Here is a 144,179-nt window from a genome sequence, read left to right on the forward strand (position 1 = left end):
CCCCATGATGAGCACAACAGATATCTTGTCCACGCTGCCATAACCTCTCCTCTTAATTAATGCTACTTTCTTTTACTGGCATTCCTTTATTCATCGTCAGTAACCACTTCATACAGGCTAGGATTGTGGTGAACCTGGACACACCCTGGATTAGGCGACAGTCTGCCTCAGGGACCCATGCACAAACATTCCCATCTAGGGACAATTTAAACACACCAGTTCTCCTACTGGCATGTTTTTGGCCAGTGGGAGGAAACCGAAACGCCTGAACAGAGCTGGTCTATGTTTAGAGAGTGTATTTAAGTGAGCAGTAGAGTTGTAACACAAAGCTACTATCTATATCTTCATATGTTTAGTCCTACAGATATTCATATCTGTATATGGTATTATACCTGATGAGGGTGTGACCTAAACGGAATGTTTTTTGTTTGTTTGCTTTATTTTTAAGAGATGTGCATGGGGATTATTTTTGATCTGCAGTTGTAGCTTTTGTTTGTACTTGCTCATGATGTTTTCTAAGCAATTTAGTTGATTCATTTCTCAAAATATAAACAAACTTGTAGCCTAAGTTAAAGGTGGGGTCTCCGTTGTTTGAAAGCCAATGTTGACATTTGAAATCACCAAAAGGGGTCCCACCCCTGTATTGATAGTGAACATAATGATTCATAATGAACATTGTGAATGAGTTAATAAGTATATCAGTAGATAAATAACAATGGTCTTTCTTTGTAACAACAGCTTCATATCTGACCGCTCAATCGTGCCAGCAAGCTTCATAATCTGATCACTCACCTGCATAATAGTGTACCTCTTATCTGTATTTGTATCTGCTTAGAACACATTATCTTTTGATTCCGAATAATGTATTTGTATTAGCTTACATCCCTAGTGTGAGGAACTGTCTGCCAATATTTAAATGCTCAGTGTGTTTCTGGGAAGGACATACTGTCTGTCAGCTGAAGATCTATTTGATGATCTATTTATTTTACATTGTATGATCTTTTTGTGCACTATTCTTTTCTCTTTCCATTTTTAAACTCATTCAAAGCTCCAGTCCTCTGCAGTAATGAACACAACATCGGGGTCTACACCATTGTGGCTTGTGTTTCAAAGTGCATGTATACATGAGTGAAAGGATGCACAGGAAGTTTATTAGAACTGCTCTTTTCTGTAGCTCTCACCTTATGCACTATGCCAGTATGTCAGAACATTAATTTCATCCTACACCTCTGCGTATCCTACAGAACAGGAAGTACACGTCACCACTGCCTACAGAGTAAGGATTAGTATCTGAAAAGTATTGTTAATTAAGTGGTGGAAGGCGCTAAGGTCAGTTGTGTGCTGTTTTCTCTCTGTGCATTGTCGAGAACAGTATATCTATTTAAGCTTCTCCAAGGTGCCAGGGAGCTGTTCATCACTGGTGTCAGCAATCTAATGTAGGTCAGAGGCAATTCGCTCAAATACCCCCCTCCGCAGACACACATACAAACACACACACAGACACACAGATATATACACATGCTCGTTGAGCTTGCTGTCTGCTGATTATGTCAGATTAATTTCATATGGACCATTGAATGTGTCTTCCTTTGATGTACTTTGGCTCCAGATATTTTTTTGCCTCCTCATACTTGTCTTGCGCTGGCGTAAGTGAGCAGTGATAGCACGATAAGCGCCACAGTATATCTCCTCTTGACAAATCCATTGATGTCCCTGCGTCTCATCATTCTGCTGGAATGAGAGCCAGAGCCCGAAGATTCCACACGTGACAGGAGCAGATGAGTTGCCCTCACAATGCCAAAGTAAAGGCTGACACAAGTGGTAGAGAAAAAAAAAAACACAATGTGAAAGATTGGAAGAGAAAAAGAGAAGAAGGGCGGGAGAGAAAGCATCTCACTGATGACTACAGGGTTGTCTACAAGCTGGCACCCATCAGTAATCTGTCTGTGACACCTTCCTGCTGTCATGCACACAAAGCACAGTCTACATCGTACACCATACTATCCCCATGCACAGACACACTAACATGCTTAGCAGTGCCAAGCCCCATATTCTCTTGGGCTTGCTGTAGTTTGACAACTGGCAGCTTTGAAGAGTTTATACTGAATATGATGAGCTCAGGAGGATGTTTATGTGCTGTCACCAATGAGCAATGGAAGAATTTGTAATTCGCCTTCTGCTCTGTAAAAGAGAATTAGCCCAACAAATGATCAGAAGTGATGGAGTCCTGAGCGATTCCATGTGTCATCCTTCCTATTCTTTACGGTTTCCATTTCCCCCACCGACACGTTACAAGGTTCCAAAGCTCAAGGAACCGTGGAAGAACCATAGTGTGTCTCATTCTTGGCCCCGAAGAAAGGTCCAGTGATGGGTATTCCTGTTCTGCCTTACTGTTAGACTTTCCGCTGAAGAGAGACCCACATGGATGAACGGCGCTGATTGATGAGCTCGGTATTGATCACAACATGTGTGGGGGCTAAAAAGAGAGATGTGCTGTACGGGCAGTGTGGTTTAATGGAGAGAAGCTCAGCGTAGTCTGCCTCCTTTGATCTGCTGAGGATTATTGTGGCTGGCTGGGTATGCAGGCAGTGAGACTCTGAGCCGGTAGACAGTTCGTCCAGCCAACGTGAGCAGAATGCGCAAGGCGGCTGGCAGTCTTGTAGAGTGTGACTCGCTGTCTTACTCAACTATGGCTCATTCGTAGCAGCATGTTGTCCCTCATTTTAATCAATGTCAGTGTAAGTGCTGATGTAAGATCAGTTTCATCTGCATTCATTTACTCTGTCTCAGACCTTTGCCCATCACAAAGAGCAAAAGAACAGTTATAGCAATGTTCAGTTTGTGTGAAATAATCGTCTCTCTGTAGGAAACCTTAAAGGTGTTATTATCAAACAGCTGATTTTTACAGACATCAGAATCATAAAAGCATAATCCCTTTAGGAAGAAAGAACTTCACTCTAAAACACATGAAATATGTTTATATTACTGTGATAATGTATTGATTGGTGAGCTATTTCTGTTATTCTGTCAGCTCCTGAAATCAAACCAACAAGCGGTTTGTTTCTGACTCAGCATTTTGATTGACTCTTAGTTTTCCGATCTGTTTGAGCTGGAGAAAGGGATGGACAGATTAAAGTGCTATTGCATGGTGTCTTCAGGTAGAGATGAACGGCATTGACTGTAATGTTAACCAAAATGAATAGAGAAGTTCAAACAAAAAATTCTTTTATACAAATTAAGTATTGGACACCACTGAAGATCACGGTATAAATGGATTAAAATGCAAAATTGTTTTCAATGGATTTTTGCTTTTTCTCATCCAGTGAAACCTTTTATTTCTAAGTTTGTATGATATTAATCTGTGGGTGTTGACAGTTGTGATGTGTACCCTGCTAATGTGCTGTCCTGGAAAAAGGTACTAATTGGCTTATTCTTTAGGTATCTACATGGTGTAGTGGATGCAAATATCCGTCTATTAATGAAATTTTACATACACTATTAAAACTGCCTCTATCCCATGTGCATCTCGAACCCCAGATCTCAGACCTGTAATATTGTTCGTTTACAAATGAGCTCCTTCCAGCTATTGTTTCCCCTCCTGAAGGGCAAACAGTCCTGAAACTTTTGTTGTATTTCAGGATTAATTAAGCCGTTTAAACAGGCAGCCAGCACTTCATTTCTACTCTCTGCATTCCCCACAAACACCTCTGGACGTGCTCTATATTCCAAGCATGGGCAGATGCTGAAGAGCATTTCAAACAGCGCGCTGGCGTGGGCTGAGTGCACTATCTCCCCAGTCCCGCCTCTTTTGCTGATTAATATCCTGTAGCATCCTGCCAAGCCTCTTGCCTTCATCTTTGTTTGTGAGCTCCTGTCTCAGATTCCAAAATAATGTTGTAATTGTCAGCTCTCGCTGCTGCATTGATTAGTTAGATCTTTACCACATCAAAAGCAACACCACAGCAGAATAAAAAGCACATGTGATGTTTACAGCAGTATCTCTTCTTTGTGAGATGGGGGGTGGGAAATGTGTAAATCAATGAGATTGTGATTTGATATTCAGGTCAAATTCTGAGCTGGGAGGTTGAAGGAAGTTGGTACAAACAGTGTAATAAAAGTTAAGGGTTCTTTCTCAGTAATTAGGCCTAACCCAGATGTTGAAAGAAAACATTTGGACAGTGGGTACATGGAGAAGCTTTGATAACATCCCAGCTGCTTCATAAAAGTTTCACACGCTAAAAAAGTAATTGATTTTTTCACAAGTTGGCAGATCTGCTTCCTTCACTGCGTTGTCTCTTTGGCAACCAGGCACTGATGTCGTCTACTGGCACTTTCATGATCTACTCTATCAAATATTCCCTACTTTTTTATAAGCCTTCGCTATTTCACCTCGGCGGAATGTAATCCTTCAGGTTCAAAGTTTGTCTCTGCCACCCGGATAAGGTAATATTCAGAATGATAATAGTTAGATACAAATCCTGGGTTGAAAGGAATGGCACATTAGAGAAAAAGATCTGTGGATTTAGGTGCAATCTGATTTATTTGCAGCACACCAGACACGGTGAGATAGTCACTCTAGGTGATGAAGCGGAACAGCAGGTTTGCGCTCCTTGTGGTGCCAGCACAAATGAGTAGTGGCATGTGATCTGCGCTACAACAGCTTGTAGGACGACACAGACTCTCTGATCTTCTCTCCTGCTTGATTTAGGGGGCACACTGCAGATTTGAATAGCTTTCACAAAAGAGGCTTTTGTAAAGCACCTGTGTAAAAGCCGAGTCAGGGGAGCAGAAGGGATTGAAAGCCGAGCTACGAACAAAGCCACAACGACTTGGAGGAGAAAACACACCCGGGAGCAAAAACTCTCCAGGAGCGGCAGGAAGGGCGATATACTGTATAGAGAGGGAGCACTAGAGCTGAAGCCTCTGAGCTGAGCGTGATCAACTGTGCACACCGCTCACGTTCAATACACATATCATGCATGCATTCTTGCAAAATCTTTTGAAATATTCAGGATGATTTTTTTCTTGCCGTTTAAATATTGCCTCCACGGTGGGAATGAAATTATAGATTTTTTTTAATCTTCAAGCTGTGTAGCTCTCATCCGGCTCAGGAAGACAGCTTTGGGTTCAGGTTGACAGCACTCTCCTCTTTTCTCTCATCATAAAGCAGTTTTCATCGTGTGGAGAATATGGCTTGTAAAATGGCATCCTCCCCACAAACCCTGAGAGGTAGCCCAAAGAAATTCTGTCTGCTGACAGGTGTGACATTGGTGTACTCTCTCGCTCTCTCTCTCTCTTGCTCTCTCTCTCTCTCTCTCTCTCTCTCTCTCTCTCTTGTTGTCTCTCTCTCTCTCTCTCTCGCTCTCTCTCTATCTCTCTCTCTCTCTCACACACACACACTCACACACACACAAAATCTCTTGTACAGTCTCACTTTCAGGCTCAAGAGGCTTCTACCACCTCCTCATCTCATCTTGGCCTTGAGCTTGTCATGTTGTGAGAAAAGTAAAGCCAACAGCTCAAGGCACATGAAGTGTTTACCTTTCGTTTCTGTGTTTCCCATAAAAGTTTTTTTTCATAGACTCTTCAAGATACAAAGGTATTGGAGAGATTCAGATTGTTTTTCCTATACCCAGGCTCATTAGCATGACGGAATCCTTTATTGCCCTATAGCTTAGAATTGATAAAACTGTTAGAGTGGATGTGTGGTAAGTATTTGTGAGGTTTATTGATTTTGTTTCAATACCTGGCAGCTTGTCGTTCTCCTCACAGCTTGTGACCCGAGTTAGCTCAGCTATTCCAAGACTACAGCTCAATATGTCGGTATGTTGGGCAAAGGCGGTCAGTATTCCTACCACGTCTTGGCAGTGATTAAGTGTGCTTTGCATACTGCCACAGTGTCTCTCTTTACCTATTATCCCTGAACTCACAGAGACCATTTAAACCCATGTCTCGTCCTTTTGCTTGGAGAGAAGTTGCTGTATTTTTCAATGGTCTGCTCTCTGTTTCTTCCTGGCCTTGTGTGGTCTGTTGGCATGTTGCATCTACATGTGTTTTTGTGCAAGTTGTGTCAAGGCATCACAGTCATGACCCTGCACACTTCGTCTTTACATGGATATTGCGTCGTCTGTGTCTCTGTGGGCACCTGGGTGTGTGTGTGTCAGAGAATGAGAGAGAGCGAGAGAGAGAGAGAGAGAGAGAGAGAGAGAGAGAGAGAGAGAGAGAGAGAGAGAAGCAAGGCAAGGAGAGCTGCTGAATGTTTAAAGACTATGATGTCTAACTCCCTGTGCTTAGCAGCAGCTCCAGCAAAGTCCACTAGCTGTAGATATTTCAATTAAGTCTTCCTCAGGGGAGATTGGGTAAGAGCACAGCAGATTGTACACACCGCTGCCCTGCCACTACCACTACCAGCCCCCACCCACCACCCCCACCCCCTTTCCTCATCTACTCCTCTGTTGTCTCTGAACAACAAAGGCTATTTTCAGACAATCCAACCTACAGAGGGCTGAGAAAGTAGGCCTCGACAATAGCTGTAAGAGCATTCATGACTTTTTAATCGGTGGCTGCGAAGAATCAAATCTTTCACCCCTCCATCAAAAGCACTGAGGCGTATGGAGGGAAGGAGATGATGTCTGGGTAAGAAAGGAAGAAGGATCAATGATGAGGTGATGAAAAAAGGCAGAAATGCTCTTAGAATAAAAATAGAGTAGAAAATAACCTGTAAGGTTATTTCTCCTTCTCTCATAACATTAGTGATATACTGTAATATATTTATTTGTAAGAGACAATATTAAGCAGTAGCCATATTGTTGTAGAGTTGCCGCTATAGAGAATATATACACTTAAAAAACGGGCCAGTTTCGGGGTGAGTTTAGAATAAACAGTCATTTTTTTCACTATAGATAACCCCTTGTTAATAAATCTTACATCGCATTCCATCATCAAGCATTATCTAACATTCCCTTTCCTAAAGCTTCACTTTATCCCTCTTCAGGTCTAGTCTTCACTAATCTTAATGATAATATGAGCTGTTACTTCTTAAAATGATGTTTAACGTTGAACATAACAATACAATCGCAAATTCAGCTATTCTATATATTACTTTATGACATGTGACAGGAGGTTCTGCCTGAGTAAGTACACTGCAGGGACTAAATTGATCGACATGGCACTACGGATTGCTGCATCTCGGCTGGAATATGTTCAACTCTATTGTTAAAATGACCATATTGCACTACTGCTTGTATCAGCTTTGTTGCTTGCGCAATGTTTGTGCGTTTTTTCTGTCTGTTTATTTAGCCACTTGGTGTTGAAATTGTGTTTTGTCTGGAAATGGAAACGGTCTTTGTAGTTTTATAGCTGAGCTTCTTCCCGTACTTCTGGTATGCCGCATGTGTAAATACATGCAGGCTTTGGAATTATAATTTCTCTCCTGGCTCACCCCGGTAGGGAGGAAGGGGTTAATAGTTCTGTGAGTACTGTATGTGCCCATGATTCTTGATCTTGACAGGAGACAGGATTGGAACCCAATATGGTCTTCTGCTATTGAACCCCGTCCACCAAGTTTGAGGTTTTTTTTAAATGCTGAGATGCTTTTCAGTGCACCATGGTTGAAAAGAAAGATTACTATATTTAGTTACTATATCCTTTCTGGTAGCTTGACCCAATCTTGCCATTTTCCTCTGACCTCTCTCATCAATATTAAAAACACTTTTTCTGAAATCCACAAACCAGCCCATCCAACACCAGTGTCAAAATCTCTAGGATCTCTGGGATCATACTGTACATATTCTTCACTCTGATGTTTGATGTAAATATTACTTGAATCTCTTGACCTGTATCTGTATGATTCTTTTTTTGTGCTGCTGTCATATGATTGGCTGATGAGGTAACAGATGTTCAGGTGTTCCTCATGAAGTAGACAGTGAGAGTGTTTATCATGGTATGATATTGTCTTTTAAATACAGTTTAGTCTTTTATTAAAATGGTAAGTACTCATGAATTGAAGCCTTTATTTTGTCACGTGTGAAAATCACAGTGAAATTCTTTCTTTGCATAGCCAATCTTTGGAGGTTGAGGCCAAAGCGCAGGGTCGGCCTTGATACAGCAAAGGTTAAGGGCTTTGCTCCAGGGCCCAACAGAGGCAACTTGAAGTTAGAGTCTTAACCACTTGAGCCAGTGGCTAATGATAATATAATATTATATTTCTACATCATTAGTGCTTATGCAAATTACAGCTAGCAAGCAAACCTCACTAAAAATGAGAAAGAGCAATGACAAGCACCTTCAGCACTATTTGTGAATGAAAATCATCTCCTTTCACATCACAGTATTTTTAATGATTTGCAGACATTGTGGGTAGGGACATAGACTTTTTTAGATCTGGCACCGAGTGTTGTTTACAGTGATAATTTAAGCTAATGATCTTACTTGCTAAGATGGCATGAAGGCACAGTGGGTAATGTTGCTCCAGAGTCATTGGTGTGATCCTGAGCTCATGTTAAAGATTGTAAATTTCTCATTGTCTCCTCATGTCTGTGTGGCTTTGTCCTAAGTCTGGGTCCTAAAGCTTCCTCCCAACTCCCAACATTATCCCAGTTGGTGATTTGCCACTAGATGTGGAAATGTGTGTATGGTGTTCAACAACAGACTCCCATATCCTACACATGGTGTTCCCAGGATCCACTGTGACATGAACAGGATCCTCTGTGGTTACTTGGTAACTGAAGATGAATCTGACTGCCCTTTAGTGCACTTACAGCTCAGGATTACACAGTAATCAACATTCCCCATCAATACAAATACATTTTGACAACATTTTTATCTTCATAACTCTCTGATAAATTTGATTACTAACAGATCTGTGGCAGCAGTCACTGAAATAGAGACAGTTGTTTTCAGGTGAATTGTTTATCACAAAGTAATAAGTGTGCAAATTATAGAAAATCACCTTCCCTTGTTGTTTCCATTTTTTTTCTGTGATAAATGATTATGTCTAATTAGTTGTTTATTATGTGTTTCATAACGGTGAAAGCATATAGGCAATATACATTTAGTCAATTTATATGATAATTACAGCCACTACACTGGAGGAAACCACATATCACGCTGTACTACTGAGCGTCTTTACATCGCAAGGTGCTGATTTATGACTGTTGGTTGGCCTGTTGGACTGTTTGTGAAGAAATGTGTGAAATCCAGTACCATCATGTTCCCTAGACAATACCAAATTCATTTCTTTTCATCAAAACAAATGGAAATTCAGATGCAATACTGTTGCAAGTGCATCGCTAATGTTCAACTCTCATCAAAATCTAATCCAGTCTCTCTCTCTCTCTCTCTCTCTCTCTCTCTCTCTCTCTCTCTCTCTCTCTCTTTCTATCCGTCTGTCTCCCTCTGAACAAATAGCCTTTTTGCAGCATGTACAGCATTTTTTTCTGGAAAAAAAATAATGTACCTTTTTCTTGGAAATTGTAAAAAATAATTATGGTACATTATAAATGATAGCACTTAAGGATTTTTTTAAAAACTTAACCTTTAATTATATGCTTATATTATTATGCTTCATACTACTTGACAAGGTATTGTTGCATGCTAAAAGTAAAAAGATGCACCAATGTTGGCTCCATGTTAGTGACAGGAAGTGGGACAGTTCAGTGCCTCTTTTCATGGGAGAGTTGTTTAAAAAAAAAATGAAATCCATAACTCATCCATAACAGTGCATAGAAGAATTAGCTTCTATGATAGTTTAACTTCAAGCATTGAAACAATACTCCAGGTCCTGGAGTTCGAGTAAGGTAAGAACCTCTGGTGTAATTATGGAGAAGTCTGAAAGAGAAAGAAATGGTGGGAGACATTTAGTTCTGAGGATTAGTCATTTTTCTACATGACAGGTCGCTCTTTAATTGTCTGTCTCAAATGAGAGGAAGTGTTAAGATGTTCTTCCAGGTCGTGGAACCTGGAAATGTTTCATCCTGGAAGACAATTGAGAAAGTGGACTCAGGGCCAGAGGACACAGAGCTGGTGACAGTGACAAGGTAAACTCTGTCCATGCCAAGAAAGGCTGTAAATGATGTGCTCCTAGAAAATAAAGGAGCATGTACAGTAGCAGGTCGCAGGTGTTGAGGGACAAACACAAGGCTGCAGACTTTAAAACAGATGTCCGGCTTTTTCACTAGATTCACAAGAAAGAGCGATACGCCAAGAAATGTCTTTGGGTTTAGTCCGTGTCTGACCTTTTGGTTTTAATTATGTATAGAGACATTTAAAACAGATATCTATTTAGGAATAAAAATCGTATCTAACAGTAGCAGACGAAGAGTCTCTGATAAATTATGTAGAGCTCAGACAGCTAAAAAGTGCGAAATGTTGTTAACATACCACAGAGACTTTCTGTGTCAGGGCTTATGAGGCAAAAGTCCATGTGAGATTATATCGTGGGTGGACAATTCAGTGGTGCTTAGAAGATTCAGATTTAGCAGGTGTAAATAATAGTTAGACAGTAGACCTTTATTTCCTTTCGTCTCATCAGAAAAATAAAATCCTGTATTGATTTTTTTTTAAAGCTTTTATTTAATCTGTTTCTTTTTAAAAGCGGTGTAACTATACACAAAATTCTGATTCAGTATGATGCAGTGATATTTTGTTACCTATACATTGCATTCGCAATGGCTTTCCAGTATTAAAATATTCAGCATTATTAAAGTACAATAATTAAAAGTTTATGATGACACAGTATCTGTGTGATCCAGCCAGACTCTAAGCAGCATGTCATTAAGCAAAAATAAGCATCTTTTTTTTCTTCTTCTAGTATCTAGTTGTAAAAGTCATGTAGCTTACATTTTTTAAAAGGTTTAAAAAGAAATCTGGGGTTTTCCATATTGCAAATATAAACTTTGATTTCTTTAAGTGTGTGTGTCTGTGCCTGTGTGTGTGTGTGTGTGTGTGTGTGTGTGTGTGTGTGTGTGTGTGTGTGTCTGTGCCTGTGTGTGTGTGTGTCTGTGTGTGTCTGTGTGTTTTGGTTTATGAAAAGTAGCTTGATTATGTTTTTAAGCCTCCCCTGATTTGAGATATAGTTGAATCTATTTACAGAGGAAGTGTTGGCTTGATTAAGTTTAAATGTTTTTTACGTCTCACACGATGACTAATGACTAATGTACAACAAAGAGCCTGCTTTACTATGCAGTCTGTTGAAATTATTATCCAAAAATGTATCGAACGGAGAGCTTTATATCGAGCCATATGTTATGATCTACAATACTGTTACGGCTCTAATGTTTGCACGTAGTTGCACTTGCTTCCAGTTTCATGGTGGAGTAAACACTCCTAGTGCACTATTCACCATCACCACCTGCTGCACTACACACATCAACCAACAATGCATGTTTACTCATCTATTGAATATCGACCGCTTCGTTGTTTTCTTGATGCATATTTGGTACAATGATTTAAATGGACGTTTTAATGGGTCGTTTGTTAGCTGTTGCACACTGTATTCTGTTAGTCTACTGTTTAATATCGGAAGTCATAATAGCTTTGGCATCATGTAGATATTTACACATAATTTGGAAAATTTCCTGATTATTAATAGACGAACAAGGCATCAATCTCAAGCTTGATGCTGACGGAATAAGAACTTTTTATGCAGTGCAAATCTATCAGATAACACGTGCTATCAGCATGAACAATATGTCTACCAGGAATACATCCATACCTAGGAAGAGCATTAATACATTGCACTAGATTATCCTTACATTTAATGTGGGCTATTATTATGATTGTATACATATTTACTGCACAGGGTTTCTTTATAGTGTATAGAAACTTACACAATTGAGACAGTGAGCTCTTGAATTACTGTCTTCTGAAGCCTTACTTCCTTTGTCTGCTAAGAGGAACAAATCTTTAGGTTTCTAATGGCTCACTAATACATGCACATACTCAAGAGAAACAATTTTCCAGCCCCCCCTCAGATTAATGATGTGATTTATTCTCTCAGGGAGATCAGGTCTAGCAGGAGTATTCATATATTCCATATAATGAAAGCCTATTACTTAGTGTCTGAAAGATGTCTTTAAGTGATTTTAATCAAATTCTCTACTTAGGCTTTTTCAAACTACCGCCTCTGTGATTATCACACCAGCATTAAAGTCTCGTAATGGGTTTCATGTAAATATATTAATTTGTTATTTTTCTCTACCACTTCATCTTTCTGAATATTGCAGATTGTAGAGATTATCTAGGGGATTAGAACAGACAGAAATAAATAAATAAATAAATAAATAAATAAAGCCTTATGATGCATGTTTATCCAGATCTGAATTTGGGTCTCACATATTGAAAATAAAAGCCTGAAAAATGTAGACCCTGCCAACCTCCATCTGGCGTTCTGTTGGCCAGCCGTTTACTGATAATCGTTTCTAAAAGTGCAGGACTAACAGACGTTTTATGCTGCAAATCGCAAATTCCCAGCGTAGATTGGCAAGTGCCATTAATCCCAAATCACTCGGGCTACACACTTGCGCCAAGAGCATTATACTCTTTGTTAGCAGCACGGTGACGTTATTACTAGTTTCAGCAACTTCAATATATTTCCAAAAAACAATTTTAGTTGATATTAGCTACTTGCATGCACTCACTATAGCTCCATGATATGATCTAACAGCTTATCAGCTACCAGCAGCGTGTCTCCATCTCCATGAATAAGGCCTAAACATCACAGAGTGTGTTGTTATAGGACAAGACACAATAATGGGCTGGTAAGATGCTATCTTGAGGTTGATTGTTTTCTAATAAAAGTACACCCCAAAGGCTAGTCTTTCTTTGATACCACAACATTTTACATTATTCAAAGGTCAACAGATCTTTCTTTTTATTTGACGATTTGGTAAGTAATGTTTAATGCTGTGGAATGTTTGCAAAGCACATTAGTCTCTTTTATCATTTAAATAAACTTGTATGTAGTTGTTTCCTCAACGTAGGTGACACTATAAATCACAAACATCTCCATCTTGAAGAATTTGCCATGTAGGAAAACATAAGTTGAGCTTTTAACTGTTACGAAGTGTTTAAAAATGGTAAAAAATAAAGAATACTTACAGAAAAAATACTTCATCAAACTGACAATTGTGATCCCTTTACATAGAGAAACTGCGGGCCCTTGCGTAGGTTGTTACTACAGAAAGAATAAAGTAATCTACAAGGTACTGTAAACCTCGCAGCCCTATTATGAGTCCTATTATTGGAGTTTCTCCTACATAAATGTAATTTCTTAAACACCCTCAGACCAATCAGAATCAAACATTAAACAGCAATGTGGTAGGTGTGTGTAAGTGTTTTTTATTGTCTACATTTACAATTTTCAAATGCAGCAGTAAAAGGATTTATTCTTGGACCAAGAGTAAATGAATAAAATGTCAATTGTGCAAAAAGAAGCTGAAAGTTTTTTTTTTTAAGTTATATAACTTAAACAATAACCCCACACACAATATAACAATACAGCAAAAGTGCTGTGTGTGTAATTTCTCCTCCCCCCCTCTTTCCCCCTCTTTTTAAGTGCACCTGAATATTTATAACATGTCAAAAAAAAAAAGAGCTAACCTTGATATTACAACATAAGTTCACGCTCATGTTGCACATTTCCAGCCACTGCTTCCGATACGCTTGCATATAAACTGGATTTGTCAAAGGAAGGCTGCAGATTCGTCTCCTGGGTGGGAAAGTTGTTCCAATCTGCTCAAGGTACTTATTCTCCCTATTTCTATAACTGAGTAAAGAGGGTGGAGTACAAAAAACACCTCTTCCAAACTCGGAAACGCAACAAACAAACACATAGCAACCCAGCTGCCGGAGCTTGAAAGAAATAGAAGAACAAAATTGGAGTAGCCAACTATTGCCCAGAAGCAATGAGTGTTGTGTTTTTCAGCACAACATGACAAGACTTCGTAATGTTGTTTGAATGGCTATTGATTTGTGAGGGCTTGGATTGTCGGCAGGTGATAGCTTCATCAGAATGGCAGAAGTGATGCTCTGTGTTTTCTGTATTCACTGGCTGGCCAGCCGGTGATGGCATTAAATAGGCTGATTTCTAAAAGGAACTAATCAGCAATGATGTCCTTATTACCGATAATTAATGGTGGCAGCAGAACAAAACATCGACCCTTGTTTTGTATGTCTTCCATTTGTGACAATGTAAGACATTGGCAATAGGAAGGGGTTTATAACCTTTTAAAAGCGTTAGCTTTTGGTCAACCGAGTTCTTTTTATATCCCTTTTGAATAAGAGCAGGAGAGATTTTTCACACTCTTAATATAACACTCACAAGAAAACGAAAAAGGCAACTTCATTCTATAATTCTTATAATGTGCATAATGTGCTAATCCACATCGGCTTTCTCCTTCGTGCACTGTCCTTTTCCAAGTCTACAAGAAACCGCTTACATATTTAGTCTATTTTTAAAGGCGTGGTCAGTCTTGCTCCAGCTACCAAATTCCAGGAAGTTTGTCTTTCTCAGTGCCATGCTAACCACAGTGTGTCCACTCAGACTGCCTCAGTTCTGCTGACTACAAGGGTTACTTGTGGTTGTTCCTTCTTGGCAAGGCCGTCGTCGTCTAAATTTGCGTGTCCACCCATGGAATAATTAGTACTCCCAAACAGTCTCTCCACTCTTTTGTTTTGAAGCCATGGCTCTTAGCAACCACTGCAAAAATATCACATAATTGAGAGTCTGAATGAGATTCACGGCAAAGTCATCTTAATTAAGCTGAGGGAATGATGCTGGTACAATAATGCCAGGCTTTATGTATGGCTGCAATATTTTTTTTTCTCCTTCTATCTGCTTCTTTCTCCTTTTAAACAGCATTGCTCTTGCTGTCCAAACACTGGTGAGGATGGTAAGGGTTGGCCCACCATGTGCTGATGCATGGCTTTAGGGTCAGGAGGCGTTGATGAGACATTTATGGAAGCTATGGCTGGACAGGGACTGGAGCCAACAAGTGCTTTGGGAGTGGGAGGGAGTCCCAAGGCACCGATAATTACACTATCTCTGTGCACCAGCAACTCTGTTAGGAAGAATGATGGGAGAAAATGGTGGTCAAAAGGTCTGCTGGAAGTGTGTGCACAAAATGAAGTGCTGGGACATATTGTAATTTGCCAGCTCACCACCCAACACAGGCCTGGACAGGAAACCACCATTTATGCAACTGATTGTTTCGTCTCTGGGATCAAAGTGATTTTTTTTTCCGCCATACCATCCAACCAGTCATGTACCTCAATCAGACTCTCGAGATTGCTTCATGGCCGGCTTGCTGTGTTTCCATAGACTGCTGCTGTACATATTGTGATCACTGGTTCTTTTGGATGTTTTTTATTTTTTTATTTTTTTAGAACTAGGGTTTAGTGACTGTTCTGTTGATTGTGGCCAGATTTTAGGAGACACTTTTTCTCATTAGCCTGTGCTTTTTATGAGCCTGTCTGGTCAAAATCTAGATGACTGGTTACTGTTTTGGCCGACAGTATAATAAGATACAAAAGATTTTTTTCTTTCTGTACAGACCTCATCCCAGAACCTTTTATTGCCTATGCATTACTTTTGTACACGTTGGTCATAATATTTAATGTTCCTTTTGAATGTATTGTGCAACCTATTATTCATCTTTTTAGCTGTCAGATAATGAAACACCCATTGTAGTACTGACAGCTTGGGCACTATACTTTTTTTTATTTTTTTTTTATGCAGTCCTTTTTTTTTTTTTTTTTTTTTTTTTTTAATTATTTATTTATTTTCAAATACTTTTAATCATGGGGAACCTGAAGCATAACTCAGGAATACTGGGAATTTTTCAGTAATAGAAGAGGGCAGGGCACCATTTACACACTCATTTGTACCTAAGGGAAATGTAGTGCTTCTAATCCACCTACAGGCATGTACCAGCATTTGAAGTGGGAGGAAAATGCAGAACCCAGAGGAACCACACACATGCACATGGAGAACATGTGAAATTCCATACAGGCCCAAGCTCAGACTCAAACAGAACTCTGGAGCTGAGGGTAACAATGCTAACCACTGGTGCAACATTAACTTCCTAAAAGAAAACATAAATTTTACACAGCTTATAATTGGGATGGTAAATTTTCTTTTTATTAGCATAGTTCTCTGTGAAAGTTCACTCTAGCTTGACCGATGAGCTCTGGGCAGTGTGGGAAGGTAATTCTGAAAATAGCATTGAGCGTGAGTGAGAGAGAGAGAATTGAAATTGAAATTGAAATCTACCTTTATTAGGATAATTTATTCACAAATGTAGGTAGAAACAATTGAACAAAGTTCATTAAAACTCATGTTATGTTAAAAAATCAGCATAAAGCCATAATTTTCATTAACTGTACATAATACATCATTTAAGCACATAAACGTTTGTAAACATCCCATCAACTTATAATATGCATACTCCACCCTCAATTGAGCAGCCACAAAGCCCCAAGATCGTAGAACTACACTTCTGCATCCTGCTATGCTAATTTGTTCTTCCTGGTTTTCCAGATGGCAAATTTATAGCACCAGATAAAACATACATAAAAACAAAATCTTTTTGCTTTGAACTGAACATTTTGGCCCACTATCAGTCGTAACGTATTTTGAACAAAGGTGAACTAGAGATGAAAACCAATTACTTAGTAAAGTGAAGAGACTACCCAACCGTGTGCGCTGCACAAAAAGATGAAATATTGATTGTGTCTCTGAGCAGAAAGGACAGCCCAACACTCGGATTCAAGTGTACCACATGTCTGTTTGTAGCTACTGCTCTATGTACAATTCTCTACTGGAGGTGTCCTGTCCACTTATCAGATGGAAATTGGTACTGGATATGGCAGCAGCCTTTAGCTTTAATTATGTCCAAGCCACACATTTCCACATGGTCCACTGTCCAGTCCCAGGCAAAGGAAGAGCTTTTGACATTTGACAAAGCTTTCTCATCCTCTTGTCATCCCCCCACAGCAGCAGTCACATAAAATAAAGGGAAAATGAACTACACTTTAATCTCTTCATTCATTAATAACAGATTGTTTACTCAAAAAAGCTTATATTCTGCTTCCAACGTCCCATGTACGTCGACGATGAGTCATTGTAGAAACCGAGCTGAACTCAGTCCAGTTGTTTAACTCAGAATTTCAACATTTTCGCTGCAGGATATGACCCAGCTTTGGGCACCCAGCAGGTGTGAATGTAGATTGACAGAGAATAAAACTCTTGAAGGGAGAAAAGAGTTGAAAAACACAGACGCCCTCACAGACAGAATTCAAGAGACATATCAGGTAATCTTAATAGAACAAAGACTTTCCAGGCCTCAAAAATAGATCTGTAAAAAACAAAAGGGTAAGTTCCACCAGCTCAGTCTTTTTAAACTCCATAAGAAACAGAATTTATCAAGACTCATTTCACTTGCACTTTTTAAAAGTGCTGCTGTAGTACCAATCCATGCAAAATGACTATTATATAGTCATTTTTGTGCAGCTTGCAATCTAAATGCCATTATGCTGCAGTTAATGTCTACAAAGCTCTGCCCCACTTCTTATGTTAGAAGATATAATACAGGTGATGAGATTCAGTGCTGGCCTGACCAAAAAAAAAAAATGGTCACTTCTAACTTTTGAACATTTTGTAATAATCTGCTGCAGAACATTGATATTGTGCCGTTGAATGCGTGTAGATGCTGCTAGATTATTAGCAACCAATAATCTCACTTGCAACCATTTCCAAAAAGACAATTAGGTACACACTTCCTCCGTTATATACCCTCACAATTCAACTTCTGAAATACATACGACCCAAATTCATTTTAATTCTTACTATTAAAATATCCTATAGGACCATAATATCCTGTATATAATTTGTAAAACCTGTGATATCAACTTTTTAAGCACTTAAACTGATTCCTGAACTCTGTATAATAAAAAACATCCAATGTAATCATGTATGCTAAGAGTTACAGGTTCAATATTGATGTTGTATAATTGCCCAGATAAAAGACAGCCTTGCCTGGTACCCTTGAAACTTAAACTAGCTGGCTCAACCAACATCTTATCTAAACTATACACGCAGCACCTACAAACAATAATTTCATCCAATTAAAAAATACCTTTACCGAAACCAAAAGCAGTACATTGGATAGACATCTGTGATCAACACGGTCAGAGACGTTTGTTGATCTAAAGAGATTTGATCAACTTTCTTGTTAAAAACCTTACAGATATCTACATTTTCCCATATTCCCATACAAGTATTCCTTATTAAATTGGTCCATTATTGTCCTTTCTGGAATACAGTTTTGGCTTTCATGTACATCTCAGTGAAGATACTTTTCAGCATGTTGGCTAGGCATTTTGATAAAACCTATAAATGCTCAATAACACAACAGGTTTCCAAATCTGGGGGAACGGTGGCTTAGTGGTTAGCACGTTCGCCTCACACCTCCAGGGTTGGGGGTTCGATTCCCGCCTCCGTCTTGTGTGTGTGGAGTTTGCATGTTCTCCCAGTGCCTTGGGGGTTTCCTCCGGGTACTCAGGTTTCCTCCCCCGGTCCAAAGACATGCATGGTAGGTTGATTGGCATCTCTGGAAAATTGTCCGTAGTGTGTGATTGCGTGAGAGAATGAGAGTGTGTGTGCCCTGCGATGGGTTGGCACTCCGTCCAGGGTGCATCCTGCCTTGATGCCCGATGACTCCTGAGGCACAGGCTCCCCGTGACCCGAGGTAGTTCGGATAAGCGGTAGAAGATGAATGAGTGAGTTTCCAAATCTTTAAAGGAGACAGAACTGTCTTTTAATGTAAGATAAAACAGCCAGTAAATAACAATGTCTGCTGCATAAAGACCTCATAAAGAGCTTCTTCAATAGAGTTTCCCTGGAAAAGTTCTTGTAAAAACGTGCTTTTAAAAATCAGATGGCAAGCCGTCAATGGCAGAAGCCCTGAGCCAAGCAGGCTAACCGCAGCATTAAGTTCTTGAAACGACATGTCTGCATCCAGAGCAGGTTTTTTCCCGAAACCACTTGAGGCAGGTTTGAAGGAGTTTATCAGTACGATTGGCATCATATTGCTTAAATGTACAAAGACTAGAAAAATAGTCCACTGCATGCAATGCATCTCTGTCACATTGGTAGTCACCTCCCATCAGGAAGATGAGGACATGCCATATGTTTGTGCTGTGCTACTGTATGCTCCAAAAAGAAAAATCAAAAATGACACTGGGAGCTTCCGTGTCAGCAACAGAGATAAAATGAAACCTTAACAGAGCACCTTTCACCCTTTCATTAAAAAAAGTCATTGATTCCCTTTTCTGCTGCAAAATATTAAGCACCAGGGGGCACGGTGGCTTAGTGGTTAGCACGTTCGCCTCACACCTCCAGGGTTGGGGGTTTGATTCCCGCCTCCCCTTTGTGTGTGTGGAGTTTGCATGTTCTCCCCGTGCCTCGGGGGTTTCCTCCGGGTACTCCGGTTTCCTCCCCCGGTCCAAAGACATGCATGGTAGGTTGATTGGCATCTCTGGAAAATTGTCCGTAGTGTGTGATTGCGTGAGTGAATGAGAGTGTGTGTGTGCCCTGCGATGGGTTGGCACTCCGTCCAGGGTGTATTCTGCCTTGATGCCCAATGACGCCTGAGATAGCACAGGCTCCCCGTGACCCGAGGTAGTTCGGATAAGCGGTAGAAGATGAATGTGAATGAATATTAAGCACCATAGTATCCTGACTCTATGACAGATACGTCTTTTCCAAGAGAATGAATGTTTTTTTCCAAGAGAATGAATGGAAACTCTTAGATTTAACAGTGTACTGCTGACAAAACATTCTTATATTTATCTTCTCTATTTCCCACCATTGAAATGTTTTTTAGGTTTCCAGGGCTGCCAGAATATTTTCTCAAATATTTCACAGAAATTTTGCGTAGACTTTGTGCAATATGTAGACTATTATAACAGAAAACTGAACAGTAAGTTTATTGTCTCACATTTGGATGTTTAACTGTCCATATTTCTAAAAGGTCAACATCTCTAATAATTAGAAGACTGCATATGAGGTTCTTCAGAAGTATGATCTGGAGTAAACTTTTCAGCGCAGTTGAAATCATCACCGTAACACACCGTCATTAAACATCAGTTAACACACTGCAGGAACTAATCACAACATTAATACAATACTGTACAATGCAATACAGCCCTTTCTATATCAGCTTTCAGCTCTAAAAGATGGTCATTTACTTGTTCCGCCATGGTTAAAACTTTAAGAAAGTATCTCTGGTGAAAGTAAAATTGCTATCCTTACACTCAACTTTGTTTTGCGACTAAGTAATTGCTGCCCTTTCAACCAACATTTCCCACTCTACTGCATTAACAGCGTCTCTATGTGTTGCCTGATGAAATATGTCATTACTTTTTCTTAGTTATTTCAGAAATGAATGCACGCTTATATCCATCTATGTCAGCATTGTTGTTAAGTGAACGTACCCTTGAAATGAACAGATAATAATACCTTTAATGGAACAAACATCATGTGAGATAGAGCTGGTCTACTTTACAAATGGTCCTTACATTTTCTTTTCTACACTTTTTTTTTTTCTTCTCTAATTACAGTTAAATCTTTCCTTAGATAACGTAGTATAGTTTTTTTCTCATGCAGAAGATCAAATCAGTCTTCTGAAGAACAGTAAATGACTGTACAAACTTCTCAACATCAGGGGAAAATTCCTTTACATGAACCTGTTTTCTAAAGTGTACAGAGAGAGATCCTTATAAGAAATGTCTTGAGAATCCACACAGAGTGAACTGTGAGCAGGCGTCAATATCATGAAGTGAAGAAGTATCATCTGACAAAGCATCATCCAGCCCACTCAGCTCATTAGTTGTGTAATTACAACATAACTCTGTCTCTTCTACAGCAATCTTTCTCACATCACAGCCAGATTGATCATTACAAGAACTCACGGCTACATTCTCAGCATTACGGCTTTCAGGCTGTTCAACAACTAGAATCTCAGTATTGCCACTATCAACGTTATCAGCATCATCAGAACATTATCTGACTGGGTAACTGCAGGACAATTGACATCACTCTTTAAATGGCTTACCTTAGAAGGGCCTGCAATCTCCCTCTGAATAATGAGACATCAGCTTCAGACTCTGAGTAATATGTTTGCCGTTTGAGGCCGATATCACTGCGTTCAGAACACCATAAATTACCGGTGCTTGCATAAACCGTATCCTTTGTGTTTAACATGGAAGGAAATGTCGAATCTAAAAACCTGTCGCTTTAAAACCATTGCATGTTCTAAGGCTGGGTGTTTGCAGCCCAAATAAATGAACTGAAATCTGTGTCACATTTGCCTTTTGAAGATGCAGCATAAAGTGTAGAAATTTATACCATATTCTAATTAACAAGACTATGTTCAATTAACAGATTTAGAAAAAAAAAAAAAAAAAAAACCCTTAAAAAAGCTTAAAAATATTTTATTCATGTAGGAAGTGGAGGATATGAGCTCAGGGATACAGTATGATCTCTTATGAAGTTTTTATTTGTCACATACACAAACATTCACGATATAACGTGTAGTGAAATGCTGTTTGACTGTCTGTGTCATAAATACTTGACAAAGCATTCAGTAAATAAACGGAATAGAAAGATGAAGTGGGGAAAAAAGGTGAAGTCACACAGCTGTGGTGTCACCCAGCACCACTTTCACCCACACAGCAGGCACCAGAAACAGACGATGAAAGAGAAAGAGAGAGAGAGAGAGAGAGAGAGAGAGAGAGAGAGAGAGAGACCTATTTATATAAAACATAAACAATTAGAAAATACTCATTATTTTAGTTCAACTAAACTAAAGCCATTTTTAAGTCAAACTATTAAAACAAGATCAAAACTGGCATTAAGATTAGGATTTAGTGAAACAACAGTTACTATAACATCCAACTTGTCTCAGTTTTAAAGAACAGAAACCCTCAAATGTATGACAATTGTCATATTTTTCAATTAAAATGTAACCCAAACCTATAGTAGCTGTATAAACGGTTCTCTCACTCATAGCTCACATATTGAGCTCATCCCAATTTACAGACTGATTGGAGACAGAGTATTTTATTTAAAGTAATAAGCATGACAGGGATACAATCACATAGAACAATTCCACTGTCTGTAGATGCTAGAACAAGAGTGTTATACAAACATGTGAATTAGCTGCAAACAGTCATGAGATGTGATTGTCTTGATCAGGTTTGAAGCAGTGACTGATGGGATCGTGATCGTAGTCCTACAGCCATGACAGAACATTCCGGTGTCCATCTCTTGAGCAGCCACCTTGTCAGCCTCCGCCATGAGCTCATCTGTAGAGGCCCCCTTGGTCCTCTGGTGTTGGCTAAGCTGGTTTGCATACAACAATAAAAAGGATGCTAAATATTACGATTAATATATACAACAATAAAGGAGTAATAAGAAAAGAAATTGCGGTACTGACAGTAAGATATTATTGTTTGAAGGTATTATTCAGACGGTAGAATTACATCACAGTACATTCTGCAGGTAGTCGATTGTGTGTGGAGAAGGTTTAGGAAAAAAGCTCCAAAAGCGAGTGTAAAATCTGCGATTAAAAAAAAAAAAAATGTAGATAAAAGCCTGGTGAATTGTGACAGTGAATGCTTGACACGTGACAAGTGATGGATTTTTTGGAAATATGACTCTCGTAGCCGTGAGCAATCAGAAGCAGTAAAGAAAAGCTGAAATGTGTGTGTGTGTGAATGATTTTTTTTTTTTATGTGAGACATGTCCCTCAGCCTTGTACCAGATAAATAAAGTATCCATGTGAGCCCCTGAACCCCGCTACCCCCTTTCCTCCAGCTTTAGGTACACTGGCTGGTGTCAATGCAATGAAGGTGGACAGTAATTCTTTTCTCTGTCAAAACCGCACAGGAATTAGCACATACACCCAGCCCTGCCACTCAGAACTACACCGCCCAGTCTTCTTTTTCTCGCTCTCCACACACTGATAAGAATCACAATTGGCAGCCTTTCTGCACCCATATATTACAGTGCCAGCCTCCGGATACAGCACAGTGCTGAACCATTAACACATGCTCAATCTTCCCAGTGCAGGGGGTTCTTGTGGAAGTGGTGCATAAGGGGGTGAATAAGATATATAGTGCCGTGTTACCCACCATTCTACATCTCTGAGACACAGTTTAAATGACAAATAGAACAGATGGGTGACTGTGGTACCTTTAATTCATTCATCTCTGATATATCTGGGACGCAACTAAATCAAGGATAAGAAGCCTCTAAATAACAGTGGTGTAATGAGTCCTAATTGCACGGCCTGTTTGTTTTGGGTCCATTCAAAACCTGGCAAGAGTCAGGTCTTATGGATAGTGTGGCACACTGCGAGTGCAGGTGTCTGGTTATAATCAAAACTCGTACGATCACCATGTGTTGAAGGAATGCTTTCCGACCACGCCGTCAGCTAATTAGGATCTAATTATCAAGACGAGGCTAAACAATCTCAGCAGATGGTAGAACGTATGGAATTCCCATCTCACCATCCTTGTTTGTTATCTTCCTCCATTACTGTTTGCCCTACTTTCTAAATTCAGTTCACTCTTTCCTCTGAATGCTAGGAGAAAGCACTCTCTTGTCTCCTCTTCCTGCAATGGGTTCTTCCTCCCTCTCATTCATAGGCTCTATGTCGTTTTCTTTGCGCTAAAAAATCATTTATCAATTTCATACCAGTAGCACCCAAACTTGATCCTTGCTCTCACTTGTTATCACTTCCACTTATTTCTGCCTGAATTCATCTGAGCAGATCAACTGATGGAGATGTGATTTTTACATGTTAAGCAGCATGTAATTGCAGGATTAAAGTTGCCTTGTACAAAAATGAAAATTGTTTCTTTTGCAAGTCCATCAAATTCATCAAACGTTACAGGGTTTTCTGAAAGGAGCCGATGTGTGTAGGCAGGGGACTTTGATGGTCTACCTTTAGAGCCATTGGCCAGGGGCAAGAAATATTCATGCAAGTAAAAAAAATTGATGTGCACAGTATCTCATTAATCGGTGGTTGGTTTTCTTGGCAACTCTTAAGTAGACATTGTGCCAAGCACTGTGGTGCCTAATTAAGTCCGAGATACACATCCCAAGACACAAAGATTCCCCTGATGCTGAGTCAGAGACAGGGAATTAAAAGGTAGAAAAAGAGTCAAGCAAAGAACAGAAGGAGAAGGAAAATGCAAGAAGGAAAAATATTGTACAGAAGCAAACAAACTACTGTAAGAATGAGAGAAAGAAAGGGAACAGGGGCACAAATATGTACAGGCATTGTGGTGATGCAGCTTGCAGGCTCTGATAATTCAGTCTGCTGGCCATTGACTGCCCCCTTCACTGAACTGTCTTCACTCTTAATTAGATCTTGGTTTGATAGCTCAATGCTGCCTCTAATTGCATTTGAGCAACGTCACCGGGCTCCCCCGCAGCTCCTTAGATCAAAGTCGCAATGCCATGCTGCATTACACCTCAGTTAATCTCATCAATTACCCATCCATTAACCCTCAGCGACCTATTCATAATCTGCGCACATACAGTGGCACCCAGCCTTACCCAGCAAGGTAATGAAATTCAGTTCTGCATATTGTCATGCAGATTGAATTGTAACTTGGATTAAACAAAGTAATGTCAAGTTTCTTATTGTTCCCTCCTTTTCATTTATAAATAATGCTGTGTTGCAGTTAAGAGCCTCATCATTTGCATTGCTTCCTGCTACACAACGCCTCCATGGCATTTCCAAATGTTCTGCGTTGGTGTCTTACAGGCCATAAACACATGTTGAGCAAGCGGCATCTTTTATGGACTTGAGCTTGTATGGGAGCTATAGAGATATAAGCTCATTGGCCATTACTGCAAATGAATACAGGGAAAGGTGGATCAGGGGATTTGAAACGCATTGCATGGCCTTGTTGATTTTGCTTTTCCTCGTCCTCTACAAATGCAGGCTGCTGTGTGTTTGGTTTGAGCAGTAATGGGCTCCTTCACCTTGCTGCCAGGGCGGAGGGCAGTTCTCCCACTCGGGGAAGCTGATGAAGTATAAATCGACGGGGTGCTGGTTGTCACGGTGACGAGGCTCACTGACAGAGTGACGGAGCAGGCTGACCTTCAACGCAACCCACGAGTGGAGAGTGAGATTGTCCCTCAGCCAGCCCTTACAACTCACCCAAGAGCAGCCAAACACACACAATTTAGGTTTACTGGGCCAAAGGCACAAGCTCTGCTCTGGCTATAGGTCATTATCATGTGGGGATGGCATAGGGAAATATTAGAGGCGAGTGTTTTTTAGGTATGTGCCACACTATACTGAACTGGCTCTGATTATCTTAGCAATACACAAATGCAGGTGCCAGACAAGGATTAAATAGAGCATGATGTGGCCACTTTTACCATTGAAATATAAAGGGGGGAAATTGCGAGTGCTGAATGCAAGCCCTCTCTGTATGATTGCATGCCAGCATGATGCCCTGCAAAAGAATAATGGGGCATGTTTTATGGATCCCGCCTGTTGCACATTGCCTTTGTCTGGTTGCTATTAAAATTCTGTGTGTGCAGCAGGTGAGGCAAGAGTTGAGCAGTACCACCAAATTTGACTTCAGCCATCCGGTTAAAAGTAGATGCTGTTCTGTGGCAGTTCTGGAAACCACACCAAGTCCAAGGACGCTCCAGAGGGCTGGGCAACGCTTGACGCTTGGAGGCCAGCCACTAACGCTGTTTCCCCTCAGCAAGCTTCTCTGCTACTGAGAAACCTCCCTCAGGCTCCCCATCTGGACTTGTGTTCTCTGACACCTCCAGCTTTGCTCACACTCGCTCAAGCTATTTGTAAAAATTACCTACACGAGTCGCACTTAGCTGGTGGGGAAGCATGTCCCTGCCGACCCCCTGCTGAATATCTGTAGCGAAAGAGTACCTGCTACCTATAAAGAATATGGGATCTAATTAAAAATAGCAACTGCATTACAGATTTGGAAGACTGAATTTGAGATTTTCCAGACCAGAGGATTTTTTTTATGTATCTATCTTAAACAGGAGAGGTAGAAGGCCACTGTGAGTGAGAGGAAGTGCTCTAATATCTGACATAGCTCCTGTAGATCAAAGGCTTAAATTGAGCTGTTCACTGTAGACCACCAGCATTTATTCTCACAGATACGCACACTCTCAATGTGGAACAAACTCAGAGCGAGATTCTACAACCTTGTATATAAAAGCTTTTGCTGTAATACTACTTATCAGCTGTGGCATGATGCAGCAGGGAAGGTTAAACTAATTACTCCAACTTTACATCAAAACTTTCAAGTAGTCGAACTGGTCCAAACTGTAGCAGAGCACATATTTAAAAAAAAAAAAAAAAATTAAATTCCTCCACATCTGCTAGAAAACAGGTATTATTAGGCAGCTCTAGCAGTGAAGTGTCTACCTGTTTTCTCTCTACTATTCCACCCACGGACCAACCCTCGCTTTGCACTGAGGGAGCAATTACTGCGAGCCTCAACCCTTTTCGATGGGGCCGCTCATCTCTTTTCAAATGCAGGTGCATTGTTATAGAAGAGCAATCGGCACGGGGGCACACATGCCTTTCTGTATAGCCGGGTACATACGCCATGTAGCCTCCATTGGTGCTGGCATGCAATTGTCTATTTTGTTATTTGCTGCTTTTAGGTAATCAGTGCTGGGGTTTAGTTTTTGCATGTGGAGGTCCCTAATGGTGCTGTATTTATAAACCTGGATGGCTAAGTGGATGGACCTGCATGCTGGCAGAGGAACATTTACCCAGAGGAGGAAATGAGGCTATTGTTGAAGGCTGGAGGGAATTGTGCTTTGGGGAGGTGTGGGGGTTTGTCATTTATGAAGGTTGTTACCCAGCGGTAATGATTTGAGAAGCAGCAGGGGACATTAGATCTTTGATTAGGCTTCTGATGATCTACTGGTATAAAATATGGAGGATGAGTAAGATCATCCTTATCTAATTGAGCATATTGGTGTGTTGTTGTCCTGTGTTTCTCTATTTTTATCCCTGAAAATGGATATTTTATGTACATGTGCTCTTTGTGTATGTGTGTGTGTGTGTGTGTGTGTGTGTGTGTGTGTGTTAGAGAAAGTGATAAAAATTTCTTGAAAATATCCATGCAGGTGTCATGTCACACTTGTGTGTGAACTCTACAGATATGCCCCGAAGCACCTTTATCTTTATGTGTGTATATCTGTGTGTGTGTGTTTGCAATGAGTAAGTAATAAAAGTTTGTGAATGTATTCATGCAGGTGTCATGTCACACTTATGTGTCTGAACTCCACAGATATGCCCCGAAGCACCTTCATCTGTGTGTGTGTGTGTGTGAGAGAGTGTTATTGTACTTTTATTACACAGTCTACCCTCTTCTCTATCAGCGCCTTGTCTCCTACCTTGAACTAAAGGATATATATCCCTCCCCAGCTCCCACAGGACAGAACATATCAGCACTCTGATTCTGGGTTTTGCGGCTCAGCCAATCTCTCACTGCAGAATTCGGCTGTGCCGCAGGGCATGCCATCTTAACGCCACAATTAATATGAGCTTCAATTAGATTCCCCAAACAATGTGACCATCAGCTCTCACATCATCTACGTAGAGCAAGACAGTGTGGTCGATATGTTGGGTCATGTGTAATCAAGCATAGGTAATAAAAGCACTTTTTCTCCTGGGGTTGAGGCTTCTGCCTGCAAAGTGTTCCCCCAAGACTAGATAATCCACCTGTATTAGAAAGCCTAAAGATGAATGGAGGCACAAGGAGATCATAGCTCATACTGTCACCATTGTCAGGCGAACTGCTCCATCTTGGAGCACTCTTGAACATCTTCGCTCAGTAATGCCAGTGCAGCGCTGGGAGTCATACTCCATCTTCTGTCTAGTATATGTTCACACACCGGCTGAGCAGCACTTCTCTTGGAGATACACTGCAGGCTGCATTCCCAAACACTCTTTAAGCCTAATTGCACCGGCAGTAGCGATTCTTCACTGAATGGCTGTTTTGTTGTCTAGGACTGGCCTTAATCTCTGTACTGGACCTGAGTAACCAAGCATTTCATGAATAAATCAGTTGTGGCTCAGCAGTTCAGGTTCTGAACTAGTTGCTAGTTCAAATCACTATTGGCATCTTGAGCAAACTTCAATTGATTGTATCATGCCTCAGCTGTAGTTTGCATCCCCATGGTGTTTGAATAGAAATGAGAAAAATATACCTTTAAAAAAATTCTAAATTGATTAGCAAATGTATCACAATTCATGAAATAAGGAGTCAAACATGAAATGTGGGAGAAACCATTGATACTAATCCAAATCCATTTTGCTATGATTCTTTAAACAGAGTTAAAGAATGCAGTATATGATCACGCATGAGTTAAAACAGAAAAATCAGAAAGAATTGACATATATTGACCAAGCAATTTGCCAGAGTTAGAACTGACACTGTTGGAAATACGCGTGGGCAGGTGGGTTAGAGGGCAAATATTACAACTGAGACCATCCAAAGGCTGTTCAGAGAATATGAAAGAGATAGAGGGTAGTTAAAAAGCAAATAACAGGAAAAGATTATGCAGGATGCAACTATTTTGCTTGTGATAATCAGAACAGAAAATGTTTTGGTCTAAACGTAATTCATTGATTACCTTCGATGAAAATATCATTGTCAGGGATCAGCGCGGACCTTTGGACACGTGCGAATGTTTTTATTATTGTCACGTGTCTGCCACGCCTTCGTCCGCTCCTCCCTGTCTCCTCACCTGTTTCCCATCCTGTGATTGACTGTCTGTGTATATATGTGAGCCGCGTTGCCATTGGCAGGGCGGATTCAATAGTGTATTTATGTTAGTGTAAGTAACGTTAGTTCCCCGTGTCGTGTGGATGTCTGTTTGTTTCCCTCGTGTATTAAACCCCTATCATTTGAAGCTATCCTGCCCACGGGTCTGTCTCCTTCCCACCGGATCCGGGGACCTGACAATCATATCCTGTTTTGTCTTTTACTATTAAATACAAAGTTCACAATTTCATAGTCTGGATGAGATTCTCAGCAGAGACATGATGTTCCCTAAATAGTGCACTATTATTATTATTATTATTATTATTATTATTATTATTATTATTATTATTATTATTATTATTATTCAGTCCACAATAAATCTGGTGAACATCCAGTACCTCCTCATTAAGTACCACAATTCACAGTCAACACTTTTAGTTAAAAATTTGTCCGAATAGACTGTTAAAAATCAATGTTGGCCATACTGTAATTACTCCATCCAACAGTTGCTTGTTATTGCTGTATCAAATATGTATGTATACGTGTGTATATGTAACACACAGCGATGTGCATTCTCTATTTAGATTTGTATTCAGTCCCATGTCTCTCTTACTTACTGTGATGCTGTAAATAGAAAAACCTACAGATTAAATAGTGAATGATTGAGAGAGAGAGAAAGTCTTTAGATACAGCATTTGTCTTTGTCGATTTGCTTTTAGGGGATGCAAACTTTTGCCCTCAAGTGAAGCTGAAAGCTGAATGTTTGCCGAATGAATAATGGAAATGCAAATCAATACACATTTGAACCATCTATTCCTTAATGTTGCCAAGCTCAAAGAGCGGGTGCTTGAATTTAGAAGGAAGAGGACCAAGGAGCACATGGGACAGGATGTTGGGCTGGTTTGATTCCTGCTCTGTGGACAGTTTTAATGTGGTTGTGGAATGGACATTAAACTAAACTAGTGTTCATCAGGGACATTGAATTAGATTCACTATATGATTTACTGGTCCTTTTTTACCCACAGTGATCACCATATACAACAATTCATCCCTATTCAGGACATTATTGGTCATTAGAGCACTTTCCTTGAATAAACTCATCAGACATCGGTTTCCATTTTTTCACTTGGTGGCATTGTGTTTATTGTACTCCTGCTAACCTACTGTATAATTTCCCTATACTACTACTGCACAGCTCTTGTTAATTCTTTGCATAGTCACTTATATTTATTCAGAGGGCTGGAATTTACAGTTCTATTTACTTTATTTCTACTTTTATATTTGTATCTTACTGAATAGATTTATTTCAATACTTTTGGTTTTTTTTTTTTGGTTTGTCCATGTCAAATTCTAAACACTAACGTGTATTTCTTCACGCAGATGACGTTCCACCCTACTTCAAAATGGAGCCTGTGGCAACCCAAGTGCACCTCGAGGGCAACCGTTTGGTTCTGACCTGCATGGCAGAGGGTAGCTGGCCATTGGAGTTCAAATGGCTGTACAATGGCACGGAGCTGACACGCTTCTCATTGGTGTACAGGTGAGCTCTCCATTTGTCATTCCTGCCACATAATTACTGAAACAAACAGACACATTAATCTCAGTTTACCTTTTAACAAATTTCTCATTTGTGGATATTTATTCAGATCCTTGCTCATTTCTATGCATTTATTCAGAAATGGCGGAGGATCATAAGCCTCTTGAGATATGGCACCTCATTCCCCATGCAGGCGCGAAATGACTCTCTTATATCGATTCATTCCTGGCACACATTAATGCATGTCATTTCCTGCTTGGTCACAGGGAACAAACGGAAAAGATTTGGCCCGCCCCCCCCACACCACCCCCCACTCCCACCCCCTTTCCCCCCATTTGTTTTTTGCTCGATGCATTCTTTATAAATGCAGCGTCCAGCATGTGTCAGGAATATAGAATTATATCCATCAAAGCATTGTTGTCAGTGGAATGCATTATGGTCCACAGCCACAAGAACCATGTAATATTTATTATTGTAAAGGCAAAGAGAATTGCTTTTTGTTCCGCTTGATAGGTGCATTGCCTTCATTCTTCGCTTTATTGAGTAACAGAGTTTGTGCTGACCATGATCCTTTCTAACTCGGTACAGCCTTTAGAATAGTGCTAATGGACCTAGTCAAGTGGGTCTGAACAGCAGAGAAAGCCTGCATGATTATCCAAGTCATGTAAGGGTGGGCTTTTCCTATTCTTAGGGCTAAAGAGAAGTATTTATTGTATAAGCTCTTGTTGATGGAAGATTAATAAACTGAAAGAACACTTTTTATATGCGTTATTCATCATTTTTGATGATTTATTCACTGTAATCACATGGTGTGTGTACAGGGTACTATTGCTGTTAAAGAGTTTAGAGTTATGTATTGTAGAAAAATCATCTTAAACTTACCAGAGGAGAGCTTGAGCTCTATCCCAGCCCTGAGCCTAACCCTTTATCTTTAAAGAAAAGCAGTCTATTATTTTGTAAAAGCCTTTCAAGATTCCAAGGAGTCTCAGTGTGAGATCCCAAGTGGCTCCCCACCTGTGTCCTTCTCTTCAGCCAGTCAACCATAGACCTGTGTGGTGTGTGTATGTGTGTGTGTGTGTGTGCATGTGCGTTAGGGACTGTCGATCATGCTTCTACCTCTTTTTTATCCACACTTCTGATTAAAGAGAGAACCTGAATCCACTCGACTACAGTATCAGGAATCTGTGAATGGCACCACAGAGAGAGCTGAAGCAGCCGATAAGGAGCACATTGTGAGCAGCTAAGTGAATTAGGATTCACAGAACAAAAGTGTACACCGGTCATGTGTACACATCAAACGCTAGAACTCCATAACCTGCAGCGTTCAGACCAGTTCCCTGGGGTGATTTAGAGAAGCTCACACACCTTACACAGCTCCCACGTGGCTCACTGAAGCACCTCTTGTACATACTTTCTAATTCCCACTGATCAATCCAAACACATATTTGCTTTTGCACATAATGACCTCACAAACTGTATGCTGTCACGATAGCATCAAGTAGTGCCTGAGAAGGTTTTCCATTATGTATAAGTGGGCTTATTTATGTGGGTTAACTGAGGAGCAAGCATAGTTAAAGTATAACCAAGGACTGACTAGCTTTTATGGATTATTTCCTTTGTGGCTTATTTTTAGCAGCAGTATGTGTGACTGTGCATGTGTGTGTGAGTGTGTGTGCGTGTGTGTAAGCCTTTTGAATCTGCACTTTTTTTTAATGAAAACCAATATAAAATAGCTAAACGTCTTTTGAATTTGTTGTTTTTGTGTGTATCTGTGTGTGTGTGTGTGTGTGTGTGTTTCAAACTCTTTCACAACTGACAAGTATGTGCTGTTTGCTAGGTACCTCATCCCGTCACTACATCGCTCCCACGCCGGCTTTTACAGGTGCATTGTGAGGAACCGGGTCGGCGCGCTCATGCAGAGGAGCACTCAAGTCCAGGTTGCCTGTAAGTGCAAATATGTCAGAAGCAGGAATTAAAAGCGGTCTGCTTCTAGACTTAACTTCATTCTAAAGCATGCAACATATGAGTAAAGAAAATAATAAAGTCTGCTTGACTTCTTCTCCCGACAAGCCGGAAAATTCTATCAATAAATATAAATGTCATAAAAAAGCATAGTAGGTAAAAGTTCAGAAAAATCATATCTCATTTCTAGCATAAATCGATCATTGTGATTAAATATGTCGCGAGGGAAAATAATTCAGACAATTAATAAAATAAATTGTTATTTAATATACTACCAACACATACACTGTACAGTGTATAAACACATACTGTACACATACACATACAGTTCAAATCTACACCCATAATGTCTTCTGACCTTGTGCTTATGCATATAAACAAAACGTACTGTATTCATAGGATGAATGAAGATACTGTAGGTTTAAACCAAAATACTGTAGGTGGCAGAAGGTTTGAAATAATGATCTTTTTTTGCAAGTGTTTCACTCGAGAAACATTACTTTTAACAATTCATTTTCAATTCCCAAGGTTACGAGAGTCTCTGATGGAACTCGCAATTTCAATCCATAAATTTTCTAAGGGATTCGACTCAGGAGATGAGGCTAGACCATGCAAGGCCTTTATGAGTTATTTTGGCTGTATGTTTGGTGCTATCTTTTTTTAAATGTTCATCTTCTCCACAAAACAGATCAGATTTAATTCTCCTAAAATATGTCCTGGTACATCTATCCATTCATATTACCTTCCCTGATGAGTAGAAAAGCTGCCTCATCATAACGCTCTATACAGTACGTCACAGTGGGTTTATCGTTCTTGGTATCATACGAGCAAAATTACTGTTTTTCTCCAAACGTTATGAGTTATTTTTAGTTCATCTGACAAGAGTATATTTTTCCAAGGCCTTGTCTAAATGTTTTTTGATGTTCTACTTTTTTTAGTGTAGGAGATTAGCATGGAATGTTAAAATGGGGATGATGGCTGTGCTGTTCAGTGCTTTTTGTTATATGTGTAACTTTAGTTTCTGCTGCCGTCAACTGACTTCTCTCTTATATTTCTCTGTCATTAGACTGAGAGCACTTTGTGAGCAGGGATGATTAGTTTCATGAACTTCCAACATGCATATTATTGAGCCAGGTGTATTTGACATGGAAAGACTTTGCTTTGGCTCTGTAGCTTGTTTCATAACGTTGTTCTTGAGAAGTTTATTAAACTCCTTCACTATCACCAGGATTGCTACTTGTTGCATGAAATATATATGAACGTATGCAAGCGTATATACTGTACATTGCTCCATGGTTTGGTTTTGAAACATATCCTTTTTATCCTTATGAAGTAATACAAATTCAAATACGAAGATATTATATCTGTTATTTTTGCAGTAGATATAAAAACTGGAAATAAACAGCATCTAATATCCGAATACATTTTTCCTCTCACTGTATATTTTAGTTACTTCCTCTTGCTCTGGGTATTTTAGTAACTTCCTCATGATGTGTGTATTTTTAAATGACTTTAATTCAAAAGTATTTGTTTAATGCGTTTAGCAATAGACATATAACAAAGCAGCTTTGCACAAATCCAGAGGCAGATTTAGACCTCTAACGAGCAAACCACAGGCAGCAGTGACAAGGCAATTTTCCTGAGACGACATGACAAAAAGAATCTAAGAAGGAGCAAAGTGAAAAAAGTTTTCTGGCTGGCACTGACCTTTATAAATGATTGAAGAATACAGGTGTAGAAGAGTAAAGTCAAACAACACTGAATGCATTAAAATGATGCTCAGTATGTGAATGCAAGTCTTGGAATTCTTCCATGATGTGTAGTGTTTTCATTATTCCCTCCTTGATCTGTGTATTCTAGTTACTCCCACTTTAGTGTGGGTATTTTAGGTACTTCTGGGTGTATTTATTCTGTTCCTTGGATGTTTTAGTTATTTCCACCTGGGCCATGTTTCAGTGTATTTTAGTTACATCCAGCTCATTCATTGTTTACCGTCTGTATTTTGTTTACTTCTACCTCATTTTTGATCATTTTGACTGTCTAAGTGGGCCACAAAGGATTAAAATGGCTTTTACAACAGCTTCATTGCTCTAATTAGATATTTGAATTTTTTCTAACAGATGATTTTCTAGTTTATAGTTTTTTTTAATCTACATGTATTTCAACCATTTCTCAATATTTACATTCAGCCCTCATAACAGAAATGTGAAATATTAACATGCAGCGGATGATGTTTCGAGTGACATTTTTTTCTGGCCCTGAAATTAGTTCCACCTATCTGGAAGAGAGCTGTAGAGCTCTTTAGAACTTGGCTCACATTTAACCTAAAAGAGAATCCACAAGGCATAAAACCTGAACTAGCTGCCTGTATTCATTTAACGATTTGAATTTGGCTGACAGAGGAGTTTGTGGCGAAAAAGGGAGAAAACAAGTCAATTCAGGTTTTACCCAGCAAGCTGAGCAACAAGAAGCACATCTGAGCCAATAATACTGAGCCAGGTAATGCATTTGAACATCTAAAAGCCCTCGAAATAGTAAGTAATGACAATGTAAGTAACTGAGAAAATATAATGTTATTAGACCTGCTATTACTATAAACACAGCATATGTTATTTGCTTCTTTTATCATAAATATAACTGAAATGTCGCTACTGAATTATTACTCATAGATGCAAACTTTGTTAAGTTTCTAAGCAAGGAGTTTTTTCTAATCCCAAAAGGATGCTGATGTTTGGAGGTATATTGTAGACAAGAATATAAAAAAACATGTTAAAAAAGTATTATCTCGTGCTTCACTAACGTACCATGATTAAGTAAAACATTACTTTCTCATTTCTCAGTATGGTGTGTAATCAGTGTTACTGACTTTTTAATAATTAAAATATTATATGTACCGATTATTAGAATTGCTTGTGTGTGGTTGCTGCCTAGAGGTTGCCAGATTTATACTGAGTAGCAGTGTCTATGACAAGGATTTTATAGTGGACAGCATTACAAAACAAGCTTTTCAACAATTCATAGGTAACTAAGCAGGAATGAATGAAAAGCTCATTAACTACTGAAGAGTAACACAGTAACACGTCAGTCATTTGTAATGAGCTTCACATTGTTGGATAAACTTCTATCCATATAGAGCAAATGAAATTGCTTGCTTGATTACAAACAAGTGATTCATACAACTTGGTTATGTTCTAAAGGTATGAAGCTGATAAATTAATAGAAAAGATATATTCCAGTTACTAGCTAAATAACAACAGCAATAATAATAATAATAATAATAATAATAATAATAATAATAATAATAATGAATATTACACTTAAATTTATTGAATAGTTTTACTTTTTATAATCATTTATATTTATGTACCTACAATAATATTTTCTATAATAATATTAGCCTACACAGAGCCGTGCTGATTCAGTACAACAGCATGATTGCAATTGGGATATTGCTTTTATATTACAAGTGAACATAAATAATATTTAGTGAAAAGTCACAGCTGGACATGTTGCCATGTAGCAGTTTCAAACTAAAAATCTAATTCTGTAAAAAAAAATACAGAAAAACAGAGTATTCAAAAAGTGACACGTCCCTCGTGTTGTTTTATTAATTCCGACAGTTTTGGAACACCAACTGTCCAATCATACTATTAGAGTAGACTGGATGTAACTGTTGTATAAAGGGAATTAATGTTGACGTGATCACTTATTGATTAGTAGTTACTAAGTAGTTTTATAGGAGAAATGTACTACTTAGCACTAAAGATGCTAATTAATTATTCATTTGTTAATAAAGAACTACTGACATACTTTCTGAGTAAGTAACCAGTCTGAATAAGATGTAGTTATTTATAATGATCATATCAAACAAAAAGTAAAACAATCAATACAAGAAAGGAATAGAATGAATGCATGGAATATGGTCATGTAAGATACATTTTTTCTTTGCTGTCAGCCGCAATACTAAGTATCTATGAATAACTAAAATTAAAGTATGAGCGAAAACATGGCAAGTATTCAACGAAACATCCAAGTAGGTCACGTTTATTGCCAATATATTGCTTCACAATTAGTTCTCATTATAATTATCATGTTCGTCACTGCAAATTTGTCTTAATTTAACAAATGGTAATAAAATAGCATTTGATTCGGCACACATAATTGGTTTGCACAGTTAAGTAGTACGACAACATCAGAATAAATGAAGTGAAGGAACATCCTGTATCTAGTTTTAATTTATTTTACATCATGTGCCAAGTGAATTGTGTTTTGCGACAGTTTTACCTTGAATGGTGACCCATAGTCTTTGGCACAACATGATTTTCAGGGTACAACAAACCTTGAACAAACTTATATTACTCCTTACTCAAGCTGATATTACACAAGAGAAATGGACTGAAAGTCAGACTCGTGTCGGAGTCTCCAGTCTACCTGCATAACTCCTCAATAAGTCCAAGCAGCTCAACTTTTAATACATCCTTATGTATACAGCAGATGTTTCTATTTATAAAGAAGGTGCCAAGTCGGTGTACACAATCTCTATTGAGTAGTGACTGGTGGGGGAAGGAGTTATAGGGTATTAGTGTTTTTATTGCATTTGATTGTTCTAGATGCGTAATCTAACTGCGGAAACCAATTGCTTATTTAGTGAGGTTTTTTCCTGCATCTTTTCATATATTCTTCCATTTTCTGTATCTTACCCCATTAATCACTTTATATTTTTCCCACTCTCTCAGATATGGAAGACTTTGTAGAGAAAGAGCGATCTCAGGTGGTGTCAGAAGGCGAAGCTGCGCTCATCGTCCCTCCAAGAATTCCCAGCTTTCCTCGGCCTCAGATCACATGGTTCCGGGACGGGCGCAAGATTCCCCCCAGCAGCCGCATGTAAGCATTTATATGTTTATACAACACATCATCACAAATCAATTTTAATGCGTTATGCATTATTACCTTAAGCCAAGAGACCGTGTCCCATTATTGTTTAACCTCCTGTTGCATGCTGATGCTCCTGTAGCAGGTTGTGGTGAGCTAATATCACAGACCCTCACTGCAGTATTGATAAAGCCAGCTATAATAAGAACCCCTGTCGACTATGGAACGGGTGAGATTGAAGGCTGGAGAGAGCAGACGGCAGGGGAGCCAATTAGACAAAGTGGACAAAAGGCCTTTATTGACGACCTTGGCTGATTGACAGAGCTTTTTCCCCCTTGCACGCACCATGTGTGTGGGTGCGTGCCTGACCACATGTGTAGTCGGTTTTCAGCATGTCTTTACAATCAACCGAGATTACTTTATCTGGGCTTCCAGCAGGCAGATGTCTGAGAACAGCGGCATGAAATGTTCAGCTGATATTTGCTAAGATTTCCAACATATGTGAAGAACACTGGCTGAAGCAAGGCATGCTTTTTTCTACAAGGAATCTTTTCTACAAGGATATTTCTCTCTTCAAAACCAAAATCTTGCAAACTCCTAACCCCTAACTCTGTAATACAGGAAACAACACTGAACACTGACACACTGAAACTAACCAACCTGATACATACAGTACTGAGATTTTGGTTGAATTTGGTTCAATTGCATCCAGTTAGGAGGAACTGGATCAGGTACTGAAGTTTTGGCTCTACAGTTAGGGGTGCTTGTAAATCTCAGCTAAGTTCCTGGGTCAAGAAGCTATTACTTATTAAAATGTACAGGCTTCTTACACTGCCAAATGGCTGTTCTAGTATGGAAGATCACCTGCTATAAACATGCCAGCGTGACACTATCACCAGACGTGATGCTGAGAGGCTCCAGCAGAGTACAGTTTGTTTACTGCCCCTTAGTCATGGTTCTCAGGGGTATCGATATACAGGTACTACTCTAATGCTCCGTGTGAACCCTCACTCTAATTGTGCATGAGTGGACCTTAGTATGGCTTGATCAGGTTGCCACTGACAGTTTGGTGGCATCTAATCTCACCCCACACAGTATGACACCTCTCATTTGAGTGTGCACACTCTGAAAGCACTTCTTCACCCTGGGTGTTCCATGCGATATTGATACAGCCTGTTAGCCTTAACTGTTTGTATGTCTGTGTGTGTATTGCTGTGGACGGGGCCGCCAGAGACTGCCATGGCTTCTTTGAGCCATTGTTGCATCAGTCAGCTGTATGGTCTGGTCTTTATCAGAATCATCTGAAGACTTTGGCAGGAAGGAATTTAGTGTTGGGTCCATTAGTTCCTCAGGAACTCTCGGTTGCTATTATAAACTGTTGTAATATTGTAAACTGTCGTAGAAAGGACATTATTTACATTTACGTTATTTATGGTCCGGTGTCACCCAAATGAGGATGAGGTTCCCTTCTGAGCCTTGGTTCCTCTCAAGGTTTCTTCCTCATATCATCCTCAGGGAGTTTTTCCTTGCAAACTTCAACTCCGGCTTCATAGGTATAGATGTTTAGAGATACAGTATATAGTAACTTAATTATGTTGGCTTTGTAGAAGCCAACATTCTGTTTTCCTATTTAAGCTTAGACAAAAATTTATAACATTTTATGCGGCTTTCGAGCCACATGCACCAAATTCGGATATGTTGTAGACCCTGATCTGAAGTTTGTTGCTATTACTTTTCTAAGCGATCCGAGTACCGGTACTTCCGGTACCAGGTCTCAAAATGGCCTTTTTTCCCATAGACTCCCATTATAAAATTTGGAGGTTTATAACTCGGCAAGCTTTCGAGCTCCTTTAGGGTGATACTCTGAACAAAGTTTTAAATTGGTGTACTGACTGGCCTTCCGGTTGTGCCGCAGGCCACAAAATATGCAAAATCAGAAAAATTTTTACAACATGGACATGTGACATATCAAAACACAGCCCAATGAGAGGAACTTCCTCAGGAGTATTCGAATGACATCACATGCTTGTATCCACTTGCCTCCAAATGTTTTGGCACCCTATCTTTCTGTCCACTTGCCTCCAAAAGTAACACTGACCCTTATGTCCACTCGCCTCCAAAAAGCACCGGCCTTTGCGAATACTTGCCTCGTCAAAGCCAACATCAAAGTTTGTCACAACTTTACAAAGTACAAATTACAAATAAATCAAACTGAATTGAACTGAACTGAATATTTACAGTCCCAAAGACCTTAGATTTGAGATCATGAGGCAGTAGATCAGAATCTTTGCTTTTACTTACATCTGCGTGCAAACTGTTTAGGAAATGGCAGCTTTTCTTTTGATCCTATTCATTCTTGAAGTGATCAAAAATATTGAACCATGCGAATTGCAAGTGTTTCTTGTTGCCCAGGTGTGTACTGATCTATTGATTGTTTAAACAATCAATAGCTCTGAATGTCTAATCTTGGTTTGAGCCCTGGCTTTTACTGTGAAGAGTGTATTTGTTGTTAAAGAGCAGAGATCTGTCTATATGAGAATAGGAAGCCATTTCGAAGCTGAGAAAAGAGGGAATATCAGAGAATCATACAAACATTGGGCATAGCCAATACAAACAATTTTGATTTTACTGAAAAAGAAAGAATTCTCTGTTGTACTTAAAAAAACAGTACATAGTGTGGCCATGGAAAACAATAGCAGTTGATGATGGAAAGATTGTGAGAGCTGTGAAGAAAAGCCCAAAAACAAGTCAGTGACAACCTCCATTTTCACAATCAGCCATCAGAAGAAGATTTTGAGAGGCAAAATATTGAGCTGATACTACAAGATGCAAACCATTCATCTGAAGATAGAAGACAGATGCAAAGACTAATCTTAAAGGTTCTGGAAACATTAAACGTTAAAGTGATAAAAATGCCAAAGTGTGGAGAAAGAAAGGTTATGCACATTTTCCAAAACATACAAACTCGTCGGTTACGCATGGTGGAGGTGTCATGGCTTGAGCTTGCATGGCTGCTTCTGTAACAGACTCACTAATCTTTATTGATGATGAAACTTATGATGGTAGAAGCAGAATAACTTCAGAAGTCTACAGAACCAATCTGCCACATTTACAGTGAAATACATCCAAACTAAATGTGAGGAACTTAAGTCTTGCAAAGTTCAGTGACCCAAAACTCCCCCACACTTCCAACACCATAAAAGGACTTCATCAGGGGAATAAAGCAGAAGGTTTTTAGATCGGTTAATTCTATCACCAGATCTTATCCCAATTGAGTAGGATTTCATGTCCTCAAGAGGAGACTGAAAGAAAAAAAAACTGGAAGGAGATGCAGTATAAACTTGGAAAGGCAACACAAAATATATTGCAACAGCTTGTTGACGCTCTGGGTCATCGGCTAAATGCAGTTATTGCAGGCAACAGATATGCCATGTTCCAATTTGTTAGTAATAGTCAATAGCTAAATTCATCTTTTCATCTTAAACACAAAAAAAAAATAGAATTAGCCTTGTGTTCCAATATTGTCTATCTGTCCCAAGTTCTTGGATATCTTTTAATATGTATTTTTTCCTTCCAGAGCTCTCACTTTGGACAACACCTTGGTTATCCTGTCAACAGTGGCACCAGATGCAGGTCGCTACTACGCTCAGGCCGTCAATGACAAGAATGGCGAGAATAAGACCAGCCAGCCTGTTATACTCAATGTGGAGAGTGAGTAGGCCAAAGGAACCAATTTAAATATAACTCTGTTTCTATATTCAACAGCAACTTTATTCACATTTCACGTTGCACTGACATACAGAATACAGAATTCAGCAGGGGTGGTGATTTTCCTGGGATGTGTCTATTTTTTTTATTTTTTTTTCAACAGGTGATTTGAACACATTGATGACATGTAGCTTTTGTGCCCCCTAGTGGCTGTCCACTGATCCTCAAGGGCTTAGACAGACTTGCGTTCTACTCCCACGTTATATTTTGATTCATTGGCCAGCCCATTGTAGCATGTGGCATGGCCAAGTGTGGCCGCAAGTGATTTTTACTTTCTCACCCTGCCTCGGTAATTAAGCAGTCTTGTAAAATCAGCCCCTGTATTTTAATAGCCCACCAGACCACAATGGCAAAATTATAAAAGACATGATGCAGGGGGAGGAGGAGACCACTTACTCCACAGCTACTTAAAAAGAAAGGCTAAGGATGTGTGAGAGAGGAACAGACAGGAAGAGATTGAGAGCGAGAGAGAGAAATTGGTCATTAAGGGCAGGGAATCGATACCTGAGCTGGTGACTGGTGCATTTAATCAGTGTGTCTGCACCTCTCAATCACACTGCATTCAAAGGCACAGTACTGTAATGATAGTATTACTGTGCACTGTGGACACTAAGAGTTTGCTCTCTTTGTGGAGCACAAAGAGGGACTGAGCATGACGCTTGCTACGTGTACAATAGTGTGATGGCGATGCCGGTATATAGAAGTGAAAGACATGATGAGTGGAATGGCAGATAATTATTGAGGCAATGGCTTCTGTAAAATGGCTTTCTCTTTTTCTATTTCCCAACCAAGATGTGGGTGGGCCTGCAGATCCAATCGCTCCCAGTATCATCATTCCACCCAAGAACACCAGCGTAATGGTTGGGACGTTCGAGGTCACGCTGGAGTGTGTGGCCAACGCCAGGTGTGTGTTTGCATGTGTGAAAACAGCTCTGCCATCAACACCTAATAATGTAACTAGTTAACAGCTTTTTGGTCATGTTGGTCAAATCTGTCCCTTTCATTCTCTCTGTCCAGACCACTAATTAAGCTTAATATTGCATGGCGTAAGAATGGTGTGGTGGTCAATCGAGGATTGAGAGACTTTGGTCGACGTCTCACCATCAGCGGGCCTCTGGTCAGTGACAGCGGCTATTACGAGTGCGAGGCTTCTCTACGCAGCAGCAGCGTCCCAGCCGTCACTGCTGGAGCTTATCTACATGTGATCGGTAGATTCCTCGCGTACCTCCTCTTCATAGTTACACATTTCATTTGCTACTAGCTCTGATAATTTACATGCACACAGATAAACCCTTATTCCACTACATATCTTGCTACAAAGTCAGTTGGGCATGAAGCTTTGAGCTGGCGCATAGCATTCTTTCAATTTGTTTGTTAGTTTGTTGGATAAATACTGTAATACCACAAATAAGTTGAGTACACTGTATCTAAACATTTATACCACTGATAAATTCATGCATTCTTTTATTGTCAGTAACCTTTATCCCGGTCAGACTGACAGTGGATCTGGAGCCTATTCAAGGAACACTAAGCACAAGGCAGGAATAAACCCTAAATGAGGCACCAGTTGACCACAGGCCACCATGCACATTCACACACTCTTTAACCTAACCTAAAGGAAAGCCTCATAGACACAGGGAGAAGATCTGAAATCACACAGGAACATGGTAAAAATGGTCAGGTTCAAACTTGGGACCATGCAAGCTATCAGCTGTGAGCTATCAGACTACTCAGTCACTCACTACAGGTGATTGCAATAGTTAAATGTAGCTGTTAGTTTAATATTGCTGTTAGATAAAGTGCATTTCATCTCAGAGATGCAATCAGAAATCTCTGTTTTCACTGTTTCATATTTAGGATTGCTGATTCACATGCACCAACACAACAAAGATATGATCAGCACATAGACATAAACCACTACAGCGCATAAAGCTGATGCAAATGCATTAATCAGAATTCCCTTGTAGTCTAGAAGAGGCTTATGAGAGATGGGGCTGGTGGCCAAGCTATGAATGTCACATTATTAGCTCTTTATTATGCATATGGAGCATACTCACAAAGATTATGAGCTTGACATGAACTCTGATCAGTTTTCTAATAGATTCAGATAGATTTTAGTGTCACTGCGTGCCGTTCCAGGTGATGGCTTGGTATGTACACGTGTGTATATATATATACTTGTATATACCAGATATATATGTAATATATATATATGTAAATAAGTAAATGCTCTGGTTTTAATGAAGCTTCATTCTATGAAGCACTGGAGATGTTTTAATTAACTGGGTAATAACCGGGATTGCTCTGACTGATTTGTATAGAACACCCTCAGTTTGTGAAGGAGCCAGAGAGACACATAACTGCTGAGATGGAGAAGGTGGTGGACATTCCATGCCAGGCTCGTGGTGAGTGAGTGTGTCTGTGTGTGTCATGTCTGTCAGTTAGTCATCTTTTCCATTTTTTCTTTTATGCGACTTCATTTGTGTAGCCACACATTTATAGCTGTTCACAGCCTACAAATAAAATATCCAGTTCCATGTTTTATTTTTTCAGCTACATTGTTGACTAAAATGGATGAACTGGCAGCTCAGCTGAAAATAGTTGATTCTGAAACTGAGACCTTTCAGCATGGGGCAGAAGCTTCTTATAATGATGGATGAAGGATGCAGTGTCTATAGTAACATCTGATATGTTTTCTTCCTGCACACAGTAGCATCTGAAAACGAGTCTGTAATGTTTCTTTGAGCTTGCATTCACTGCTGATCTCACTGTAAACTTACTGACAGGGATTGTATAGTGATGTGCAGCCCATGGCTCTGAAAGCGCTCTTTTACACAGCAGTGCTCACAATGGTATTCAGTATGACTCAATGCAAGAGTTTTATTTTAATTTTGTTTAGCTTCAGTGGTTAACAGAAATAACTGTAGGAGGCAGTCAGGGGGTAGGCGGGAGTGGCGAGACTCTTCACTTCATTTAGTGATATCAAAAGGAAGTTTAAAGAAAGAGTTTCCCAGAATAGTCTTGTGTACTTAACTGTAGAATTGTTCTCATGCAATCTGAAACATTTTCAGACAAAAAAATGATTTCGCTAGCATTCTGTTATATCTTTCTCATCCGCCCTCTTTTGTATATAGGAGAAACAACTCTGTCTAACCCTTTCTCCCTTCTCTACCAGGTGTTCCTCAGCCAGACATTGTTTGGTATAAGGATGCTGTGCCCATAAGCACTGTGAAGACCCCACGTTACAAGCTCTTGGTGGGAGGCAGTCTGCAGATTAATGGGCTCCTTCCTGATGACACCGGGATGTTTCAATGCTTCGGCCGCAACCTGGCCGGAGAAATCCAGACCAACACGTACCTTGCTGTCACCAGTGCGTTTGGCACCATATGCCCTCCTCACATTTGCTCATACCGTTGTTTATTTTTTGTTCTGGTCTGGTTCATGCCTTTCCTTTCCCATGACATTTGTAATCTTTACAAGCCTTACATAAAAGAGTGAGAGATGTGTGTCTGTGTGTGTGTGTGTGTGTCTGTGTGCGCAAGTGTGATGTGATATATATATATATATATATATATATATATATATATATATATATATATATATATATATATATATACAGAGAGAGAGAGAGAGAGAGAGAGAGAGAGAGAAATAGAGAGCGAGAGCCTAGTTAGAGGGCTTTTCCCAAAGCATTTATCTTGCCATGTGATCCCAATTTCGATAAGACCTTTTGTCAATGCATAAAAAAAGGTTTTTGTGTCTCATACAGACATCACCTACCCCATGGGTCCCAATCTCTCATCAGTATTGTGTTAGAGTATAGGTTTGTGTTTGGGTTATCTATCTTTATCTTCTCTGTCCGTTTCAGGCATAGCTCCCAACATCACAGCAGGGCCTACGGACAGCTCGGTGATCGACGGCACATCCGTCATCCTGCACTGTGAGACATCAGGAGCTCCGCGGCCCGCCATCACATGGCAGAAAGGTCACACACTAATCAGTCATCTCCTGTGCATTCTCACACCTGCCTGAGCACACTTCTGACAAAAGAAGCTTTATCGGGTTGCCTTCTGGACCCACATCCCTCAGAGTCACAGCAGAGCCTATGTGATTGTGGGATTGATTGTAGACTGCAGTGGCCTTTTGATAAACAGAGGAGACATCTGTTCTCTAATCTTTTGCATTAAAAATGCCTAACTCTCTCTTGTGCTCTTTCCCAGTTCCTTCTATTGCTGTTCAGTGCTTTCTAATTTAGAACTAGACAAACTAACTAAGGGAAGATTGGAATTGGACAGGACTGAATTGGGAGAAAATGGGGCAAAATCCAGAATAGAAAAGAAAATACCTTTTGTAATATTCAGCATAGTTACGCTGACATTCTGGCACCTGTCAATAAAATACATGCTTGGTGGAAAAGCTCCAATCAATCACAAGACAAGATGGGATCTGTACTTGTGTGCCAGTCAAGTTGTCTGGGTCTGTCACTGTTATGCTTTAAGTCTCTCTCTGTCTTACCTCACCTTCCATCTTCCTGTGCAGGTGAGCGTGTGCTAGCAAGTGGCTCAGTGCAGCTGCCTCGCTTTACCCTGCTGGAGTCAGGAAGTTTATTGGTCAGTCCTGTTCACCTGTCAGATGCTGGCACCTACACTTGCATGGCGAGCAACTCCCGGGGCATTGATGAGGCCTCTGCCAACCTGCTGGTGTGGGGTGAGTGAGATTTACATGAAGGGGAAAGAATCCAGGGTTTACAGATGGATCCCAATTAGTATACAACTCTTCAATGTAGTCGGCTTCAAGCTCAAGTCTTCCAGCTAACATTATACTGGAACTGCACAAAGAATCAATAAAATCCCAGTCTTGTGAGAATTGTTCTCAATGCAGCACCTTTTAAGTATGATTTTACATTTGTACTCAGGCAGTCATTAGTTACAGATCAACCATAACATTACAACCACTGACAGGTGAAATGAACAACATTGATTGTCATTACATTGGCACCTGTCACAGGTATATTAGGCAGGTATTGATGTGTTGGAAACAAGTATAAGGATCTGAACCGGCTACACAGTACTGAGCAGGTGGTTTTAATGTTATGGCTATTGGGTATATAAAACAGAGCCACAAGCATTGTGGTTTAAAAAAAAAAGAAACATCATGTGAAAAGTGTGAGATAATTTTAAAATGAACCCAATGTCCACTTGTAGTGCGAAGCCACTAAATTGTTGTAAACAAATGCTTCATATTACATACTATTACATTCCCACTTTCTAAACAGATGACTAAATGTTGAAATGTGTGACTGAATCATGGCTGCGTTCGCCCCTGCTCAAAACACACCAGTGATGCATTATGCATAGAGCGCATTTATCAACACCAATTTTCACCCACAAGTGGCTTATGAGCTACTATTTGTAGGAGAACGGAAAAAATTCCATGACTAATTATTTAACCAGCTGTTTTCTGATTTCTTTTGGGAGGACCTGCTGCATTTTTTTGCCATTTTAATATAGTTCATTTCTTGATACTAAATCGTTTTAGAACAGCGTATAGTTAATTGTAATACAAATGTCCCTCGAAAACGTCTTTCAAAATGCTGTACAATGGTCTGCTACTGTAATGTAAGAATTTATTAAATACAACAACTGAAATCAATTTGATCTCGAAATATCATGATCTCTCTTTCTTTAAGAATCGTAAGGCTCTAGATCACACAACAAACAGGATATATACATGTATGTATTGTGGTCTGATTGTTTCCAGCTCGAACACGCATAACCAATCCTCCGCAGGACCAGAGCGTCATCAAAGGCACGAAAGCCACTATGAGCTGTGGTGTGACCTATGACCCCAGTGTCACTGTCAGGTAACACCAATGTCTTTCTATCCATACACAAATATCTCCATTTAAAACTCATTACAAGACAATCAGATTATCTTCCTGCCATTTTGGATCTCTGTTTCTTTCTCACTTTCCCTCCCTCTCCCTCATCACTTCATCTCTGATTAATTGTAATTCACTCAATGTTGGCAGATCTTGATTACACTCAGTCTCATAAAACGTTGATTTAGCTGTCACCTGCAGATTGATTTGATCGAGAAAAACAGATGAATATGTAAACAGAGCAATAACTTTTAGTCAGACTTTAATTAAGCACAAGACACAGGAGATTAAACAGAGGAGCCGATGCAGCTGCAGTTTGTGTATGTGTGTGTGTTTGTAGTTGCATGGCCATATGTGTAAGGTGCATGCTTGTTGTGTGCGTGTGTGTGTGTGTGTGTGTGTGTGCGTGTGTGTGTGTGTGTGTGTGTTAAAAAGGAAATTAAAAATGAAAAAAGCCCTTCAGGTGCAGGCCACACCCACTTTAGTTTGAAATGAAAACACAATGCATTGTTTTGCATGTTAGTGTGTTATTTGTATTTTATTTGTAAGTCTGTGTTCATTATGCATACGGTTTTTTAAATGCATGCATAAGTATACCAGCAATTTATAGGACTGTATTTTGCTGTGTGCTCCAGGCACGTGTGGGAGAAAGGAGGTCTAGCCATTGAAGTGAATTCAAGCCCACGGCTACGGGTTGACAGCAACGGCACCTTGCACATTGCCCAAACCTGGTCTGGAGACATTGGTACCTACACATGCAGAGTAACTTCAGTAGGAGGCAATGACTCCCACAGCGCCCACCTCAGAGTCAGGTCCTCTTCACTCTCTCTCTCTTATTACTGTTGCATGTAACACCCTCTGCTTTGTCTATATCAGTTTATGCTTCTTTGCATTAAGGATTTCCTATATTCAGACTCTCTAAATCTCTCAGTAAATATTTGGCCAGAATGTCTTTTCACCTCTGTCTATTCTGGTAAATATTGAAACTGTAGGTAATTGGACTCTGGGAGAGTGTCACAAACAGAGAGCAGTGTTTAATCCTGTTTGTCTCCACCGTTTGCCCCTTCCAGGCAGCTCCCCCATGCTCCAGAGAATCCAATTGCTACATACTGCATCTCAGAGAAGCGCTCCATCAACCTCACATGGGCACAGGCTTTTGATGGCAACAGCCCTCTCATCCGCTATATCCTGGAGGTGTCAGAGAACAGTGAGTGGACAAGAGCAAATTTTGTCCGTCATGTGTAGTTCTGTTACTTGTACTGTATAGTAATAACATGTCAAGGTGACTGAAAGTTACATAGCTACATGACTTGGTCAATTTTCTTGAGTGGTGGGAAAATCAGCTAGTATTGTTGAACTAGCATTGATGTATTCATTTATAGTGACTTCAAAGCACTTTTGGATAACGGCGTCTGCCAAATGTCCCACATAATGTAAATGTATGTCATCGGTATAGAATTCTATTTTATTTATTTGTAGCGTGATTTTAAGTATAGATATTGTCATAACATATCATGAGAAAAATCTTTTTTTTCTCATGATATGAGAAAAACTATCTGCTGTTTCCAATCTCTTCTTGGAAACAGCAGATAGTTGGCTTATGTGCATTACAGTATATTTTAAGTGTATTTAAATGCAGTATTTTTAAAAGAAAACGCCAGAAGTATTACATTTTGTTAAATAATATGGAGTGCATGATCAAATAGTCAATAAGAGTCTTAGAAGTTGCAGGTCTACTGTATCCAGGCTAAATTTTCCATCGAAGCCAGAAGGTGAGTTTTTGACATAAACTGTTTAAAGCAAGTGCAAGTCAACATGAGATTATTAACAAATACAGAAAGTGAGTCAGCTTCTGTTGAAGAATCATGAGTAACAGAACAGGAGATGATGTTCAGGACCAATCAGGATCAGGCCAGAGGAGGAGGCACCTTATAGACCTTATAGATATAGATATAGATATAGAACACCTTAGTTTGTAGGAAAGTGACATACAGTGTGATTAGAGTGCAAGCACAGACTCTGGCAGTTTCTATCTATGACAGCATAGAAAATACTGAAAGCCAGAAGGTACCACAGGCATGAGAGCACCGTGGGATATCAGAGTCTCACCGCTCCTCGGTCATCAAACCTGAGTGATTATAGACGAGGGGGGTGATAGCATCCAGATTTCCCAGTTTACCAAAAAGTGAATGCATATAAAGCCACCAGGTCTGCACTATTACTTAAGAGCTAATTAACAATGTGCCTGACTAAACAAATAGACTTTCTGCTTTGAATTAAAGTCAAACAATCCATTTTATCTACTGTTGTGCTCTTTATTGTAGTTTTCATTGTTCTAGGTTTAAATTAGTCACCAACTCTTGGTCAAAACAGACTAGAATGAACACGATAAACTAAAAGTTTGCTAATTTCTATTATTTTTATTGTCAAATAAAATAATTACTGGGAGTGTTGTAGTAAGGACACTATCTATCTCAATCTTTGAGATAACTGCATGTTTTTATACACATACTGGAACATCAAGACAGCAGGATGTTATAATAATCCAACGTAGAGGTAACAAGTGCATGAACTGTTTAATGCTACATCCTGTAATAACATTATAACTAAGCAATGTTCCTGAAATAGAAAAAGGCCATCCTTGTTTTCTACATGAATATTAAACACAAGACCAGCATCAAGGTCTTTACTGTACATGATGTAACTGAAAGGTAATCAAGATGTGTTACATAATCAACAGGCTGGTAGTTCTTAATAGAGGTACTTCTGTCTTGTTGAGAAAGTGAAGTAGGAGGATTCTCAGGGTAAAGTGTCTATTGTCCTTTATTAAGTTGGTGTCTAGCATCTGGTTTGTCTGAAATGTACAACTTATCAGCATAGCAGATGTCAATTGTACTTGTTTATGAATAAATGTACCCAGAGGTAGATCCTGTGGTCCTTGTGCTCCTATCGTTGTTTGCAAAATAAAGATTTTTTAACAATCGAATAGATTTCTAGGTCAATGTGGGCATGCTGGAGGTATGGTGAATTGGTGAACTGAAGAAGAAAGCAAAAAAACTTTTTAAAAACCAAAAGAAGTACTGTATATGGTACAATTTAGTTTCATTGATTTAGCAATTTTAACAGTAGACATAGCAGAAATCTGAATCTAAATATAAAACAAGACATTAATACATAATGAGCAAGCCAGAAGCGACTGTGACAAGGAAAAGCTCCCTGAGACAAGAACGTCACAGTGGCTTATGTTTGTGTGCTGTGTGTATGATGGCTTGTATTCCTGCAAGACAATTTCCAGATCCTTTGTTTGTTCCCTTGTTTGTTCAAGGCTGTAGAAGCAGCAGCATGAATACATTTGTGGAAAACCTTACACAGCTGGTTCATAGCTTTTTGCAAATGTCTGAAATTGGGGTATATTACCATACCATGTTGTCAGATGTTCTTTGTTATTTATTCTCCAGCCATTTGAAATATACAGCACCCTCAAAACTGCACTGTAAATAGATGATAAGTGGTGTCACGGATTATACTGACTCTGTTCTGCTAGAACTAGATGATCTCCTGCACTTCACTTCCAACCTTTTTTATTTTTACATCTACAATGTATATGCTGTTTACTTTAAGTTAGCGTATGTAAACACCTTAAGTTAGCGTACTGTATGGTCAGTTCTCTCCGGCTTGGCTGTGTTGATATATATATATAATGTAAAAAAAATATATACTGTATATAAAATGTAGTGCTGGTTAAAGTGCCTGAACCAATCCAACTATACAATAGATAACAATGCTGTTCTATCAATGCTCCTGCTGTGTAACTGATGATGTGCTTTCTGTCTGGGTCAGATGCTCCATGGACGGTGCTCTTGGCCAACATAGAGCCAGAGGCAACTAGTGTGATGGTGGGAGGCCTCATTCCTGCACGATCCTACCAGTTCCGACTGTGTGCTGTCAATGATGTGGGCAAGGGCCAGTTCAGCAGGGAGACAGCAAGGTGAGTGGAAGACATTCCAGCGATGCTACTGTATACAGTGCAGGAAGTGCCCGATCTTATATTTGTTATTGACACACCAGAAGTCAGAGAATGGTGGAATTCAGAGTCTGATTTTTATTTCCTACAATGCACAAGGTAGAGAGAACTTTCACAAGGCAGATATGAGCAAGAAAATTCAACGTACTTGCAACAAGGGCTAAACTGGGTTTCTGAAAAGATTTCATAATGCAATTATGCTTAATGCAAAAAGTAAATATGGGAATAAAATAGAGATCATAAAAGTGCCATTTTCATTATAGCAATAGTCATCATGACCGGTAGAAGGAGTGTGTCAAAGTCAGTGCATCTTACTAGAAGTGCATTAAATGAAAAATAAAATATAAAAAAAGGCCAAATGCCTGATAAAGGAATGAGAAAGCTTTTATGTTTCATGCTTGCTATACAGGCCAGCGGAGGTGCCTTATCCAGCTGTAATGTCCTGGTACTGTACTTACTTACCAGGATGTTCAAGCGTTCACAGAGATTTAGCTGCTTTTGGCTGAACCTTGTAGATCTGAGTGAGCAGCTGAGTGTGCTAGAGCTTCAGAAACAAGGAGACAGTCACTCCTTCAAATACAGTGGTCTCGAGAGGACGGTGTTGACATCTACACAATCACACACAGATGCACACACTCGCACACACACGGTGGCGTTTTACTGATTTTCCTTCCTGCATCATTTTGGAAACAGCAGCAGTGACAAAGATGTCAACAGCATAAGAGTAGTGGCTGGGGACAGCGAATAGATGACATATATATATATACTGACTGATGAGTGATAGAGAGGTGAAGTGTACAGGAAAGCGGGAATATACAAAAGATAGTAGATGAGAGTGTGTCTGTGTATCAGAAACAGGATATATTGATTTTAAGTTTCATACAATTTTTTTTGGTGTGCTTATTCTGTACCTAAAGAAATATAGACAGTGATGGCTGCATTCGGAGATGATAAAAGCATGCAGTCAGAATTGAATAACCAAAGCACACACATCACAATTCAGGCATCAGAATGAACTACAGATGATCAGACTGCTTGCTGCATATTAATGTATGTATATAAATCCCTTATCGTTCGATTAATACACATTGATCACTTCAACACATACAGTACAATCATGACCATATGATATCTATTCACCATATGTTTGACAAATGCTTGATTTAGTAGAAAAACCTGGCAACCTGGAATTCACTGACTACACACAGGTAATTTTAATAATCTCACTGAGCCATGTAAGATACGTAAATATTGACATATAGATTAAACGTAAGCCCTGAGGTCTTTAGGCATTCTTTTATTTTCTGCACTAATTCAGTCTTGCTGATGCATATCATGTTTGACATTTCCTCTGGTTTTATGTGTGATGAAGTTGATGACAGTGGTCCAGATTAGATTCAATTCATTGGCTTGATTTCTAGTATAAATTGATAGATTTTCTATTGTGAGTGAATTTTTGCTAGCAGACGTCTCCTGGTCGGCAAGGCGCTACGGAATAGCAGGATGTTGCAGCAGTGACTTCTTGCCCAGAATGTTTAATAGGTGTGCTGTTCCTCAGAGCATATAAATAGTTATAGGGTGTATAAATCCAATTGTACAAAATGAACTCCAGTGTTGGTCTTTTATAAGAATCGCTTGCAGCTTTCCAGAGATGTTAATTAAGTCTGCTAGTAATAGAGCTATTATAAAGGAATTTCTTTTTTTTTTTTTTTAAAGGGTTTATGCCCTGCTCTTATTCGCATGACTACATTGTTCTATCAGATATATAGATGTAAGATCTGTAATTCCTTTTTCAATACATAACAAGTCGTCTAGTGTGTCTTTTGATCATGAAGCAGAAATGTTCCATATGCCAGTCCTTTTGCCTTCCCCTGAGTGAGAATGGGGAATTTGTTTTTTTGTGGGATTTTCCATCAAGCTGTCAAGTTGGTGAGATTGTTACGCTCTGGATAAGGCTGTGTGCCAAATGCCATAAATGTTAAGCATTGCAACTGATGATAATGGTGCCTATGGATGAAAAGTCTGAGATCTTCATTTCTCTATTTCTAAACGAGGTCTCAGATCGGCTGAGATTAATTCGGGTGATTTGGAGTGAGGTTGTTTGATTGCTAAAGTAACAGTGGAAATGTCCTGAGCTTTAAGCTTCTATGAGTTTTAATGGTTTGTAATGTGACTTATATAATTAACATGGGGCTTAAAGGAGTCAGTCACTGGTGCATATAGAGGTCAGTTGGGCAGGGATAGATGAAAAAATTTGTTGCTTGCTATTTTTATCAGAAACATGGGCACACTCTGTTTTTTATTTTGTTTGGTTATTAAATAATGAAGACATTTATCTTCCAGAAAAGGAAGATATATGTAATTCCGAATAGTATTCAGGGAGATTTGCGTATCTGATATATTCGGTTGGATGGAATTGCTGATGTAAATGGAGTTAATGTGTGACTGATGGTTAAGTAAAAATCATGAGAAGACTTTTGCATTTGGGGATTTTAATCTCCAAACATCGTTACGATCTTAGTCACTCGTTAACTGACTAATTATTTGGGTGACTGCTAATTTGGTGTGTTGTTAGCATTGAAAGATCTGGCTGAATAAATGAATCTGATATAGTGAGCTGTAAATATATAAAATAAATCCCTTTTCTTTCTTTCTAAATGCAATAGATTATTATTTGAAGTGTTTATCTTAGGACCTGTAATATAAGTGGCATTAAGAATAAATGCTGTACTTCTTTTGATTAGGATTCATAACCCTCTCCTCATGAAATTGTAGTGGGTGGAAACATTTTGATTAATTTGTGCTGATTTTAATTTAAGATTAGATTCAGAGAAATGAGTTTCTTGTAATATGCATTTATCTGCATTTAATTAGTCTTTGCTTAGGGGAGCACAGAGGTTCCAGGTTATAGGTTTGGTGCAACACTGGAATGCAGCATTTATAATAATTGGAGGTACAGTAGATGTGTGTGGCTTAATGCTTAATGCATGTCATAAAACAATTGTGGGTGGTTTTCTTGATGCTGACAATGGTATTATTTTAAAATGTATAAAATAAGCATAGAACAATATTTATAAGGTATAACAATATTTTGAAGTGCATTGGATAAGAGTATGACTTAGATTGGAAGGTGGATTGGTGTGTGTGTGTGTGGGGGGGGGGAGACAGAGCGAGAGAGAGAGAGAGAGAGAGAGAGAGAGAGAGCGAGAGAGAGAGGAACCTAGAATAGCCAAGGGGTCAAATTTTTATCACGGTATAATTGGCCGAAGTGTAATTTATCTACAGATATTACATCCTTCTTTCATGGTTTAATATCTTTATTACATCCTTCCTTTAGGCACAGTTTTCAGATTTTTAATAGCCTGTTCCATTTGTCCACTATTTCACAAGAAAATCGGTCATCAAAGCCCTAATCTGTTCAACTGAGTACACTGCTTTTGCTCAAGATAAATTTTTTTGTGTGTGTTCAGATTCGTCAAAAAATTGGTTGTTGACATTTACTTTTTCCTCTTGCACCGGGTATGTGATGGAATGAAATATCTGATTGTCTCCATCTGTATTTTTAGTTACTACTTTAAATTCTTTTATCAACCTTTGGGTGAGTGCTCTAGAATATAGGAAAAGCTAAGATTGTTTCGTGTGCTGTTTACCGGTAGATCTAATATTGTTTTTGTCTTATTTTATTTCTCTCATTTTTCATTACAGGAGACAGTCAGGTCATAAAGGTGTTGAGGGAGTGCTGTAGCATCTTATTTACACTGGTTAATGATGTCATTTGTAGCTGAATGTATTCAGTGCTCTCGCACAGTGACTGGTATTCTTCATGTAACATCTCTATGAGAGAATCTTGCATCCAGACCAAACCATTTATTTCTTATTACTGCAAGTCTTTTAGCAGTAGGCGTGTTGGGCTTACCTTTGTTTTTTTATTATATTTTATGCTTATACATAGCATCATTTATAGTAGTGTAGAAGTTTCCAAACGTTTTGTGCCATGAACCCCAAATGCACATTATGAATAATCTGTGACTTTAATCCTTGACCATCTTACACATGAGCTTTGATGACGTCCCATTCTTAATCCTTATGGTTTCGTATAGAGTTGGCCCACCCTTTGCAGCTGTAACAGCTTTAACTCTGGGAATGCTTTCCCCAAGGTTTAGGAGTGTGTTTATGAGAATTTTTGACCATTTCTCTAGAAGCGCATTTGTGAGGTCAGGCATTGATGTTTGAAGAGAAGGTCTGGCTTGCAGTCTCCCCTCTAATTCATCCCAGAGGTGTTCTATTGGGTTGATGTCAGGACTTGTTCATCCATGTCTTTATGGACCTTGCTTTGTGCTAAGTGGGAGCATGAAATTGTCCAAAGTGTCTTGGTATGCTGATAAGAGTTCCTTTCACTGGAGCTAAGGGGCCAAGCCCAACCCCTAAAAAAACAACCCCAACACATAATCACCCCTCCACTAAACTCTTCACGTGCACAGTGCAGTCAGGCAAGAACCAGTCTCCTGCAAACTGCTTGTCCATTGGATTGCCAGACAGAGAAGCATGATTCATCACTCTAGAGAACACATCTCCATTGCTATGGAGTCCATTGGCAGCGTGCTTTACACCAATGTTGTCAGGGGTACTGTCAGGACTCAGCCCGGATTTTGGCCATGTGCATTTGTTTGTGTTTTGTGTCACGTGTCTACCCTGCCCTTGTCTCTTCCTCTCCGCCTCTGCACACCTGTTCCTCATGTGTCTGATTGTCTTGTTTATTTAGTTGAGCCGCGTTGCCTTGAGCAGCGTGGAATCCTCTGTTTTGTCCTGTTGTCTTTTGTTGTCGTCTTGTCTTGAGTCCGTGTTCCTGTTCTGTGTTTTGTTTTTGTTAATAAATCCTGTTTTATTTTAGCTATCGTGCATTTGGGTCTTTTTAACCCCGCGTCCGTGACAAATGTATCTGACGCTTTACAGTGCACATGGTGATGTAAGGTTTGGATGCAGCTGCTCATCGATGGAAACCCATTCCATGAAGCTCTCTATGCACTGTTCTTAACCTAATCTGAAGGCCACACAAAGTTTGGAGGTCTTTAGCAATAGCGACTTCTGCGCACTGTGCACCTCAGCATGTGCTGACCCCGCGCTGTGATTTGTGAGTTGCTGTTTTTCCCTATCACCTATCACGGTAACCTATCAGCTTTCCACGCTTGAATTCACTGAGATCCTGAGAGCAACCCTTTCTTTCTCAAATGTTTGTAGAAGCAGTCTGTATGCCTAGGTGTTTGATTTTATACACCTTTTGTGTGATTGGCCAATATAATGAATTTAATGATTTGGAGGGTTGTCCCAAAACATTTTGTCAATATAGTGTACATAGGATCACTGTAATATTTTATTATGGTAGTGACATATGATTATGTATACATATTTGTATACACATGTGGCATACACATGCTATATGTGCTGATATTGCTTGCACTGACTTACCACTGTAACATTGTTAACACACATTGAATATCTGATGTACAAGACACTAATTAGACAGCAAATCAGAGCCAAAACATCACTGTCCATCAAGGTGAAATGTTATATGTCATGATTTTATGCACAGTCATGTTAAACACACAGCGCTGTCTCTTAATTAAAGCCCCTCACCCACATCATCCCCATTCGTGATTATAATCAGAAGCTGTGCATCAGTGTGAAAACGCTGATCTTACATTAAATAGTATTTAATAATCTAGAAAATCCAGAAGACCTGTAAGCAAAATGGACACATATATCCAATAGTTTAAAGGCGACTTGAGACTAACCGAAACAGGAAAACAGAGATTAAACATCACAAATTTGAAAGCATGCAATTTTTCAGGGTGTCTTTTTATGAATTTCCTTCATTGAAACTACAGTAACATGTTCCAGCATGGCAATGGTCCTGTGCACAAAGCAAGGTCTATAAAAGTATGCTATATATAAGAACTTCACTGGCCTGCAAAGAGCCCTAAACCCCACTGAACACATTAGGGATGAACTGGAATGATGAATCTCATACTAATGTAATGAGTTTGGAAAGAATTACAAGAATAGGAACTGTTGCTACTGTTGTGTTGTAGCTACATGATGTTATTTCTACAGTTAAACCTAAACCTAACCCAAAATACAGTAAATATATTATTATTATTTTTTTTTTTTTGCTTTGGGAAAAAGCAGTTGTTCTCAGAGTGTCAAAAACTGTACAAAGAACTAAAAACATGCCAGTGTTTTATCACCCTGAGGAGCAGTTTGGAAACAGAGCAACTAAAGAGACACTCCAGAAAAAGGATGTCAAACGACAGTTTAACAAGGGATTGATGTGTGAATATTAATATTAATAATCCTCTTGTGTCTTTGACTATCAAAAGAACTAGCCCCAGTTTGGTTTAAAGATGCATAAACTCATTAAATGATTATGTAAATGATGTGTGGTCTTGGTCTTGGTCTTGGAGGCTGGTCTTGGTCTAGTTAAAGCATATCCCAGTACATACGACATACACCGGGAAAACATGATAATGTTACATGTAGCTTACTGTAATGTGTGTTATCATGAAGATGACACAAGAAGCCAGTAGCTGGTACTATAGAAAACCAAGAAAACGTAAATCGAGCTAAATTAAATGTACTTTGATCCCTGTAACTGCTCAGCAATAAGTAGGTCATATATTTTGCTATTGGTATAGGTTTCGGTATTGACAAGTAATGATTGGGCTGAAAAAATGATTTAGATGCCTCTTCGGTCTAGTTCCATTCTTACATCTTCTAAAACAGACCACGTTTCGTCTTTGTCATTATTAGGAATTATGTTATAATCTCTCATTTTAAACCTGTATTTGACTCAGATGTGTTCCTACATTCATGTACTCATTGGCCATCTTATTAGGAACACGTGTATACCCGATCGTTCACGCAATTATGCGATCAGCCAATCATGTTGCAGCAGCACTAGACATGAAAAAAGGCAGATACCATGCTATTCACATCAAACATCAACATGGGGAAAATGTGATCTCTGTGATTTGGTTGGTTGTTGGTGACAGATGGGCAGGTAAACAGTCTTTACACAGAATGGTGTGGAAAAAAAATTCAGATTGCTGCAGCCCTGCAGGGAGGAAAGCCTTGCTGATGAGAGAGGTCAGAGAAGAATGGTCAGACTGATCTGAGCTGACAGGAAAGCTCAAATGATCATTCTTTATTTCAACGATAAGCCGAAATGCATCTCATAATGCACAACATGTTGAAATCTAAACAGCAGATCACATCATATCTTCCAATAAGAGATTTTAAGAAGAACAGGTCATGATTTAATTGGCGGATCAGCGGATACTTACAATGAAAGAGCAGGGGTGTTCCTATTAAAGTGACCAGTGAGTGTGTAACCGTACAATATGTCTCACAAAAGCAGCTACACACTGCAGCCCTTGGGAATGGAAGCCCTCTCTTTTTATATTAATCAAATCTCCACCATTCTGGCAGGCTTCATATGGGAGTGTGCTTAGAAAGCTGATCAGAACTAATGCAGTAAGCAGGTATCGCCATCTCTCTTGCTTGTGTTATTAAACACCATACGGGGATTTTATTCCTGCAGTTTGTCTTCATTCTGTCATGTAAAGCCCATATGATATAGGCATATCCTCCGACATTTGTAATTTAGTTTGATAAGCTGTTTTCCTCAAGATCCTTGTTTTGGTTTTATATTAAGTTTTATATTAACAGTACCTTGGCCGGTCCAGGCCTATTTATCTAAATATGGCAGTGAAGATAAAACTTTGTAGTACCATGCTATAAAATTGTATGAGAAGTATTGTGATTATTATAAAACACATGGATTGCAAAACACATAATTCATGGAGCTTCTTATAACAGTGAAGGAAGTCTTCGTGATTTTCAAGGCAGGTTAACAATAATAAGCTAATGAATACTGACTATTGGCTGGCTAATTTAGATAACTTTAGGTGACATAGCGTCTTACACTATCTGCATTGAATAGCATTTATTTATTCATTTATTTAACACACAAGGCGGATTTGGGAATCGAACCCCCAACCCTGGAGGTGTGAGGCAAACGTGCTAACCACTAAGCCACCGTGCCCTCTTATATATATATATATATATATGTGTATATATAATTTTACAGGTTACTTTATTCTCATTGCAAATAATTCAGAGAAACAATATGAAGGAATTATTCTTCAAGAAGTACTGCTGCTTTTTGGTCTTTTGTGTTTTACAATTACAGTATAATTTAGACAGGAAGGTCCTTTCTTAGATCGTCTAATTGTGTCTTATTCTCTCACAGGTCTCATTTGCATTTTTTCTCGGTGTTTGTATGGACTGGCTTACAAATAGCAGTCTACTTTCTGAATGACAGCAAGCCAAGAATGAACTAAAATCATTTCAACTAAAATCACTGAAATATTAAATAGTTAAAGCTAAGCCTAAAGCCTGAGTATATAAATGACATTTAATTTGAACCTGACATTTATTATACACATTGTCAGTCACATTAATTTAGTTAATTAAATTAATTAATTATTTTTTTTTTAAATTAATTAATTAATAGTTTATTAAAAATAAAATTTGTAATTGTGATAATTTTATCTTTTCAATCCTTTTCTTAATCCTAGTGTCATTTCCTTTGTATATCATGTTAACCTGTTCCCTGATTCTAGGAAAATAATGTCACCTGTAACACATTTAAAAGCTTATTTTCTCTCACTAAATCATCGTTTATTGTTCTTACGGAAGGTTACAGAAGTACTGATGGTTTAGGATAGTGGCAAGCTGTTATATAAATTAATAGAGGTACTACATTTACTACTAATATGTTGTTACATCCTTTCATATACCAGAACTAATTCTGCCAAAAGATCATTAAAGAAAGAAAGATCTTACATTCAAACGCCATCCATAAGATGTGTTATTCATCTGAGTAGCTGTGCAAGTGAAAATCCAAACAAACAGAAACTCAAGCTGGATGTCAGTTTGTTTTCGAATTTCAGAAATGAGATTGAAACTTTTTTGTTTTGATATGGGGTTTGTGGGGTTTGTGACAATCACGCATTTTGTATATTTTTTCTCACATTCTCCCGCCACACATCGTATTTCTCACGCAGAAAAACATTTTGACTATTTATCATATATTTAATATGCCGCAGCGCCCAAAATGTATCTGTCCACAACGCTGTCTCTATGGAAACGGGCAGGAATCAAGCGCGTCTCCCCTGGAGTTCTTAGTTGAGCCTGACACTTATCAGCCAATCAAAAAAAGAGGCTACACAATAGCCAATTAGAAAATAGCACTATTGTATCTGGGTATGATTTAACGCAACAACCATTGGAAAAAAAACATATTCATTAGAGAGGGTATTTTCGATTGTCGGTTTGAACAAAACCTCAGCACGAAACAGCTTGTCTCTGGACGGGACACTGTCCTCAATCATGACCTTAAAAATGGCTGGGCTTGAGCCGAACTGTTTTAAATGGGAGCAACATTACAAATGATAAAGGAGTCCAAAAAGGTAGCAAACACCAGTCATAATCTCTCTCTCTCTCTCTCTCTCTCTCTCACACACTCACTCACACACACACACACACAAATTAATAAATGGAAATTAAATAAATAGTTTGTATTTGGTTAAATTGTGGTAATGATCCTTACAAAACACAACTCCCCCATTATTTATTTATTTATTTTATTTTTATTGGGGGGGGGGGGTGTTGGAGATGTCATGCTTGCCTGTCTTCAAAACTTGAGAGCCCTGCGTATGTATGTATGTAGTATGTATGTATGTATGTAGTATGTATGTATGTAGTATGTATGTATGTAGTATGTATGTATGTATGTATGTATGTATGTATGTATGTATGTGAATGTAAACTCCAGTACAGTCTGAACGGCTACCAGCTCACAAAACACAGGCTGAGCTGGTCAAGCTGCTAGTCTTTTCATCTAAGCTAAGTACATCATAGACAAGATATTTAAAAAAAAAAATGTATCATATATTTAGTTATATTATACATATTATTATTTGTAATCAATTATTTAGTTACATTATTAACAAGCTGTAAATTAACTTACCAACTAGCAAAAATCTTCCCCTCAGGTTGACCAATTCAGCCTGTGCTTTGGCATGAAGCTGGATTTTACAGCAGAGTGAACAAAACACCTTCTGGATTTCTGTTAGTGCTTGTTGTTACCCGTGTTTTGGTTTGTTTTGTCTTTATTTGATTTTATCAGGCGTATCAATGCTAACGGATGAAATTTTGATTAGCAGTAGATTGTTTTGTAAAGTCTTCTAAATCAATAGGTGGTGCTTTATTAACAAAATGCCTGAAAGTATGCAGAAATAGATTTGAATAGATTTGCTTCACTTTTTGTTTATTGTTTATTTGATTGCATTTTCTATATGGGAAAGCAGGTCATATATTAACAAGGTAAATTACGGAGGAAGCTTTTGTCTAAGCAGAGAGGAGAATGTGCAGTAGTTTTTGCATGTCTTCTAATTTCTTATATTTTGGACAAATATAGAGAAATGCTTCAAGGCAAATTAAAATTCTAGGCTGCTTTTTGTACCCAGTCCATAGCACTGTGTTATATTGCAGATTTAACAAAAAAAAAACAACCTAAAAGATGGATTAATCAGACACTGGTACTGATTTACTGGAAAAGGAAAGGAAATAAAATGTCAAACTTTTAAGATGGAATGTACATCTAAGTTGCAGCGACATGTATGTGAACAATTTTCTGGCCAAAGCATATTGTTTCTGTGAAAAGAAAAATGTGACAAATTAACCATGACACTACAAATAAATCTGTCCCTTCTATTCGTCCTCTTTTGTCAGGCTTTGTGCGGCTTACACAATAGCTTACTGACAAGGCTGGGCAATACAGCAGAATTGATGTGTCAGACATATTAGCTCATCAAACAGCAGTGTCCAGGCATGTAGAAGAAAAAGCCGAGACTGTTCACGACAGTAAGAAATAAGAATCCCGGAGATTGCAAGAGACTGAAAATAGAAACTAAACCCATTATTGGAGCGAATGGACACAATATCACTACTTACTTCCAAAAAACATCATGCTTGTCATGCAACATTCACAATAAAGACAATGATTTCAATATTGGGTTTTATTTGTGAATGCTTTCACAGATGGTGTTTTCAAAACGGTGGAGAATTTAGTTGCAGTTTGCTACACTGCTTTTGGAATTGACACATCGCTTTTGGCACCGTGGGATGTATTCATAACAGACTGTGCTGCCATTGTTATCACACTTCAGAGGCAGTTTAATTGCAAATCCTTCATTAATGTTAGAGCAAATTCACGCCATAACACCCAAAGTGGCAGAGACAATGGCAGATGCAAAGATTGTGATGGAGTAATCTGTTGTCATGTCTACATCCACACACCAGGTTGAAGTGGCACAAATCCAATTTTCTGCCTTACCACAGACATGGATCTGATTTTTTTCAGAATTGTGTGGACTCAAAAAAGACAATCTTTTTACACAAGCCACTTTGTTGTCATATATCATAGATCAGGTACAATCTTAGGTTTTTTTTCTCCAGCACACTTTAGTACACATGTATAAATCACTGTCATCGTCACCATCCACTGTTGGCAACACAACAAAATAACAATAACAGCAAGAACAGCTGTGACTATATTCTGTGGAAGGATATTGAAAGCTGGTTTACTTTGCTGATCTTTTGGGAATTCATTTTTAAACAAAACAGGACGCAACCTACCAAAATTGAGTATTCAGTCATTTCGGCCCAAGAAATCGATGTCAGCATGTAGGGTGTTTTCATGCACAAGTACAGTAGGTTCATATTAAAAACAGATATTGGTTACTAGCGGTAACGAAAGTAAACCATCAAGATAGATCGATCCGATCTGAGCAAAAAAAACAAACAAACAAATTAAACCGGTTTGTTGCACAAATACTTTTATTTTCTGTTTCTAGTTCCTTCACTTGCAATTCTGGTATTTTACATTCTGTAGGTTTAAATATTACAGTCTATAGATAAATATTGGAATAATAGTTTGAGAAATCTGAAGGACAAGCCGTTGTCCCATTGTACTGCCGAAAGCGAAATGCCGAAACGTACACTATTTCATAACAGAAATGCAAGATAGCATTGAATACAAGTAGCCCATTATGAAGAAGTACTTGTAATGTGAATATAGCCCATGAGATACAGTGTTACAGCAGTATGTCCAAATCAATGTCAAATTTTAAACCATTTAAAGATGTGATGTATAACCATGCGGGTGAATCCATTCCTAATTAGTTTGTTTGCCATTATCACATCTTCCGTCAGCCAGAATCCACTGCCAACTACAACAGCCGCCCCTTTATCCCCAAAACAAACCACTCAATGTGCAAAAACTAACAATTCACACTTGCTTTTCAGCATAACTCTCTCTCACTTTAGGTTTGTGACCTTCTGCTTGTTTTAAAGGCTTTTTTTTTTACCAGTAGTGCTCTCCTGTGTATGACTTTTGATCTTTTTGCCCTTTGGATTTTCTTTTTGTGCTGCAGCTGTGTTTTTGATAACTCTTTTGTGTTTTTTAGCTTTGCCTGGTTATTTCACTTCAGTTTTGTCTGACAACATCAATTGTTTTCCTTGACCTGCTTTTTTTTTTCTTTTTTTTTTGTAAAATCCATTATTTCTTTTAACCCATTCATGTCTTCAACATCAGAGTCTGACAGCTATTGTTGTAACATGACTCAGTCTCTCTGTGTGATGCTTATTAAACCCCTAGACTGTTCATGTTAGACTGTTGTTTTTAAATATACTGTATGAGAATGCTTCCTGAGTGTAAAGAGGTTTTTTATAATTAGCAGTAAAACGCTCAATTAGCTTACTTGTGTCATTTTTTCCAAGCATATTGGGTCTAAGAATCAAATAGTGACTATAATGCAATTGAACTCTATTGGTACATTTTTGTTTTTGGTTTTTAGGGAATTTTAATCTGCTGAGATGATTTGAAAATATTTCTGATGGGTCCATAACAAAAATTACTGCCCAAGCAAGCAGGGGTGAAGAAAGTGTTTATGGGCTGGCACAGGGTTAAACAAATGTTTTGAGTAAAACATACTGCATGAGGTCTTTTAATAAAAACAAGACTTGAAAATATTTAGCAGGAGATGCTGATGCAACTCTCTGCCAAGTACAAAACTCCTTAAAGGCAAAGACATAATGTAGAGAATTCTTTTAAGGTTTGGGTCTCACAAACCTGCACAGTTTCACTGTAGAGTTAACACAAACACGGAGTTCACACTATGACTAACATACACACCACTGTTACCGAACACTCCCACCACATCTACACTCTCTCAGACCAGAGGCTATTCTCTGTCAGTGAACAAAGTCTGTGCGAGTGACACAGCTACGCAAAGTTCAGTGCTTCTGAAGCATTCGCCTTTCATCACAACCACCATGTTTTATCTCCGTTTCTGAATTTAAAACTCTTCATTCTCGGGAGAAATTACAAAACATTACACTGAATTAAAGTGAACTTGGCTGGGTTTCTGCTGCTCCACACATACCGTTTTCATTCTCAGTGCCTTTGATTATCACTGTTCTTGGCTACAGCTCATTTCTCTGGGTGTTAGTATGGACCCCGGCAGTTTGTTTGAGCATGAACCAGCAAAAAAGAAGTTCATAACTGACTTTTTCTGGCATTTAAACCAGACCTACTACTAATACAGAGGCCAAGTTATTATCTTCCTATCACAAAAGCTGAACTTATAAAACTGTAAAACATCTTTTTTGTCTCTATCTTCTCTCTTTGCCTTCATTTCCTGCTCCAAATTCTTGTACTGTCTCAGGCTGACGTTACCCGAGGAACCACCCAGTGCACCTCCTCAAACAGTCATCGCCAGCGGCCGCACTAATCAGTCCATCATGATCCAATGGCAGCCTCCGCCAGAGAACCACCAGAATGGCCTGCTGCAGGGCTACATTATCAGGTGGGACTTTGTGCTCTCACACACACACAAACGCTCACACTGCCAAAACTATCCCCCGCCTTCCACCACCACCCGGTCAGCTTCAATTTATCTTCAATTCCTGTGCAGAAAGTCAAGCAGCCGTCCCTGCAGGACGTTGAACGCACAGCAGTAAATTCAGCACTTTTGAATTAACACTACCATTGTTCATTCGAAAGCGGTTGAACTCGACGCGGTAAAAATTGAACTTGAACGCAGTTAGAGCTAATGTGACCCTAGTGATTTTACAACATACATAAATTTGACGTAAGACATATTCACAACTGTAAACATCCCATAAGGCATTGTTTCAATTTTAGAAATGAGGTGCTACAAAGTTCCAGCCCACTCCGCCACCTGTCACTTCCTCACACATACACCACAAGACCGAAAGCATTCATATATATTTCTATACAGTATACTTTTATATAACTACATCTACTTCTCATGTAGCCATATCTGCAGCTCATTCATAACGTCTAACTTAAAGCCTGCAAGATGGACTAACTCACTAATAATGCTTTATTCAGGTAAGGCTAGCTCAAAATGTGTTATTGTTAATATGATTTCATACAAAGGAGTAGTATGCTGTCTGCTACATGCGCAAAACAATAACAACATGATGTTAGAAAAAAAAATCGTGAGAAACCGTGGATGTTTCTCAAATAGCTCCAGGGTCCCCACTTAGATCCTAAACTCAGATTTCTGTGTGTGGATTTTTGCATGTCCACAGGGGTTTCTTCCAGTTTCCCTAAAACTCCTATAAACATGGCCGTGGGTGTTTTGGCTACTCTAAATTGCCCCCAGGTGAGAATTAGTGTATAAATATGTTGCACTAATGAAAACAATGCAACATGATCATTATAAAATCCCATAAGCTGATACCAAATACATGAAATGCACAGACAGACACCTGGCTGGTTAAATCCCATGCAATGCTAGTACTGAAACTGATACTTTCAGCTAGTACTGAAACTGATATATTCAGCTAGTACTGAAACTGATATATTCAGCTAGTACTGAAACTGATATATTCAGCTAGTACTGAAACTGATATATTCAGCTAGTACTGAAACTGATATATTCAGCTAGTACTGAAACTGATATATTCAGCTAGTACTGAAACTGATATATTCAGCTAGTACTGAAACTGATACTTTCAGCTAGTACTGAAACTGATACTTTCAGCTAGTACTGAAACTGATATATTCAGCTAGTACTAAAACTGATACTTTCAGCTAGTACTGAAACTGATACATTCAGCTAGTACTGAAACTGATACTTTCAGCTAGTACTGAACTGGTTTCTCCTAGTGTAATAGCACATGGTATAGTGGTGTAGTGTACCTTAATTGGATTTGTTCAAATTTCACTATTTTGCTGTCTCTTTTATCTAAACATTCCCCCATCCATGGTGAACAATAGGCCCATGACTTCTAAACACTGGCATGCAGTTGGAGCTAATATTTAAAAAGCTCCCCTATATAATTTCTTATGCATCCACAAAATACAGAAAGCTACCCACAGTTTAAAGTCAATATCTAGTCAATACCAAGCGTCAAGTTTTGTCTTGTGGTGGTCTCTCAGCTGTTGTTTAGAGAAAAAACTCAAACGAGTCAAATCAAAGTTCTTCTACTAAGTTCGTTTGTAGAGTTTGTAAATATTTGAAGAGTAAAATAAGGTTTAAAATAAGGTATAAAATATTTCATCTGATTGCCTCTCTGTCTTTGTGGGATTAGATACTGTCTCTCAGGCCTGCCAGTGGACTGTCAGATCAAGAACATCACAAATCCAGACCAGACGAACCTCCTGCTTGAGGACCTGATTATTTGGACCAATTATGAGATCGAGGTGGCGGCCTACAATGGTGCTGGTCAGGGTGTCTTTAGCCAAAAGGTCACAGAGTGGACCTTACAAGGAGGTGAGCCCTGGCGTAGTGTAGACTTTAATTTAATTGATAGTTTCTGTCATATTATAGCAGAAATCTGACTAGCAAGAATTGGCCACTGGTCAAATTTGAATGGAAACTGAATAAAAATCCAATGCAAACGCACCCTGAAGCCAGACACTTTTTATGTAAAACACATGCTGCAGTGAAATTATTAACAATGTTTTTGTACATTTTCTGATGCATCTTTTCTTCTGTATTTCTCATTTTATGCCATACAGTCCCCACAGTACCACCAGGGAATGTCCAGGCAGAAGCTATCAACTCCACCACAGTTCGCTTCACATGGAGCGCTCCAAGCCCACAGTTCATCAACGGCATCAACCAGGGCTACAAGGTGATCCATCATTCTGCTGCCCTCTAGTGTTCAGAACAAACAAAATCACAGTTTCTGTGGCACAATTCATCTCAATAACGCCTCAGTGACAGCTGCAGAGCACATATTGGCATTTTCACCCAGGGGATTGAGATGGACGCTGTTCCCTCTGATCTCTTTTTTCTCACTTTCTTTTTTCATCCTCATTGCAATCTGCCCCCAGCTGCTGGCATGGGAACCAGGCCATGAGGAGGATGTGGCCATGGTGACAGTGAGGCCAAACTTTCAGGACAGCGTTCACGTCGGTTACATCACTGGGCTGAAGAAGTTCACAGAGTACTTTACTTCAGTGCTGTGTTTCACAACGCCCGGAGACGGACCACGGAGTCTTCCACACCATATCCGTACCCACGAAGACAGTGAGTGTCAGAGTTTTAGACTGAATGCATAGCTGTTTTTGTTTTTTTTTTTTTGTGCGGTTGGACTGAATGTCCCAAGTGTGTCTCCAGCCCCAGGGCCTGTGGGTCACCTGAGTTTCACCGAGATCCTGGACACATCCCTCAAAGTGAGCTGGAAAGAGCCACACGAGAAGAACGGCATTCTCACAGGTGACATTACACTTACGCAAATACACACACTAGACACTGCATTCAAATGTTAATGAAAATATTCACTATTCGGTTGAGTCTGTAATATAATATTGTGTGAGAGAAACATTGTGAAAGGTGAAATTTCACTTTTGTCCTGTTCCTTTTCAAAATGTCAGGGCTTTCCACTAACCATTTTTCTTAAGCAAAGACAATCAAAAGGAGTCAGTGTCATAATTTTATATCTACAGTAATGATTCCTTGCGACAAACTCAGATCATGATTGTTTTGTGAAGGTGAAGATTCACATGTAGAGAAGTGGGAACACCTATAGTTTTATTTGAAAATCAGCAAGGCTTGGGTCCAGATCTCTGAGCCCATCTGCATTTTTGTGTGTGTGTGTGTGTGTGTGTGTGTGTGAGAGAGAGAGAGAGAGAGAGAGAGAGAGAGAGGGACCAGGAAGCTGGATTTAACTTTATTCCCAACCCATACTGATAGAAATGAATCCTATGTTTGCCTGCGCAGTCCTAACCAGTGTCAACGCAGGCAGTCGTGACTAGTGTCAGTTCAGCTGAGGATACAGTGTTGTTTAGGAGGTGAGAGCACACAAAAAGAAACAGTGCAAATTAGATTCTTCTTGTAAACATAATTAATGACAGCAGCTGACAAGGTGAAAAATATCAGCTTACACAGAGGCATAAAACAGACATGTAACAGATACAATACTGAGTACAAAACAGAGCAACTCAAAGAAAGATAATACAATTCTTGCAGTTTAACATCAAGCATAAATGTCAACTTCAGTTCAAGTTGAACTCCACATTAAAAGAATAAATGTACTTAACCTAAAGTGAAGCTATAGCATGACTGATTATTAATATGGTTATTTAAAGTAAAGAAATCATATAGATTCTGTTCAAACTATGAAGGTTGAGTATGACAAACGGTATGAGATTACAGACAGGATTTAATCATCTTTGTGGCCATTTTCACTACATAACTCAAATCAAAGACCACTGGTCTCTTAGCTATAGGATTAATACTCGTAATTTGCTTCTTGTAGGTTACCGCATCTCCTGGGAGGAGTTCAACCGCACCAATACACGAGTCACACACTACTTGCCCAACCTGACACAGGAGTATCGTGTCACAGGCCTGACTGCCCTCACCACCTACACCATCCAGGTAGCTGCCATGACCTCCAAGGGCCAGGGCCAGCTCTCCTCCTCCACAATATCCTCTGGAGTGCCGCCAGGTCAGTCCTAACTCTCACAAACAGCAACAAGCATGTATGTGACATCATACATTATGTGGTCAAAAGTTTGCTGACACCTGACTTTCACACCCAAATGTGGTTCTTCTCCAAACTGTTGCCACACCGTTGGAAGCACACGGTCGTATAAAGATGTCTTTGTAGGCTTGTAGCTTTACAATTTCCCTTTATGGGAATAAAATTTTGCACGTTTGAATGGTGAAGGTCCAAAAAACTTTTGGCCATATAATGAACTTTTATGTTAATCATTTTTAAATACCACTGATTATTTTTCCTCTGTTTTTACAGAAATGCCTGGGCCACCCACCAACATTGCTATCTCCAACATTGGCCCACGTTCTGTGGCCCTACAATTTAAACCTGGCTACGATGGCAAGACCTCCATCTCCCGCTGGATAGTGGAAGCCCAGGTAATAATATTGGAACTTGCATGTGATTTTTCTCAATACAGCAGAACAGTAATAAAGTTCCAATGTGCCTTTTTACCTTTTGACTAGATAGAAAAAAGTGGTGGTGCACGTTGAGCAGATAATTGAGGTTAAAGTAGTAATATTTCACTGCCATTATTCCAACTTTCCAATACTGATATATTTTTAAAAAAAAATAACTTTTTGAGGAAATTCCTAAATAGCCGTTGTGGGGAATTCTCTAATATGCACTGTGTGACAGTCAAACATGAACTGGTTTCATACAGTAAAGTCACTCAAGCAGCTCCTGTTTCACTGATACTGTATCTGCCTTCAAAGCTATAGCAATGACAAGGTAGCAATCTTTATTAAACTGAGGATAATAACAAAAAAATAATCTAGAATCCATCAAGCTAGCAGCCTAGACTAATTTGTTAGCTCTGAACAGCATGTTTTTCTGTATTAAATAAATATGCTTAGTGTGAAAGTACCTGTGATAAATCTGAATAAGAGTCAATACTGTTTTTATTCCTTCCTTCCTCTCACAGATTGGTGTAATCGGGGAAAATGAAGAGTGGGTCATGGCCCATCAGCTGGCTAATGAGCCTGACGCACGTTCTCTCATAGTAGAGGGTCTCAACCCGTACACTTTTTACAGGTACAGTTATTTCTATCTAAAGCACCTGTACACACCAGCTTCTCCTCCACACTCACTGATCACTGAACTGTATTTTAGGTTCCGAATGCGTCAAGTGAACATAGTGGGCACCAGTCCTCCAAGCCAGCCCTCTAGGAAAATTCAGACTTTGCAGGCACCACCAGACATTGCGCCTGCCAACGTCACACTCCGCACAGCCAGTGAAACCAGTCTCTGGCTCAGATGGGTGGTAGGTGAACATTATATCTGACTGCACTTAATGCTCTTGCTCTATTCTCCGTTCGTTAGATACGCAGTAGATACATGTAATCTTCTCTTGTTTATATAAATATTTTAAAATGCTATATACAGTATGATGCATTAAAATACACAACGTATGTACAGTATTTAAAAATGCTGGGTATTTGTGTAACCATTTTTTACATGCTCCCATTTTTTACATGCTCCCATTTTTTACATGTTTATTTAACCTGGTAACTTTTGGATAAAAATGATCTAAACCTGGCGTCACTAATGTGAATGTGACACTAAATATTTTTCAAAATGTGTGATGTTTAATACATTAGTGTAATGTGTTGTAGCCTCTGCCAGAGTGGGAGTACAACGGTAACCCGGAGTTGGTGGGCTACAGGGTGCAGTACTCACGGGCTGGTATGAAAGGAGGAGTTCTGTCCCACATAATTCCTGACAGGCTGGAGAGAGAGTTCACCATAGAGGACCTGGAGGAATGGACTGAGTACGAAGTACGTGTGCAGGCCATCAATGGCATCGGGGCAGGACCGTGGAGTCAGCCCGTTCATGCCAGAACTAGGGAGTCAGGTGAGAGAGTTCTTCCTGATTTATTTATCTCATAATTTAATCTAAGTTGTTAGTAATGTGAACACAAACAGCAGTTACTTTTACACACTACAAGTAACGAAATCACTGTAATAAACATATCTAAAATATAGGCAAACTTATCTAATAATTATTACTCTGAGTTGATCCTATGAGTTTTTTTGTATTTTTTGTCCATTTCTATCTTAAGTTTTGTTTGGCAGATATTTGTTCTTATGTAAAGCATTTGAAAAAATAAGCAGTTTTAGCGTAAATAAAAGCTTGATGGGAGTAAAATGTCTATAAGTAGGCTTAATAAATGCATGTTTCAAATTAAATATGTTTGCCTATGTACAAAATATTCACATCTGCTAAGATATTATAGTCTTAGAAATTGGAGCCGCAGAAATATTAAGCCTCTGTATGCAATCATTTTAATGTGGATTTTGGTTGCAGTGCCTTCTAGTGGACCAGCAAATGTCTCTGCCTTTGCCACGACCTCCAGCAGTATCCTGGTCCGGTGGGGTGAGGTGCCTGAAGCTGACTGTAATGGACTCATTCTGGGCTACAAGGCACTGCAGATGTTAATCACTCATTTTTTTGATATTGTTTCTGAGTAAAACGCTGAGACCTGCTTGCTTAGGAAAGTGTATGAGTGTCTCCGCTCTTTCTCTCATAGGTAGCATACAGAGAGAAAGATTCTGATTCGGCGTTCCACTTCTGGGTAGTGGAGGGGAACACCAGCCACAGTGTCCAGCTGACCGGTCTAGACAAGTACGTCCTTTACGAGATCCAGGTTCTCAGCTTCACACGCATAGGGGATGGTGTACCCAGTTCGCCCCCACTCCTGGAACGCACACTGGATGATGGTAAGAGATATATTTGCCTTCATAGCAAATTTTTTTAAATTTGTGCAGTGTTTCTTGCTATAAACTGTGATATAATTCAATGCTTCATTGCCTGTAGTTCCTGGGCCTCCAGTAGGAATCCTTTTTCCTGAGGTCAGAACCACTTCAGTGCGACTTATCTGGCAGCCCCCTGCTCAACCAAACGGCATTATCCTTGGTAAGTTTATACCAATAATCATAAACCAAAAACCAATAAATGGTTAATGACCAATAAATGCATGACTGTATTCTTGATCATGTGATTTATATTTCTTTTAGCTTATCAGATCACTTATCGGCGAAACTCCTCCAACAGTAACTCGGCCATAGTGGACGTGCTCAGCCCCAGTGCACGGCAGTATACAGCTAGTGGACTGAAACCAGAGAGTGTTTATGTGTTCCGCTTAACGGCTCAGACCAGAAACGGCTGGGGGGAAGCTGCTGAAGCGCTGGTAGTCACCACAGAGAAGAGAGGTGCATAAGACATATTGAATATTAAAATAGCTCACAGAGCCCGGGTTCCTAATTTCATCCAAAACCATTTCATGTTAGTGCCAGTCTGGAGTTTTGTGGGTCACATTGGTTTCCACCAGTTTCCTTCCATCTACAAAAAACATGCCAGTAGGTGGAAAGTCTACTCCAAATTGCCCTTAAAAATAAATGTATGTGTGCATAGTGCCCTGTGGGGGTTTTTACACCTGGTCACTTCATGCGTTTTCTGTGATCCGATAGCTATTCGATCGTAAAAAGACCAGGTCTAAGTGCCCTCCGAAACGGTTTCGAGACGGATATAAATCCGATCGCTCAAACCACTTCAGGAGGTGGTCTTGGACGCATTTCAGATGAAACTGGACAGGTGTAAATGAATGTGGCTGTTCAAGCCACATACGTCAGCGCTATACTCTTCCCAAACGGAAGTATGTCACTCGCAGGTGACTTGCGAGTTGTGCATCGCGCCAGAAACAAATATGTTTTCCCATCAGTGTTGGCTCCGATCTTTCACCTATGTGTCTCGTTGGGTCTTAAAATGCACTGCTGCCGCCAACGAAAATGCAGCAAACAGTAAATGCTGTTTTTCGTAGCAAACGCATACAACAAGGTGTGTTCCATTTCAATTACCTCGGAAATGAGGTAAAATATATTTGCATTTTGGGTGGGAGTAGAAAGATCGGATTGATATCCAATTCGCCAAGACACATTTATGTGGCCTAATGTAAATGGTACAGTTTTAACAAATCAGATAGCTATCGGATCAGAGAAAACACATGAAGTGACCGGGTGTAAAAAGGCCCTGTTATGAACTAGTGTCTCATCCAGGATCTGCTGTACCTGTTCTTCAGGATTCTGTACAACTCTGTGCAAGATAAAGTGGTTATTGTTTTTTTTTTTTTACATTATAACACCAAACTAGCCTTTGTTTAAATCCCATTGCAACATTTGACACAATTTAATCCTAGCCATTTCAAGCATTTTTGCTAAATTATGGTTTTTTTCAAGAATTTGCTCTAAAAAAATGATTAATATAACACTGACAGTCCTTATTTAAATATTCCTGTTTTACATACATGTACATTACATTTTTAAATGATTTGATATGCGATCAGATAATCATGGTGTTATCCCTGTCTCTCTCAGCTCGCCCCCAGCCCCCAAGTCGCCCCAGAGTACCTCAGGAGGATGTGCAGGCTCGTAGTGTGCTGCTCTCATGGGAACCCGGCAGTGACGGTCTTTCCCCGGTGCGCTACTACACTGTACAGTACAAAGAGCTGCCCAACATCATCTGGATTGTCCACTCGGCATCAGTCAACCATGAGGCCAACTCCTATATAGTGGACAAGTAAGTCCGCGCTCTCACGTCACTAGGCTGCTGCTGTCAACAAACATGGCAGAGTTGCCAATCCTGACCATAACTTGTGTGCTCTTTACAGACTCAAGCCATTCACTTCATACCAATTCCGTGTTAAGGCTACGAATGACATAGGAGACAGTGAGTACAGCGAGGAGAGCGAGGCTATCACCACTCTGCAGGATTGTAAGTTCACCTCACTTTGAGTCAGAATTAAAATGGAAAACCTCTAACTGAAGTAGCTAGGCATCGTTAGTGCCAGTGCTGGATTTGTGCATTTGCTGGATGACTATATGATGTGCTGGATGTCGTGTGTGAGAACATTTTGTTCTCTATTGTTTGTTTATATTGTTTTTATTGGCTATCAAATGAAACCTGATCTGTATCACTTACATTCCTTAAGATTTTTTTAAGATCCTATTAAACACCATTGTAACTATACTCACAATGTCTTCCTGTGATGTCGATGTCATCATGACATACAGCTGCTCATTTCTCAAGAGAATAATGAAAATGCACCAATTCAAAAATTAATACTTAAACTGCATAGAACTGCACATCACAATTATATTTGAGACTCATGTACATATACATTACAGGAGCTATATTTATGTTCTTACAGCACCAGACAAAGCTCCCACAATCATCTCGGTCACGCCACACACTACCACCTCTGTGCTGCTCCGCTGGAAGGTACAGTAAATCCTACACTGCATCTCTTCACTGTTATTCAGGGCATTGCACTACTAACTATCATGTCACTAAAGAATTTCATAATTAAACCTGATGATCTATCATGCACTAATGTGCAGACCCCCTCCGAGGAGCAGATCAACGGCATCCTGCTGGGGTTTCGGATTCGTTACAGAGAGCTCCACTATGATCGCTTGCGCACTTTCACTGTCCGCACCATCAACAACCCAATGGCGAGCTGGGCAGAGCTCACGGGTGAGTCAGAATTCAATCCAGCAGGAAGATCATGTCCTCATAGCATCACTGCTTCTTACGTTTTTTTGAGTGACGGAGATGCAGTTTGTTTTTAGACAGGTTTATTCCAGGTTACAGTATTTCCATCAGAACGTTATATAAATCTGTAAATTAAAAAAAAAAGTCTGTCTTGCATCCTGGTGAATTTCTCAGCCTACAGATATATTTATGTCCGTTATGTACAGAAAACGCAGCATATGTCCAAATTCTGAAATCATTGTTGAAAAGTGTATTATAAAGGGGGAAATTGCATCTAAAGAATAGATTACGTTTCCCCTCACAGACCATACATATAACTCTATATTTATAATCTAATCTAAGTGAAAAACAACAATACTGCTGCCTCATCCACATCAGCCTCTGTTTCATCACCTGAGGTAGAATCACTCAAAGCATTTAGACATGAGCCTCATCATCGTTTCTTCATTGTAATGATCACTGAAATAATCACTGATTCATTTAGTCATCTCTGCTCTTTTGTTTCAATTTCTTCTTATTGATTTAAACATTAAAAACTTCTCTGTCTGCTGTCATCTGTACAGGATGTAAATGCTCTCTTCTCTGTTTTGATGTTGATGTGACAGCACAGGAACATTTGGACAGCTGGTATCTGATTACAAACTGAATTGCTTAGGCTCATGTCCATTACACTTTGCCATGCGATAATGCGAAAATCTTGATAATGATTGCATGCAAAAAATATATATATTATTATTTTTAAAAAGCAGAACTAGCTATTAGAGGTGCACGGTGGCTTTAGTGGTTAGCACATTCGCCTCACACCTCCAAGGTTGGGGGTTCGATTCCTGCCTCCGCCTTGTGTGTGTGGAGTTTGCATGTCCCCGTGCCTCGGGGGTTTCCTCCGGGTACTCCGGTTTCCTCCCCCGGTCCAAAAATGTTGCATGGTAGGTTGATTGGCATCTCTGGAAAAATTGTCCGTAGTGTGTGATTGCGTGAGTGAGTGAGAGTGTGTGTGCCCTGCGATGGATTGGCACTCTGTCCAGGGTGTATCCTGCCTTGATGCCCAATGACGCCTGAGATAGGCACAGGTAGTTCGGATAAGCGGTAGAAGACGAGTGAGTGAGTGAGAGAGAACTAGCTATTAAGGTTTTAGATATCTATAGGCAGAATGAGTATTTCACCACTGTGGATGATAAGCTGGCTTCTTACCTGAATTTATCTGAATTGATCAGACAGACAGCCAAGGCAATTAGCAAAAATAAAAACATTTCATTTATTTTCCGTAAAAATATATTTTCGTAAAAATATAGATTTTCTTAAAATAAAGATAAATTCCGAGCAGAAAATATTAAAAAAAAAAAAAAAAAAAAAAATCCTTTGGTTTTCAAAAACCACCAGACATATAGACATAGATGGGTTTTTAATATAGTCTATGGGACTGATGTACAGAGTGATCATTCTGATATCTTGTTTTAGACCCAAATCAACACACGGTGAATTAAAGTGTCTTATTTAGTGTCTACTAGTTTGAAACATCAGGCTGCTGAGGCCCAGGAGATGCTGGACTGTTTAATAGTTAAGATCCTGTCTTACTTTGTAATACAAACACATACCACAGAGCAGAACGATGAATAAAATAATAGAATCTTTTTCTCCCAAACTTATTTACTGGGTTTCTGTGCAATCCTGAGCTTGGCACTGCTTTGTCTCATTAACAGGCAAGTAATCAAAGCTGTTCCATGGCTCAAGGCTTTGTGTTTCTGAGGTTGGACTACAGCCACAGCCCAATCTTGTGCCAATAAGCTGTTCTTACAGCTTGCAGCTTTTTACTAATACACTAATCCCAATTCTTCCCTTTTCTTCTTTCTGTGTTTCACCTCCTTGCTACTTGGCCTGCTTTTCCTGGTTTGACCTTTCTGCCATTCTCAGCTCCTTACAGTATCAGGAACCTGAATGAATCGTCACTCACCCAATATGAACTTGACAGTAAGTCTCAAGACTGTTCCTCTGTCTCTCGGTGCTTTCGTCAGCATTTCCACACTACTTTTTCATCCTGAACCGTTTCTGCCAGTCAATACCTATGTTTTATTTACGTTCTGGCAGAAATGACTCGAAGCCTCAGTCTGAAAAGCTGCAGCAGAAAATAGCTTTTAGCCGCAGATCTTGATATGCTCCTTGAGAGTAACTAAAAAGTAAGTGTTCAGTATAGGCGTACAGTGCTGGCTGAGTTTACAATATATAAATATTTTGGCACATTACAGTCTTGAGCACATCACAATAACATTAACATTAAATATGTTATACATTTAAATAAACATTAAATTTTAAACTAAACTTTCCACTGCAAATGAGACAGGATGTCAGCTGACAGACCTGCAAAGACATGTCGTATATTGCATCAAGTTTTATTTTTTCAAGTGTTTTATAATTAAATGTCAAGGTAAAAATGTTCAGGATCATGTTCATTCAAGAATTTGAGTGATTTTTAAAGTGGAATGTCTATGTATTTTAGAATAAATTAAACGTATATGCAAAAAGCATATATGATGAAATGTGGTTTTAATCGGCTGAAAATGTTTCTTTCCATTAAGCTAATGTGCATCTATTAGTTACATCATGTGATTTAAGAGCTTGATGAATGAGAAACCTACAATGATTCATTTTATAGAATAATCAGGTTCTATTTGCATTTGGCTAGTGATGAAAAAAGCTTGAGTTTTTCTAGATCTAGATGCTAAAAAAATATGAATCTTTGAATTTTTTTTGATGTATTAAGTGTCGTGTTAGGTTTTGCTGGGTTCTAATGAATACTTTTTTTTGCAGTATTTATTTGCTTTGAATGTGTTAGAGGAATGATTTTCAATTTACAGTTTTTGAGATTTTAAAAAAGGAGTGCACTAAATGCAATTGTGATTTTCATTTTTGAAATGTGTATGAAATTGGTTGAAATCCCCAACCTGTCGTTTTACATTGTATGTTTTTAAAGGCAAATCTTACCCTTGGCAAAAGATCTTATGACAGGTATATTCAGGTCATTTTCAGCTTCCAAAACTCTACAGAATGCCTCAACTTTGTTGCCTTATTTTTTAAAGCAGCTCTTTACCCAGACTGTAATATTTATAAAAGGTCACAATGTGTTGACACTAAAATGTTTTTCTGCAATATTAGTGTGTTTTTATTTTTCCATTGCAGATCTGAGTAAACACAAGCGCTATGAGATCAGACTCAGTGTGTACAATGCCGTCGGTGAAGGGCCCATCAGCACACCACAGGAAGTGTTTGTAGGAGAGGCAGGTGAGCATTCAGGGGAATTCACAGGAAGACCTGTGACTGCTAAAGGAATGAAAATCCACTTGAAGTCAGTGCTTTTTTATTCATCGTCTATTGCAGAGTTTGATATTCATTTTTGTATTCGCTAGTGCCTACTGCTCCACCTCAGAACGTCGCTGTTCAGTCTTCCACTGCAACCCAACTTGATGTCACATGGGATCCTCCACCACTGGAAGCTCAGAACGGAGATATTCAAGGCTACAAGGTGGCTGCAGCATTTATACCAGCCATAGAACTTTATGACCTTGCAAGCACTTCATTTAATAACATTTTTTATTTTCCTCTGGAGCTCTCTTAAGGGAAAATTCTGACCTTGTAACACGTTCATTTAACATCATATCTTCAGCAAGCCTTTTTATACAGGTGTCATTTGTCTTGAAAGCTGCGCTTCAAGATTTGAGCTGCTTTACACAATCGCACAATACTATAGAATTTCATAGACCTTTATCTAAGATGTGTAGCAGTGTGTAAGTTAAAACTAGTCCCTTCTCTGCTTTTGTTGTTTTTGTTGGATTTGGTATGTATTTTCAGACAGAACAGAAGACATAAGGGTTCTGTCATGTGCTATTTAGTGTCATTTGTACTTTGATTGAACAATGAAAAAAAAAAGAATAATAATCCCCTTGATTTGTGTTCAATACAGCCATAACTATAATATATTTCACATGTACCTTCTCAATCTCACATATCAGACATGTTACTGATATTTCAGTGAAACAAATTGAAAATGATCCCAAGTACACACAAAAAGACACTCTGAATCTTCAAGTCTGGTTTAGAAAGAAATCAGCATACGTGATGCTGTTGTGATTGGTTCTACAAAATATCAAAATATGTTATTCTCAAATCCAGTCTTGAGACATTTTCTGCATTGACTTGGACTTGTTGCCAGTTTTACTGTACTTTGTCTCTAATGAGAGTCTTTTTCATCTTGTTATTTCTTTTCAGATGCAGAGCATTTGACAAGAAACAATTCCTTTAGCCTAATCACGGTCACGATGCTTAAATGAAGCCAAGTATTTGATGTAAAACCTGATTTGACTCCCTTATGACTCGCGCTTGACTCGACCTCAACTAATCCTGGTCTTGTACTTCTCTTGGATTTGATAATAGCAGTGTTGAAAACATCCATAGTCCAAATTAATCCACTTAAAATCATCTGTTTAAAGCAAGTAATCTAATGCGGATGCCAATGATTAAACACTGTATTGATTCCTTTTTATTTAACAGGCAAACAAGGGCTAACCTATATTATCAGACAGCCTGGAGACAGGGAGCATTAACAGTAATAAATAGTTCTAATAAATAAGTCATGTCTTGTGTTATAATGATTCAGAGCTTTGGTTCGTTTAACATTAATCCAAAATTAAACTATAATATCCCTGATCTATATAATTATGCATGTTCATTCTACTAGAACTATTTATGGCATTGTTTTTCCAGTTAATGGTTTAGAGGAATGAATAATTAATAGTTTAGCATTTTTCTTCTTGTGTTTGTTATTAATCATTGAAATGAATTTAAAAAGTGGTACAGGTTAAACAAACTTGAAATTACAACACAGCTTTAATTTTCTTTCCTCTGAATCTTGAATACTTATGGTCCTCTTGATAACCTTCTTTTCTTCTTTTCTCTTTTCAGATATATTACTGGGAGTTCCAGCTACAGAACGAGACGGAGAGACTGCGTACACTCTTCCTTCCAGAGCTGGGGGTAAAGCTGAAGAACCTGACAGGCTACACCACTTACATGATCAGCGTGGCCGCCTTCAATGCAGCCGGGGATGGCCCACGTTCTCCGGCCACCAGAGGGCGCACTCAGCAAGCAGGTACTCCACCAAAACTAACTGCCCCTCTGACTACCAGCATGACTCTGAAATAATACACGTTGAGGCTGAGAAAATCTTATTTTGCCCAAGTTCTTCCCAAAGTTTCCTGCTGCTTAGATTGTGAGTTTTCAATACAATCACACTTTCTGAATGCATCCACTGCTAGGACATGAAGGAAATGTCATCTGAAGGTTCTTTTTGGGACCTTTTTAATGGGATTTGACAGATTCAAGGGGGCTTTTGGCATATTTGGTTGTGAAGGCTAAAGAGACGGAAGCATATGACAGAATGGTAGTGGGAATTTGATCATTTGGGCAGCATGTGGTGTGGGTCTTGTCAGGGCCGTACAATAGAAGCTGTGTTCTTGCTTCCTCGTGCTCTCCGCTAGGGTCTCAACAAAAAAAGCTTTTTTAAAATAAATTCTTTAGCCGTTTCCTCTCCCTCAGAGATTTTGACAGTGTAGTAGGGAGGTGACGGTCATCATGGAGTTCAGCTCCTGGGACATCAGCCAATACAAGCCTCTGTATTTTTTTTTTTTTTTAAAGCATTGCTGAACGCTTAGCCTGATCCAAGCTGGGAAAAAAATGATACATTTCTATAAGAAATGTGAAAGTAGGTATAAACTTTTAAGCCTTGCTCAGTGAATTCTGTGGCTCATGCATAATTCCTTTATCTGAATAAACCAAAAACATTGAAAGCAACACCTAAGATGCATAGATTCTGTTTTTTCCATTGAACTCAGTTTTGACTGTACTTGGGCTTGGGTTTACATGAAGATTGTCATGTCCTGTTTGTACAAAAAAAATCAATACAGTAATGAAGTCTCTATCTGTGGCTGTGTGTGTTTCTGTTCCTTCTCAGCCCCCAGTGCTCCTAGCTTTATCCACTTCAGTGAGCTTACCACTTCTTCTGTCAACATGTCCTGGGGAGAGCCCAAACATCCCAATGGTATCATTGAGGGCTACCGTGTGATCTATGAACCCTGCACACCCATTGATGGTGAGAAACTCCAACCAGCATACTGAGATATATTACACTTGATACACAGAGAATGTAGGCATAATTTAAACATGGTTTTATTTACTAAAGCCCTTGCTCAAAATCGGTCCATGCTGTGTTCTCTTCTGTGAAGGAAAAACGGGTAATAGATGGCATACCTTAGTTAATTTTTGCTGTCTGCACCATGTCATGTCATGCCATTAATCAAGCCATGTTTTAAACACATGCTGAGAAATGGATTCCTGAGTAATTATAGGAAGAATAAGAGAATTAGGGCCTAGAGTTGTGCTTTAGTAAGGGTTTAAGAGCATTTCAGGTCTAGGAGAGAGACAGCTTTACTGTTTAAACTTCAGTGAAACATCTCCATTCTTTGTCATACTACATACCTGTATGTGCTGGATATAAGCTCTTCTTCTCTCGCTTTTGCATGTATCTAGATTTGTAGTGTCTCCTTTACAGATTCCTCTCCTCACACTCCAGGTGTCAGTAAAGTTGTTACAGTGGATGTAAAAGGCAGCGCCCCTCTCTGGATGAAAATTAAAGATCTGGCTGAAGGGGTGACCTACAACTTCCGCATCCGGGCCAAAACCCTGACCTACGGGCCAGAGGTGGAGGCCAACATCACCACAGGGCCAGGAGAAGGTCCAGTTGTCTAAGCTTTTGTTCTGTTTTAGATCACTCTTTATAAGTTATGTTTTCAATCTTGTATTTCTCTTAAACCGTTGTTGTTATTGTTGTGTGCAGGTGCTCCTGGGCCTCCAGGTGAGCCCTTTATTTCACGGTATGGCACAGCACTCACACTTCACTGGACAAGCGGTGACCCTGGCAGAGCTCCCATCACACGATACGTCATAGAAGCCAGACCATCTGGTACGTCCTAAAATAAAGAGTGAAGTGGACCCTGATTCAGAAATATTTCAAAACAATGATTCTTGAATGGTTCTATACATCCATGCACCCAAAACTTTAAATGTAACTATAAAAAAGGCTTAAATATTTTAGATTAAAATATGTGAGATTAATTGTAGACGCTTTGAAGCTTCTAACACTGAGTTCTTATTGTTTACTAAAGACAGTAATAATACAGATTAAATATTCATGCATGAATCCAGACATGAATAAATAATATAAACCAGTATCAGTACATTTTAATCATGTTGCAATGCATGTGTATAGAAAGACAGAATGGTCAGCTATGAATTACAGGAAAACTGGTCATTGTTTTTGATGCTTAAGCTAAGAAGGCTTTGCTACTTCCTCACCACACAAAGTACAGTGTGGCTCCTTTCTTCTGCTAAAAGAGAACCTATAATTACTGGTTATTTGTGTATTTTCATTTTAAAGCTATTCTGTGAAAAAGTTACCAGACTGGTATTTTGCGTCGCACCTAAAATGAAAGCTTGGTTTTGTTTGCTTCTCTGGGCTCCAAGAACTCCATAAACAAGCAAAAAGCAACTGATCATTCTCAGAATTCCATCTGTTTTTTTTATCTTTTCTTAGATTTACCTTGTCCATAATTTTCAGTTACGAGCTTCAGATGACCACAGCATATATTGCTTTGTTAATGAGCATGTTTGTGTGTGTGTGTGTGTGTGTGTGTGTGTGTGTGTGTGTGTGTGTGTGTGTGTGTGTGTGTGTGTGTGTGTTGCTCGATGATGGACTGGTGCCCCATACAGAGTGTACCCCTGCCTTGTGCACAGTTTTCCCAGAATTTACCATAACCTTGACAAGGATAAAGTAGTTACAGATGATGAGTTAATGAAAATTTTTGACTGTAGTCTACATGTTTAGATTTAAGCTAATAATATACGGATTTTATAACAAGTAACACCAGATGGTTAAACCACACCATCTGAGGTTCTGACATGCTTGTTGAAATCCAGTGTTCTAGTATATAAACTGTTATTTTGTCCTACATTTGAGCAATCTTTTTGAGGAGGATCAGTAACTTTACACATTTCATTTACCTACAGATGAAGGATTGTGGGATATCCTGATTAAGGACATCCCTAAAGAGGTGACATCATACACCCTAAATCTGGACATGCTGCGTGAAGGAGTCACTTATGATTTCCGGGTTATTGGAGTCAATGATTATGGATATGGCTCCCCCAGTGCTCCCTCCCCTTCCATAGCTGGTAAGGAAAGTTAGACTACTTGAAATATTTCATGTTCTAACATATAATGTTTTTAACATTTTAGAACGTTTCCATCTGTTATAATGTATATCATAATTTTTGAATGTTTCTATATTTTTCATCACAAAGTCTTATCAATGTGGTATTATTTCTTGAATTTTCAGCTCAGAAAGCTTCCCCCTTTTATGAGGAGTGGTGGTTTCTGGTAGTGATAGCACTTGTAGGACTGATCTTCATCCTCCTGCTTGTCTTTATCCTCATTATCCGTGGACAGAGTAAAAAGTACACCAAGAAGGCCGACTCAGGTACATCAGGATGCAAATCAGCATTTTTGTCTCAGTCTTAAATTGATGTATGTTATAGGTGTTTAATCTTACTCAGCAAGGGTTGGTGGACCTGTATCGACTGGCTCCTGATTGGTTGGAATAGAAACCTGCAGCCACACTAACCCTTTGTGGATAAGATTTGGGCTCCTGCTGTAGGGTTTGATCCATTGGGTTGAAATGATGCTTTAAAGCAACATGACTAGCTAAGTTTATCTACTGAGTTACCGTTTCTTTTCAAAACTGGGGTTATCATGGTTAATGTATTTGAATCACAAACAGAATTTAATTTCACTATTGTCTTATGTGGAGATAAAAGAACGAAGCTGTAGGATTTCTCTTGTGAAAGGGAGCATAGTTTACTAAATAATTTGCTTAATTTACTAAACGAACATACATTAGTATAACAAAAACGCTCTAAAAAACTTCTTCAAAAGCATAATTTTCTGTATTTGTCTCTCATAGCACTATATATATATATATATTTCTATGATGAATGATTTAACAGATTAGCTAAACCAAAAGCTAGGAATAGTGATTCAGTTACTTCAAATCCAGAGAGACATACAAAAGTGACTATCAAAGATTACATAAATACTGGTTCAGTAGTTCACAGACTAAGGATACCATAAGTCTAAAAAATCCGCAGAAGAAAATACAAGCACACAAGTTCTAGTTTAAGTATTTCTTTACTCTTTGTTTGAAGACATCCAGTATCTGTGCTGTCATGACATCTAGGGGAGCTTCATTCCACCTCATAGGTGCCAGAACAGAGAAGAGTCTTGACGCACAGCTTTCTTTTACATTAGTAAGCTACTGTTGTCATTTTCTTCTGGAAAACTGCAAAAGAGTGCAGGCTAACACTAGTGTTACTGAATGTCAATGGGAATGCCCTGTAAGACACAAATCACACCGCTTTAATAGAGGTACTTTGGAAGCATTTTATTTTACATTTACTTTGACCTGGGTTGTTGTAGCTGGCAGTAGACTTAGGCAGGTATTGAGAATAAAATATGATATCTTTCAACCTGTGCTCCATTAAATGGAACAAGGCTATTAGTGAAAATTCCAGCAGGACTGATTTTATTGACGGGCCACTCAGTTCAACAAAATGTAGAAGGTAAATGGCTCTGGCATTTTTATTTTTTTTTCATGTATTATTACTCTTGTAAAAAAAAGCATAACCTTTGCTTGTAATTTTTTCTTTTTTTTTGCTTTTGCTTTTTTTTTTGCTTTGCTTTTTTTGGTAATCACTTACATTACAGTCCCTTATGGAATAACACTAACCTCATATGGTGTAGAGCTTTATTAGAGTTCCTATACACAGGTTCATTTTGGACTCTTGGCAACCTGAGAGAAACAAACTATGATATAAAAGCACAAGTGAAATCTTACTTTTGGGGAGTAAAAGTTTTTCTTTCAAAAGTACAGCCAGAATTAGATATTTTAGTGTACTTATAAGGGAATAATGGGCTTCATATCTGTAGCACAAATCAATGCATATAATCATTTGAAATGATTTTGCAATTATTTATAATTACATTTCTTCTTGTTTTGTTGTGCACTATTTTGCTTAATAATCTTCCTATTTCAGAACCAAAAATTCCAAAAGCTATATGACTATAAATTATTTTTTTAGCCTATTAATGTATATACACTATATAGCCAAAAGTATGCAGATACCTTTTGTTTGTTCAACATTTTGTTCCATACCTAGTCCTCCTTCGCTGTTACAGTATATTAAGCTCCAATGTTCTGGGAAAGCTTTCCACTAGATTTTGGAGCATGGCTGTGGAGATTTGTGCTAAAGAGAATTATTGAGGTCAGGCACTGATGTTGAATGTTGGATGGGGTGTAATCAGTGTTCAAGTTTATCCTAAAGGTGTTCAGTAGGGTTGAGGTTACATTATAACCTTAGAAAAACTATATGTTACAGAATACAAAGAAAACGTTGTGGCAACAGTCACATAGGGGTGTGATGGTCAAGTGTACACATACCTTTGATTAGACAGAAAAAAACTGCATGGTACTTATTCTATGACCAGATAGAATGTATACTGTACCATCTTTGACATGTGGCACCAAGCTGCCACTGTTGGGCACCTAAGCAAGGCCCTTAAACATCAATAGCTTAAGTCACTCTGGATAAGAACATCTGCCAAATGCTGTAAATGTATAGAATTCATCTGTCTAACAATTGTGTAACGTAGGCTTTTTGTCAGGCTTTTAATTTGAATTATTAAAATAATAGAGCTACAATACAGATCATTTTAATGGGCACTCTGATAAAGAATTAAATGCACCCACACTTAAATGCTAAGCTGACTCTGTACTTATCTCTTTACAGCACACTTGAAGTGCAGTTCATTATTTTATTCATAGAAAATTTGGTCCTTGAGAGAAGCTGAATCAGATACTGTCTGAACCTCCAATCTGCACATGGAAAAAGAAAACTGTGGTGGACTTTACTGGAATGCTTGAATTAGTTCATTAATAATGTCATAATTGTATGTTTAATGTTGTCCTTCAATGAAATTCTATAGTTTGAGAGTAGAGAGAGTTACAAAGACTTTGAAAGTATTTACAGTCTAAGATATATTACAGGCTGATGTATCTCTTGCTCAAGTCAGTATCTTACAAGGAAAACAGACTTAACTTCAAGTTGAAGGTCAGAATCTTGCATAAGCGAGACATATCTTTGTTTGGCAAACCCTGCCTCAGATGCATAACTCACATGCAGCTATACAAGGATTCTGGAAGTCTGTAATTACACCTGTATGAAAAGCTTGGTGTTAACTCCTCACTGTATGTGTGTACCTAGTGACACTTGTGTTAAGCTTGTTGTGAGTAACAGTTGTCATGCTCACAGAGACTAAAGTTGTGTGAAAATGAATCCAACGTGTAATTATGGTTAAAAAATATTTTGTTACACACATTTGGGTGTGTCATATACAGATTTAGATTGCAGTGACACCTCCGTGGCTATACCAGTGTTCAGTGGAGTTAAATGTGCTGCAAAATAAGAGGACTGTGACTCATTTTGATGACTGTTATCCCAACTTTACAATGCATGGCCACCTGAACTCCACCTTCTGTCTCATTGTATCCTGCACACTCAGAAATAAAGGAACTGTACCTTTTAGAAAATAGGCAATTATGCTGTACATAATTGAATGTTAAAGATGCTTGACGTACATCATGAGTGTACTTTAACTTTGTACATAATTTGTACAGCATGTGTGCAGACTAGTCTGAGATTATCATGGAGAACAGCTCCATATACGCACCTGTGAGGTCAGCATTCAACAAAACAGGACTTAAGCTTTTAACAGAGTGTAGAGTGATTTAAGCACGCACAGATTTCCTGTGAGAAACTACTGTGTCTCTGCACACACATGCACTACAGCTTTGAGAGTGAGAGTGGTGATGGAGAGGTCATGAGTGTAAGTGTGTAAGAGAGAGAGAGAGAGAGAGAGAGAGAGAGAGAGAGAGAAAGAGAGAGAGAGAGACTGGTCAGCATTTCAGAATGCGGTGCCAGAGTTGGAAAACAGAGCTGCGGCTGGGTGAAGAAGCACAAGGGAAGTGCTTGTATGAGGCACAAAGGACTGCTCTCATGGTTTGGCCTCCCCTCTCCACCCCTCTCTAACCCTCCATCCATGGGCTGCTCATCTGCCTCTGACGCCTGTTTGTTTTAGCTCCGTCCTGTCAGCCTCGCAGGACTGCTGGGGGTGAGATCACATGGACAAGCAGAACAAGGTGGAGAGGTCACTGGCCACAGCTCCACACCTCCCTGGAGTCACAGTGCAGCTCCAGTCACACCAGTGTGTGTGACAGACAGGAGGTCAGCTGTCTGGTGTCTTTATAGGCGTTTCCACCAAAGTTTTGGAAGGTTTTACATTGCTGGGCAATATAACAAAAATATTTGACATTTCTATGATACATGATATGCATCATGCTATATGAGTTTACAAACTGCAGATGTTGTTTAAGACAATAAAACTAAAAGGTTCTATTTAATGTCTTCAAAAATGATTCTGTAGATTCTAAAAAACTTTAAAAACCTTTTTTTAGGTTATAGGAAAAACTGCTAAAACCTGCACTATCTATGTCTACTGTTTAATGTGTATTGTGACCTTCTTTATCATAATAATGCTATCATCATATTGACAAGCCTTCGTTTTTCAAGATCTTGAAACTGTCCTTAATGAGATTGTTCAAAATACATTTTCTGACTTGCTTATGCAAAAACATAAGACAGTGGAAAAAAATCTTGCTTTGCCGGTTGTGTTTGTTGCAGTAATTAGTAAGAGAAACACAGGTTTTAAAAATGGCATATAGACAGGTTGGTCACTCTGTGACGCTTGTGCAGTATGTTTGCCAGGGTGAACTCCACCTCAGACATACTGTTCTGAAAACTGTGTGCTCTGTGAAAATAGAAGCAGTAGCTGAGTGCATAAGATATCAGTCTACTGCTTGGAAGGTTGTTAGTTCAAATCCCAGGATCACCAACCTGCCACTGTTGGACCCTTGAGCAAGGACATCAACCATCAATTTTAGAGTACTTTATTGGCATGATTGTAAGCATACAGTATTGCTAAAGCATCAAGAGAGTAAGGATAATGATATCTCTGATCAACATGAAAAGCAGTTAGAAACGATGCAGCAACTAGCTTCAGATGTTTTGGAGTATAGGGCCAAGCTGGCTGGTGGGTGGGAGTTAGTAGATGACAAAACTGGAGAGAAAAGTATGAGGGAAAGAATTTTCTGAATTTGAACGATATCAATTTTACAAAGGGTAAACAGTAAGAAAGCATGCAAAATCCAAGCTACCTGTATTTCATATCTACATTATACCCTCCCCAGCCATTTAAAGTCTGTTTTCTGCATACAGGTGGCCACTCAAACTGCACATCTCTGCCTCTCTCCCATGGAGACATGATGAGGATGGACGAGGGCCGATTCCCAGCTATGGAGCTAAACAACAGGCGCCTCTCTGTCAAAAATTCCTTCTGCCGCAAGAATGGCATCTACACCCGGTTTGTATAACTTTCCATATCTTGCAAAGTTCCCTGTGTTTACACTCCCAGTTAGTGGAATAAAGCACTTACTTAAACATATACAATAAGAAAATACGATTATATGGCATAGAAAAGATGGGTTTTCTAAAAGAACCACCAGAAAATGTAAAAAAAAAAAAAAATTGATTTCCAGGAGCAGACTGCAAAAGAAAGCAAGACTGGGGCCTTGGGCCCACAGCTTATTTAAATTCAGCTTCCTGGCATCTTTTAAATGTATTGAATGAAGAATTGGCTAAGATTCCAATGGCAGTTGTTCCTTTCCACTCTCCATCTGTCAACCTAAAAGAAACAGAAGAGACTGTGCCAATCAGAAGCTGAGATCTGGCCTCCACTCCCACCACGTTCTCATTCTTATTGACATTCAAAGCACACACTGGAGAAAGTTTATATTTATGTAAGACTTCGACTATCTCATCTTCTTCCTTGCATAGCACAAAAATGCAATATGTGTCACTTCCTCTCTTGTTTTTCTCTACTGAGAAATGCTCCCTGCTCATAAGGGTGCTTGGGTTGCAACACTGTTTTGTGAGTTTGCACAGTGTTTGTACAAACACAGATAGCGTGGAGGTCAGTGATCTGGCATGAAGCTGCTTGTGAGGCGTTGGATTCGTGGCATCGGTCAACTTCCTGTGGGGGTAACTGGAGAGAGCATTTTGGGGCCATTAGAGTGGAATGCATCGATGTGAGGGAAGGGGGTTCATGCTGTTCCTCGTCTCTTAAGTCAGCTGAGACAATCTTCCTGAGATCAAAGCACTTTGTCTCTGAAGAGCTCCACTCGGGTGCAATAATGCCACGGGGCTGTCCTCTAGAGAGGGTGAAAAGATTGATTTGTGGAGCATCAGAAGAAACAAGATTCACAGCCAAAACCTGAGCTGGATAAGAAAGAAAGAAAGCAGAAGATGTATGTTTTAAACATTGGATGGTAATGGGTGCTGGGCTTTCTGACATGGCTTCATCCCTGCTTTAAAAGCCCAACCTCCACTGAATTTTAACTAGACACTTTATCATAATGCTCCCCTCCCCCTGCCTCCATTAGCATGAGCCCTTTATTAACCCTTCCAAAGCCAGAACTTCATCCCTTCACCCTGTCAGTCTTTATGTGGGTTATTTGCTTTAAAATCATAATGAAAAGGGCTGGAATTTCTGAGGCCTCCATCCAATTACCTGATATTTGTTTTCTTCTGTTCCAGAGTCTTTATAATGTGTTCGAATGTTCAGAATGATTTGCACACTAAACAAATTGACAGCAACTATTGAGTACTCCTGCTCAGGTCAAAAGCTAATGTGTCTAGTGTTCTTGGTTTAATGCACTTTAGACCTTTACAGTGATTGTTGTAAATCACATGAATCAGACCAACTGGGTCTGTGGTTGGAGCTTTTGACAGAGGAATTTTGTGTGCTTTAGCTGAGAGCAGAACTCTCGGAAACACTTGTTGTTTTCTGGTATGAGGGGTGCCTGACTTGCCTGACAGTCCTCAATCACTTATTATTATCGAAGAGAAATACTATGCAGACGCTTACCTAAAGATCGTGTGTCATGTGATGCCCCTTAAGGCATTACTGGTGGGCTCCACCTTTCCTCATGCTAAACAGATGCCTTACTATCTGTCCATAGATCAGAGAAGCTCAGGCGATTAGGAGCTAATTAGGAATGGGTAATGCGTGGAAGCACGGCTTGTTTCCACTGTTCCTCTGAACTAGTCTGTTCTTCCTGATATCCATCTGTCTGGCTGCTAGTGAATCTCCTGACATTGATTATAATGCTCTTTAATCTGTGGATGCAATGGTATTAGAGTCTATACTTACTATAGGATTGCAAGTAAATTTCTTATGGAAAAACTGTTGGTTTTTATTTAGATCAGTGATCATTTAAAAAGGGAGGAAAATATTAGTTACCTGTTGCCTGATCACAATGGTGAAAGCTGGTATTAAATTGGTCTCAGTTGACCTGATCAAATGTGAATAGCCAAGACGGATATTCTTTCAACCCTGGTATATTTGTGAATATCTTGAATGCTTGTGACCCTTTTGAGATTTCATTAGTAACTAGGTTGCTAAATCTACCTAAAGGAATGTTCTAAAAACCATTCAACACCAAGAAAAACCAATAACACTTAAAAAGATATCAACCTGGCATGGCAATTTAATTAAATTTAAGTAAAGACAAATACATTATGTTTAGCAGGACAGTTCAAGATTAGTTCAGTTCAACAGTTTAGTGATATTGTCAGGGACACATCAGGACACACTATAAATGTGTCCCAGAACACCTCTTAATGTGGTGTGAGTGATCAGCCCACTAATTATCCAATCACCCATGATGGATGTTGATGCCAAGTATAAATACGGCTCTAAATAATCTCCTTTTCCTTATCTCAGACGCACACAGCTGTGATCATTAAACGATTTAGAGCAGACACACTTATCGTATTTAAATTGCTCCAGAGAAGCTTATCCAAATTCACCATTTTTAGGTGTTCTTCATAATCTCTATCCTCTCCCTGCTCCAGGTCTCCTCCCCGGCCCAGTCCAGGTGGTCTGCACTACTCCGATGAGGACGTCAGCACTCAATGCAATGACCTGATGCCCGCTGAGAACAGCAGTCTAACCGAGAAGCCATCTGAGGTATCCGATTCACAGGTATTCCAATTCCCTAAGATTAGGATTACATACTTGCACATCTACCCACATTGTTGTTTTGTTATTGTTTTATTTCTGTCATGATTATAACGAATGGGCTTCCACAAGTGTTACAGTTCTTTCTGTTTTTTCTTCATGGAAAAGGACACCATTTCTTCAGTATGTCCAAGCACAGCAGCTTTAGGCTGATGCATTTCTGTCAAGCAGTGAAAATAATGAGCTGACATGATGTAGAGAAAAGACAAGTGAACCTGACCTTTGCCTGAGCAATGATGCTTTCTATCAAATACAAAGCCACCCATCTCTTGACACTATTTTATTAGTTTGCTCAGGGTAACCTTCTTCATGGGAAACAGATGAAAAGAAAAGCTGATTTCTTTTGTAGGCGTTAGGTTAGATTTAATCCAGCAGATCTTTTCTCTCAGTAAACGGCTGCATGACTCAGCAAACCTGAAATAAGGGCCAGCGTTGTGGTGGTGGGGGTATGTAGAATCCTGAGAATAGGACCTGAGGAGACACACATGTAGAATAAAAAATACTTCTTCCACATTTGGTACCAGATTTGTTTTCTAAAAACCAGCAAATTATCTTCACTTATGAAAAGAAATGTATTCAGGAGGATGCTGACATATCCTAAGCCTCTTTAGATCAGCGCACTGCTGAATTCTCTGTTCTGGTTGATCAGAAGTTGTTGATCAAACTCCTATAATTGCTACAATGCAAATCACAGTTTTACATTCATTCTAATTTGCATGGTGGACGCTGAAGTTTTTTTTTATGTGTGACATGACTTTTTAGCTCTAAAACATGTTCTGGAATGTCAGATGAAACATGCGTATGTAAGTAAATATCACGATGGAGAATGCTGTTATAGGAATATAATCAACTTTGGGGAGGTGGGATACCATTATGTTTCTGTTATGCTTTATCATCCTTTCTGTTGTTTCATCCAATTGGAGTAAAACAAATGCAGCTTGGACAGCTTCCTGTCTTCGAGAAAGAGCTGTACTTTGATTTTTTTTTCCTATTTTACTTACATAGGCATGCTTCCACTGACATTCCAGAGCATGTTTTGAAACTAAAAAGTTGAAGAACTTTCAAATGAAACAACTGCCCAGTTCCAGTGAACATTTATATTGAGAAACAAAAGCCACAAGTACTGTATATGCTTCACTTTGCCGATTGTGCTATGCTGTAGCAGTTCGTTGAATGCTCAACACAGATTTTTAAATTGTTATGTGAAAGAGTTATTCAGTCAGTGTAGTTTGTATTTGAGCGGTCAGCAAAGATTCTGTTCGGTAGGAAACAACCTACTTCAGAGCTGAAACTGTAAAGCTTTCTGGATTTATGCCAAGGAGCTAAAATCAGGACCAGCTTTTCTGGCAAAAGCTAACAGTTACAGGGTTCTATTCACTGTTACATAAGCTTGCTTATAAAGGATGCTAACACAGCTCAGAAGGACGAAAAATATTCGAAACACATGAGAGTTCACTTTTAACCTCTAACCAGATGATTCTATTGCCAAACATTAGGGTTATTTTTCTCCGAATTCATGTGTTCTCTTTTTTTCATGTCAGAATTGCAGAGATTTAAAAAAGGCCAATCATTTGCATGGACAGTTGTTGAAATTTCTAGTCCTTTCTGTAGCCCCTGTGAGTTCCCTCTAAAGATCCTGAAGTTAATCAGTGAGCACGGGACAACAGAGGTTTGATGTGCTTTTGAAGAGAATTCCTGTGATTGAACTGACTGAATTTTGTCTAGGTATCTTGCTCCTGGGACACACTAGAGGATAATCAGGATTTTGAGGTCAATTTGCTCTTCATAACCATTGTAAAACACTGGTTTTAAAAGATTATCTTCCCACATTATCTTGTGGTGTGGGCTGTGTAAAATGTAATCTTAAGCCCTCTGAGGTCCTCACAGTCCAGTCCTGGATTTTCAAACTGCAATCATAAAACATACTATTGATGGCAGGTATAAAAAACGATAATACTCAAGCTAGACCTTTGTTCACCATGTTTGGTTTGATTTGAAAATCACTTTTGTTTATGGGAAAGTCTACAAAATCCAACAATCAGGATTGTTGGCCTTAATTGACTAATGAGCATAATCTGAAAATGTGTGCTACGTTAATTTGTCTAAGGAGATAATATCGGGGATGCTTGATGACTGAAGGACAATCTAGGACAAAATATCTGAAATCTGTCTTTATGTCTGAGATTTCTTGTAATTTCACAATCCGTTATGATCTCATAAAGCTGATAAAGCCTTGTAAAGATGTGTAAAGCCCTGTAAAGTTGTCAAATTTTGGCATATACTTTTGATTTGAATATATAATTGAGAGGTCTGCATATAAAAAATGTTTCTTGCATTTCTTCTGCTCACAGGGCAGTGATAGCGAATGCGAGGTGGATCCAGCCCACCAGAAAACACACTCGTTCGTCAACCACTACATTAGTGACCCAACCTACTACAACTCATGGCGTCGGCAGCAGAAGGGCGTCTCGAGGCCACCTGCGTATGGCTACGGGCAAGCAGAAGGTGCGACCGAACCTGAGTCACGACCCCACGCCCCCCCTCTGCCTCCACTGCCTCCTCTGCTGCCCCATAGCACACCATCTCCACAACCCATGGGCCAGGGCACGCTGTTCAGGCCTAAAGGTAGCCGGACTCCCACTCCGTCTCTGCTGTCCTCTGAGATCCACAGCCAGCACGGCCTCTACAGGCCTCCCAGCAGCCTGGGCACCTCCGCCCAGACACCAACTACAGGCTTCTCCTCCTTTGTTTGATATGAGACTCTGGTTCCATTCACAATGCATCTGATTGGGACTCCTATGTGAGCAGAAATTTGCTCTTTCAGCATCACTGTCATTTTGGCTTCTTAATGATTTGATCTATTAAGGAGAGCTGAACACACTTAGGATGCTTTTCTGTTTGTTTTATTACATTTTTTTCTATGTATGTGTGCTATGTCTGTAAGTGCATTGAAAAACAGACAATCATTCAGCGCATTTGTGTTTGTGGTTTGAGCAGAGCAAGTCACATAGCCTGTCACATCTAAACAATGCGTAAACTGAGAAATTAAACCTTTAACCTTAGTTCTAGACTCTAATAAAAGTGTCAAAAGATATTTTTTAAAACTATTAAATAAGTGAATACAAATCTGTGAATAAAAGAATGTAATAAGTATTTAAGCCGGAGTTCAAAATGGGATTTGCATGTAATTTTACAAAAGACCCAAAGTGATCATCTTGGGTGTATATACATTCTGGTTGTATATAAACATTTGCTCATTCTGACACATCTAAATGACAGCACTTTGCTCAAAGAATAAGAAAATATCGCATCACAGATAAATGGATTGTCTCAACGAGAGGATATGATCTTTCTGGATTTAAAATGTCTGTTTTTAGTGGAAGTTTACATACGTCTCAGCCGCAGTTCTATTTTGAGATATAAATCAGCACATGAGCTATCGCTAAGCTAGAAGTTGTGGGTACTTTGAAAATGTTTTCGCTAGTCTGCTTTGTTGTGTCACTGTATTCTGTCATACGCATGTGTTGTGTTCACAATCATCTGTTTAAAGGTGCTTTCCCTGGGAAAGGCTGTTTAGGTGTGACTTGGAAAATTGCCAGATGTTGTAAAACCTTCGTCTTTATTCCAAACGATGAGCACACTTGCGCAGAAGATCTTGCTATTACTATTCCCTGGTCAAATCTCCATAACAAATATTCAAAGTGGTACTGGTAATATTATTTCTGTGAAATGATATGAGGAAATAACACAAGAGACGGGATAAAAGCTGAGCATATACAAACGGAAGTTTAAAGAAGAAGCACTTATTGTTCACTATTGTATGGATGATTAAGAGATTATAAATGCTCCTCATAAAGAAAAGCTGTATACAAGATCTCCAGGTAGGAGGAGCCCAGGAATGAAAACATTGTCCTCATTTGAACTGATTTGTACGGAATTATCACAAATAGCATTAAAAAAAAGCATTTACTTATGTTCAGATAAGATGAATTTGAAGAACATAAGATAAACCTTTTCATCTCACAGAGACTGAAAGTAATGTCTGTTTCTTCTTGCGTATGTATTTCTCTAATATATTGTAGAATGTGTTTTTCCTGCTCACAGTGAGACACCGTGTACAGATATGACTACATGTATGCAGATATGCTTAATTTATTTATGGACATTTCAATCATTTGCTTTTATATTCAAACTTATAAAGTGAAGAAAAGCATAAGAACTGGAATTGATCATCATAATAATAATAATAACAATAATTATTCACACAATCTCGTCTTGTTCTCTGTGAGGTGACTATCACTGTATAAATTCTTTAAAGAATTACAATGGGCCAGGCAATGGTTCTTTTCCAAAATAAATTCTTTTATTTTTCAGTGGTTCTACTGAGATTTTTCTTTATAATATTTTTAACAATACTTTGTACTGTTAAGGGGCCACATTGATATTTGAACTCAGAAATCTTACATAATAGAAAAGTCATGCATGAATTGTGTTCTGTGTCTATCTTGTCTTTTCTATCGTTTCCCCCTTCAGATTTCTTGATCATAAGAAAACCTCTCACTTCATCAGGTTTAAATCCATAAAAGGAAATGGTTGGGTGATTTGGGCTGAATGAGAACGCTAAGTCGGTGTAAAATTAATAATGATCCGGGGAAACTGTGCCGAGACTCGGGGGGAGGATGGAAGAGCTCGTCTGGAGATAATCTCTTTATTCCGGACTGCAAAGCATTGATCTGGTTAGTGAAGGGGTGTCAGAGGGGAGAGGGGTGAAAACTCTATATTGAGGTGGAGGGAAAGCAAGAAAGAGATATGGGATCATCTATCTCCAAACCTGACAGTAACAAAAGACCTGTCAGCATTCTGGGTTCTCTCTGTTTCAGAGTATCTCACTCTGAAATGATAGCTACTTCTGAAAAAAAAAAAAAATCACTTTCCATGTAGGGGAAGACTGTATGATCCTTGGATCTGGGAACATAGCCAACAGATAAAGTTACTTTTAATCATTATTGAAATACTTGCCTCTTTAGTGTACACTATGTCATCTATAAGATTAGGTTTTATCACTTCTTTCCATGTTGCTAAACTACAAATCTTCAGTTTCTTGTTCATATTATACAATAATTTGTTAGTACAAATAATTAGTTATCTGGTAACTATTTTAGTTGTAATCCATCTGAGGCTATTTCTCCTTTGAAAACTGGCTTCTGGCTATGGGGAATGATCTAAGTGTTCAAATATTCTATTTATCTTAAGCACCGGTGCCAGTGGCTCTGTCTTGCAAGAGGATCCGTCTCCTACAAAGCCCCATGGCAAAGGCGGAAAATTTCCCATGGTAGACTTCTGGAAAACGAGTACACAAAATGAGTCCTCAGAAAGGATGATGGACATCAGACAACTTGATTTGGCCTGACAGGAGATTGCATTTCAATTGAAAGCACAGTTAAGTAGGTCAACAAGGAAGAATGCAACACAGCTCAATTCTTTGTCTCACACATTTTCCCAGGTTGGTAAGAATTTTGTAATGAAGCCTTGGTTTAGTATGATTGTAAGAACATATATAATTGAGCTATATATTACAGTTTCGGTTGTTTTTATTTTTTATATAACTTTGATCAATATGATCTTATTTATTGTGACTCCCACGACTAAGTAGCCTACAACAAGTGACTAGTGTTCAACTGAAATAGCAGCTTTGCCTACTCAATCAGCTGCAGGCTGAGATCAAGTGCTTCTACATACATGCGAATAAACATTATGCGCTCTGAATGGGTACCAAAGCCATGAGCCACGCTGAGAATAGATTCGCCATTGTCCTTCAGGCGCTGTACGCGCATGCGCACTGAAGGCGTGCCCACAGAAAGAAACGGTTGTGCTGAGTTGTACGACGATTTGGCTGAGCACTGCTTGTTCTCGCTGAAAGCCAGGAAGGATGCGTTTGTTCGGCTCATGTGGAGTTCATTTTTGAGTCGTGATATGTATTTATGAGTGCTAATGAACACATTCGCGAAAAAAGTAGGAACTTGTAAAGGCGAATGTGTTTAGTGAAGGGAGGAAACAGTGAAGCTAGTTACCTGAGGATGAAAGTACAAACCGTCGGTTGCACGCGAGACTGTTGGTAAAGGTACGTTACATGTTTATTCTATTTATTTTCTACACTATCTATGTGTCCGAAAGAGAATGATATTGTGTTCTATTTTGTTGACATATTCACCATTTATTGATCCATCAGGCACGAAACAAGCTCCGTTTACTATGTGTGTGTGTCCTCAAAGTTCAGTTAAAACCGTTGAATATTAATTGGTGTACATTAGTGAACACTGGTGAACATACTGTATGTATACTGGTGTACATTCTTAGTCTGCCAGCTTCATTCATTCACTCTTTTATGCATTAATTGACCTTCAATGCCACCACGGCCCTGTGCTCATTATTGTTCTGATTCTCTTTCTTTGCCCCATCTATAATTTCTATAAGTAGAAATAATTTTCCTCTGCAGTGCCTTCTTGTTATACCTAGCTCTTGTTTATCTTTTAGTTTACTGTGGATATCCAGATCTCTTGTTACACTGTCATACTAACTACTTTGTCTAATGTGTCAGAGAGATTTTGAGCTTTTGATTAGATCCATCCTTGGATTAGATTGGTGTCAATACTGGATAATTGCTGTAAAAGCTTAATGGTGCTGTTATCTGAGACGCAATGAATCTCAGAGGTCTTTGGTTTTAGGAGTTGATTTAAGAAGGTGAAATTGTCTCATTGTTTCTCTTTCTAGTGGTGGTGTAAATCATTAACACAGTGCTGCATGGTCATGGGTAAACTTGGAGAGGGCAAGAGAACAACCAGGAACTACCTGGTCCTATTCTGCCGGCATTTTATAACCATGGTTTATTAGGCAGTACATTGTGCTTACATTAAAATAAAGATACCAACTGTACTTCAGGTACAGTTGTTCAGGTGGTATCATCAGCGGCACGTCTTTGTACCTAAGTATGCTTGTAGTACCTCTTTATAGATGAATCAGTAGTTGTTAAGATCATAATATATGGCTTAGATTATTTGTAAAGGTCTACTATATTCACATTTCTATTTAAAATATACATTGAAAAGGCGACAGGGATAAATACAATTTTAGTCCTGTATTTCTAAGAGTGTTGTGTGGATACGTTTAGTGTGTTGTCATAGTGTAGTGGCCTAAGTGGCATCAAGGTTTCATCACCACATATACAGCAGATTGCTTAACATGTATTACAGCCCTGTGGATGTCAGAGCACTGAACTGAGCTGTAAGCAGGCCACCATGTGCTTCTCTTTATCAGTTTTAAAAGGAAGCCAACTATCTGCCATTTATCCTAATCTTAATCTGTGTTTAACTTCAGTTTCACATTATGAAGTGGCGCGCTGTATTTTGTATAATTGTATGCAGTGCTCATTAAAGTAATTATGGTTGCTTTATTGCCCTGTAGTCTCTATCATTTAATGTTATGACCCCTGAGAAGTTACCAGTAATCAGCAGGTAAACTTTCCATAGTTCAGTCTAGGAACCCCATGTTTCTAGACACTATGACTTAAGCACCTCTACTTTTGCCTTACAACCAACCAATAAACTGATGGAAGAGAAAGCCAACATAAAATTCAAACTTCCTGCTGTTTTTTTTTTAATTTGTATATTGAGTCACTTTGCATGGCAATCATTATATATAGAGTTTTATGGTTTTAAAATCGCATGGCTCTTACTTCCCTCTGTCTTTATTGCTTCTGCTGCAACTCTTCTCTATTCTCTGTGCTCATATGAAATGAATAACTTGATCGTTTTACTAACATTCAGGTGTGGCCTAGTTGAAATCCACAAACAGCCTTAAACTATACCATCATATGCTGTTCCCATGACTGCTTGAGAATAGTAACTGCTGAAATCAGATGCTGGTCATATTCTTAATATGTACTCACTGGCTCCAGCTTCTTTAACACAATAGTCTTACTTCTATATGGTTAATGAGGCAAATCTTCTAGAATAGGGTGTCCTTCCAGTGGATTTGGGATTGTTCCACTGCACAAACATTGAACTCATTCCAGATCACCTTTGGGGTTGTTGGTTTAATGGCATGTTTAGAAGGAGATTTATGGAGTTTGTACCTGAAAATACTCCTGTGTAAGTAAAAAGAGAACTAACCGTAAGTAACATGCAAATATTTTATTTCAAACTGCAGAATAAACAGGAATAAAGTTGTCTTCTACTTCTTGTAAACAGCAGCCCTTCCACTTAAATACTGCCTTAAGCACAGAATCACAAGGTTTATTGGAAATGATGTATTAGTTATACCAAAGCAGCATTCTTTCTGTGTGTCCAGACTACACCAGTCCTTTGATCCACGGGCTCTTCAAACTTTATATAACCCCGCTAACCTGAAAGCAAGGTCAGCCGTCCTCATCCAATTGCTGTATTATGTTTCATTCAGTGAATGACTCAGACATTCTTTGTTTGAGTTCATTACATTTAATGTGTTAACGTGTTTATAGTGATATGTGCTGAGGCGTCACAGCAAACCTATTGTCGTCTTTTTTCCCCCCACAGGTTTCATGCAGGTGATGCTTTGTATGGGTTATTTATTAACGCTGTAGAGCTATGTTTACAGACATTTTATATGCTCCTCATTTAATTATGAAAATATTCATGGATCAAGAAAAGCATTTAAACAGCTGCTGCTGCTTCTTCTTCTTCTTTTTTTTTTAATTTGATAAAAATGAGTTCAACAACCTTGTGGGTTTGTGGTTCTTCAATAAGCCTTGGGTGTTCACAGCTGGAGTGAAGTTGAAGGTGTCTTCAATCATCCAGATGTTTGTGTTTTGTTTTGTTGTAAACTTTTAACAGCAGGACACAGCAAAATCTAGAAATAGTTATTTCCCTTTCCCCTTTAACATGCAGAAGCTAAATGTGTATCTCTTCTGGTTAATAAAATAGATTAACATTAGATTGACTGTCCTCTTATTCAACAGTCTATTATCATGCTGAAGATCAGATTAACTTTAACAGTTTTTTTTTACATTATGAAATTGTATCATTTTAATATGCGATACAAATATGAGTCATTTACACAAAAAACAGTAGTAGGTTGATCATGATTCTTGCATGGTGCAGTCACTCTGCTTATGGGTTTTACCATTTAAAAAAACAAGGCAGAATTACTCACCGCTGCATCTAAATTATTGCATTAAAACAATGTATCTAAAATATATTCTACTAGATGAAGTTTACTGTCAATCGGGTACAAACATGCTGAATGAACAGAATAGAAGTCTGTTAGATTTTGATTGTTACCTGTCAGACTGGTACCTTGATGCTTATATCATCTCATATGCGTGGGAAAACACCTAAATTCTGTAAACTGCCAAAAAAAAGTAAAAAAAAAAAATGGTTTTAACCAAACCTAAATGTTTCTACCAGTACTTCACTTTGACATCTATACTTTAAGAAAACAAATGCCCACTTACAGTATATGGCCACACTGTTTGATCACACCTGATCATTACACCCATATGCAGGACTTCCCCAAACTATTGTCACAAAGTGTAAAGCACACACTTGTATAGAATGTCTGCTTTAAAATTAAGAATTCCCCTTTACTGAAAATATGGGCCCAGACATGTTTCTGCATGATCGTGCCCCTGTGCACGAAGCAAGGTTACTAAATACATGATTTGCCAGCATTGGTGTGGAAGAACCTTAGTATCCTACACCGAAACTTGACCCGAACCCCAGTTAACAACTTTGGGATAAACTGGAATGCTGACTGAACCCCAGACTTCCTCAATCAACATCAGTACCTAACCTCACTTATGCTTTTGTGGTTAACTGATCACAAATCTTCATAGCCATGTTCCAAAAATTAGTGGCATGCTGTCAGTTTAGTCAACTAAACTCAGTATGGCCCAACTATGTGGATACTTGTCCAATCACAGCCATGCAATCTTGTAGAACATCCCATTCCAGATTTAGTCTCCTTTAATGTTATAATAAGTTTAACAAACATGGTAATGAGACCAGTTGGCCCAAAGATGTCTAAATCCTTACTAGTAAATTGTGTCTTCTTCTTTTTGCCTATTTTGTTTCATGCCATAATAAAATAGAAATAAGTCTAGTGAGTTCAGTTTATAATCTGGTGCCAGTGACAAATGTCCTCTGATGCTCCTCTGCTATCATATTGTCACCAAAACTGAGAAGAGCGTTTAGATTCAATGTGCTTAAATTGGCCAGAGAAGCATTACTATAGCAACTAAGCTATATCAAACTGTAAGAAGACAATTTTCACAATGTAGTTTTGTGTATGTTTGTTAAATAAAAATATTAACTTTGAAAAAACTTCAGACATCACTTATAACAGTGACTGAGCGCGTGATTTGAGTACGTGATTGCTGCCATTCATATCTGTGCGTCATCTCTATGACGCACACTGCAGTTGCCATGAAATTGCTTATATTTAATAAGTTAACATGGTTCTGACCCTCTAATGATTATAGTCTTTAATCATTGAGATGAAAAACATACACAGATGAGCCATTGAGCAACACACACAAACAAAATCAGTCCTGATTTCAGTGATGGAAACTAGCCTCATTATTGAGAATGCCTATGGAGCTGTTTGTTTAGAGTGTGATCAGTAAAGCTGTTAGTGATGTGTTTATCGGAGTTTGTGTCCAGGAAGGGTGGCGACATGGATTTCCGCAAGCATGGGAGTGTACTAGTGGGTCATATGCAATCTGCCTTACTTCTCCCCCCATTTTGATTCCATGTGATGCTTCTGTTTACACTCTATTGCTCCCAGTAGGGCTGTCATGGTGCAAAGGGGGTTGGGGTACTGGGTTCTTGCATGGAAAAGACAGCTTTAGAGATGAGCTTGAACAGCCCCTCCTCTTTGCTGTAGGCAAGATAAAGGTTTGCTACCAAACCTGATGTGTATTCAAGTACACTAAATGTAGCAAAGTAAAACGAAACGGATGAACAATTTGAGACGAATAAGATGTAGGTCAGAATATACGAATTGAAGTGCAATGTTTTTTTACACTTTTGTACACTAAAAAATAGTACCACTTGTAACATAGGTGTCCAAATTTTTCACATGGTAAAAATAACATATCTCTGCCAACAACATCTAATCTATTTCAAAAAGCTACATACTGTAGTTCACAGAATAAAAATAAATAAATCAATCACACCACTGGTCTACTGTTCAGTCCACTTCACTCATGCCCCTTCTCATGACTTGATTTTTGACCACAGCTTTAGTTTTGCACAGCATCAATATTATTTACCATCCTTCTCTAGGAATCAAAGTGTGAGATACATGCTCTGAAGTGTGTCTTGCTTCTGTATGCTGGGGTTTTATTTTTGGTTTCAGGTGCTCCTTTTTCTGTTTTAAAAAAAATATATTTACTTATTGTTAACAAGTTTTGCAAGTTTGTTCTGCTGTCTCAAAATAAGCCTTACAACTTGGTTAACCTCTGCTTCCGCAGGCCCAGCCACAGGTATATAATTAAGATCAGCTTAGACATTTTTGGCCTGCAGGAGTAAACGTAACGTGCGTCAGTATGAAAATATCCTCTGAAGACATGTTTACGACTTGACCGAGGCCATTAATGAGGAGATACAAAGCTGCTTATCCAGTTTCACACTCTGAACTGTGTGCGCAAAATTATCTAAACAAATTTGGTGGTATCTTTGCATATCATCTGCCAACTGCCAGACACATAAATACACATCACAAATATGATTGTCCGGTCACTGACTTGCAGAGGTTTTATGAGTTGTTGCTCCTTGGTTAGTACAATCTACTTAATTTACTATGTATATTTTGCAGCCTTGTATATAAGCCTAAAACTTTTATATGTACTTGCTATCTCATTTGCATGTTGATAGTTAAATTCATTTTCATTTGGGACCATAAACATGTGTGTCATGAATTACAAGTTAAAAGGTAATGGTAACTCTTTTTTTTCACTACTTGCAGTGTTTTTTGTTGTTGTTGTTGTTTTAATTAAATAAGCTGAATTAGCAAAATGAAAGCTGTTTTAGATGGTAAATAAGTGTTGGCTGCTTTTATAAGAGATTTGAGATAATCTAAGGGCATGGCTCTTCCTCGGGTGTTTGGGTCAGTGCTGATGGTGCTGCTCTCATGTTGAGAGGAGTCTGTCTTCACTCCAGGTGTAAGGGAAGGAGATCAGGTTAATGAACCTACTGTGCTCTGCAGGACACCAGATTGGCTACCTTATCAACAGTGAAAGGCCGCAAAGCACTCTCCGCTGATCTTTATCTCCCTAATCCCATTAACTGCTCTTTACAGCGTTGAAAAACAATGACGTGTTCAGCGCTTGTCAATATTCTTAATCACCTGAGCGAAGGGTTGCGTTGGTCTTTGAGATGAAAGCCGTTATTAAGTTGAGTGGTAATACGATTGTCTCTCTGGCCATAAAACTTTTTTGTAGTCCTGTTTTTTTCTTCTTTTTTTTTCTTTTTCTTTTGCATAGTCTGAGAATTTGCAGATTTGTGGAAATATATGCATTTTGCCATTAGAAAGTTTTCTGCGAGGTAATCCATTTGTCTTGCAAGGCCAGTGGCCCCAGAGAGACACTTCTACCAAAATGTGGCTGGATTCACACTCTTGACACATGCTAGGATACTTTTTATCCTGCAACCACCTTTGCCTGTTCATTTTAATGCTGATGAGAGAGTGCAATAATGTTTCTTTCGGAAAGCTGCAAACAAACTAACATAGATACCTACTTGGAATCTGTTTAAATGATTCTCTGAATTTAAAGTGTCTGTTTCTTTATTTGATTTTTGTTGTAGGGATAAAGAAGGTTCAGTCCTATTTGTGTACATGTATACTGCATTGTAGGCATACCGGTGCTGCATGCTAACTAAATTTCTGGTTTCTGTTGAGAACTGCACCATCAGGAAAGGTTGATATCAGAAAGTCCAAAACCCTTATACAGATAATTTCAGATTTATAGTTGGATTGTTTTTTTATCCTGTTATTATCGGGGGATAAAACCCAGTCTTGTGGTGTATTATGGGTGTATTTTCATCTACAAGCGTACATCTAATTGCAGGTCCCTCCCAAAATTTTCACAGCAGTATAATATTTTGTAATGTATTTTTCACAGTTAAATCATTCCATCACACAAGCCTTGTACATTTGTAGTTTGCAACATGCCTGTGTGCTTCAGCTTTTTGCAGTAATGTTGAGCTCTCTCTAGGCCAGCATAGTCATTGAGTCATTGTTTGTTGTCATTGTTTTTTTCCCCCCAAAGCTTAATGTTTGTGGACATCTGGCTTTGGAAAAAGACGTGCAGTTATTCTAGAAATGCTTGTAGATATTTGTGTCATTCCCAGTTGTGTATATTTGTGAATATGATAAACTCAGCCCCACAGGGTCAAAGGTTAGTATGTAATGGGTCATTTAGGCTGTGGGGATAGAGAAATGGATAGATGGAGTGGGAGGGAAGATGTGTTAAGTTTAAGAGGGAGTGGGGAAAGCCAGATGCTCCCCATGCGTTGTGCTGCTACTGAAATGGATGTCAGAAAGGGCTGTTTGGAAAGTCACTGGCAACATCCGAGGCCTTTGGTTTCCCACGCTGCCTTCTCATGCACCCCATACGCTCCTCATTTTCACACACTGCTATAAATAAGCCCATCTGCCCCAATCTGATAGAGCAACTATGAAAAAGTGCTCTGGAATGAACACTATTTAGCGCTGTGATGATTACTCCTTCCAGTAAATCATGCTAATGGTTTGATACTTAAGAAGCATTGTTATTTATGAGGTAAACGTGTGCGTGTATCTGTTTGTGTGTGTCTTTGTGTGTGTGTGTGTAAGAGAGAGAGTGAGAAAGTGTGTGGGTGTGGGTTGTGTGTAGTGTTAGCATTTATAGAGGTTCCAGTGGGGAATAAGACAAGGGAAAATGACCATACTGTTTTTCTTACATTGTTTGCCACCCAGTAGCAGTACACCTTGCCTTTTGGTGTCTGGTATTTATTATTATTATTATTATTATTATTATTATTATTTAACTAAGAGTTATGCATATTTGTTGTGTGTTTTCACCTCAGGTTGGCTCATTAGGGATATATAGGGATAAATGCAAATAAATTATTTTTATATTGCTCTCAGTAAAGCTGTTTGAGACAATGTCCATTGTTAAAAGCACTATACAAATAAACTTTTATTGAATTTGTTGAGTCGACCCACATCTTTGTTGCCTCACTTTATATTAATTTACCCATTTAAAGGTGATTTACTTGGAAGACTGATGGCTTTAATTTGTACAGCAGGAGGTTTCAGTGTATATTGTGGCTATGATTATAGTTGGAGTATGAACTCTGTTCTGTTATGGAAATAAATATTAGTAGAGAGCAGGTTTCTAGCATCATCTCTGGCCTTAAAGGAGAGCTTGGCAAGCTATATGTGTTCAGCCAGCCACAGATGAATAACAGAATCCATTGCTTTATTTATATAATACTTTTAATTGTAACACATTCCTCAGTGGTTTGAGATGCATTTAAGGAAGCTGCAAATCATGTGTCTGCAAAAAGAGGAGTTTGAACTGTGCTCATTGATGAAATTGCCATTATTTTGTTTCAGTGCTCTGTTGTATGTGATCGAAAAACAGTAGCAACATATCCTCAGGGCTTGAGGTATAGGACTAGACACGAGGTCTGACTAAAAAGCTCAAAGGCAATAGACATGTTTTTCTGTTGCTTTAAAAAATAAGCCACAAGCATGACAACAGGAAGCACTTTAGTTTTCTAAGCTGCATGTTGTCGTGGCAACAAGCACAGGTAAGCAACCCATCAGGAAGTGAAGGCAGTGCTGAGAGACGAAGGAACAAACAGAGCGAGGTTAGTGTCAGATGGAGCACCAACAGTGACTTCACTCTGACTTCACTCAGCCATTGTTTCTCTAGAAAAGGGGGGACTGATGAATATTTCATTAGCATCAGCTGGAGAAACCTGTTTGGCCTGTTAAGCACTCTGCCTTTCTCTTCATTTGAAATCTGGGATGAGCACCACAGTTTTCTACACTGTACTACACTATTCAGACAGGATAAGATATCTGCACTCCTGATTCGTTTCCAGCGATGATCTGCATGTGTTACACAATCTCTGTACAAATCACAAAAATGGAAATGTCTCCACTATGTGTGCAGGACTGACACACCAACGGCTACATATATAACATAGTTGCATGTTTTAATTGCAAACTGTTTTGTCCTGCTTGTGGCCATGGACATTGTGCTTTATCATTAATAGGACACGTACCCTATAACATCTGTGTGTCATAGCTATGATAGGAAGTTTGTAACTTGCCACAAACCCACAGAAGCATTGCTTCTCTCAAAAGACCTTTTATATGTCATATGTGTTCTAATTGTTCTGCTGTTAAAACTTGGACAATATTTTTCAGTTTGCTTTTGACTGTAGATTAAAGAAATAACTACCTTAACAACTTTTCCCACAGGATTGAAAAACAAGTCTTTAAAAAGTATATCAGTTTAAATGTGAGCTGCATTACCAAGGGTTAATTTTGTACTCATGTATAGAGTTGATGATGGTGAACATTGATGATGGTGTCCTCAGCAGGCAGCATTGTTTGAATCTCGCTGAGGTTTTATGAGTCTCTTTTTACATTTATATGACTAGTTTATTTATTTATTTTTTTGCTAATGATGAGAATGAATATGTTTTGGTAAGCAGAGAATAATGTTGGCTGCTAATATTTTAGTAGATGGATAGACCTGAAGGCTTCAAGGAGGTGCATTTCTTAAAAGTAGATACACCTTATCATTTCATTTTTAGCTGACAGGTTTCTAGCACCTTAATATATTGTACAAACTGTAGAACCTTAGTATGAACCTTAGTAAACTTTGCCACATTAATTAGACCAGCTAGGTACTTTCTCCACCAAGACTCTGTGCCAATTCTGTGTTCTTATCTTATCTTATCTTAGAATTGACTAAATCTTCTGGTGTTTTCGACTCAAGCTGTAAACACTGAAGAATGGCCCATCCACACATTTCTGTCTGACTCATGCAGGGGCAGTTCTACTGCATTCTGCAGTTTCTAATGGTATACAAGGCTTTCTTGCAGATAAAACATCTTGGAGCTGCTCCACCACAGACTCTTCATTACACTAAGAGTGTAATGAAACAGCAGAAGTGGAAAGCACTTAGCTTAATTACATTGGGCTTTTGTGCTGTCTGGCTTTTGATATTTAGAATATCCTTTTTTTTTGTTCCAAAGCTTATAGTATTTTTTTGTTTCTTTCCACAGGCTCCACAAACTCACTGGAACTTAATCTTACTGGAAACTGCATGCACCTTCAACTCTAACCTAATCATAAAAGATACAAATTAACTCCTCTGGAATATCTACTATTTGGGATTATAAATTTGCAAAGATGCCCATCTTGAAGCAATTAGTGTCAAGCTCATCTCAGACCAAGCGACGCTCTCGCATGGACCTTACTACAGAAATGATTAGTGCTCCGCTAGGAGATTTTCGTCACACCATGCATGTGGGCAGGGGTGGTGATGCTTTTGGAGACACATCCTTTCTCAGCAGCCGCTCTGGCGAGTCTCCACAAGATACCAGTTCTAATCCCCGCTCTCCCAAGCTGGGCCTACTGTCCAGAACCTTCAGAAGCAGCAAGCGGTCTCAGTCTGTCACTCGTGTGGATCAGCGTGATGGCACACAACTACCCCCAAGTGACTCGCCGACATACGTGAAGAACGCCCTGTCACTGCCTTTTCTGAATGATGGGGATGGAGATACCAATGGCGGTAGGTTGCTCAAGAGCTTAGCCTCCAGCCCCCTGAAGCAGCAGGCCTCCAATGGTGCAGCCGCCCATTGCCTAGACTTGGAGCTCCAAGAGAGATCCTTCGGGGAGCTGACTGACTTGAGACCCTCTCCAGCTTATAATGGAGGAGGCATGAAGCACGCTGAGTCAGTTATGTCATTTCATGTTGATCTCGGGCCTTCTATGCTAGGAGATATTCTAGGAGTCATGGAGAAGGAAGATGACGACCTGGGCTTCGAGGAGGGCAAAAACAGTGATGGACAGGCTTCCCCTCTTCTCAGCCACCAAAGATTGGAAGAAGAGGAGGGAATGAGAGCAGAGAAGGTGAAAATAGAAGAGGAGGAGCAGGAGATGGACCTGGAGGTGGGCCAAGAGGCTACTCTTCATGCACCCAGTTCAGAAGATCTGGAAATTAAAAGTGAGGTCATTAGCACTCCTGAATCTCAACACAAACACCTGGGGCACTCTGACAGCTGCTCTGTTTCTAGCTCTGGCTCCCAAGCCATGGAGGACAAACAAATCTTCCAGCCTTATCAAGGAGACATAGACAGCACTAATTACTATCACCCTGGGGAGGAAGGCGCTTTCTCTTCGTTCTTGGAGGACGAGGATGATGAGATCCGTGTGTGAGACTCTAAGCCCTGTGGATTGTGTATGGTGTTGGAGACATGTAAGCAAATGAGGCACCATGTTAAATGAAACTGAAAGTCTATAACTGTTGCTGGACCCTGTTAGGGATCTGAGCAAAACACGTCTAATGGTCGAGCAGCACCACTGTCAGACATGTTCACACAGCCTGGGTTTGGCAATTGCCACTTTTTGCTACTGGAGACCCATGAAGATGAAGAAAAGAAACATCTTGAATGCCTTAACCTCATAACTTGCCTTTGCATCTTCTGACTCCAATATTATTTGTGTGCAAGGTTTTTGGTAATGTGTATACAGATGCTGGCTAATGGTATGTCCTAACATGTTTTTCACTACACAATAAGCACATTCTTTGCTTAAGGTTTAAAGTAGCATGCAGCTAATGCTAGTATGCCCACAGGACATGATGCGTATCTGCTTGGCGTGTAGATGAGTGCAAAACCTTGACGGTAATTACAGCATTATAGTGTGTGTGAAGATTTTTGGTTACACATTCTGTTAGACACTGTCATTAAGGTGGCTGACAGCGTAGGATGGGAAATCATTCTATAATAAAGATAACACACCAGAAACTGAACGGGTGGTGTAGTGGCAGATGTTTTGTGTTCCGTTTTCCCTCCACTAACTGTCCATAATTCTGTGTTAGCAGTGGTGACAGCTGGGAAGTGTAATGTAAGGGGATTCATATTTGTAGAGGATTTTGTATACTCGTTGCCTGCGTGGTGTTTTTCTCTCACCACTTCCTTCCTCATCATGTGACAGTAATTTCTAGCTCTGCAGCTGGTTGGTTAAGAAGGTGCAGAAGATTTGCTGTATTAAGTTGTGCTGTCAGAAACAGACTGGGAGATTTTGTTGAAATTGGGTTTTCCTGCTTGGTTTTATTTTAGCAAATAAGAAGACACTGCACTAATGAAGTTAAACTTGGTTTTGGTATGAGAGAGTATTTCATTCAGCATCACTGTATACTGTTAAAATCACCTGGGTGAGGGACAACATGTACACTAACTTGTACTTAGTTTATTTGTTCACAGAATTCATGCTGTAAAATGTGATTATGTGAGGCCTTTACTTCTGCCTAGTCTGTGCTGATGTGCTTGCCTATTATAGCTTACTTATTTGTGTTTTTTGTAGGCTATAGAGAATACTGTTCTAAAAAAAAAAGTGCTGCACTGTAAGAAATCCCTGCAGAGTGTTTAGTAGCAGGGTTGTCTTCAGCCTTATGCAAAAATCACAAAAAGTGCCAAATTTAGTGTCATGTAATCCTAAGCAAAACTAGCAATTTGTATATTATCAAAAAAGGGATTTTACAGTCTGGGTCCCTAAGTGTCTTTATACAAATAAGAGGCTAAAACCTCATATTTAATTCACTGAAATGCTTAGCTTGGGTGTACTTGCTTAAACCACAGAAAAGCAAGATCACAGAAGTTCCATGTTTTTTTTTTTTTTTGTTTTGTTTTTGTTATTTTTTTTTTTTATTTGCTTTGAATATAAGAAAGTTAATATGGAGAAATGGTTTCAGATTTGCTGTGCCAGCTGAATTTTAAATTGAGAGGTTTGAATCCAGTCTTGTTAATGATAACACTGTTTATTATTGCATTTTGCTAGTCTTTATTACTTTGTCCTCTTATACCTACATTTCTTGCTTGGATGGCCTTGTTTTGAAAATGCAACATAACTATATTTTTCAATAAAAGGATATTATCACCAAGCAAGGCCTGTGTGTTGTTTTGACTAAGACTTTCACATTGAGACGCTTTTAGAGTGTAATAGTTATGAACACTGATTAGATTGACAGTTTAACTTTGAGGCCACTCACATCTGTAACCGGAAAAACAAGAGAAACAACACTGATGTAAAAAGCTGACATGCTCACAGATAAATGCCTTCAGTATTTTATAAAAGAGGTGCCATATTCAAAGACTGAGTTGATTTCGTGGAAAAAAGAGAACTTGCTGCATCTAAAGCTAGAGTTTATATACAATACAGATCACCAGTCCAGTGGAACAGACTGCTAGAGTACTTGAAAAACACTAGCAGAGGCAGCAATAATTTAGATTACTTTGGTTTTCTAAACAGGAGCAACTGCAGAGCAAATTTTCTGATGCAGTTTATCCAGTCCCTTGGTTTGATGTAAGCAGTTAAGCTGAATGCAGCTCATTGGACCAGAGACAGGAAGAAGGGATGAGTTTGTTCATGATGGTTCAGTGGTTAAGGCTTTGTGTTACTGAGCAAAAGGTCAGGGTTCAAGCCCACAAGCTGCTGAGACATCAATGTTGGGTCCTTGAGCAAGGCCCTTACCCTCACCTGCTCCAGGGGTGCTGCACTATGGCTGACCCTGCGCTCTGACCCCAGGCTCATAATAACCTGGGATATGCGAAACTTGAAGCATTTCACTGCATGTCTGTGTATGTGACAAATAAAATTTGAATTGAATAGAAATGTTTAAAGATTAATAGAGAGATTCAAAGCTGCCTCATCTGCTCATAGTGTTTGGCGCTAGGCAAAAGTGGTACAATGCTTGGTGGACCTGGGATTCAAACTCATGACCCTCCAGTCAGTTGTCCAACACCTTAACCACTAGGCTTCCAATCCAATCCCTGTTTTTTTTTATTTATATAAATATTGATATAACCACGGGGGGGGCACGGTGGCTTAGTGGTTAGCACGTTCGCCTCACACCTCCAGGGTTGGGGGTTCGATTCCCGCCTCCGCCTTGTGTGTGTGGAGTTTGCATGTTCTTCCTGTGCCTCGGGGTTTCCTCCAGGTACTCCGGTTTCCTCCCCCGGTCCAAAGACATGCATGGTAGGTTGATTGGCATCTCTGGAAAATTGTCCGTAGTGTGTGTGTGCCCTGCGATGGGTTGGCACTCCGTCCAGGGTGTATCCTGCCTTGATGCCCAATGACGCCTGAGATAGGCACAGGCTCCCCATGACCCAAGGTAGTTCGGATAAGCGGTAGAAAATGAATGAATGAATGATAACCACAAATGGCAAAGAAATAAAAGGTCACCATCTTCTGTATGCACTCATGTTAGATGCTTATCTGGAGCTTTGTAAGTAACACGTTTTACATAACGAACATTACAAATTTTAGTTAGTTAGCCTACTCCTGTTCTAGCACCTATACTATTCAATGGCAGTAAAACATGAACGCATTCTATTTATCTGTTTGAGTGTGATTGTGGCCCTGACAATAATCTCATCTCCACCTGGAGCTGCTCTCAGGTCCTCTGAAGAGTGGTTGAGGGTCTGTGGGAGGGGTGATCTGAATCAGTGATGGGGAGTAGTGCCCATGCTGAGCTCTGGAGTGACAAGCCCTCAGTAGACTGAGAGCCTGAGGGAGCTTCCTGTTCATGACCATTCAGCATCATCCATACTGCTGGTGTAGGCAGGAGACGTATACACCCTCTCAATTAGGACACCCAAACCCCTTCTGTTGCACGCTCAATTTGTAGGTCTAATACTCAATTTAAAAAAAAAACCAACCCACCCATTACCTGTCCATTGCAGTATTCTGCTTGGCTTTTCTTCACATTTTTGAAATGTAATCCATCTCCATCTAGCAGGGGTGTGTATTAATAGGCCCCCTATTCCCCATTCTCATCTAAAAGCAAATGTGTATTGATGTAAGACTGAATGGAGTAACGCACGATGGGCTCTCCAATATTTGTTGGCTTGTGCCACCTAGTGGCCATGAATGAGATTTTGTTTTGGGTGATTAAATATTTATTGTAAAACTGAGAACCAAACCATCTGAGGCTGTTTAGATTATAAATCCTCTATAGGACAGCAATGAAATAAAACCATGATCGTTTAGTTTTTTGGTGTGCTTTATTGAACTTTGTAGTCTCAAATTCTAGCTGATATTTTACTAGAAGCACAGCGTGAATAATTGCACTCTGAGAATGATGTATATCACTCACTCACTCACTCATTTTCTACCGCTTTATCTGAACTACCTCGGGTCACGGGGAGCCTGTGCCTATCTCAGGTGTCATCGGGCATCAAGGCAGGATACACCCTGGACGGAGTGATGTATATCACAACAGATTTAATTTTAAGTTAAGCTGAAACCAGTGAACATTTTTGATGAATTCTAAGTAAGATCTGAGTTTATTTATAATCTGATCAAAAACCTATTCAAAATATAACAAATTTGCTCCATATAGTTAATACATAAAAAACAGCCAGTGATGGGTGTTATAGCTCCAGGGTTTGAGGTTGCAGTCTGTGTGGCATTTTTGCAAGTTCTCTTTGTGTATGCATGGGTTAGCTTCACATTCTGTGACTTTATGTAACCTCCCCAAAAACATGCCCCTAGGGTGTGTGTGTGTGTGTGTGTGTGTGTGTGTGTGTGTGTGTGCCACCTTTGATGGACTGGAGTCTCAAAGTATTCCCACCTCTGGATCCTTTCTGAATGAATGATTGAGCTACAAAATATTTCGCTACATACATCCTGTTTTTGTTGTGCTCTTATCCTGTTTGTTAAGAACTGGGTCTCATACTAAATCCTTAAACGCACTGTATGAACTGTGTATATAGTTAATGCTGAGTGCAAAAACACATTGCCTCTGAATTTCCCCCATTAATATGGGAAGTGTCCAGAAGAGGGCCCTGCTTGTTAACATATGGAAAAGATCTGCAGTCTGCTGCCAAATCTGCTGTCCTTTCTCCTGAATTCCATGGCGGGAGCTGCACAAGGCGGCCAGCAGGAAGAAATCTGGAACACATTAAACAACCTGCTAGGCTGGAGATTTTGGACAGAGAGAAACAAGAGAAAAGGGGGTGGGTTAGAGCACACACAGAATGCATGATTGTTCATCAACATCTTTTCCTCCACTCCCTTTTCTACTCTCTCTCTCTCTCTCTCTCTCTCATACTCACACACACATGCTCACACACATACTAGAATGCACATATACAAAACGTAAGTCAACAGAGTCCTTTCAGATATTTGTTGTGCTATAATTTGGAGTTGCGTGCATAAGCCATAACTCTCCAGGTCAAACCATTTCCCCCTCTATTGTGTTTAAGGCACGATGGCCCAAAATGGATAGAGATAATTTGAGGAACACACAGAGTCATGGATATTATCAAGGCTGCCCTTCCCTTTGACTGAAAGTCTCTCTTGAATGTCCCATTCACAGAATAATGTACACATTCACAGATCCAGATGCTCATGAGAGGAATTATTTTCAACATTCCCAACAATACCAGCTTAACAACAGTGCAGTCTGATCTCAGCTTGAGCAGAGAGGGCATGTGTAACAGAGAGAACATTCTGGGAATGAAATGCAAAATAGCTTTTATCAGTTGATGTGCAGATAGGTTATAAGATTATAGCTGGGTGTTTGACTAATTTTGACCCAAAAAAAAAAAAAAAACGCTGTTCAGATTCTAAGTTTGTGCAATCAGTTGTTTTGTTTTTCTTCTACTGCAAATCTCAAAACCCCAAAGTATGAAAAAAGACAATAAAACCCAAATGGAAAAAAATATGTATTGCTCCTGCTAGGGTTGTGCCTGGAAGCTTTTTCACTGTAGCACTGCTTTTTCCATTCAGCATTTTCCACAGAGCATTTCATCTAAAGCAGTATCCATTATATAAGAGTAGAATGAAGCCTCCAGCTAGTTTTAGTGAGTAGATTAATAAGTTTAAACACACACCTCTGCCCATAAGCCAATGGGACTGTGCATGCACATGGATGAGATTGAGGTCTAGAACATACTAATGATCCACTCTTACTCTGTTTATGAATGAATGCAAAATATACATCTCATCTCTTGTCTCATTACTATGTCAGATCTGTGTCCTGATAAAAGAAATCATCAGGACAAATAATGGAAAGACAGGAAGGGAAGGTTGGCTATCTTTCCTTTTCATCATTTCACAGAAGAAGGTACAGACTTTAACATTTTCTTCCTCCAGCTTGTGTTGCAATATGCAGTTTCCTGTGTACGTCCCACCCTCCTGGAAAAGACTCAGCTGCACCACCTTAAATCTCCCTACACTCACACTTCAGTTGCATCACAGGACCAAAATGGCAAGTATTAAATATTAAAAGGCATTAGAATTGTTTTAATAGCACCCATGCCGACATTCGCCATAATTATAGGAGGTCAGTCTCCTAATACAACTTGTACATATGTATTTCATATACTCCTCAATCGTAATGCACTTTTAAAGCACTTCGACATTAGACATAATGAATTGTTGATGCTGTTACTCTTTCCCATGGATATCACTGACAGGATTTCTTTACCTCTCTGAGCCTCCTCATCTCCATTATACTCTATTTATCCTGTATAATTTTTCCAAACAGCACATCCACAGGCCTCCATTTTGGATCCTCTTGACTGAAATCACCTGGACTGCTGCCAGACCACACATTACCTTTCTATATATCTATTTTTTTACTTTTATTTATTTATTTATTTATTTATTTATTTTTTACTATTCCTCCTAATCACATCTCAGCATACAAGATTTGATCAAATTTATGCCAAAGCCATATATTTAGAAAAAAAAGGTCTTGTGCATGTTTTTTTTTTTTTTTTTAATCTGCACAACCTGAAGGAACACATGCAAGACCCAACAGAGGGGCAGTGACCAATCTGCGAAACACATAATGCAGTGTCTGTGTGTGAAGCATGCTCTGGTATGTGGTGCTGGTGGATGAGGGACCAGAGGGATGTTGGTGTGATGAGGTCAAATCTAGCCAGGAAGTCAGGGATCACTAAGGGTCATTTGCTTTTGGCATGCATTAAACTTTAACCTCTGGAACCCTGCCGAATCCCCCCCTCCCTTGCATATTTCCAGAACTGTCCTTTCCATCAGGTATTTTTTATTTGTGTTAAAATAATATTCACAGCAAGCAGTATAAGCAGGAACAGGACTGAATAAATCTGAATAAAATATAGTCTATACATGACTTAAGCAGTGTGGAGTCATATACTCTATCTTGACTCTAGTATTTATTTATATGTATATATATATATATATATACATATAAATAAATATACGTATATCATTTTGATTGGGATTGTGCCAAGTAGGTGGAGCTCAAACCTTTTCAGAACATGTAGTTGTTGTGAGTGATTCAAGCATTGAAATAAACATTTTCCTTTTATTTTAATTACTACACTTTAAGAGAAGACATCTAGAAACAATTTATCCAAAAACCTGAATTTTTTTTGTCCAAAACAGTTTCTTTGTGCAGTGTCTTGCTGTGATCAGCAGGACTTCTAAACTGAGCTGTTTAAAAAGCATGTGGACCCCTCCACCCTCTCCTCAAGCTGCATAATGCTGTTGCGTGTTGAAGGCTTCACAGTTATTTACACATTTCCAAGGCTCCCTCCCATACGGTAAATCAGAAGTTGTTGTTTTTATATGGGGAAACGCCTACTGATGTACACTGAGTGTGAAGCAGAATCTACATGCACATTCCTGGTTTAACACAAACAGTGGTCAACGTAATCTCCCCTGCTGATAATACAGCAAAGAGATATAAAGGCTTTTCCTTTATTATCCATGGCTTTGTGTTTTCTTTCCCTGTCTTTCCTGTCTGAGAAGTTATATCAACATTAAGACAACTTCCAGCGTGGACTAAATGATCAGGATGTCAGTAGAGAAAGCAGACACTTTGCTAAAGCCTGTTATGGCTTATCTGTAGATGCAGTTTGTGTGAACAACTTTCTAAGCTTCTCCTCTGGATTTCATACTTTCACAAGGGAACTGGGTGCAAGAGGAGAAAATCCTGCAGCCCCTGGCCATGTCCGGCGTATGGCATGGCGTATGGCAGACCTGACTCAAACGTGCTCCACGGTCAAGGGACCTGTTAAAATCACAGAACAATGCATGCTGTCAAACTGCACCCAGCTGGTTAGAGATAGAAAAAAATCCAAGGTCAAGTGTGTGTGTCTGTGTGTCTGTGTGTGTGTGTGTGTGTGTGTGTGTGTGTGTGTGTGTGTGTGTGTGTGTGTGTGTGTTTAAAGTAAAAGTACAGGAACACAGTGTAACTACCAGACTTCTCATTAATTCTAATGTGATTTGAAACAATTAGACTTCATCTAAACAGTCATGTATTTACATGAGAACAATGTGTTATTCTCAATATAATATCAAAAGTGACAAACTGCATGACTCCAAATAGCTGTTCTTAGGTTTGATTTGCAGGTTTGAAGAATGATTTGATGGATTAGACTTTTGACAGAATTTTGTTCTCACTCTCTTTTGGACAACAAACAGCCATAGCAAGACATGGATTGATTCCTGAAGTGAAGCAGATATGATTTAATATAAGATAATCAACATGTACAGCAAGTGTGAAAGTTCGCATCTCCCATAGTTTTTCAGTCTCTGAATCCAGATTTGAATGCAACCATTTTTAGGTCATAGTTATAGAAATGGCAGAAAAATAGGCAAAGATAGTCCAAGTAATCGGGCAATGTTAGAAATGACGCGAAGAAAAATTAGGCTGAATGTTACAACTGAAAGAATCAGAGGTCTTTGGTTTAAAATACATTTATCTTCTTTATTGTGTCTAAGCGTGTGCAAAAGTAACGTTATATTAAAAAAACAATACAAAATAGTTGTATACTACGTTTAATTTGATATCCCTTTAACTCTCTCTCTCACACACACAAAAACATATGGAGACTTGTGGAGATAATATGTGTAGAGGAGTGGGTGGCGGTTGAACACACAATATTGCTGGCCTCTGGGACAGACAAGAGGCCCTGAGAACAGAGTTATGCCCCAATACTGCGCTTTCTGCTCCTAGCCTTATCGAAGACAGCTGTTAGAAGCAGGACGTTTAAGACAGTTCTGGGGACACATGTCCCTGCACACTTAAGTATTTTCCCTGCTTCTTCCCCACAAATGGACACAGAGCCCATAGCTGAAATTGTATTGGTTTGTGTGTATTTAAATCTCTACAGATTGATGTAAAGGCAGCAGGCAGGAGCTCTGCGTTCAGCAGCCTTGTAATAAAGACCACTATAGCAGTCGACTACACTATAATGAGAGCTCGCATAAAGAAATTCAAACAAAAACAGCCTCTGGTTTCAATTAAGGATCCATCCCCCATCATACAGAAGAGGAAGAATAGAAGGGAAGGGGAAAAAAGCTTACTTTGTGGCGATTGGGTTTTCACACAGACTACGGAAGTAAGATATTCACAATATTGGAGAGTTTAGAGCTGGCAGCAATGTCAGAATCTCATCTGGAATGCATAACACTCTCCATTTCATGAGATCTGGCTGCTAACCAAGTATGGGGGCCTGAAAGCTGTATGCATCTGTGTTTTAAATGCATCTGTGGAAGAGGTGTGGGTCAAAGCACTGTCAAAGGAAAACTCCTTCCTCTCTTTTCTTATTTTCTCTTCATTCTGATTCCTCTCCGATTTCAGTTCCTGCAGATCAGGAAAACAGTTACAATATGTCTCAGACTTTCTTTCAAGTCTCCAATACTGCAAATGAGTCTGGATCCTGCATGCTGTATCGCCTAAATGATTTTGAGCTTTCTTTTCAAAAAAGGACTTGCCAAACCACTTGCCACAACACAGGGCTTTAAAGATTGAAAAAGTTGTTGTACATGACAGGAGAAATTCAACTTAGGTTAACCTAAAAAGAAAATCACAGTTGGTTCTCCTAAATCTATTATCTCCTATATGTTTTAAGTCATGAAGCTTTTATTGTCATTTCAACCATAGACAGCTGTTACAGTACACAGTGAAATGAGACAACGTTTCTCCAGGACTGTGGTGCTACATAAAACAAAGACAGAGCTGTAAGTAAGTTAGTCCTAGACACATAAAGTGCATCTGTGCAACCTGGTGCAAACAGTGCAAGACAAGACAGAAAGACAGTGCAGGACAAAAGTCATCACACAAAAGACAATACACAAAAGACAATAAACAAAAACAGCACCAAGCAGTGTAATGTATGTATACAGTATTTTTATATAGCATTTGTTATCTGGACTACTGGCATTATGTCTGAATAAGAACAACTGAAGTGCTGATATTGTTTCTGTTAAAGATAGGAGTCTACTAACGATTAGATTTTTAGAATGGTGTACTAAGTGTAGGATGAGAAAAGTGTAACAATCAATTTCGGGAGATTGGGATATGGGAAATGTACAAAACAATGAAAGTTAGATTGTATGATCTTTATATTTCTGCTATCTGAGTCAGAGTTCAGTCAATTTTGCTAGTAGGAAAAAAGCACACACTCCAGAAACTTCCCTGGTGTTATGAATGTTAGAAAGTAAGAAAACCTTGAATCTTGAGCCATTTCAGGATCAATAATCTTCTTTAAAATACTAAATACTTAAATGTACTTATTGTGTATATGAGTAGATAACTTCAGGAATGGGACAAAGTTGTAGGTTGTTTTGTCATGAGGCAGATGAGGCAATGAGGCAGATACACTTTACTGCCAAAGATTTGTGGGCATGTGACCATCACACCCACATGTACTTTTCAATCATCACATTATAAATTTAGTTCCCCTTTGCTGTTATAATAAGCGCCACTCTTCTGGAAAGGCTTTCTGTTCGATTTTGGAGCTTGGCTGAGGGGATTTGTGTTCATTTAGCCACAGAAGCAGTAGTGATGTCAGGGAGTGATATTTGATGAGGAGGTCTGTGATGCAGTCTGGGATGTTAATGAATAATAATAAGAAAAACAAGAAATTATAAAAAGATCAGCAATGTGGAATAAATGCAGAGAAAATATAATTAGTATCCTAGACAACATTTAAAGATGAAAAGGGCCAGAAATGCAGGAACTGGAATTTCAAAGCAGCTACTGTATATCTGATGTTATTAGAATGTGTAGATGTTATAGATCCTTCTAGACCTCCCAGATGCCCTGAAGATAAAAACCTGAGTTGGAGAATAGCTGTGTGCTTTCAAATCAGGGAGTATACTGTATATAGTATAGAACAGAACCCTTCAACAACTGGAATACAATACCAAAAGTCCTTAATTTGATTCTTGTTGCAAAAGGAAGTCAGTGGCATGACCTCGATGTGTGTGTGTGTGTGTGTGTGTGTGTGTGTGTGTGTGTGTGTGTGTGTGTGTGTGTGTGCTCAATGTCATTGAACAGATGACATTGAGCAGATTGTTTAGTCAGAAAAAAATGCTGTTTTCAGATAGTCCGTTTTGACAAGTGATTACTTTGCCCAACTATGGCTAAACCAAATTCACTATAGTCCAGCTTGAGGGGAAAATAGCTACACCATGGTGTACTCTGGATAATTTGCAGAACAGGGCCCCACTGTCTGGTAAAAAAAAAAAAAAAGTGCGTGGCTTTTATGTATGCAGTTTGCAAAGAGAGAGAAAGAAAGAGAGAGATGGAAGATTTACTACAAGAACTGAAAGATGACCAACACCCATGGATGAGCTAATCACTTGGCAAGATCAAGTCACACAAGAGCATAGGGAAAGGCCTCCTACATCTCCTTCAGGTCAGATCATGTGACCTATTTGGCATGAGGCTGTTAAATCTAACAGGAGCCATGCGTACCGGTAGATAGTATCCTACATAGATCCACACAATGTGCAAGTTTTACTAAAAAAGTAGTAAAGAAATAGTTAGCAGTTATCATAACCTCAGTAACCCCTAGGTAGTCATTATAAGTTTGTAATATAGACAAGAGTGCATGGTTGACATTCACTGAGAACTGTTGCAATCTTGGTGAACTTTGGCTGAGAATGGATCTCAGACGACTCTGTTTCACAGGCCAGGCAGATGGCAGCTCTGGTCAGGCTGGATTCTGTCTGAATTCACCCCTCCTCTCCTCAGTGGGCAATAGTCAGATGACCCCTCTGAGTGTGTTCACTCAACCCTGCTATAGGGGTGTGTGCTGATGACACAGTCTCAGACAGGAAGCCAGGGCTAATGACTAGCAGATGGTGGAGGTGATTGAAGTACAAGGATCTGGCTTTCATCATGGTCTGTGACTGTGATTTGTTTGGTTATTATTCCTGATCAGTTTGGGTGAGGTAGAGAGCTTGATTTAAGGATCCCACATTAAGAATCTGACAGGGTTTCCCTCCCAAAAATCTCACAGGTTGACTAATTGGCTTAAGGCTGCCAAATCACAAATCACTAAAGCCAAATCACATTTGATCATTGCCCAACTGAGCATCTTATCTGGATTTAGCTGCAGAAATATTTAGCTGCAGAAATACAGGCGGCTGCTGTCTTGTATAAAGTGTACAACTAAGCCCTGGCAGAGGTTTGTGAGAATGACAGTAATGTCCCATATCCAGATCTCAACAACACTGAGAGGAATTCAAGGGGCTTTCTTTTTGTAGCCTCAACACCAGTTTGTCTGTGTGTGCGTGTGTGTGTATCTGTGTGTATTTCAGTATGTGACTGCCCACTGCTTTCACTAACGCTGCTTTGGGCCCCCTTTGGCTCCGCCTTTGAGATCTGTGGCCTGTTATCTGATAGTCACTAAGTGGCGAAACATAAACAGAGAGACAGAGACGGGGAAGAAAATGAGTTGAGAGATTTTAAAGATCTCAAGGATCTAAGAGGTTCCCCTTTCACTACAGGAACTATGCCAGGTCAGGAAAATAGTAAGCAAGGAATTCAAGAACAAATGAAGAAAGGCAAAACTGCAATCTAAGCCTTATTTTTTCCATGCTAAACAGCTGTTTAAACTGTTTTTTATTTTCAGGTAAAGAAAGATGGATGTGCTATACAAATCTAGGACGAATCTATCAGAGGAAAATGTGTCCCAAAAATCCTAAGAATCTTTATGGCACACTGCTATCTAAGCTTCACAGCAAAAACAGTGAAAAGAAATATATGAATCTAAACAGTTTCAGAGAAGTGACAATTTAGAGTTAGTGTTCATCCAGTTCATCACTACAGCATCAGACCGTTTCTCCATGGACATACACTGACATGACATAATTCTTCTCTATGCTTAAAGAGTTCTACTGAACATTCCACTGATCACTAAGCAGTGGGTGTCACCATTCCTCTCCCCATACTACCAGCCCATGTGAGGTTCCCACTGCAGCTGTCTCAACCAGATGTGCCTGCAGTTGGCCAGCGGAGGCCCTCATCCACGCTGATCAAGTGAACTTGTGACTTTAATGAATGATTCTGCACACGGAAATGTTTAAGTCAGAGTAATTAACTTTTATGACAATAGCGATGTAGTATTTATTAAGCTGGAGCCACATGGTCTGGATAATCTACACTGCCAAATGGATTTGTTATTGCGTATTGCTCAGAGTCAACCTCACACAATCCAAACGCATGGATGTATTTATAAAAGATGCACAACCTAACTTTCAAGAAAAGACACATTTTGTCCATATATAAAATTGTACTGATCACTTGTGTTAGTGAGTTATTTCGATGTTACATTATAAAGCTATAATGTCAGTATTAATATAGGTCTGACAAAAACTAAGTATAAGTGATGTCATGTCATCACAGGTTTCTCCATGGCCATTGAATGTGATATAGCACTAACGCTTAGGCCAAACAAATACTGGTAAACATACATTTTATCTTTCCATCCACACTGAAAAGTTAACAGTGAAAATGTTCCCTTTCAAACATACTGCTGTGTGAGCTCCACAATTCTGCTTATTGTGATGGTGCATTTCCAATTTCACATTTAACTGCTTTGTATCATATTTCACTGGGCGTACACTGTTCCAAACAAACAAAGCAGCACAAGTAATACGAAGGCTGTAGTTTTAACAGGAAACAGACTGGAAACACTAGTGTGGCTAAAACGTAAAAATGTTTATCATCTCACATCTCAGAAAGGTCAGGATCTGGAATATTTTTCACTGATCCTAGGCACAGTGTTGGCATCTTGAAAGTGAAATGAAATCACAATGATAATGATTATTTCATTTATATTGGCACTGAATTGCAGTCACTCAAAGTACTTTATAAAGTTCGTTAAGACCTGCTGTGGACCAGCTCCAAATGGACCAGCGAACATCAAACCAGCAAGCAAAGAAGCAATTAGCATTTCTTCTCTACGGTCTCTGACAGTTCACAGTGGGATTTGAGATGGACTGTGAGATACGATGGAGCATAACATGTGCAGCGATTCACCCTCAACTCTGCACTCAATTCAGTTCTTACGATATGCCACCAAGGGAGCAATTAGCAGATCACCCACAAAGGGATATTTATATTTATGGCCCTTTTTGCCGCCTGCTGCACTGAGTCAGAGCACAGTAAAGTTATTGCCACACTGCAGCTGCTAATGGTCATCTGTCTCTCACCCACAGTCCTCCATTTGTGTCCAGGCTGTGGATTCAGGACTGAGGCAGAGTTAGGTCCTAGAGCCAAACCACAGATCCGGGCCTGACTGCTGAACATGGCTTCACCACTGTATTTACAAACACTGCTCCAGCAAGAAGGAGTGACAGGAACGCCTTACCATAGTGCCCTTTGAAAATTATGGCACTGTGACGCACAGCACAGTGACAGTGTTGCCAGGTATGTGGTTTTGTTGTAAGTTGCTCTGGATAAGGGCATCTGCCAAATGGCATAAAGTTAAATGTTTTGCTGCAGCATTGGGCTATGTTTGAAATGCTACAGATTGCAGATTGTCTGGTGTAGTTTGGGTGTTATGCTTTCATTCATTCATTCATCTTCTACCGCTTATCCGAACTACCTCGGGTCACGGGGAGCCTGTGCCTATCTCAGGCGTCATTGGGCATCAAGGCAGGATACACCCTGGACGGAGTGCCAACCCATCGCAGGGGGTGTTATGCTTACATTGTGTAAATTAATTAAATCAAATTGGTAAGATAAGTTTCAGTGCAATAAGTAAATGCATATAATATCACACATAATGCGTGTACAGTGATTCAAACAGGCCCAACAATGCATGCATCAATAAAATTATATCTTGCATGTGAACACAGTAAGCTATCTAGTCATTAATTAATTGCTCGAAACATTTTCACACCTGGTATCTCAGGTAGAGAGTTTTATTGTGTTCTCTCTGTCCCCATATTGGTTTCCTTCAGGTTTTGCAAAAAAAAACAAAAACATGCAACTTGGATTGAGCCTGGCATCCCAACCAGACCACATGTCCTCCTCTTACCAATGTTCCTGCAATATGCACCAGATCCACCTCAATCCCAGCCAGGTTAAAGAGGTTACTAAAGATGAATTAATTTATTATATTCATAAGTATCTTTTCTGACCAAGCGATTTATGCAGACTTGTCATCCTGGTATAAAGTAAAATGATTTACTTCATTGAACAAAAATTGTTCATTATATTGTGTTCATTAAGCATGAGTCTGCGTAAGTAACCATAGACCGGTCTAGGTAATCAGCATGCATAGATAAGCCTTTATCTTTATTTGAGTTCCACGCTTTATAGCATTTGAGTAAAAACCCACATGGAATGGTGAGCATGGTGTAAACATGGCGTGGTTGTGAGTCACTACTTCACAATCCTTGCTGTGCACGAGAGGTCTGGCAAAGTTTAAAGCTCAGCGCTTCCACCCCAGATGTCGGAGTAAATAGGGGCGTTTGTTACACACACCGGCATTCTGGGCATACCGTGGGGCCACTGATGGGAGGTGCGCGCGCACACGCAACCCATTCCGTTCAATAACTTACAGTCTTCACGAACGCATGCAAGCGCGAGACTAAACCCAGTGATACGCGAGCACCAAACAATCCTCAATGGCACGTGATTCGCAGTCGAATAAACAGTAAACACGTCGTCCTGTGTGCCGCCTATAAGGCACCAAAACACTGTAGTAGCCTCACTCATGCAGTCACGTACGCGTGTAAAGACAGAGACGTGTATAGTGACGTAAAGGCGCTCACAGGGCGGTGTTCTCACGTTCCTGAAGAAAAAAAAAATCCACATCTGGAATCCAGAGCTCGTGGTTTAGGGGAATCTGTACTGGGATCTCGTAGTAAAGGTAGCTCGGTGTTTTGCTCCTGCTTTCTCTCTCTAACTCTTTTCCAGGATTCTTCACTTCACCTCGTAAGTTGTAGGTTTTTTTTTTTGTATGTGTGTTTTTATGTTTTTTTTTGTTTTTTTTTGACAATTTGATCAAAAATAATTTTCATGCACATCCTAAGGATTATTTATAAACACCACAGGATGATATTTTACAGCATGGAGGAAACTTTTCTACGTCATAAATAGATTGTTTACATTTGTGTCGTAGCAGAATATCGTGTGTGAGGGTTTTGTTAGTATCCTTTTTTCTTTTTTTTTTACATAAATCAATAACTTCTGTCAGTTGCATTGCACATGTGAGAGCTTCATGATTAGATTTAAACCCACGCCCCAAAATCTCTACTTAAAAATATAGACGAAAACAACAACTTTCGCTCTTCGGCCTATTTGGTTGAACTTAAAATAAGAAGAAAAAAAAGAAAAAGAAAAATCTTTTTTTTTAAACTTTGTTTTGTTTTTAAACTTTTTTTTCTTTCTTTAATGGTGAGACAAATTGTGAACTTGGAGGCTTGGTTCTTATTCTGCGTCTTTTCCAAGTTAAATAGATGTGTCCTTAAGTGTTTGCAACATTTCAACGATTTTGTTTATCCTTTGTATGTTACTGTAAAGTAACACTGTTGAAGTTCACACTGGGACCAAGATCATCTTGCAATAGTTAGAACAGAGCGCCTCCTGCTGTCCAGATAATAAACTGCATGTAAAATGACCTTTTAAACACCAGATGGTAGGAACTGCTGGGATGCACATCTTCTTGAATGCACTCTGTTCCAAATCACTTACTAAAATCTTATTAAATATTCTGCTACTTCTGTTTTTGCAGAACAGCAAATTACAGATTAACGCAACCATGCTGGTGGTCCTGATTGGAACAGTCATTTTGCACCTTCTGGATCTGATTCTGCTGCTCATTTCTACATCTGTGAATGTGAGTATGCATGTTTCTTGCACCATATGCCTGATTATGGTGTGTGGGTTATGTACTGAACTATTAACATATACGGGCATGACTTTTATTCTTAAATCAAGGCCTGGAGCACAATTCAATTAAAGAGTTATGACCTGTGGAATGCCTGCACAGTAAAAAATGGAGGATATGAATGCACAGATGTCAGCAGTGCAGGTAGGCAAGACACTTAACATAAATAAATAAATCAAGAATTTTCAGAATGCTGGGGCTAATTTTTGGCCTCTTGGTTTGTTATTTTAGATTGGCTTCAGGCAGTACAGGGTCTTATGATCCTAGCCACAATCTTCTGCCTGCTGTCTCTGATCATATTCATTTGGCAACTCTTCACCCTGAACAAGGGAGGTCGGTTCTTCTTCACTGCTATCTTTCAGATCCTATCCAGTAAGTATTCCAACCAGATTATAGATGCATGCTGATGCTGTGAAAGAAAGTGATAGTTTGAGATTGGATGGGTGTGTCCTATCATTTCACTTGTTCTCTCGCTTGCTCTTGCAGGCCTATTTGTGATGAGTGGAGCTATAATCTACACAGTGATGAGGCCGGGAGTGCCGGAAGAAGGCTACTCGTTCGGCTTTGCCTTTGTGCTAGCCTGGCTGGCGTTCCCTCTCACTCTGATAAGCGGCCTCATTTACATCATTCTGAGGAAGAAGGAGTGAAGGAAAAGCGGAGAAATGCCCGCTGTCATCACTGAGAATGACACTCAGTCCACAGACCCAAATGGACTTTTTTCACTGGCCCGTATAACAATGTGTGCCAAATGTGTGATCAAGCAAAAGTGACAAATCATGAAGATCAAACTCAATGATGACTCAGTGAGGATGAGTCTGTGGCTTTGATACTATTTATATCACTTTTACATTGGTGTTTGTACATATGAATGTCGAATCCTTGTTGATGAAGGCCCATATTTTGAAGCTGACCACAAAAAAGACAGAATAACGATTTTTATCCTTCTTTGTTTGATCTTGTATCCAATAGAAGTACATTTATGAAATCCAATTTCACAAAGGTTGTATGATGAAATTGTGTTTATTTTTATGTGATAAACCAAATTGTTCTGTTCGTATTTTTATATAGTGAAATGGTGCTGTTTTAGCCTTCAGTTTATAGCTAGATACACCTATATTTCTGTTCAGTTGAGCAAAACTATTTTACATTGTGTATTGTACGTGTGCCAAAATATCCAACTGTTTTTTGTTTTGTATGCTTTTAATAAGATTCTAAAAATAAAGAAACAAATAATACATCATTTCCTGCCTGATTTTGCTAGGCCACCAGAAGGCATCAAGTGTTCAATTGAGTGCAATTCTTTGCTTGCCTTTACAACAATGTGTTGTATCCAGGCTCTACTGACATGACAGTTAAGTCTACAATGGTAAATAATTAAAGGTAGAAAAAACCCCTCTCATGGGATACTAGAGAGAATGAAGTCATATGTTAAATTTTTTTAATGGTAGAAAAAAGACGATGTAGCTGACTGGTGTTTTTGCATCTACTTCATATAAGCAGTTTAAGCTTTATATTAGCTCTGCAAGGTTGCTTGTATTTTTCATGCCTGATTTCGGGATAAGTGGATATTTATAAATGAAACCGGGTCAGTGCCACATTATTTGGTTTAAAATACATGATGAGAGGGTATTTATTAAGGAGACTTGTATTTCTACATAAAATAGAATGCTAAATTCTGTATGAGCAGCATGGTGGTGCAGTGGGTAACATTACTTATTCATAACTCCGGGGTCGTTTGCTTCCTATGTGGACTTTTACAAGTGTTTGTCATGTCATGTCTGTTTAATTCAAATTTACTTTAGGAATTTGTTACTTTCTGATTTCAAACCAAAAAAGTTCATAAGTCTTTATTTCTTTGCAAAGATTTGCTACAATTACTGAGAAATGTGTTCACTTATACAGTGTACGTACAGTGTTTAAAGCAGTCAAGCTACAAAGGTTGAACAATAAAATAGGATTCACACCTATATATGAACGACCGGGCAGTCAATCTTCACTGATGTCACATTCCATAAGTAAGATCAGAGTGTGAAAATTGAATTAGCAGAACAATAGCACAGCTGTACATAAAATATTGCAATCCACAAAATACACCATTTGTATGCATCTTACTACTGCATCTGTGACCAGGACAGCAAGCCTTTGTGGTATATTTAGAGCTACTATATTTTAGGTTGTTGGCATACCACCAAAAAGGACTGACCACATCCACCAAATCCAACACCAGCTGAATAACACACTGTAAAATTAAATGCACACCTCAACACTCCTGTTTCCACCAAAACTGTTTGTTGGAAGCTGCACAGGGACAATATTCATGGTCAGGCTGCTATAGCCAAACTTTTGGTCCCTCCTGCCAAAGCCAAACATCAGTTTCAATGGTGCCAGCAGCAAAAATCTTGAGATGTGGACAATGTGAAACATGTATTTTTCTCTGATGAGTGCACCGTCACTGTCTTTCCAACATCCAGAAAACCCATGTGGAGAAGACTTTGCTCCCCCCATTTCAGGAAACATTTACCTCTACAACAATACATAGTGACCTGGCCACTGTTTTGCAAGAGGAATAGCACAAAATCCCTCTTGCCACAGTGCAGGACACGTATCTGTCATTACCAAGATGATTTGATGGTGTATTGGCTGCAAAAAGAGGCCCCACACCATACTAATGAATTATTATAGCCTAAAACCAAATTTTTCAGTTTCATTGTCCTGACTTTTAAATTTTTTACAGCATCCATATAGTAATAAGATAATTACCTTAATGGTTTATTTCCTCTTCTGTATATAAATGTTATTTTTATAATATTTTTTAGGATAGAAAAAATGCATTAACAAATGTACAAACTGGGTGACCCTGCTGATTGTTTAAAGGAGTACATAATTTTCAAGATAAGGAAATAAGAAATAAGAAATAGCTATTGATATATTTATTTATTTATTCATTTATTTATTTAGTTATTTATCTAGTTATTTATTTATTTATTTACTTGCCTTTGTCATTTTTCCTTTTCAAAATAATTCATTTATTTATTTACAATTTTATTGAATTAAGGCAACCAACATTCTCTGACATTCTTTTCCAAGCTCAGAAAAATGCAGATGAGTATCAAGTCGAACAACAATTAAACAACAAACATAAATTTTAAGATTCTAAGCTTTATGTAAGGTCTACAAAACCAAAGGTACATCTCATTTATCACCACAAGATGGCAACAGACACTTATACACCAGATAATCTAACCTATAGAGGCTTATTTTTAAGTTACAAATAAATTTCAGTTGTATCATACATGATACACTCAGGTGTTCCGTACAACGTAAGGAAAATTAAAGTATACTTTAAACATGTTTGCCTACTTCAGTTTGTTCTAATGATGTGCAAATTGTCAGACCCTGAGGGTGGTATGGTGGCACAGGGTGTAGTGTTGGCACCTAACACTCCAGGCTCACAGGGTCACTCCTGAGCTTGGGTTCCTCTTTGTGTGGCATTTTGCACTTGTATATTTGGGTTTCCTTTGAGTTGTCTGGTTTCCTTCCACTGGCCAAAAACATGTGGACTAGTAATGTTAAATTGCCCCTGGGTGTGAATGAGAGTGTGATCGAGTAGCCACAACCCTGAGGATAAAGAAGTTACTTCAGATGAATGAATATTACACAGTGATTACATGTTGCATGTAGGTATGTTTATATAATATATATCATTATGTTGTTTTCTTGTGTATTTGACATTATTTATTTCTCTCAGTAGGTCCATTTTATTGCAGCTCGTGACCTGTGCATGTCATAATTGGAAAACTCCACATGCACCAAGGTGCCTTAAAGTGCATCGGCATGTGTTAGGAAAGAAGAGGATCCGTAATATGCTAAACCTGAAACTGTAGAAAGTTTTAAAATAATGAGACAAATTATTGTGTCTCACATTTTATTATTGACTCCTGTAGATGGATATCTAAAAGTTACAGCTCATGGCATCAGTACAAGAGAAAATTTTTGAAGTCTTAATGAAACTGTTGTCAGTAAATTGATTAGTCTATAAATAAGAGATGTTCACAAAGTTTGTCACCATAAACACCTCTATCACAGGAGAATGATATGCCTAAGAATATGATATTAAATATCACCTTCAGCTAAATCAGCTAAAAGTCACCTTCTATTCTTCTAAAACCAAATTTGTACAACAGCACTTGACATATTGGGAATGTCAAGAAAAACTCAGGGGGCTCATAATGACCTCACAGCTCCATTTCAAACGCGGTTAACCTTAAAGGTTGTTTATCACTGCCAGGGTCATGGAGGGACAGCCAGTATTTACTACAGGATGTAGAGCCCCTCATCTGGGATGAGACAGAGCACGGTGAGGAGGATATTGTCCAGCGTTTGTGGACACAACTCTACACCTCTGCTTTGCAGAATGACCAGGATGAACAAATGCTGGTGTTAGTTGCTTTGGCTTTCATCCTTCAACCTGAACATGTACTGTAGGCATAAAGTAACTGGACAAGATTAAGAGGGATTAAGAGGATCAAGTGTTCTGTTGGTCCTACTCACCTCGTGCCATGCATCAGCTGATAAAGGCCTCAAAAAAAGTGTCTCTATCTGGACAGGGGATCGTCCCCTTATTCTGTTTCTTTAGATTGGCCACCTTTTTCATCTCAGGCGATCATCTCTAGGAACAAAGGCAGACCCTTTAGATGGGAGTAAATGATGGAGAAAATAGGGAAGCTGGGGATATTCAGGCCCAATTTCATCATGGCTATAAATCTCCTCAAAATCAAAGCAGCACCCCCACCCGAGCCCCTCCGCAGCCTCTTTGTGGTGCTAATACACATTACATTGCGGCTGGCTGCTCTCTTTGACTGCCTTGGTGAGGAGACCTGGCCCAAGCTGCAGATGCACAAACCGGTGACGCTTTTGACCCCTGACCTTGTTGCTTAAATTGCTAGTAGTATGACTGACAGGTGGTCTAATGGATACAAGAGTCTATCTGCTCTCACTTCCAGCTTCAAGGAAGTGCCTAGGCAAAGATATATCAGCGCAAGCAAAGAGCTAAGAAATAAGACAGAAAGCAAAGGATCTGTCAGGAATGTACTGATACCAGAGCTTTTCTTTCCTCAGAAGCTCATATTCTAACAAAAACTATGACCCTGTAATGCACCCTGAGAAGAAGCTTTTTCAGAAACTCTAAATAACCCATCTAATGCACTCATCTCACTCCTCTCGCTTTTCTTTACTGTGACCCCTTCCCCTCTTGGTTTAGTTCTCCAGTCAGGCAAGCCAGAGGAACACAAAAGCTTCAACCACGCTCAGCTAAAGTGAGTGATCGTCAGAGTCGATGTGTTAGCTTGTTCTAAACTTTCTAAGCTGATTTAAACCTCCAGTTCTCTAAAGTTTTCCTCTACCAGGAATTAAAATAAGCAACATAGTGAGTTAGGTCTTCAGGACTTCTTAACCTAAATATTGGCTTTATAAATTTCTGGTATCTATAGGAATTACCACAAAAACTCTAAAAAGCACTTGTTCATGTAGTTTTGTACATTGCATGTGTTTACACTCCGTTGTCACAGTCTGTATTATTTCTTTCCTATCAAAACACCTCACATACCTTTACTACTCTTCCTCTCAGGTGTACTTCATGCATTTAAAGTGAGAACAATAAAGCTTTTACATTTGCTTTCCAACTAGCTACAGTCCCTTCTACGATTATTAACACCTTTCCTGAAAATAAGCCAAAATGCTTGAGATATATGTGTGAACATCCTGGGACTTAAAACAATATTATAAACATAGAAATTCACAACTGTCCCAACCCCAATAAAGAATTCATTGACTTGACAACACTTCCTCTGGAATGAATTTTCCTAAATCTTTAACAAGTTAAAATATACTTGATCCATTATATTTGTACGACTATGTATGTGGACTGCCCTCTTCAAGTCCCACCACACATGATGCTGTTTTAAGTTGTGCTGAAAAATGTGCAACCTAATTTTTGCTCGAAGGCAACAATAGTTTGCAAAAAAACTTTTTTTAAGGATGAATATTTGTTTGAAATTATTTACAAGATTTATCCATTAAAATGTTCTTAAAGTTAAAATATTATTATTAGTGGTACATAATTGTAGGCCATTTTCTTCAAGTGTGCCAATAATTATGACGTTGACTGTTTAGGTGCTCTGTGACTCTAATCTCTAAAACTCTTAAACTATTGCCTCTAATCCTGAGCTTGCAGGTAGGGACATCTTCATTACCATGTCTTAAGCCTTCATGCTTGTGTCTAATTACAGATCTTTCGTCTCTTTCATTTTCCTTCACTGCATTCTTAGTGTGGGGCTAAATGTCATCCTCAGTGGGTTAAAAAGAATTATACTCATAATATTAGTGGTCTACCACATTTTTGGATACACAACGAAGTTTCATTTTGGGACAACATTAAAGACTTTAGCATTTTACTCCCTGGGTAGTGTTCACTTGAAGATTACTTCATATGTAGATGATCTGTTACACGTCATATGATTATACATATGTAGAATTATATGGCAGTGTTTGGACAAGCACTTCACAATGTGTGGAACAGTTACTGTAGTTAGACTGTAACTGGTTAGAGTTCATGGCTCTGTGTCTCTGTATTAAAGTGAAGGTCATTATACCAACCATCATCAGGTTAAACCAGTTCAATTAACTACTTCTCTAACAGACGTCTGATTAAATAGAGGAAAACCAATAAAGGTCAGTTCTAGTTCGGCTAGTTTAACCTTGCTGACCTCAGTTAAAGCCTTTGGTGTACTTGTGGGTTTGTTTGTTTTAGTCCTCGCTGGAACCCTTGTTTTAGTGAGTAATGAATGATCAGTGGCCCGATAGGTCTGATTCACCCCTAGATAAATGAGAGCTTGCATTACACCCAGCAAACATTTTAGCCCCAAGATGGATGGAAGCTTTGAAGAGTGCAGCTCATTCATATAACTTGACAGCACACAGGTTTCAGGTAAACACTTATAGAAAGATACTTCCTTTGGGTATCCGCTGGCAGCGCTCTCAGATGGGCTCATCCCCCGCTAGTACAACATTGAATTTGCTATTAGTGTCAGCTCTGCTTAGACAGATTGGACGAGTCTGAATTAAACTTATCTCTCTATCTTCCGAGTATGTTTCCCATTGAATGAGCCATAAACAAGAAAGAGTGCACAACCACCACTGTCTGATTGGATCTGATCTACCCATGGTGTTATCTCCCACAGTCATCCCCCTATCCTCTTCTCCTGCCGGTTAATTGCCTTGCAATAAGCTTCTAATCACTCCTGGCTAAAAGCAGGGAGCTTATATCTAGGACTTCTTTCTATTACAACACTCTTTTTAGTGGAACATTTTTATAGTCATTTTAAGTGCATTTCATAATCTAGACAAATAGACAGAATACCTTAGATGCCCTTGTTGAGGATAACAAGAGACACTGGAAGAAAAATGCACACTGTTAAAGACTATAGACAGATGTTAATGGTGTATTGAGTAACCAGCGCATTTGGACTGAGCTGTGTACCCCTGTAAAGCTGTTAAAATCCTACGAGATACAAGCAAAGGATTTTGCAGAGAGGAAAAAAGGGTGAATGGAAGTTTAAGATTACGCGATGGCTAACAAACATCTTAGTGTAAAGGAGGGTTTGCATCATTTTTTAGTTTGCTTATCTATATCTTCATTTCCTCATGAGCCCTCAAGAGACAGAATTGTAAAAGACAAATCCCTGTGCACTTTCACATAACACGTCAACATGATGCAATTCCCATGCTGTTAATGATAACCTCTTATTAGTGTTTTATGTTTGTGCGGCTGTTGTACAGGCACCGAACTTCAGTTTAATGTTCCTATCTTATGCATGGATCCTGTGGATCTGAGTGTCAAATTGTCAGGAATCTAGTGTGAAATCCTAATGTGGATTAATGCCCTGAAATTAGAATAACTTCATTAGATTTTTCTGCAGATATCCTTGTAGTCAGCAGGCAGTTTATGTAACATGCACCTCAAGAGTTCAAAGAGGAACAAATATAAAAGCACTCCATGTCCTGGGGCAAAAATGAAATATGTTTTCAATTAAGTAATGTGGAGACTAAAAAAAAACTGAGGGAAAAGCAAGAATACTTTCTTATTTATTTTGTACAGCCTTGAAGGCTGACTGATGCATTCACAACAGGTACAGCTATAAATAATGAAGAATACTTCAAAGTCTTTTTACTCATGAGACTGTCAGTTCATACATCACACTCCATGTTCAGGTAATCACCTATTGAACTATGTTCATTTAACTCCTGAGGTATTAACTTGTGTCTGCACAAACTAGCTTTTATCAGTAAAGATAACACCTACATGTCTTGACAAGACTAATAACTGCTATGCCAAGTCAGAGTTACGTGGTTTGTGGTTTAACAGAAAAATGTTTATGACATTTAATTAGCATTTTTACAACAAAACATGGCCACACCTACAGTAATAGCTGGGAAAAGAGGTGAAGTAATTATGGTAAGAAAAAGACTTAACACTTTATTGACAAAGCTTGCATGCAGAATGACAATTTTGAGTCTTGCCCATGGCTAGACCAGGAATGGTAACAGAAAGGAAATTATGGGACGGCTATGAAAGTTCAACAAGCAAATTACGTGAAATCTTATCATTCCAAGTAGCTTAACACTGTCAATCTTTCAGAAACAGTCAAAGAATTTTAGTATCGTTCATAGGTTAAAAAGCTGGCATAAGGCCTTCTAGGGATGTGACCATTTAAAGATTTAAAAGATTTAAAGTTAAATGTCTTATTTTGAAGTGTTTTCAAAAAAGTTTACCGACAGTAACTCTTATTAGAAAGAATCTCTATGTTCCTGGAGCAATTTCAGTTTTTGACATTTCCCATTGACCTGAAACAGATGTATTTATTATCAAAGCTCCTTTTGTTTCAGTCACTCATTGTTAATAAGTAGTTCAGAACCCATGTCCTTTATGCAGTAGCTGCCATCAGTGTCACCATTGAGAGTAAGTTAATAAACCATTTCACCTTGAACCTGAGGTCACACTGAATGGCCGGCAGCTGAGCATGAGACTTAACTTGAGCTTTCCTGTCTTCCATCATACTGTTAGAGAAAGGTCTGCTTGCCTTGCTTCATTGCTGCGTTGTGGTGTCACAACCGAGCATTTGTTTTATATTCCTAAAAAGTAAGATGGATGAATTTTGCCTTTAAAGGTTCCAAGATTTACTTTGTTCATATCATTTGTTTCTCTGCAGGGTTCTATATACAGCTTTTAAGGGTTTCTCCAGAAGAACAAACCAACTCTTAATCATGCTAAATTTAATCTTCACTCTAGGGGATGCCATGCCTTATACAGTAGTTCAGTGGGCACAACACTGAGTTTGTAAAATGACATGAAAGATTTTTTTTATCACAGTATGGACCTTTGGTACATAATCAAACCAGCTTTTTGAAGTTGTTCATTCATTGCAAACATACACAATATCCTGGTGCATTATGAATAGAATGACATTCAGAAAGGAATATTTCAGTGCATCCTCTCAAGTCAGTACTTAGTTTGAGAAAATCACATTTCATTCACAAGAATCGCAATGGTTGAATACAATGAGTTACTTATCATAAAATAATAGGCTGCCATATTTCAAGGAATATAACAAAAGGAGTAACTTCTGCACCCAATGCAGTATTATTATTTCCACTTTTCATTTGGTCTGCAGTAAACCAGACTTCCTCTAAAAGATCAAGGCACTGCTTTGACACTCTGATGCTTGTCTGTTGCCTTTTGCCCCCACTATCCGTCTGTATGTTCCACCTGCGGGGTCAAAGTGAGTTTCCTCCTGTCCAAGGTTCTTAGTTTATGTGGTGCATCAACCGTTCCTTTGGAGATAAGAGTTTTGAGGAAGACAAACAAACCCCTAAGTCCTCCTGTCATACGCTGGACTTAACAGGAAAAAAAACATAGGCGATAGATTGTGGGTATGTGTTTGAAGATGTGGGTGGAGTCATGGGTCATCTAACAGCCTTAATCTACTGAAGGTTTTTTTTACATCACAGTCCCATCATGCTGTGCTGTCACTATTAGCTACTATTCGAAAGGACTACTGTAGCTAGTTTTTCATAAACGTGATGCCATGCCTCTTGCTGAAGGTTGTCTGTGTGCACACATTCACATTCTTTTCACAGGCTCTGCTTTTTGTATCCCAGTGCATTAGTTTGAAAGGTTAACTGTTTCACAGTGAGCAGATGGACTGACATCTTTTCACACTCCAGTGACTTCTTGTGAAAGAGTAGCACCCTGTCTCAGATGGAGCTAAGTGAAGAAATTAGCACCAGCTTTAAAGCTTCAAAATAGTGCTAAAACCTTTTAAAGAATTAATTTGAACATTTAACTAAAACTTTTGTGAATAATGTCTAAAACTTTTTTGTAACATTTATGTAGATTAGCAGTACTATAAAAAAAATGCTAATAACAGATCTCAATGGTAGACCTGTTTTTCATGTCCCAGGGGCACGAGCAATCCAATAAATCAGACTAGAAAAACACCAGCCACGACTCTCACGAAATGCTCTGAAAGTCAAAGCCTTCCCCCAAGCAAATGGACCATTTTCACAAACACAAACTAGAGAACATCTAAAAAAATTAAGACTTCATAGTTACAAATAAGCATATGTATCTATGCCTACATGGCTCTGCTCAGCAAACCATACGCTCATTTTCACAGAAAGGTATGTGGTTAGTGGGCACATATCACCACCCAGTCCCTCTGCTGTGGTCCTGCTTTGTCAGGTCCACTCCTGCTGCTGTGGTTTTGTGGTTTCTGTGGCTTTTATGATTGCTTACTAACAATACACAGTCTACAGGCTCTGTCATTTGGCTCACTATTTCTTTTTTGGCACAAGGGCTTATTTTGTGGCTGGAAAAACCTGAGCCAAATCTTCATCCTGCATGAGTTCAGACCCCACATAGTGTGCTCTACAGCATGCTCCGGGATCATGCCTATGTAGTGTCTACAAGCTTCTAGTTGGCAAGTGATATGAACTCTGTACTTGTTGGAGCTCTGATCTTTTTGGAGCTGTTCCAAGCCTTAAGCATATCATGTTATTTAAACTTAACAAATGGATGGTTGACGCTGAACTCCAAAAATGCTTTAGAGAATGTCTACTCGCAAAAATGACTCCCTCAAAGCATTCTGTTCAGCTTGATATTGACAATCTAATAAAACAACTCTGTAGTTACTGTGATCTCTACATAGCTGTAAATACCAGGTAATAAGTGATCATGATTTATATGGTATGTCTCAGACATAATAGAACCTTCGAAATAACTATTCACTCCCAGAATTGAACTCTTTCAATGATTTGAGTGTAGATCATTTGATAGTTTTATTGTAAGTCATTAATTAAGAGTAATAAGACCGGAGACAAGAGACAGCGTGCTGAACTGAAGCCCATATGGTCTCTATGCATGAGTGAAAATCATGTTCAGAACTGAAATATATTCTTCATTATCTCCATGTGGATTGAGTAATAGGTGGTATGGCTTTTATCTTCAAGCAGCCACAATTTGTTTTTTTTAGCATGTCATCTTTACAGCAGTGTTCATGCTTTCTTCCAGCTTGAGCTTCAGTCCACCATCCTGTACAGAATCACACTGTGCCGACAGCGTTCATTTACTTCAGCAAAGACGGAATGAGAAGCAGATTTCTGCCAGTAAACATACATATTTCAAGCCTCCAGGCCATGTTTGGGCTCTTCATTGTACTCTTTCAGTCCTGACTGGGTGAAATCACTCAATAACTGTGTCAACAATTAAAATTTAAATCATGTTTTCTATTCATCCTCTCATATAAATTTTGGTTATGCAGCATGTGTTGGATTCGATGCAGACTCAGAGTCGATAAACAAAAGCAGTTCATTTCCCAAAGCACTGTCTGGCTTTTGTAATCCAGCCTGACAAGCTTCAGAGCAACTTCACTATGCATATATGCTTACAAACAGATGCTTAACAAACTCAAAAAGCAAAAATGTATATGATGAAGAAATTTTCAACACTGTATGTTAACACAGTTGTTTTGCTTTAGTGATGCACTGCAGTGAGCATCATGATTCAGTTCATATCATGATTCATACAGTGAACCCTCATACAGTGGCTGTTAGACATATGCAAGGACTTTATTCCTGAAATGGAGAAGGGAAGAAGGAAGCATCAAAATGTCTGAACTATTAAGGTTTATTTTGGCATTCAGATATTATTAGAAACTGCAGGAATGCAATGAATGTTTACATATCAGTCTCAAAAAAACACAATAATTGCAACATGCTATTAATCACCAATTATGAACATGTTAGATTTGTGGAGCTCTACAGATGAATTGTGTTATTGCTACATGGCACCAGCCAAAAGAATATGCTGTAAAGAGATGTGTAAAGTGCTGAAGGAGTTGCATTGTCTTCTCACTTATTTTTCATTTGTCAGTTATAACACTGGCTTGACAAGCATAGAAAATAAATTGAGACCAGAGGTCTGCATGCTCATGTTTCCTTGGTTTAAAATGTGGATAATAAATCCATTGTCATGTTCTCTGTTCTATTGCCTACTATAAGGCATTGAATCTGTTTCTCATTGGTCTTTGATATTTGATAGGAAGTTTTTCAGCGACAGTAGAAGTCTGTTCTGCATGAAATGTGAAGAACTGGGCAGATTTGAGGATTATTGCCCTTCGAGGCCATTGCCCAAAGGTTACATATGCAATACGTGGAAGATGTATTTCAAGCAGTGCAGTAATGAGTACTGCATAAACCAGACAATACTCCAGATCAGTATGCTCAGTTTGTTGTAAATAGGTAGGAGGATGACCAAGAGGAAGATAATAGCAAGTCTGAAGTGCATTGATCTGAGTTGGATGTTTGTGCTGAGAGAAATGTGCTGCTCCCCTGTGAATATAAGACTGGAGTCAGCCACCCATGAGCTTTTGTATCCAGCCTCAATGAAGGCTTGGCCCTGGATCGAGCTGGATTCTGAATAGCTGTGGTGGCCTCTAAAGAAGAAGGACAACAGGCTGTAGACTGTCACACAAGGTTCCTCCCTTCAACCCAGCACTCGCTGTCTCATGATTTATTAGTTTCAGCATCTTAGTTCTATCTATTTTTTTCTCAAAAAATTTTTTACAGAATTAAGAATTTACATTATAGTTTTTTGGAAATATATTTAAAAAAAAAATCATAAGAGAAAAGATTTTACCCAGTGTGCATTCCATACTGATGACTGATTCAATAATGTTTTGATAGGACAGGTATATTTTATTTGAATATATTAGACAATAAGTCAGCTCACAAGTTTGAAACCTGAAGCTATCACAGTCATTCATATATAAGAGCCTAGGAAGCAGAACTGGCCATGCTATCTGACTTGGACGGATGGCATACTCGTTCTCCACTTCATTCACAGTGACAATAATGGCTGTCTGTGAGCTCATGTATGAGAAAGAATGTAGACAGCACTTTCCTCTGAATGTGTTACACTGCTCTATCAAAATGAGCAGCAGTTTGAATGGATACGTATTGCTCACATGGATCAGAGGAAGCATGTGTTAGCCTTCACCCTCTCTGGTCTGTTCTATTTTCAGGAAGAACTGACTTATGGGTGTGAATTGGCAGGTGGCTAAATTGGGAAGAAAAATAAGCCATAAGAAGATAAGCCAATTTTATTAAGTTAGTTTTACTGACTTTTTGCTTGTTTCATGTCCAATTCTGTAATATTTTACCGTAAAAATAACATGTAAGAAGACATGCAGTAATGGAGCTGTATAGACTTTCCAGAAGGAAGCAGTTGGCTTAGTGGATTAATTCCACCCCCCCATTTACTGGCATCATAGAAACCATTCACACTTGTTGCTTTATTGAGAGAGCTGCTCAGTTGGGTAAAGGGTGCCTTTTAATGGTCTCTTGAATGATGTATGAAGACTTACACTAAATGAGACACACCAGAGTGTTCCTTGTACAAGTTATTGCCTCTTAATTTGTCTGGTGCAGGATTCAGTCAGCAAGCCTTTGGACATGATGTGCTTGATGTGGCTCTTTCAAACACTTGCTAACATGTTTATAAAATATGATGCATCTGGCATGAGGCCTGTGAAAATTTCTAGTTAAGCATTATATATATATATATATATATATATATATATATATATATATATATATATATATATTATATAATGTGTGTGTGAAATATCCATGTGAATTATGTGAAATCCATGCGATTTATGTAAAATGTAATATAATGTGTGTGTGTGTGTGTGTGTGTGTGTGTGTAAAAAATTCAATTCAATATTCTTAAATAAAGTTTCATTAAGATGACCAAATTTACAGAAACTGCTACTACACTAAAGTGACAAATAATTATTAGGAAATAGTGTTCATAAATGTGTAGTAGATGTTCATATAATAAATAAATGACAGTAACAGAGAGAAAAAAACTACAGAGCAGTGTGTTGTGTATGCAGCCAAGCTGCTTAGCCGCTAAACAAAAATGGTGCTGAATGGCTAATTCGTCCGTCTGACAGCACAAGTGTATGAAGACTTCAAAAGGAGTTTGTTGGAGGAGCAAGTTCTGAAATAATTATAGGATCATTGAGAGAGCCTTAGATGTGGCTTGATGCCGGCCAGGCTTGTCTTGGGTTGGCTGGATGCACACACAGACTTTCGCTCAATACAACTCACTGCTGTGGGCCGGAGAAGGGTTTCTCCAGGACAGACAGAGGAATTGGAACCAAGTTGTGGAATCTAAACTGGCTATAAAGCATGATTCAGAGTGTGTCTGAATGTGCGTGTGTGTGTGTGTGTGTGTGTGTGTGTGTGTGTGTGAGAGAGAGAGAGAGAGAGAGAGAGAGAGAGCAACATAAGCACAAGTGTTTTGCTTTCTCCTAGTAAATTATGTTTAATGTTGTAAAAAAAAACAGTCTTTTCTTTTTCTGTTAATTGTTCTGGGGTTTTTTTTTATTTTATTTTTTTTGTCTTTTTTCTGCTGCAGCACCAGTAGGGCTTATTTTATGTCTTTCACTCCATGTTAGGTTAACAAGAAGGTGATAAATGGTGATAAATTTGAGGTGGAGATGCTTAACGCCTGGGATTCACTTTGACACTTTTCACCTTTTGAGAGCTGTCAGTGCAGATTTTGATACATTGCTGTACTTTCATGGCTGTTAAACAAGATCCTGTCAGGAAAGTTCATTAGTAAAGAGCAGGCGAAGAAGATGACAGTGAATGACAAGTAGAAGCAGGGAACCATGGAAATGCTTGGAATCCAGCAAGGCTGGTCTGTGATGAATCAAAACTTCAGACCTCTTTGCTGTGGATCACAGAATTATAGGCATTTGGGCAAGAAAAAGGGACTTCTTGGCTACTGAAATTAAAAACGTGTGCCTTGTCACCAGAAGCTTGGTGTTTGAAAATTCCGTACTTGTGGAAGATCAAATTGCTGCACATAAATACATTTCAGGGAGAAAAGTGAGAACAAAGAGAAGGATGATGTGAGTAAAAGTACAGTATGTTAGCATCTTCATAAAGGGAAAACTGCTGGGAAGACTTTAACCCTCACATAACTATTCCTATTTACTATTTCTTTCGTTGTGCTTTGACTTCCCATGGAGGACTTACTAAATATTCCGATGATGCCAAGTGACAAAACCATTAGAAATGGCTTTTTTTCACATCTCATAGCAGTGCCAAGAAAAAGAAGATGAAGGACTAGTAGCAGAACTGGAAGAGCTGACTGGAGGAAAATGCATGATAAAGGATGTCGGATGGACAGAAGATTGTGGAAGTGTTATCTAGGGAAATATGCTGCTCTGGCATGCCTTGGATTTTTGTTAACTTTCATGAGCATGAGTAACGATGCAATTAATTGCAAAACCACATTAAATCCCTGCAAGTTCCAAAACTATCTATGTGTTAAGTGTTGTAATATCTCCTAAGGGACATAAACATTATTAGTTCAGACAAATGCTTTATATCTCTCTCTTTTATTTATTTATTTGTTTGTTTGTTTGTTTGTTTGTTTTACTACTGCCTAATAATAAAAAACTGTTTTCTAGAGCTTTGCTTTTCCTAACATCTGTCACAATCAATTACCTTAGAATATACAGTATCTCACAGAAGTGAGTACACCGCTCACATTTTTGTTAATATTTTATTATATCTTTTCATATGACAACACTGAATAAATAGCCCTGTGCTACTATGTAAAGTAGTGAGTGTACAGCTTGTATAACAGTGTATATTTGCTATCCCCTCAAAATAACTAAACACACAGCCATTAATGTCTAACCCGCTGTCCACAAAAGTGAGTACACCTCTAAGTGTTCGTGTCCAAATTGGGCCCAATTAGCCATTTTCTCTCCCCGGTGTCATGTGACTCGTTAGTGTTACAAGGTCTCAGGTGTGAATGGGGAGCAGGTGTGTTAAATTTGGTGTTATCTCTCTCACTCTCTCATACTGGTCACTGGGAGTTCAACATGGCACCTCATGGCAAAGGACTCTCTGAGGATCTGAAAAAATAATTGTTGCTCTACTTAAAGATGGCATAGGCCAGGGGTGGCCAATCAGTCAGAGACGAAGAGCCACATTTTTTCTGTGTTACCGCAAAGAGCCACATCATACACATGGGCACACATGAACATCACCCTATCCCTTCCTCACACACATACACATACCTTTGCTCAGCCAGATCTATTGTAAATGTCACACACCAACATGGTAAGGGCAGAAATTGACTCCTACATTACTAAGACCACAGGCCAGTCATTTTCAACAATGAACATTTTGTGCACTGTCTCACACAGACAAACTCTCAGTTCAACCAAGTCCACAAACAAAAATATAATAATTTACAATAGTCTTTTTCTTTTACTATGCATGTTACTTAGTGGGACCTCTGGCATTCCTTGCCTTGAACAATCCTCTTCAAATCTGGCTTGTATTCCGTTATTGCGTTAGACTGTTTTGCCTTTATTCTAATAGTCAATAGTTCAGCTATTGATCCTAAACTTTTGTCATGTAGATTTGGAACTCTAGTAGTCTACAGTAGTTCATCATTTAAGCTCATCATCTGTTTCTGATTATGCCTTCAGATTGTAGGTAGACTGTGAAATTTTATCCAAAGTATCTCACTTTTGTGAAATGCAAAAAATGTTTGATAACAAATCATAACACTTTTTTTTTTTTACTTTAGTTCAAAGATGGACGTCATTCTGAGTCCTTAAAGAAAGCATGGTGGAGAAGATGACACGCACTTCAGAAATCACATTCTTATCTCTGAGAGATAATCTAGGCCACAGACTGTAATTCATAACAGTGGAAATGCTTGCTTATATCCTTTACATAGAAACTTTCTGAAAGTGAAAGGCCATGGGACATTTAGGACATGGACAAAGGGGTAACAATGATGCACTGCAGATTTAAAAAAAAATGTCCTCTAGACTCAGATTATGTGGTTCAAAAGAAATACAGCCTTTAGATTCACAAGAAGAAAAATGTCAGACAAGAATTTATTTCATTTTTTCAACTAAGACGTTACAGGTTAAGGGCTTTGCTCAAGGGCCCAGCAGTGGCAGATAGGTGGCCCTAGAACTTGGAACTCACAACCAACCAGTAGACCAATGTCTTAACCACAATAATATAAACAAAAGGATAATATCTATCTGGCACCAGAGTGTGGCAGTACTTTTAAAGAGATTCATATCATAACATGTTTGAGGGTTAGTAGAGTTTCATTATTTGTAACTATAGAAAAAAAGCTTGTATACACATTAAAAAAAATTAATTCTAGAGATATAATACTTGACGAAAACTTGAAGGGCCACTTTTAAGCCTGGATTAAAAGCTATGCTGACTGCCATATATAAGGTCCACTAATCTTATCTGGCAAATCTCTGTGCCCATCACCCCTTTACATAGATGGTGTTAAGAAAAAGAGCTTACTTATGACAACGGAACAAGGGATTCGCTTTAATAAATACACTTGATTGCACAATGAAGTAATAAATATGATGTTGATTAATTAAATTTCCTTAATGTGTTTCTTTAAAGTTAAATGTATTATTATTATTATTATTATTATTATTATTATTATTATTATTATTAAATGTATTATGTATTATTTTAGTTTAGTTTTGAACTTTTTCTGCCCCATTAGGGAAAAAGGCATTTCATTTTCACCTACTAAGATTTCAGATTTAATTATCACTTTTATCACATCACATCACAACTTGTTTTCATCTTGTCACAGCTGTAAACATATTTAATTGCTTATTTTTTTGTTGTTGTTGTTTTAAACATGCACACACCATCCACTTTATTAGGAACACCTGATACCTGCACTTTCTTGTAATTATTCAATCTTGTGGAAGCGGGGCAATACATAAAACCATGCAGCTTTGGTTAATGTGCAGGTCAAATATCAGAATCCGGAAACTTTTTTTTTGTTTTTTTTCCAGATTTTTACAGTTTATACATAATTTTATACATATACAGTTAATAATGTTGAATGTAAAAGCCTTCAAAATGTCTCTCAATAAAACTGTTATGAGCACAACTTTTACTATTTCTATTATTTCAAAAGCAGATATCTTTAAATAAAGATAAATAAAATCATTATAATTTTTCATATATCAAATATCAATTTTTCCACCAAAGTCTCACGTGTTTCCTCTGACAATTTGTGATTAGAAAACCTCAAAGTATAGCTGATATGCAGTGAAAGGTGA

General features: G+C 38.9%; 3 protein-coding genes across 4 annotated transcripts; all 3 read left to right on the forward strand.

The window, feature by feature from the left end:
- Window positions 1-30,217: 30,217 nt before the first annotated feature.
- Window positions 30,218-95,325, forward strand: sdk2a (sidekick cell adhesion molecule 2a). Its single transcript, XM_060893095.1, has 44 exons — window positions 30,218-30,382; window positions 32,217-32,323; window positions 37,078-37,225; window positions 40,791-40,924; window positions 41,774-41,885; window positions 41,999-42,189; window positions 43,303-43,386; window positions 44,157-44,351; window positions 44,850-44,966; window positions 45,521-45,688; window positions 46,742-46,844; window positions 47,498-47,674; window positions 47,933-48,069; window positions 50,703-50,850; window positions 64,737-64,877; window positions 66,634-66,815; window positions 67,064-67,179; window positions 67,382-67,577; window positions 67,668-67,766; window positions 68,809-69,000; window positions 69,307-69,428; window positions 69,974-70,083; window positions 70,162-70,312; window positions 70,665-70,902; window positions 71,356-71,471; window positions 71,579-71,768; window positions 71,866-71,964; window positions 72,066-72,260; window positions 73,422-73,623; window positions 73,715-73,818; window positions 74,255-74,325; window positions 74,445-74,580; window positions 76,510-76,566; window positions 77,773-77,874; window positions 78,000-78,115; window positions 79,552-79,738; window positions 80,600-80,737; window positions 81,218-81,379; window positions 81,482-81,607; window positions 82,711-82,875; window positions 83,040-83,180; window positions 88,090-88,234; window positions 90,787-90,916; window positions 93,304-95,325. Exons 1-44 carry the CDS (start codon window positions 30,246-30,248, stop codon window positions 93,703-93,705), a joined length of 6,489 nt encoding a protein of 2,162 aa, XP_060749078.1. The 5' UTR covers window positions 30,218-30,245; the 3' UTR covers window positions 93,706-95,325.
- Window positions 95,326-96,760: 1,435 nt separating this feature from the next.
- Window positions 96,761-110,156, forward strand: cdc42ep4a (CDC42 effector protein (Rho GTPase binding) 4a). The gene is made up of 2 exons (XM_060892255.1): window positions 96,761-97,073; window positions 107,275-110,156. The coding sequence occupies exon 2, from the start codon at window positions 107,402-107,404 to the stop codon at window positions 108,428-108,430; it is 1,029 nt and encodes a 342-aa protein (XP_060748238.1). The 5' UTR covers window positions 96,761-97,073; window positions 107,275-107,401; the 3' UTR covers window positions 108,431-110,156.
- Window positions 110,157-124,219: 14,063 nt separating this feature from the next.
- On the forward strand, window positions 124,220-126,641 carry pmp22a (peripheral myelin protein 22a). Of its 2 annotated transcripts, none has more exons than XM_060892238.1 (5): window positions 124,220-124,386; window positions 125,251-125,355; window positions 125,457-125,550; window positions 125,638-125,778; window positions 125,893-126,641. In XM_060892238.1, exons 2-5 carry the CDS (start codon window positions 125,278-125,280, stop codon window positions 126,051-126,053), a joined length of 474 nt encoding a protein of 157 aa, XP_060748221.1. In that variant the 5' UTR covers window positions 124,220-124,386; window positions 125,251-125,277; the 3' UTR covers window positions 126,054-126,641. The 2 variants fall into 2 exon arrangements, with proteins under 2 accessions (XP_060748221.1, XP_060748220.1); XM_060892237.1 differs by having other exon boundaries at window positions 124,222-124,451.
- Window positions 126,642-144,179: the final 17,538 nt, after the last annotated feature.

Source organism: Tachysurus vachellii, chromosome 18 (genome assembly GCF_030014155.1).
Source record: "Tachysurus vachellii isolate PV-2020 chromosome 18, HZAU_Pvac_v1, whole genome shotgun sequence".
Taxonomy (NCBI): domain Eukaryota; kingdom Metazoa; phylum Chordata; class Actinopteri; order Siluriformes; family Bagridae; genus Tachysurus; species Tachysurus vachellii.

Bases quoted from the DNA above. Each gene is read 5' to 3' on its own strand.
- sdk2a (XM_060893095.1), top strand. From the start codon at position 30,246: ATGGAGCCTGTGGCAACCCAAGTGCACCTCGAGGGCAACCGTTTGGTT. The intron at 74,581-76,509 runs GTGAGTCAGAAT...TGCCATTCTCAG, and splicing joins GAGCTGGGCAGAGCTCACGG to CTCCTTACAGTATCAGGAAC. The intron at 81,380-81,481 runs GTCCAGTTGTCT...TGTTGTGTGCAG, and splicing joins CACCACAGGGCCAGGAGAAG to GTGCTCCTGGGCCTCCAGGT.
- cdc42ep4a (XM_060892255.1), top strand. From the start codon at position 107,402: ATGCCCATCTTGAAGCAATTAGTGTCAAGCTCATCTCAGACCAAGCGA.
- pmp22a (XM_060892238.1), top strand. From the start codon at position 125,278: ATGCTGGTGGTCCTGATTGGAACAGTCATTTTGCACCTTCTGGATCTG. The intron at 125,551-125,637 runs GTAGGCAAGACA...TTGTTATTTTAG, and splicing joins CACAGATGTCAGCAGTGCAG to ATTGGCTTCAGGCAGTACAG. The intron at 125,779-125,892 runs GTAAGTATTCCA...TTGCTCTTGCAG, and splicing joins TATCTTTCAGATCCTATCCA to GCCTATTTGTGATGAGTGGA.